General features: G+C 48.8%; 2 protein-coding genes and 3 long non-coding RNA genes across 8 annotated transcripts in view; 1 reads left to right on the forward strand and 4 right to left on the reverse strand.

Annotated features, from left to right (window-relative positions):
• Window positions 1–7,156: 7,156 nt before the first annotated feature.
• On the reverse strand, window positions 7,157–41,029 carry LOC108401942 (uncharacterized). Of its 3 annotated transcripts, XR_012123539.1 has the most exons (12): window positions 38,871–39,117; window positions 30,162–30,305; window positions 29,901–30,037; window positions 24,534–24,643; window positions 21,154–21,217; window positions 21,051–21,073; window positions 20,656–20,762; window positions 20,003–20,271; window positions 19,546–19,763; window positions 17,724–17,903; window positions 17,038–17,178; window positions 7,157–16,452 (listed from the first exon to the last, which is right to left on the reverse strand). It is a non-coding gene; the product is annotated as an uncharacterized lncRNA (long non-coding RNA). The 3 variants fall into 3 exon arrangements; XR_012123541.1 differs by lacking the exons at window positions 21,051–21,073; window positions 24,534–24,643; window positions 29,901–30,037; window positions 30,162–30,305; window positions 38,871–39,117 and adding an exon at window positions 21,503–22,398; XR_012123540.1 differs by lacking the exons at window positions 19,546–19,763; window positions 20,003–20,271; window positions 20,656–20,762; window positions 21,051–21,073 and having other exon boundaries at window positions 24,534–30,037; window positions 38,871–41,029.
• A 9,368-nt stretch (window positions 41,030–50,397) lies between these two features.
• LOC140844955 (uncharacterized) lies at window positions 50,398–51,341 on the reverse strand. The gene is made up of 2 exons (XR_012123542.1): window positions 51,173–51,341; window positions 50,398–50,695 (listed from the first exon to the last, which is right to left on the reverse strand). It is a non-coding gene; the product is annotated as an uncharacterized lncRNA (long non-coding RNA).
• IGFBP5 (insulin like growth factor binding protein 5) lies at window positions 50,670–70,970 on the forward strand. Of its 2 annotated transcripts, none has more exons than XM_017668159.3 (4): window positions 50,670–51,495; window positions 64,319–64,551; window positions 65,199–65,318; window positions 66,465–70,970. In XM_017668159.3, the coding sequence occupies exons 1-4, from the start codon at window positions 51,162–51,164 to the stop codon at window positions 66,594–66,596; spliced, it is 819 nt and encodes a 272-aa protein (XP_017523648.1). In that variant the 5' UTR covers window positions 50,670–51,161; the 3' UTR covers window positions 66,597–70,970. The 2 variants fall into 2 exon arrangements, with proteins under 2 accessions (XP_017523648.1, XP_017523649.1); XM_017668160.3 differs by having other exon boundaries at window positions 64,322–64,551.
• Window positions 70,971–76,446: 5,476 nt separating this feature from the next.
• IGFBP2 (insulin like growth factor binding protein 2) lies at window positions 76,447–100,079 on the reverse strand. Its single transcript, XM_017668158.3, has 4 exons — window positions 99,562–100,079; window positions 79,775–80,004; window positions 78,891–79,031; window positions 76,447–76,950 (listed from the first exon to the last, which is right to left on the reverse strand). Exons 1-4 carry the CDS (start codon window positions 99,980–99,982, stop codon window positions 76,786–76,788), a joined length of 957 nt encoding a protein of 318 aa, XP_017523647.2. The 5' UTR covers window positions 99,983–100,079; the 3' UTR covers window positions 76,447–76,785.
• A 38,327-nt stretch (window positions 100,080–138,406) lies between these two features.
• LOC140844957 (uncharacterized) overlaps window positions 138,407–142,478 on the reverse strand; it is a 24,445-nt gene continuing 20,373 nt past the window's right edge. The window contains exon 3 of the long non-coding RNA XR_012123543.1: window positions 138,407–138,543. This is a non-coding gene — a long non-coding RNA (uncharacterized lncRNA). The remainder of the gene's footprint in view (window positions 138,544–142,478) is intronic.

Below are 142,478 nucleotides of genomic sequence, written 5' to 3' on the forward strand. Positions count from 1 at the left end.
TGATTTATTAAACCTATCCTTTATGGTTAGAAGTTTAGTCTATTTCTAATTTTTCACTACTTCAAACTATCTTCTTAAAAAGTGTTGCCTGTTGAATCCTAATCTATAATTCATTACTGAGAAAAAGGTTATCAAACATAAAGTGAGCCTCAAGCATGCCAACTTCAGGCTTATCGACATGTAGCTAACTGGCATCCATTTAAGCAGATAACTGTGGTAGGAGCAAGAACGGAAACTAAAGAGACTCAGATGAAAGGCTGACTATGGTATGACTCCAGTGGGTTTGGAGAAGCACATCGGCCAACTGAATGATAGCTCACTGAACCTAAAGTGTGTTCATTGTAAGATGCACCATTTAGTTTAGGTCCTGCTAAGAAAGAAAAAAAGCTGCCAATTATCAGATGATATCATCACTTACATACAACATTCAGATGGTTCAGAAGACCAAAGGCCCAAGGAAAAAAGTCTTGCTAAAGAGACTCTGGACAGGAATAGACTCTGGGTTAGAAGGAATCAAAAGAGTGGCCAAATACAAGGCAGTTTCACCCTAAAACCAAGGCCTATAGTTAGAACACTGAGAATAGATATCCTATGACTATGATGAAATCAGTCTGGCCACCCTGGGGACAAGCAGACTAGAATTGCCAAATTGTGATCGTTTTATTAGACCACATGCTATCTTGACATGGGAAAACAAGCCTCTACACTCAGCACACTATGTATGCTTTACTCATAGTCACTATGCAAAGCTCCCTGACCTCACCAGGCTGTTTCGCCCTTCTGCACCTTTTCAGAAAGTTTCTCTTCCTAAAACACAACATCTCAGCCAAAAAGTACGACTCAAGCCCCACTGTCTTGGGAGGACCTTCCCTGATCTCCTGGAGGAGGAGATGGGGTAACCAGCCCAGAAGGAGAAGGTCACTGCCTCCCCAGGCCCACTGCTGTCTTTACACACCAGCTCCTGCACTCAACTACAGCCCTCGTGCACTCAAATAAGTGGGCCCAAGAGAGAACCCCGAAAGAGGGTGCTCACGTGATAGTGCAACTTAGGAGCCAGAATCTTGCCTGATTGTCAAGCCAGGTCTTTTACAGTCTGGAAATAACCTGAACCTGCAAGACTTTATGTCTTAGCTTTCTGAAGATGTGCAAAGGATTTGATGAGACAAGGAGAGTCCAGACTCTGCAATGAGCTCTACATACATTTCACTAAGTTAGCTTTGTCCTATCCATACAACCGCAAGGCTGAGGGCGGTGTTCTCATGTCTTCTGCCAGTGCCCCTGTCCTTCCAAGTGACAAGAGACCCGACTCCAGGGAGCAGTCTGTTCAGGCCTGGCCTCCCCTCTGAGCTCTGTGCATCTGTCCTCCCACATGGGCCCCGCAGCTCACTCCACTTCTCCAGTTCCTTCTTACCGATGCTCAGAGTGCTTAGTTTGTTTTAAAAAGAAAAAAACTTGCCTTAGTAACAAACTGCAGATAGCTTTGATCTACTTCTCTAGAAGCAGCTTTCTCTTTATCCAAGCAATAAGGTCTCCGACTCCCAGCATCCTCTGCTTTCAGGCAGGGAAGACCATTTTGAGTTCTGTTTGGTGGGAAAGGGAAGTTCCTGCATAGAGACTTGACTAGAAATGGTTCTCAGGACCTTTAGCAATTTGGGAGCTTTACTGTTCAGCCATTTTATGCCCACTCACTTGTGGACACCAGTAGTCTTAACCACACTGAGTTTTAATCAAGAACTGACGTATCTGTCTGAGAATTCCTGGAAGCCTAGAACCGTGTCTTGATTATCTTTGAATTCACAGTGTTTGCAACTCTCAGTAGACGTTAGGTTAAATGAATGAATGAATAAAAGGACACTGGATACAGTTTATCATCTCTTGGAGAACTCTGGGCACTGAAGGTTGTTAATCATGCTCCCATCCTTCCCCACCCCACTGTATACCATCCTCATGTGATTCTCTGTCCCTACAGAATGCAAGATGCTTCTCTTTCTCCACTGGTTTATTTCTGTGTCCTTGACCCACTTTTCCTCATCCCAGCCTCTCCCTAGCCCCAGCCCCCCAGTGTATCTTAGGCTGAAGAGCCAACCATCTCCCTACATAACTCTATAAAGTTTGTTCCTGTGATGGCTTCCCGCCCTAGTACTGTCCCTCAGTACAGTTCAGCAGCCGAAGAGAGAACATGTAGGCAGAAGAGGAAAGCCCAAGATTCACAAGAGGAAAGGCAGAGGTCTCCAGGTTGAGGTCCTTGGAGGACGGTGCATCCTAGGCATCCCCCCCTCTTTTCCTCAGATGGCAAAGTTACCTGGAACACACATTAGGGCATCTTCTCTGTTGGGGTTGGGGGGATGCTTCTTCCTATCACCCAACAGTCTTCCTACTCATCAGAAAATATGTCATGGGCCAGAGATCTAGGGTTTTGCCCTCTGAAGGTGGATGACTTCTGTGATGGATCCCACTGAGTGCCAATCACCAGGCTTATCTGTCCAGACGGACAGACAGGTTATGCTCTGTAACAAACAATCCCCAAATCACAGAGGCTTAAAAAACAAGTTTTTTTTCATACTACATGCATGTTGCAGATCTGTTGCAATGCCCCACCTCTCCTACCTCCAGGACCCAGTCAAAGATGACCGAGGCCATCACCTCAAACACTGTCAGTGTCAGTGACAGAGGGCAAAGGGGAAGAGCATGGTGGTATCAATCCCACACCAGCTCTTAGAGCTTCTAACAGGAAGTGAGGCATATACTTCCAATACATCCCATTGGCCAAAACAAATCATTGGCCACATCTGGACTCAAGTGGATATTAAAGAATAAATCTACCCTTGTACATAAACAGCCCTAATGACCACCACACACTGTGTCTTTCATGAAGTTGGAGCTCAGTTTACCTATCTGATAGGGAAAAAGCCATTACCTTGCCCGTGAGGGTAAAAGTATGGAGAAGACCCTTGTTTTCTTTGAGTAGGAACACACACAGTGAGAAGGCAGGGAACACTGAACCGCCCTATGTAAGAGTAAGATGGACCCAGGCGAAAGGGCCAGGAGTCCTGAGTGGGTGGAAGAGGCTTGGACCTTCTTTGGGGCAGGGAAATAGAAACTAAAGGGGAGAGTTTGTAGAAAGAAAGAAAAAGAATATGGTAGCCACCAGATGGAGAGGAGAGATGGTTAAAAAGGACGTTTAGAGAGTTTTGTTTTATGGGAAGTGATAGGCCCTCTCCAGACCTCTCCCTGCCTTAGGAGCAGATGTGCTGGTTCTGGAAGTGACAGCAGCTTGCTGAGACTGCTTTCTGGGCAAACACAAGGCCAGGCCAGAGGCTGCCAAAGGGGCCCCGCTACTGTCTGCAAGCCAAAATCAAGTTTCATTTCATTTGTTTTCTTAATCTGGCTCCAACTAGCCTAGCCTCTATCCTCCACTCCCACCCAGCACCTCTCCAGGGGCACAGACCGTATTCTACCCATCACTGCACGTGGGCTGCTCAGCACTTGCCCACCCGCAGGCCTTCTCGTTGCCTCACCCACCCCTAAGCCCCAGCCCGTTGCCCACCTGCCACCTCTCTACCTGGCAAAATCCTCCCCTCTTTCAGCTACATCTCAGATGCGACCAACTGCTTGAATCACTAAGGTGAAGTCCTCCTCCTTCTCCACGCTATGGCCTCTCCCTTGAGGAAGAAGTGTTAAAATTACTGGTTGACAGTCAGTCTCCCCTAGAAGACTGTGAGGCCTTTAGTACAGGGAACGATTTCTGCTTAGCTTAACAGTCCCCAGCTCCTGTTACAGGATTTAGCTTGAAGTGGTGGCCATAATGACTCTAAGTAGTAGTAACAGTGACAGATGACACTGACCAAGCCTTTATGGACTGGGCCCTGTATAGGGCTTAAGCACATCATCATTTTATCTCTATAACTACCTTGGTGCGTATTATTAGCCTCACTTTACAGATGAAAAATTTGGAGGCCCAGAGAGAGTAAGCAACTAGCCCAAGTCACACAGCTCTGGTGTCAAAATGACCTCACTTTAAAATCTTCCTTACTTAACTCCAATGGTCAATTGCTTCTCCAAAGTTCTGAGCACATACTACTTAGTGGTGGGACTCAGCTTGCAGCTTAAGTATTTCTGACGCCAATGATTATGCTCTTAAACATGAAGCAATTGTGGCAGAGACAGCCTAGCTGTTCACCATTGGCCTTCACCTCCAGGGCACTAGATCTCTAGCCTCTCAGATGATAGGTGAGGCCACATGCCTGAACACATGTCAGGGAGAGTGATGAATACCACCCACAGACCCAGACCATGAAAACTTCCCATGGGGTCTTCAAATATCTCCCTCCCCTCAGACTAGCCATTGTATGGCTTTGAGGCTCCCCAGAAGACTTGGAACTATAGACAAAAAGAGCCGCTAGATGGATGAGTGACCTTGTGGAGCAGAGTGCCTCCCACCCCAGCCCTAACAGCTCCCCACTTTCTTCCCTGCAGATGTGCAGGAAATCAATAGTTATTGTGGTAGGCCACTGAGAAGCGGGTGCTGACTGCTAAAACAGGTAGCCTCCTCCAGGTGAAATGGTGCTCCATAGATGGTTGATTTCAAAGTCATACTTGGGGTAACAATGCAGGAGTTATTTTGTCAGCAGGGAGAGGGTCCCCAGGCATGCTTAGAGAAGCCTTGACATTCATTCATCCACTGACCCTGGGCACCTTCAGGGCAGGGTGCTGACTAGTGTGAATGAATGAGCTAGACAAAAGAGAGGCTGGAGATTGCAAAGCCAAGTCCTTGGAAGGCGGGGAGACAGGAGACAGGCTTCCAAGAGTCCTCAGGACAGGGATAATTCTGTTTACAAGGATCACCTGGAGTGGCCAAAGAGCGTTAAAAGACTCCTGAGGGTGGTGTCAGCCAGGTGCCTGTGTGGCTGCAGCCCAGCAGCCCAGAGGGTGCATCTGAGATCAGGCCCAGCTCTTTCTCAAGCAGCCCTCTGAAACAGGAGCTGGCATTGTGTCCTGGCAGCTGGTTTCCCACTACCCACTCTCTTTCTCCTTTTCCGAACTCTCCTCTCCCTGCCTCCACCTCCTACTCTAAAGTCACTGCATCAGGGAGAGGCTGAAAGTTCCCTGGGGCAAAGAACACCCTAAATCTTGTGAGCAGACCATCCCTCTGCCCACCCACACATATTATGCCCCACGTATTTGCATGTCAATACCTAGAATGCCCTGCTGCTCCAGGCCAGAGCCATTAGACACATCAGACAGCTGTTGCCAGTGTCTGGAGCCTGGAGTTGGCAAAGCTAGGTGTCCCTCAGAGGCAATGTGTCTGCTTTCATGCCAGCTGAAACTGGGAAGGAGCTGCTTCACTTGTAGCCTCAGTTCCCTTGACAGAGTCCTGCTAGGATGGCTCAGGTTGGCACAAGGCAAAAAGAAACTAAGATGCACCAAGAAATGAATCTGAAGCCATTTGACCAGCTTTCAAGGTCCTCATGCTGCTCACCAAGTCCATCCCACAATTATGCCCCCTCACATTCCAGCTCAGGCCAGCCCTCAACCATGAGGACAGCCTCTCTTTGCTGCAAGAGAACTTTCTCAAAACCCAGATTGGGGAAGTTTTTCCACTCCCCTCCATAATTTCAAGATACAACACCTCCCTCTTTGGGTTCAGAGAGGGTAAGCAACTTGCCAAAAACTACACGGGCACGAGGAGCCCTAGGCCTCCGTCCCAATGTCTCAGAGTTCCCCCAGGCTGCTGCTTGAGAGGTACCAGCTCCCGTTCCGGAGGGCAGCTGGGAAAAGCCAACTTCTCCAGGGCAGGCAGGAGAGGCACACACTGGGGGGAAGCGAACATCAAGAAAATATCCAGGAGAATAATCGTAAGGAATGATGATGAATGTGTGTGGCAGGTGGGTGGGAAGGGGTGGATATAAAGAAGAATAAGAAAAAACAAGTAGAACACGATCTCCACATTCTGCTTCATCCACAAAGGGCTTCTGTGCAAAATATATTAGACACATCTGCTCCTGCCCCTACAGGAACGCAAAGCACCATCCCTGACTCAGACAGATATTTAGTGACTCGGAGATTCATTCATTCAGTTAACCTAACATGCTTGCTATGTGTCTGGCACCAGGACATGCAAATGAAAAGATGTGGCCTCTGCAAGGTGGTGCCTCTGTGTGCCAGTGTGGCATCAAACCCCTTTCCTCCCCACTATCTGGGACGACTGTTCTCTGGGTGTCAGGGATGCATCCCCCAGATCACCCATGCACCACCCTCTTCAGGGCAGCAGTAAGCCCAGTAGCACACGGGTGGAAGTGGACTCTTGGAGCCATGGTGCTCATGTTCGAAAGTAGGCTCTGCTGCTTCCCAGCTTGGGGATCTCAGGCAAGTTGCTCCTCTCCATGCCTCAGCTTCTGCATCTGCAAAATGGAGCCAATAGCAGAACTCCCCCACAGAGCGGAGATGAGGACTGAATGAGTTAACACGTGGAATGCTCTTGACACAGTACCTGACACACATCAAACCCTCAATAAACATTAGCTTTTGTTACCACTGCAGCTGGCCGCACACATTAGCAAAAGTCAATGCTGAGCTTAAGGAAGCAGCAGACAGCAGCCATGGAGCTGAGCAAACTAAATGGTTTTTACAGGAAACTAAGCCATGCATTTGGCTCTAACCAGGTAAGTACAGGAAACCAGCACTTACAAGATGTTTAGGCCAAGAGATAATTGATTATTGGGATGCTGATTGGCTAGTAAGTCAGAGGAATTACAGATTTAAATATACATATAAAAGGTCTGCTCCTGCTCCCCGGCTCCCAGCCACTACACACTATGGGGTGAAGGGTAGGTGAAGTGGGAAGCCAGTCAGAGACCACTAAGACAGTGCTATCACCCAGAACCAGGAAAGACAGGGGTCCTAACATGAGGTCTGTGTAACTCTAGCTCCTTGAGAAAGCTGATGGTTGAGCCATTGTTAGATGTTTCACAACCTGGACACCACCCTCTCGCCAGTGTCTTCCCACCCGCCCTCCCCCATCCACCCCTCTGAGTGGGGTCAGACACAGAGGGATCTGGAGGGCTGAGCCCCAAGTCCCAGGAAAACTCCTTTCTCTGTTCTCCAGGATTAGCAGATTAGGAGAACAAAGGAACAATTCACCAGTGGATTCTGCAATTCTCCCACGTTCAACTCAGCAACCACTGAGTTCCCACCATCTCAAGTGGCTAGAAAAAGGGTTGAGACCAGCTGGCTGTTCTTAAATAATGTCTCCACAGACGCCTCTTCCAGCAACACTTCTACACTTTCTGTGCACGCAGCCTAGGTGGAAGGGAATGAGTGTGTGTATGTGTGTGTGCAAATTGCTTAGGGAAAAATCTGAGGTGAGGTTGACTGGAAAACCTCCCCCAGGTCTTCTATTCAGAAAAATGCCTGGTTCTCACCCAGTTTTCTTAAATCCAGAAGACAGACCCTCACAAAGGAGGATGACAGTTACAAGACTGATACAGCCCAAACCCACTTCCACCAGACACACGATCTGCAAAAGAGATACATTTTTAAACTCTTGGAAAATTGGAAAAGAAAAACCCCCACTATTTCATCACGGGAACCGTTCTGGTATATTTCTTCCAGTGTCTTCCCTGATGTAACTTTTTAAACATATACAATAAATATATAATTTCCTTGGGTCCTGTGATGACTTCTTTTTCTTCACATTATCCCACAGGCATTTTTCTGTGTTATTACATATTCTTCCCACCGAGCCTTCTTACAGGATGGAACCCCCGTCGGAGGATTGGTTGTCCAGGGGTTCCAGATGAGCCCAGTGGGGCAGGGAGGGCCAGAGGAGATCTGGGTTACTGTGTTTAAGTTCATGCATGGCTACTTCCAAATACAGTATAGTCCAAATAAAATAAGAGGCTGATAATAAAATAAAATAAATAAAATAAAATAAAGCACTGAAAATTGAAGCTGTAAGGGAAATTATGCTGACTATAAAGATCATTATACTCTGAAGTGGATTAAAGTTCCCTGGATCTTTCCATTCAGGGTGAACTGTGGTCAGTCCTTCCTAGATGCCAAGAGATGCACAAAATATGGCTCCTCTTAGCAAAAGAGGTCAGTATTTGATCATTCTTTTCTCTAATTCCTGCTTTCCACTATAAAATCCATTCACATACATTCTCATTTCCTAGAACAACACCCTCTCGCCTCCTAAACACACACACCCTCTCTTCCGCATGTTCTTCAGACTGGGCATTTTCCAGATTGGTAGCACTGAGGGAATTCTAAAGATTTTCCTATGGAATTGGGGCAGAGCCATAAAATGCAAGCATTTGTGTTCCATGCTCTCAAATTTTTCCTTCCTTTTCTCTGCCTTTTTCTCTCTCAGACATCAAGCCTCTCTTCTCCATAAGCAGCATTTCCTTTCAGGAAAGAAGCTGATAGGCGCATCCACACTAAAGTAGAACTGACTGAAAATTAGCTCAAGCAGATTCCAAAAGATGTCAGAGTTAGCAAGGACCAAGACAAGGCACTGCAAACCTACTCCAGAAAAACGTTTTTAAGTCTAAAAGCAAATAATAATAGAAGCAAATTTTCATCAGCTACATTATGGACCAAGAAAGTAAATCGAAGCACTTGGCGGCCTGCCTGGCATACAGAAAGCCCTCAACAGAGGACCGTACCACAGGAGTTACCCCTGATAATGCGGCCCTTCTCAGGAGAGCTGGCCCCTGTATTTGCAGGATCAAATGTGATTTCTTGTGCATGTGCTTTCAGGATAATCTGCCACAGACTTTACCTGGGCCCGCCCTCTGGTCACCCCAAGTATTTGGAACCATATCCCCTCCAAGAGATTATTACCCCTTCTCTACTGAAATTCTGGATGAGTTGAAATGGGACAACACCCCCCTCTTCATTCCCTTGGCCACTGCAAGACTAACACACCAACCATTGTTGTAGTGTGGAAGTATATGCAAATGTCTTTGCTGAAGAATCAGAGAAAACTAAAAAAGAAATGATCATTGAGGTTGGATAAACTTCAACTGAACTGTGAACATGGACTCTCTCAGTTCCCAAGAGAAGGCATCTAGCGATCAGACTTTTGCAAGTAAGAGGTCATCCGTGCGGGTCTGCCGTATAGCACAACTCCTGGGAGCACCATTGACAGTCCCTGTAATGGCTCCCCTGGAGTTGTGCGGGGCCTGGCCTACACAACCATAAAGAGGGCATTGCCTCACCCCTACGCTGACCATCCACACTCAAATCATTCACATGGCCTCAAATACCCACTTGTTTAAGTTTCTGTGTCGTAAATGCTACTCTCCAAACAATGAGGCCTCCACTCCCTGAATCACGCCTGTTTCACTGCCTCATGTACAGTTAAAGATGCAGCCATATGGACAACATAGGCATGTTGGTCAGCACGGAGTCTCAAAGACACCAGTACAAGACTAGGCCCCAGTCCATGAGCAAGAGCGAGTCTGGATCCCCCCACCTTCCTTCCAGGGAGAGCTGCCCCAAAGCAAACAGTAAATGGGGGAGAGGAGAAAAGAGACACCATTTAAACCACAAGGAGTAAAGGCTCTGGTCCACCCCCATGGTCAGTGAGTGCCCAAGACTGTGCACAGACACAGGGCTTCTTTGGGCCTCCCTCCTGGGGACAGCCATCCCTATGGAAGGACTACACTGGGGTTTACTTGCTTCTCCCTTTAATCAAAAGACTTTTGTAATAACCTGCATGACTCCCTGGATATCTCTAATACATGTATTCTCAGTGGAGGCAATACTAGGAAAATGGGTTCTGGGGGATAAAAAAAACTTAGATATTACAATGATTTGGGCCACCAAAAGGTCGCAGTACATGAACAGATATACAGTATATGGAGGAAGAGGGGAATGATAAGGAAATCAATGCTTAACAAGGCTCCTTAGGGGAGTAAGAAAGAAAAAAGTTGAGAAACACATCTCTAACAGATGTGGGAAACTGGGGTGGGGGAAAGTTGCCCAATATAACTGCTATAATATAGTAAATATTATTATATCATCATCATGATATTATTTTATTGATATCATGATTAAAAACATTTTGTATACATGCCCTAAATTCATTCTCCTAATGATCTTAAGGGTAAAGTACTATTATATTCATTTAAGATGATGAAACTGAGCTTTAGAGGTATTGTCCCAGGTCACACAGCTGGGAACTGGCAAAGGCACGATTCTAACTCAGTTTCCTCTGACTCCAAAGCCAATGTCTCAACCATCCTAAGACTCTGACTGCATCATCAGCCCAGTAGAAGGGAAGTTAGCAACAGAGCAGCCCATCTCTAAATTCTATGATCTGCTCCACCAACCCAAGTGTGCCTCTAGACCATGCAGGACAGTTAAGTTCCAGGAAAGGAGACAGACAAGTCGTGGGAAAACTCTGAGTTAGACTGAGGATGAAGAGGGTGGAAGATAGCCCCACTCTCCCCTAAGTCTGCCACGTCCTCCTCCTCTGGGAGGCACTGAGCCATTGGGACCAGGATCCTGAAGCCTGGGGCAGGGAGAGAAGTAAAAAGAGAGAGGGTGGCCTGTTGTGTGCTCAGCTACTCCTGAAACCCCAATGTGGGGCTGCAGCCAAGCCCCAGAGATGGGGTGGCCTCTGTACAAACCAAACTTCGCTGGGCAGTACTTCTGCAAATATAAACACGAACTCACCACGTGACAGTTCAACCAGTTCATGTAAACACTAAAGGGAAAAAAAAAATCCAAGGGAAAAACTGTGCTCCAAGGTATGGAGAAGGGTCTGTAGTTTTGTGACTCAAAGAGGGGGGAAGGTCAAGAGCTAAAGGGCTCAGAGCCCACTGGGTCTGCAGCAGGGTTACAGGGGCCATTCCAAACCTGGGCACAGGGAGCCTCAAGCCCTTCCCAGTGTGGGAAATCCTTTGTCAGAGGAAGCAATCCGTGCATGGCTGGCTTTCCCCTACACCTGAAGCACATCAGGTTAGAATTCCATGGAAATCAGAGGTAGTCCTAAGCAGGAGGGACAGCCGTTCGACAGAAGAAGGGTTACCCCATTGCCTGGTACCTTCATAGATGGAAGTTGCCTCAAGAGAGCCGTCTAAGCTTGGAAGCAGGGGGTGGGATGGAATGAACTCTGAAGAGCACACCCTTCCTCCCTGGCCTTGCTCCCCCACCCTGCTGCTTGCGCTGGCAAAGGGGATGCTGTCCCCCGTGGCCCTGTGCTCTCTGTGAGGTTGTCAGCAAACTATCTGTTGTTTCTGCAAATAATCCACTCTGTCCCTGTAAAGAGCGTGAGCCCTCCAGAGCATTCACAAATGCCATGTTCTCCTGAGCTGGGCGTTTCAGCAGTACTCCATCTCAGCCTTTCCAAGGCACCCATTATCCTAAAATAAAGCAGCCAAGGAAGGGGTTGGCAGCTAGGCCCTGGGGACAGTGGGAGACAGGAGGTTCTGGGCTGTGTCATGGTCTCACCAGCTTTCCCAAAAGAAACCACGGGGCTTGGATGTGGCAACATTCGGGGCAATAAAAGGTCTGCAACTCTGGATTAAACCAAGAGGGCGTGGGTGTCACCCACAGGCCACCACTGTGTTGGGATTCAATCAAGCAGGTATAGCTTCCTGGTGGCTCAGCAGGGCACCTGAGAGGCCCACCTGGCTCACCTGGGAACTAAAATTGAAACCCAGTTGAGCACTGGGATGGGAGAGGGACAAGAGGGAAGAGACCTGACCAGGCATGGCCTGGAGGAGACCAGAAGAGGCTGGGAGGTGGTATAAAGTGGGAATAAGGACAGATGGATTTCAGTGTATTAATGACATGAAATCCTATACTTTATTATACACATCTACTTTCACATTATCACATGTAGGCATGTAAGACTATCTATATGGGCCAGATCATTCAAAGATAAATCTTAGAACAACAGAAGATATTTGGGGCAACCCATTCAGGGGACTCCTACCCCCACCCCTTCTTATCTGAGTGACCTTGGTCAAGTAACATGACTTCTCCAGACCTTGGTTTTAAAATGGGATCGTATCAGCACATATCCCTTAGAGCAGTTATGAGAATTGAGTTAATATTGGTGAAGCACTTGGAACAGTGCCCAGCATATATAAGCAATGTTAGCACTTAAACACACAGGCTCCAATGAATGTGCCCAGTGTTTAATGCCAAAGGGCCCCTCATCCTGTTCTTGTTTTTCATGCATTTATTTATTCAGTAAATACATGTCTGGTGTCTACTATATGTCAAGCTTTGTGTTGATACTGCAGCTGTAAAAATGAGCAAAACCCCCCGTGGTCTGCCCACTCTTGGGGCTTAGAGTCTAAATGTCAGCTCTTTTGATGAGCTTTTCCTCCAAGCACCTCCAAATCTCTGTCAGGTTAAACCAGCCCAACTTAGATAAAACCTTGCCTCAGGGCACCAGCCCCTGAATACAGCCTCTGAAAAGGAAAATTGCCTGTGGTTTTGCAGCTGTCCCAGCCGTGGAGTACAGGACCAAAAACTGTCAGAGTCCCTGGAAAAAGCCCCAGTGTTCACGATGCAGATGGTTAAAGCCAACCTTAGCTGGGGTGGCAGGTTCAGTAGATTGCTTTGCTCAGCACCCATTCCAGCTTCTAGCCAGCTTTCCTCTACTATAGAGACTAGAACCCCCAAACTACATTTCTCAGACACCCAAACCTTTCAGGTTTGGGATGACTTGGGACCTATTAATTAGATACACTCAGGCAAAATTTTGATTTGGAATCACATTATGAGAGAAGAAAGGACCAGTATGGGATGCCCATTTAATTGGAGCAGATTGAAGCCAGGGCACGTGGGCCTGGGGCAGCCAGATGTGGCTGTGGCCTCCTGACTCAGCAGCAGCTTTCTGATCATGTCAGAGGCTGCAGCTCCCTTAGGGGCCCAGCTCTGCAGTGTGGCTTTGGGACTCATTCTTGGAAGTTCAACCGGGAATCTTTCTTCAGCCCTCCCAGCTGGTGCATGATACATCTGTACCTCTTAATAAATCCCTTTCGCCTTCACTGGATGGAGTGGATACCATCTTCTACAACTAGAAGTAGGAGAGCCTATTCAGAGCTGACCACCCCTAACATTACAGTTATGGTGGAACCCAGGCCTGAACCTAGTGAGAAAACAGTATTCGCTAAGGTGCTGGCAAGGAGGAGACACCAGACGCCTTATCATTTGGCCAGTAGCAATAGCAGGGTGAGCCAAGACATCCAGCACATCCCTCCGGCGCATCTTCCTTCCCAGTAAGCTTCTGCCATTCACCAGGGAGAGGAAAGGTTGGAGTGCAAGGCCACGACCACGTGGTCAAGGAAGAGGAGGTGGGGGCAGCTCTGTATTCCCTGCCCTAGCCCTGGTGGTGCAGGACTTCTTTCCCGCTCTCACACACGCCAAGTCTGTCCCTGCCCCAGGGCCTTCACCCTTGCCGTCCTGTCTGCTCAGAAGTGACTATCACATTTCCCTATTCTATCTTCTTTGTAGCACTTATCAATTATTAAATTATTTGTTTATGTGCTTGTTGTTTGTTTTCCCCCATTAAAGCATATGCTTTTGGAGGGCAGGAGCTCTGACTTGTTCACACTGAATTCCCAGACTGCAGAACATGCCTGGCACATAGTACGGGCTCCAGACAAATTTGTTGATTAACTTGTTCACTGATTCTCACCCTTCAAACCTCCTTCCTAAGGACAGACACTTTTGAGCCAATCACAATGGCCCAGCCTTTTGGGTATGAATTAAATCTCAAGTACCTCTTGAAAACAGAAGGAATTCATGGGTTAAAACCTGGAGATCAACGGCAGGGAAATCCTTCTCCCCTGAGAAATTAATAAGCTAAATCAGATGGAAATAAATTTGATCTTCTTCTCCTTCCCTTATTATCCTAATTGGTTTAATTTTGTGGCAAACATTTCAGCATTCTCCCAATGAAAAGCAACTCATGTTGCATTGGTAGCCCAGAAAGTAATTATCTTGTGGTTTTATTCTAATTCACTAACAGACACTCTTTTTGGCATTAAGGGCCCCTCAGAGTGAAGAGGTAAATAATGAAGATTAGAAAATGCTTTTTGCACTCCTTATGCTTTCTTTAAAATTAAAAATGATGAAATGATTAGGCATGACAATTATCTTTTTGTTAATTAAAAAAGAAGGTACATAATTTAAAGCACAATGTAAAACACAGAAGCAAACATCTCAATACAACTGGGCATCTCGTCCACTGACCTTTAACTGGTTTCAAATACCGCTGAATGCAGCCTTGGTTTTATTCCAGAACTGAGTAAATTAAGCTCTTTTTGATTATCCTAACTTGGACATAGTTTCCCTGGGGCTTATCCCAAGTCTAGTGCGCTTTGTGTCTTCGTAGCAGGTTTTTGTTAAAAAAAAAAAGTGCAAGGAGTTTCTATCCAGCTTTGATCTCTTGCTAACAAGACCTTTAGTATCCTAGCAATTTATTAGAGAAAAGTCCACTTTGTCCTTTTATGTCTCCATGCTCCTTCCCCACATCCTCTCCCACTTTGCTGCCCACCAACACAAAGTGAAAACCAGATGAACCTTTTCAGCCTCTGTACAACCTCCCTGCAAGTAAGATTTCCGCCCGAAGAGATGTCTGTCCGTGGCAGTCATTCCAGCAATTCCAGGACATATTGGAGGTCAAGGAGCTAGCACACACACAGTGAGGACACAGACCATCCCGTTAGGAAAGGCACCAGTTATTGCCCCTTGACACCGATTTATTTTAAACTGACAAGAATGCTATTTTCGAAAGGTATCGGAAGTGATTTCTCTACCATGCATGCATTCCCCCCTGTTGCACCCTGCAAGATTCTTTGAAAGTCCTAAACAAAGTGACAAATAGAGACTAGGACAATTGCCAACTGAAGGAGAAGGTACTGGGGACAGTTACACAGGTGCCACAGATGCCTCTGGCCCATCCTGACCCCTTGTGCTGGGTGATGGCATGAATATCAAGGATAGAAGCTATCCTCTGCCCCCGGGGCTCTGAAGTTGAATCCACCGCTTGTCAAGCAGTGGGGCGAACTTTCCCAGCTGTCACCATGAGTCAGCTCACCCGAACAGATGTGGACAGTTTGGAAGAGAACTAAAGAAGGGGAGAAGTGGTGGCTGGGCAACGTGGACGTGGAGGGAGGTGGCTCAGGAAGCCTGGCTCTCCAGCTGCCTCAGCATCCTTACTTCTAATCTGTCTGTCTGTCTGCACTAGAACGTCTATACGTGGTGAACCTTCTGTGCCGCATGGCCTCAGCTCCCTGCTACCCATTCCTTCTCAGCCCCTTTCCTCTTTGTGGATAGTTTCTCAGGCTTGAAGAAACCCGCAAGGATCGCCTAACGTGGTGGTTTATAGATTACACAGAACAGTAAAACGTCCTCCAAAGTACGGGACCAGGATGGGAATGCAACTCCTCATTTTCCAAGTGTGATATTGTGACTTACAATGAGAAATATATATTTGGTCTTTGTCTCCATTTCTGGCCCAAACCTCTAACAACTTTTGGAATTGCCTAAGTGAAAATAGCAAGAAAGGCATCTCTTGTTATGTTAAAGAGGTGACGTTAGGATAGCTCCTAAGGGTGGGGCTGGTCACCAGGAGGACCAACCTGCGATCAGTGGGTCAGAACCTTTGGTCCCACCCCTTTGACCCCAGGAAGGAGAGAGGGGCTGGAGGCTGACTCAGTAACCAGTGGCCAGTGATTTCATAAGTCATGTCTGCTTAATGAACCTCCATAAAAACACAAAGGACGGTTCAGAGAGCTTCAGAGCTGGTAAACACATGTGACAGCGGGGAAACTGGTGCGCCCAGAGAGGGCATGGAAGGCACAGGGCATGAACCTTTGCCCCGTGCATCTCTCCCACCTGGCTGTTGTTGAGTTATAACCTTTTATAATAAACTGGTCATCTCGTAAGTAAGATATTTCTCTGTGTTCTGTGAGCCACTCTAGCAAATTAATCGAATCCAAGGAGGACATGGCTGGAAGCTCCAGTCTATAGCCAGGGGTCAGAAGCACAGGTGACAACCTGGACTTGCTACTGTCATCTGCAGCTGGGGGCGGGGGCCAGGCTTGTGGGACTGAGCCCTTAACCTGTGGGATCTGATGCTCTCTCCAGGGAGTGTCAGAACTGAGTTAATTACTTGGTGGTGTTGGAAAATGCACCCACACACTGGAATTGGGTGTAGAATTACATCGAGTAAGTACTGCATCGTGGAAGGGAGCTCTCAGAGGCAGGTAACAGAAAACACAACTCAAATGGATTCAGCAATGAGATTTACCATCTTATGTCCCTGAAAGACCAGAGTGGCTGCAGGCAAGGTCACAGCAGCAGCCTAGGGAAGTCCTCAAGGCCCTGTGGCCTTGCACTGTCCCCACACTGTCCTGTCCATATTTTCCCTCACAGTTGCAAGAGGCTGCCAGAGGCAGTGGAGCCGAAGCGTTTTCCCATCTAAGAAGAGAAAGCAGAGAAATCACCATCCCAGGCATGGAATACAAATCTTTCCATGATCTAATCTGATTGGGCTAATTTGGGTCACTTACATAACCAATAGCTATCACCAGAGCACACCTGTGGTTCTCAAACTTTTCCAGCTTTAAAACTCTAAAACTTATTGACGACCTTACAGAGCTTTTGTTTAGGTGGGTAAAATCTATTGATATGCTTTGTATTATAAATGAATAGAAGGAAATTTTTTAAATTTTTATCTGTTCATTTTAAAATAACAATAATAAACTCATACATGTTAACTGAAATACCATGTTTGTTTTGAAAATAACTATTTTTTAAAGTTCAGTGAGAAGTGTGGCATTGTTCCACATTTTTGCAAATCTCTTTAACATCTAGTTTAACAGAAGACAGCTGGGCTTCATATCTGCTTCTGCATTCAGTCTGTTGCAACATCACATGACAGTTAGCCTCTGGAAAAATCCACTGTATATTCATAGAAGAATGAGAGTGAAACAGGCAAATAATAGCTGAGTCTGAAGATAGTTTTGACTTCCCAGACCCCCTGGAAGGGACTCATGGCCATACCTGAGACCTACTGGCTTAACTGATCAAAATTGCCCTCTGAAGCGGGGGATGGTGTAGACATCTGAACAAAACTGCATCGTCCTGGACAAAGGAAAGGGGCCTGGGCTTCAGTAGCAATCAGCAGCATCTCTTCCACTGGTACTGAAAACATACAAACAGACAAAAACAACTACCATCTATCATCTCCTACGTTTCTTTTTTTTTTTAAGAGCACTTCTATATCAAAGACATTGCATAATATAATTTCAAAATAAAGGGTAGCAGTTTCGACTGAATACATAAAATTTTGTGAAAAACTTACTACACTGATTGGACTTGGAAGGAGAGGGGGTTAGAGAGGATGGTACTTGATGGAATAGAGAACCAGACAGGAAAGCAGGTTTGGGGCAGAAACAAGGAATTCCACATGGACATGTTGAGCTTCACTGGGCTTGGGAGCCACGGAGCAGAGAGGCCAGGACTGAACACAGAGATTCAGAGCTGAGGGAAAGGTCTCAGTTAGAGGAATCGCATGGGGAGTCAGCTGTGTGAGTGATACTGAGGGCATTGCAGAGGAGGAGGGGATCTGGAAGCTGTGCATACAGATGTGTGAGGCAGCCCAGGGAGAACCCTGAGGGGCACCTCTTTTTAAGGGTGGGTAGAAGAGAAAAGCCAGGCAGAGGATAATGATGAGAGTTGTTAGCAACCTCTGAAGATGCATTCCAATCAATGGTCTTGATGAGAACATTCAGGAAGGGGATAATGGTAGCAAAGCAGATGTATGTGAGCTAGATTCCAGAGGCCATGAGTGTGAGCAGGGAAGCTGATTTGCTGGCAGCCTCCATGGTCAGCCTCTTGCCTGAAGTGCCTGTGGCCTCAAGTTTCCTCTGTATTAAAAAACAAAAGCAAAACAAAACAAGAAACTGACATTAAGAAAAGAATCTCTTTTGAACCTTTTTAATGACTGTATAGTATTCCACCTTGCGGCTGTGCCATAACGTAATGATAAGTGCTCACAGAATGCTGGCACGTGAAAAAAGCAAGACAGCAAGCAGTGTATGCAGTATGGTTCTAGTGCTGTATCTACACAGGAACACTGACTGGAGGATGCACATGTGTGTAAGTTGACCTACACATGGCCAGATAAAATGAGGCCCCAATAGGTGTGCTTGGTCAGGATTTGACTCTTTGGTTCTATTGAGTATGGCTGCTATTTTTATAAGCTGATGAGAGAAGGGGATGGTAGAGGATTTAAGTGCCAGGTGGCTGGAGAGGCCAAGGAAGAGTTTCCTGGGAAAGAGAGAGAAGAGAGAATGAGAGACACTTTCCACCAGGATTAACACCTTAGAGACTTTAAGGAAAGCACACAGATGTTTCAGGTGTATGGTGAGAAGACAGGATTTGTTGCATAGGTTGCAAACATTTCCCACTGCCAAAAAAATTCTAGAAAAATCTACATTACTTAGCAATGTTTTAGAAATCAAAATTGTATAGAATTGGGATCTGCAATGGTTGCCCTCCAGAGAGCTCAGAAAAAAACCACTGAGGCAGCCCAGGGAGGCTTAGTTATTTGTAAGTTATGAAACAACAACAATAATAATATTAACAGCTATCATCTCTTGAGCCAGGGAGTGCTCTAAGCACCTTACATGTATCAACTCACCAAATCTTCCCAACAGCCTTATAGCATAGGCACCATGATTATCCCCATTTTACAGATGAAGCAACTGAGGCAGAGAGAAGTTAGTCATTTGCATAAAGTCACAGAGCTAGTAACCTAGTACATGGCTGAGAGATTTTGCTTTTCACCTCTACACACCACTGTGCCTGTCAGTAAACTAATCAATATGCCTGTTTGAACTAGAACAAAACTTCAATAGTTGTCTCTGAGTTACAAGAACATGGATGATTTTTCTTCCTTATTTATATGTTTTCTAGATATTTCAATTTTTCTACAGTAATCTGGTGTCACTTTTATAATTATATAAAAATAAGAAAAGGATCTTATTACATTATCAATCACATAAACATCAGTTATAACTGACCAGAACATAAATGAGACCTTTCTTAGGAGGATTTGTGTTTTAATAAGTAGCAAATTCCTAAACAGAAGGAGAGAGATTTCTCATCAGCAAGCAGGTTGGGAATAGTTAGAAAAGAGGGAACAATCTCTCTGAGGTCACCCCCACTGCCCACCAGTGCCTGAACACAACCGTGCTCCCCAGAGCTGTACCCTGGGAAGAAAGGAATGGGGTGATGGGAAGCCCCAAACATAATCAAATCCTGCCTGGGGGCCGGGGCTGTAACTGACTCTGGTATCCGGGTGGGTGGGAGGGCAGGGCCAAGCATCCTGCTGGATCAGAAAGCTGGTGTCACGGCCGGCAGCCCATAGACAGCTGGAACATAAAGGAAGTGTGAGTCCCCAACTTGTTCCTCTCGGTACTCCCTTAATTTAGCACAATGTTACACAGTAAGTGATTAGTAAGTGTGTCATTATTAGTATGATTTTCATTTCCACAGATGACCTACACAGAAGGAAAGAAGGAAAACTGCCCCCAAGGAGGAGGTTCAGGAGGATTTGGGACATCAAAGCATGGGTTCCAGAAAGGCTGAATTTTGTCCCTGGAGATTCATTTATTGCTCAACATGATAGACTTTGTTCAGTGTTGGAGGGGTGAAGAGGCAGAAGTACGGCCACAGTGACTTCTGGCGACCCTGATGGCCTAAGCAGAGGCAGCATACTATAACTGAAAAATAAACAAATAACAAAACATCTCCAGGCCTGGGTTCGAGTCCCAGCTTATAGAGGTTTGTAGAATTTGGGGTTTGATGGTACTTCAGGGGTCTTCCCATCCCTCTTCATAGCTTACATGCAATCCCCTCCTGCATCCCCGTCAGAGACCCTCCAACTCCATCCGAGCACACCTGCCTGGCTCCCCAGAGAACCCATTCTATCAACAGATCCCGAGAAAGATGTTAAGCAAACCTCTTTGGAAATGTCGATCACATGAGGCACAGATGTCCTGATTCCCCGAGGACGTAGAACCTGGTTGACACCACGGCCACAGCGCTCATGAGACTCAGCTCTGCCCTCTCTCACAGTCACTGGGCTACACCCTCCCATCAGGGCGACCCAGCCCGCTCGCTGAGCAACTGATTCATTTCTTCAAGCCATATTTTCAGATAAAACAAATCACTGCTAACTCTGTGAACTTGATTACATCTCCAACCTTTCTTAGGCCTCCATTACCTCATCTGAAAAATGAGAAAATTAGACCAGATGATCTCTTACTGAAATCTAATCCAGGACTAACACTGGGCTCCTCTGCTTAGCCTTGCCGGAGAAGCAGCAGGTGGGGAGAGAGAAGGCACTCAGCGTTTCTGTGGGAGTCAAACCGGAGCCAGATAGAAACGGCCTTGACAGTCAGCAAAAGCCAAAGCTGTGAAAAGTGGGTGCATTTGCACTTGGGAGCTGGATGGCTGTCTGAGGTCTAGAAATACAGAGTGAGGCCAGGATGTCTAGTCCCTAGGGAATCCGCCCACCTGAAAGGAGGGCCCCACCTGCCCAGCACCTGTCGGGCTGAGGGAGGGGGTGCCTAGAGCTCCCACTCAAGGTGGACCTTGGGAAGTCACACCTACCCAGTATGGCTCTGTGCCCACAAGGGACTTGGAGAGGCAGAATCTTTTCTAGGTGAGGCTTCCAAAACTTCCTAACAGGGCATGAGAAGTCCCCGGACAGGTCAGAACTGAAGGAGGAAGAGGGAAGAGGATGAGGGGTAAGAGGGCGGGGGAGGCAGGCAAAAATAAGAACTGATATAGCCCAGAAAATGCTAACCCGTTGTATGGATCGGATGGGGGGGTGGGGGGGCACCAAGGTGCTCCCACCACGTTCCGCAGCCCTGTCCTAGCACAGTGCCCAGTGGGCAGGGTGGGAACGTGAGGGCGTGAGGTCTAGCATAGCAGAGACGGCCTGGCTCCAAGTCCCACCCCAGCTCCTGATTCACAGTCTGCACTACTTGGAGCCAATAACTTACCTTTCTAAGCTCAGTTGCCTCATCTGTATAATGGAGAGAATAATAATCTGTATATTATACAATAATATATGCATATAACAATAATAATAAACTATTAACCTACCTCGTAAGGTTCTTACAGGGATTAAGCGAGGTGATTTTAGTAGACTCAGTCAAGTGTCCAGAAACTGAAACACAATTTAGCAACAGGAGTCATCACCGTCTGTAGTTAGAGCTGCCCTTGCCCAGCCCCATCCCAACAATGAAGGACTGCGCATTCGGGAAGTTCATGAGTTTGGAGATGATGAAGGGAGGGAGCCCAAAGGAAAATCATCCCCCCACTCCACCAGTGATAAGCCTAAAGAAAGAGTCCTTTCCTCCTCTCTGCACTCCACACCCACTGTGCCCCACAACTCCCAGCGGGCAGCTGGCAGAGAGGAGCAGGTGCCCCCACAGGTGACCTGGACTCTAACCTGGTCCTGCTGAGTGGCCAAGAAGCACGTGTAGCAGATAGGGGCTGAAGGGCCACAGGTGAAAGTGGGTTACGGCAAGCGGTGGAGAGACAGGAGGAGAAATGTTTTGCATTTAACAGAGTTAGCAGTGATTCGTTTTATCCGAAAATATGGCTTGAAGAAATGAATCAGTTGCTCATATGATGTGAACTGGGAGAAATGGGAAAATCAGAGGCCAAAACCCAGTGCAGAAAGTAAGGTTGTCAGATAAAATATAGGACACCCAGGGAAATCCGAATTCAGGAAAACAAGGAATAATTTTCTAATACAAGTATCTCCAAATATTGCATGGGCATACTTATTTTTTTAAGTTGTTTCTCTGAAAGTCAAACTAACTCGACATCCTGCATTTTTATTGGCTAGGTCTGGCAGCCTTGGCAGGAAGCACATGACAGCTTCCTGTTCCTGAAAGGACCGTGGAGGAGGTCCTATGGGGTGGGAATGGGGAGCTGGACCCAGCCTGAGAGTGGCGGAGGGTCCTGGAGGAGTCGATGGAGAACAGGATGTTTAGGCTGTGGAAGGTGACAGAGGCCAGTCGGGCAGAGGAGGGAAAGTCCTCCAGTGTGGCCGGGGCAAAGGGCACAGAGGCAGGGAAAGCAGGGTCCCTCAGGGGGGACCTGGGTGCCCATTTAGGAGGTACCCTCATTCAGAACACATTCATGCAGAATTCTTTTAGCATCTAGTGTGCCAGGCTCTCTTGAGTGAACAGACAAGCTCGCTGCTCTCACGGTGCTGCTTACATCCCAGCAGGAAGTGAGGGAATTTCAGACAAGAAACAAGTAAACAAGGCAATGAGAGCCAATGACAGGCAAACTAACCCCACTCCCATATTTATCTGGCTAGCTGCAATTGGTCTTCGGGTTCTACCTGGATATTATCTGCTTGATGAAGCCTTTCCTGAAGCTGTAGCTGGGGTCAGGAGCCCTCCTGGGGTTTCTCCAGGCACAGCGTTTCGCTCACTGAGTGGAATGTTTGCTTCTCTATGCACCCACAAAACAGAAGCGCCCTAAGGAAAGGGCCTGCTGCTAAATCTCTAGTATCAGCATGATGACTGGTACCTAGCACATGCTAAAGCATGATCTGTTAAAGAAATGTATACGTTTTGGATACAAGGCATGGCCGTGCACATCCTGTTGGAAAAGCTAGTCCTGTTGTATTTATGGGTCTGGAAATGGGAAAAAGATCAGGAGCTTAAAATAAGATTTTTAAGTTCCAATAGATGGACTGTATGTTGGAGTTATGGGTATAAACACATATGCATATTATAGTGTAAGCATCCTAAGGGTAAATCAGTTGCTTTGGTTAGGAACAAACAGAATGAACACTGGCAGGCTTGAAGGGAAAGCAAAAAACAAAAAACATAGGCCAAACCACACAAACAAAAACAAAGCCCACCTGGGGGTTAGGGATTCTTTCTGGGGCTAACATAGGTGGCTCTCAGGGCCAGAGGAAAAGCCGGGACCTGGGTTTAGAGAGGCAAAGTCTGTCAGGGCACCCGTGTGGAGCAGGAAAGAAGCCAGTGTGCTCAGAGCTGGAACACCCCAGCATGACCCATCCTGCTGATTCATTTCAGCCAAGTCCCGGGAGTGAGAATCTGGCTGGCGTAGCCTGGGGCAGGGACCCGCCTCTTGGTTGGACCAGAACAGGACACCTGTTGGTTAGCCAAGGACATGACTTTATTGGGACCAAAACTACACCCATGGGTAATTATGCCATGTGAAATTAGGATGGTGTTATCAGAAAAGAGAGAGAGTGGATGCCGAGCAGCCGATGCACAAGCGTCCTATAATTATGAAGTTTTGCCAAACTGTCAGAATGCAAAGTAATAAACGAGTGACCCAAGAACACTACAAAGCCTCCTCCTGGGCTAATTTCTGAGGAAAATCATATACAAACCCTGTCCTGAGATTATCTGAATGGAGCATTGATGACTGGGAATAGGAGAATAAGCTAGTAACATCTTTTGTTGTTTCTAGATCTATAAGAACCAAACAGGACCCCCAAGGGAGCCTGGAAGGTTTGATATGAGATAGGAAATCATGCCGTTTCATTTTTAGGCATGGTGGTGATGGGGGCGGCGGGGGGCATGATGGGAGGGGCTCTTGGATGGCCAACTTTAGGGTGAATGGGTGGCATCTAATTTATGTGTAGATATACCTTCAGTGTTGTAGATGCATATGTCAAAATAGACATCTAGATACGTTGCTATGAGGGAGGCATGTGCCTTCCCTGTTGGAGCACCTGCGACTTACAGATTTGGAAGAGGCCTCCCCTTGCAAGCAACTGTCAGGAATGATGGATGCTGCCACCTCAGGCAGAAGGAGCCTGCAGAAGAGGCCCAAGCTCTGGGAACCTGGTGGAACCTAGTTCCATTCTCTTCATCCATGACTATCAGGACCCCATGATTGCTGATGCTTTCCAGGTTGCCTAGAGGACATCCCACCCAAGGCAGCAGAGAAGGGGTTGAAGAGGTCGTAGGAGAGGCTCAAGTATTATGGGAGAGGAGTGGGGAAGAGAGGGAGCAAGGAGCAGAGTGGTAATGGGAGCGGGAACTAATGGACACAGGCAGGCCCAGCAGGGGAGACCAAGATGTGATCTGCAGGTCAGTAAAAAACTAGGATGATTTTCCTCTGAAATTTCCACTTCGGACAAGAAATTCTATTCTCCAATTACCTGTCTCCTAATTTGTAACACTCAAGGGTCTTCGAATGACTTTCCTAAATTGCCATGCCCCACTGATCTTTCCTTCCACTCTCCATTTCTGTTTCTTACTTAAAATCTACAAGGGACTTGCATAATAAACATCTTAAGGCATTAAAACCCACAGACACTATGTCACCATAATGTCACCAAGTTTTAAAGTAAATAACAGGGGAGGTGGCAAAATAAAATAAAATAAACAACAGGGGGAGATAAAATAAAATAAATAACAGCAGTCCTCTTCATGTATATCATCCTGACCAGATTAAAAAGCATTTTCACTTATATAGACCCAGGTAGTTGTCACATCAGTCCTGTGAAATAGGTAAACTGGCGTTGTTTTTCTTCAAAGCCAAGAAAATAACAATGGAGACATAAAGATCTGTGTGCAAGATGATGAACCTAGTAGGGAACAAAGTAGAAAGGTTAATCTCAAACTTCTTTTCTTTCTTACAGTTGAAAGCATCTTTATTTATACATGTATGTTTAAACAATATTGACAAGTTTTACCCTGTGGTAGTCACATTCATTCACTGAAAAAACACTGACCTTAAAACTGTACAGAAGTAGCCCATACAGAATCGTATCTTTTTTTCTAGCTTTACTGAGGTATGACTAACACATTTAAAAGTATATATTTAAGGTGTACAATGTAGTGGTTTGATAGAAGTATACATTGTGTAATGATTACCATAATCAAGCACATCCATTACCTCACCTATAGTTCTCATCTGTGTGTCTGGTGAGAATACGTAAGATCTACTCTTTAAGCAAATTTCAAGTATATAATGCAGTACTACAAACTATAGTCACCACACTGCACATTAGATCCCCAGAATATTATTCTATTCGTCTTAGAACTGGAAGTTGATACACTGTGACCAACATCTCCCCACTTCCCCAAACCCCCAGCTCCTGGCAACCACCTTTGTACTCTCGGATTCTACTTAATTATTTTCTTTGTATTTCTTGGATTCTACTATATTAGATTCCACAGGTAAGTGACGACACGCAATATTTGTCTTCCTGTGTCTGGCTTCTTTCACTCAGTACAGTGTCCTCCAAGTTTGTCCACATTATCACAAACAGCAGAATTTCCTTTTGTTTTAAGGCTGAGTAGTATTACACTGTATGTTTCACATAAATGTAATATTATATTTTCCGTATCCATTCATTGGTCAGTGGAGACCTAGGTGGTTTCCAGGTCTTGGCTGTTGTGATGAATGCTGCAGTGAGCAGGGCGGTGCAGGTCTCTTTGAGATCCCGCTTCCATTTCCCTCTTCAGAGTTCTCTCTATAACACCACACTGCCTGAAATCCACGCTCCTCCCAGCTCACCAGAGGGGAGCATGATTTGCTCTAGAGAAGCAGGAGGAGGCAGAGGAAAAAACAGCAAGTCTGCCTGCTGGGGTGGGAGTCCACTTCGGATGTTCCTCCAGTGGCAGGACACTGCGTCAGCCACCCATGCTGAAGCCGCGCACAGGGCTGCTGCAACTGCTGCGCAACTGCTGCCATGGAGCGGCCCCTCCTCCTTTATTTTGTAGTACTTGTGGCTAGGAGGAGCAAGACCCGTCCCAAGCTCCCAGGATGGGCCCTGCTTGATCTAAGCCAATCAGAAAATTCCATCTGATTTATCATAAGAATTGGTTCAAGGATGAGCAATAATCCAAACTTAAGCCAACTGGCTCATAGCGTGCCCCTGGGAGTTAGAGTAATTAGTTCAAGTTGGCCAAATGAGAGCAAGCCCAGGACCAGGGCCAATTTCCCGGGCATGTGACCCATACAGTCACACAGGGCCCTGCACTTACTAAGGTCTCACAATTCAGTTAATGCTCTGGTTTTGCCTTCTTGAAGTTCTTCGTAATTGTTGACCAGTATACCTGCATTTTCCTTCACACTGGATCCCACAGATTACGTTACCAGGACTTTAACTGGTTTCTTGAGAGTAGACAAGCATGGCCATGGTCGCCATAGGCTGCCATCTTGCAATCATGAGAGAAGCTAGCCTGAGGACAAACCCACGCAGAGTCACAGAGAGCTGGAGCCCTGACTGAGCTGAGCCTGAACTCCACCATGCACTTGGACTTCCTGATCATAGAAGCTAAAACATCCCCTTCTTGGTTTTAGGCAGATTTCAGGGAAATTTTCTATTGCTTACAACTGAGCACATCCTGATACAATGACTAATGACAGTCATCTGTGCATTAACTTAGACACTTAGAGTCACATCTCTAGGGCAGGAAGGGATGACCTCAGCTACCTCCGCTATACATCCTGCATTCCAGTCCTATCCTCTCCATGAAGTCTGCCCTGACCATCATGCCAGCCCTGGGGATGCCCCTTGTCAGTATTCCCCATGCAGCTCAATCAAATCAACACCCATTTCTTAGAACACTTGGCATACCACATGCTCAGCCCTGAGCTGAGCTGAATCATTTATGTGCCTTATACTGTCTGCTTATGCAAGAGGCATAAAAACTACAGCATTTAGAGCTAGATAGGACTTCACAGGCTGAGTCCAACACCCTTTCATTTTCCACATAGGAAGAAAGCCCAAAGGGAAAGCGACTTGTCCAAGGATGTATAGCAAGCTGGAGGCTGATTCAGACTGCAGCTCTCTCCACCCATCTGCCTCAGGAGCACTCCAGGTATTTCTACATATCAGCTAAAAGACGGAATCTACTGAAGTTGAAGAAGGCACAGTAGCCCTGCCAGTCTTAAAGAGTTGGGAATACAAAGCCCCCTCCAACTTCCCCAATGCTTTGACTCCATCAGACAGGCACACATAGCAGAATCTGCCCAATGTCCTGTCATGATAAAAACTGCTTTTTCTCCCTGTTGGATTTAATCCTTCATATTCTGGCATGAAATCATCTGAGTTCATACTGTGCATTCTTCCATTTACTAACTCTGTGACCTCAGGCAAGTTTTTCAATATGTCCATGACTCAGTTTCCCCCCTCTAAAATAAGACAATAGTTCTTACCTCAGAAGGAAGCAGTAAAAATGAAATGAGTTAATGAATATAAAGCACAGTGCGCATAGCAAGTGCTTTGTAAAAGTTGGTTACTATCGTTATAATTATTACAATAATCCTCTTCCTTGTAATACTAGTCATGGTTATCTTGCATTGACACATAACTTTAAGTTGACAGTTAGCTTTTTGTGGATACATGCTCTACCCTCTTCTCCCATAAGCCCCTTCATGATAGGGACCATGCCATAATTAATTGTTACCTTCTACATACCCAGGACAGAGCTCTGCCCTCGGAGTAGTCCACAAAGAACTATTGCTGACTCCTTGCCCAACCTCCTCTAGCAGGTAGGATGTAAGTATTTCTCCTCTGTGAGCTTTGGAAAAGCCTAGCTTTCTGGTTTGGAAGATGGAGGATCCAGCCAATTAACTTTAAAAGTTTGTCAGTTAAGGGAAAGTTTCAGGGTCTTCATGAAGTGATCGGGACAAGACACCTGTTCTTTGTGTCAACTGTAGACAAGACCCAAAAGAATGGGGCTCCACTGCAGCAGAAGAGATTTGAGTTAGGTGTTGAGAAGAGTTTTCTCTACTGGGGCTCTGATACTTTTCAAAGAAAGTCACTGTGCTTTCTTCTCTGGAGATTTTTACAGAAGGTGTACACTAGTTGATTCCTATGGCATGATATGCCCACTGCAGATGGACACCAGTCTAGTGCTCTTCTGCAGGCCAGGGATGGAAGGAGAGCAGACAGCAGAGCTTTGGGACCCAAGTCCTAGAAGTCAAGGCCTCACCATCCCAGCAGAGCCCACAGGAGCACCATGCTGACCCCACAAGTAATACCCAGGCTACCTCTTTCTCTCCAGGTTGTCCCAGGGGGGTGTGGTTTGGGGGCAAACCAGTTTGAGGCAAAGATGAGGCGGTGAGGAATAGTGACGTAATTTTCCTACAGCAATCTGAGCTCTTGGGAGAAAGGTGTGGCATAAATACCAGGTATTATTATTATGAATCAGATTTTTTTCTCTCTAAAGCCCTTCTTCACTTAATACTCTTATAATAAACCATTTCTAGGAAATGGGAATAGGAGACTTGAGAGGTGTTTTTCCAACTGAGTGGAGAGTTTTGCGTCCTTTCAATTAGGCTTCCCAAACTCTTTTTTTCCTCTCAGGATCAAATGTCACCGACTGACCAGACACCATTCTGTTTGAGCAGGAAACTTGCTAACCTTGACCCTAACCTTCTCCTCCTTTCTCCTCCCATTTTATTTACCCTTTGACCTGAACATAAAACAAACATTTAATCTCATTTATTAACTGAAAGTTATCTGTACTTCTTCAGTTTATATAGTGGCAGTTACTTGAAAACAAAACAAAAACTACAGGATTGGGTCAAACAACCAGTCTGTCTGATTTTTCCACTGAGGTAATTCCTTTCTGCATTTAATTTAAATAATTGACTGGTTGCTCCCCAACACACCACGGGGTTTCCCAGCCTTCTTGCTTTCAGCCCTTCCTCACATTCCCCCACACTGCCTCTTCTCTGCCTGGCAAGATCCCACTCAGCTTTCTAAACCTACTTCCGATGCTGCCTCTGCTGGAAAGACTTCCCTGACTGCCCTCCTGCCTCTGCAGCCGGACCAGCTTGCCCTTCCCTGCACTCCCAGGGGCCTTAGGTGCATCTCTGTCCCTGGTCTTATCACAGCCTGCCATTCTCTGAGACCTGCTGGGAGGTGATAAAATGGAGATATCTCAGCAGGACTCTAAAGTCACACTCTCTGATGTCAAATAAAGACTCTACCCCTTTCTAGTTTTGAGACCCAAGGCAAGTATCTTAGCTGTTCTACGGGCCAGGGGGCCCAGCTTCATAGGTTTTGCTTGGTAAGCTTCTGGCTTCTTGATAAGCTTCTATCTTTGGGGGATGGATCAATAAGAAATAAAAGAGAACTAAACAGAGGAATAAATCAAGATGGGGAAGAGGAACGTTAGAAGGGAGAGGAGGGCAAAGAGGAGGGGTTTTCTGAAGAGGAAAGAATATATCATTCAGGAGTGGATGAGACACCAAATATCTAACACCCTAAGTAGGTACCCCACACGCCAACCTAGCAGCAACTGTGGCCTATGGTTTGGGGGTGCGGGTAAATTTGTCAGCTAGCTCTGTTCCTGCACACCAGTGAGGGACGGGGCTGAGGCTCGGGTGCAGCGACACAATGAGACATGAGCAGGCAGGCCCCATCAGCCTGTCCTGGCACTGCTCGCAGGATCTGCCTCCAGGGCAGCATCTAGCTTTGGGACCACCCCACCCCCTCCCTTGCCAAGCCAAACCCACCTAGCCTGGGGCTAGAAAAAGCCCATGGCCATATAACCCTGGGATCAATGAGCCCCCATGGTCTCCCCAGTCAGCCCGGATGCAACCCAGGCCCTTAGCACTGCCTAGCTCCTGGCTGTACCTCTGCAGCCTGTCCCCACCTAGCATTCTTTCTGTTTCTTAAATATACAGACTGGTTGTGCTCTAAAGGCCGTTGCACTTGCTGCTCCTTTTCCGAGGACCCACTCCTCCAGACACCTGCATGACCTGCCCCCCACCTTTCATTCAGATCTCTGCCCACCTGTCACCTCTTGGGAGACATCCTCCATGCCAACCTATCTAAAGTAGGCCCCCACCATCCACCCCACTTAGTCTGCCAGACTTACCTTCATCACACTCACCTCCTCTGTCATTACGTCTGTCACCTACTTGCTGCTTTATTTGGTTTCTGTCTGTCTCCCCTCCACATATGCAGCATGATGGCAGAAACTGTATTTTGTTCACTGCTGCGTCATCAGAGTGCCTGGCACATCATAGATTCTCAGGAAACAATTAAGCACATGATGGGACAAAGGGCTCCAACCCTCTCATTCACAGTGAGGGACCCAGGCCCAGGGTGGGAGGGACTTGATCAAGGTCATACTCACCAACTCATGTGGACAGGTCCTGAATTGGCCCCACATCTCCTGGCTTCCAGATGGAGGAGTTGGTGCCACTCCAGGCTGTGATCTGGGAACGGCCCCCTCACCTGCATGTCCACACGCACCTCGGTGTAGACTCTGGAAGGGAGGCTGAATGCAGAAAGCTCAGTGCACAAAGGTGCCCTGTACCCAGGTTGCTTTACCTGCTATACTTCATTCTCTTCACCTCTATTGTTCCAAATAGGTTCTGAATCTGAATGAAAAGGGGCTTTAATAACCCAGGTCAAGACGGTCACAGGCTGGGGACGACCATGAGGCCAGGACAAGAGTCCACTGGATTTGGTTAGAATAGGATTAGAGGCAGAAGGGTCCCTAACAAGGTCAGTTGGAACTAGAATGGGTGCTCAACACAGGGTGAAGTATTATTACAACCCTGCAGAGACAGGAGAAAGCCACAGCTACCCACTTATGTAACATTCAGCCATTCAGCAAATATTGATTGAGTGCCTACTGGTGTATTTTAGTGTATTTAGGGACAGGTGCATGGGCAGGATGACATGTGAGGCCTCGCAAGCCCAAGGAACCTGATCCTGTGTGAGTGTCCTCAAGGAACCTCTCTGTAGCACAGCTTCTGCTTCAGCTGAAGCCCTGGGCACTGGGGATGAGAAGGAACCGGCAAAGAAAGTGTCACAATCTGCTTCTGCCGCTTCCTTTTCCTCTTTGCTCTGCTACAGCAACCGAGCTGTGAACGACACCCACAGGACAGAGGCTTGGATGCTGCGCTCTCTGGGCCCTTCATGGCTCATTTTGCCCATCCCTCTGCCCCAAAAGAATAAAAGTACTTTCTTGAACCCGGGCAAGGGTGGGTCACTCTTAGAGATTCCCCCACAGAGATAATTCTGCAGCCCCCTTTGCTCACCGTTCAGGGACTATGAACCCTTTCCAGCATCAAGTTCCTACTGAAATCTACCTTCCTACCTTTCTGCAATACCTTGTTTAGTTCTTTTTTAAAGTCAGTCTCAATCACCATAGATAATTCTCTAGGCACCAGATCCCCTTTTGCACCATTTATTAAGAACACATTAAAAAGTTAATCAATCAGCCAATAAATATACATTGGGCATCATTTATATGCAAAAATCTATTGTAGGTTTAGGAAGAGGCACAAAGAGAAGGTGGAAGAGATTGCAGTGGGTCTGGAGACAGAGATTAAGTTGGAATCACAGCTCTTACACGTGTCCCATGAGGACAAATCCTCCTTCTCATGTGGGGCTTATCATCTGTGAAATGGGGTGAGTGATTCCTGCTCCATCTGTTACACTGGACTGTTCTGAAGTTCAATAAAAAATACAATAAGCAGGGATTTTATAAACTGTAAAATTCCATAGAAATGTCAGTCGGATGCAATATGGTGTAGTGGAAAAACACTGAACTTTAACGGCCACGGGGCTGGGTGGGCCTGACCCCATCAGTACTTCCTTACTTCTTCACCTACTTCCCCTGGGACTTAGGGCAGGTCACTTAACCTGTTTTCTTCTCTGTAAAAATGGCTTCTGGTACAAACTGAGGTGCTGCATACAGAAGCATCCATCACTGGCCCCTGGTACCTAGCAGATCCTCCATCTGTAGTTGTTAATTTATTTTCAGCTGACTAGGGAAGAGATTGTAACAGTGGTGAACACCTTGGCCTGACCAGGCCTGAAGGGTCGGCCTAAGGAGAAATGGGACTTGCAGGACTGTGAGGGGGAGGAGGAGGGTGGGTACCATGCTCAGAGTCTGGGCTTCAGAGAACCATTGGTAGGTCATTTAGAGAGCCACTGATGTTTTTAGAGCAGTAGAATAGGAGATACAAGGCATCTCTGTTCTTTGTGGGAAGTGGCTCAGGAGTAGGGAACATTCTGGAATGGCTGGGTTCCCCACTTCAGGACTGGGCAGCTAACCTGATGGAATGGAACATGGGCTTTGGAAGGTCAGGGCCTGACTAGCACCTCCTTCGATAGAGCTAAAGCTCACAGCAAGACCTGTCTAGACTTCCAGGACTTGGGTCTTGTATTAGTCATATCCAGTTACATTAACAAATTACATCAAGAAGTAGCAGCTAAAACCAAAAAGAAATGTTTATTAGCTCATGGTTTCTGTAGGTTAGAAGTCTGAGAGTGTCCTAGCTGGGTGGTTTGGACTCTGGGTATCTCATGAAGTCACAAAGATGTCAGTCTGGCCTGTAGGTCAAAGTTTGGCCAGTCTCATCTGAGGGCCCAACTGGGGCTGGGGGATCCACAGCTGAGGTGACACACTCACACAGCTGCCGAGTTGGTGCTGGTTGTTGGCAGGAAGCCTTGGAGAGCTTGTAAAGAAAAACAGGCAGAGGATTTGAGGCACAAAAGGTTCGTCAGCACCAAGCTCTGCCACCTGCTGCTTAGCGACACTTTGAGGATCAGTTTCAGTTCCCTGAGCCTTTGTTTCCTCGTCTGTCAGATGGGGTCGTCATAAGGGTGGCGTGATGAAGGCACATAGTTGCACTCTACACAGCAGGCACAGTGAGCGGTCAATACACGCCGGCTATCGTTAGAGGGACCAGTTTGGCTTAGAAAGCATTTATTAAGTGTTTACTGTATATAAGGCAGTGTAGCCAGGCACCGTCTCGGCTCTTAATGAGTTTGTGTTCCGGTGGGGGACCTGAGCAGGTTCCAGTGGGGCATCGAGGACAGGGCAGGGACTCCTGCCTGGGGGGGTCCTCTGCGAGATAAACAAAGAGCTGCCGGGAGCGAACAGACCTCCCTCACCGGCCACTCCGAGAGGGCTGGTCAGAACTAAAGGAGGCGGTCGCGGAGAGTCTGGTGGGGTCTCTCTACCACGATGGCCCCATCCACAAAGAGCAGCCGCTCCACGGTCGGTGTGCGGATTTCAGGGAAATAATCCACGCAGCAGTGGCTGGGTTAACGTCACTTATTTGTACTATTCTTAAGAACCCAAGCTGTGGAATCATAGAGTTCATTCCAGCCCCTCCTTGCAATACACACTTACAAGAAGCCTGGCCCTGCGCATGTGGTTGGAATTCACTCATATCAGTAGATCCATGAAATAGGAGTGATTATCCCTGCGTGCAGAGTTACTGTGAACAGAGACGTGAATCGGTCGCAGTGTGCCTGGCCCACAGACTCCGTAAATGAGAGCAATATATATGGTTACTGGCCGGCCCACGTGTAGGGAGGAGCCCCTCACACCAGATGCAGAGGAGATGACGCCAAAGAATCCTTCTGTTGCCCTGTGACCTGCGCTCTCACCTGGTTGACCCGGCTCAGAAGAGATGGCAAAGGCACCGAGCTCTCACTCCCCGCCAGTCACGGCCAACTGGATAAGTAGGAGAGGAACAATTACCAAGCCAGGAGCTGTGCCAGCTGGCACACACACAGGGCCCCAGGGCCCCCTGTTCCCTGTGCAGCCACCTCCAGGCAGCCACACCTGCGGCCCCACTGTGGTCCAGTGCAAAGGCGGTGCATCCACTTCCAGGGGCCATCCCCACTGGTTACCGCTGGAAGTACTCACTGGCACAAGCTCTCTGTGATTCCTGCCGAGACCCAGCTCTGGGTGGGGCGAGCAGGCAGATGTGCCCTGTCCATAAACAAAACCCATGTGATCTCCTGCCACAGCAGGAATAATAAAAGCTTGTACCTATGCTCCTCACATGCCAGGGGCTCTGCTGAGCAACCCATTTGACAGATGAGGAAACTGAGACACAAAGAAATTAAGTAACTGGCTGCAGTTTACTCAAGCAGTGGGCAGAGAATCAGGATTCCAACCCAATCATCTGACAGGAGGCCTGCTCTTCCCCACCAGCCCTGCAGGCATGCTGCCCTGGGGACCCCACGTGCAGGACAATTGCCCTTGTATTTGTCATGGACCCTCCAATGTAGAGACGAGGCAGATGCTCCCATGGCAATTTGGGAATCACAAGGGGCTCGCTGCCTGGGGAGGACTAACTAGACTGTGCTTGCCCCTGCTGGGTCCCAGCCCCCCTCTTTCCCCCCACAGTACCTTCTTCACTGCTCCCCTTTGCAGAGTTGGCCCCCAAGTCACTGGTAGAAAGAAATCTGCTTCAACCAAGTTCTTCCCAGCATCTCCAGGCCAGCCCTCGGGGGAAGACTTCTTGGCCAGGACACTAGAAAGTTTCCAACCCTTCATAAACCTCCCAGGCAGTGAATTCAAATAAAAAGACAGAGAGGGAGGAGGAGCCACCTGAGAACTAAGCTTTCCCCAAACAGTGAACAGCCTTAAACGTCCTGAGGACTAGAACCTGACAAGTTGCAACTCACCAAGAGGCCTTCCCCTCCGGCTGCACTCACTAATTACAAGGGAAAGGTTGAAAGGGAAGTTTCAAGTTTTCTGTGACAGTGCAGTTTTCTCTTTTACTCTCCTTTCTCTCTCCTCTAGTCTCCCTTCCCCACTCTTTCTCCTTTTCTTCCCCCTTCTCAGGTTCCTGGCCACACGCTACTTCAGTTAGGTGTGTGTTGGTTGTGTGCACTGAGCACAGACTCATGTGCTGGAAGGACCTTCCAGAGGTCAAAGAATCAAATCCCTGCCCCCTTACACAAAATCACCACTCACCCATCAGCATCTTTCACAAAAAGGTGAGCAAACGGCCTGGACTTCTCCAGACAGCCTTTAAAAGTAATGTGTATTTCTCCTTGTACAAGCAATGCATGCTCATGCAGAAGATACAAAGAAGACATTTAAGACCATCCGTTGTCCCAGCAATCAGAGAATACACTATCAATATTTTGATGTATAGTAAACCCTTGACATTCCCAAGAATTATAGATGAAGATCTTCACAAATCTCCAAATTTAAGAACATGGAAATGTCAGGGGCAACCCCAAGAGGCTTTACAAAGATTCTTAGCTCTGCATCTTCCCCATTTCACCATAGATGTAAAGGAAGGGGAGTCCTAGTTTGAGGCTGGGGGTGGATAAAGTGCCACCACTTTACAGATAAGGAAGCTGAGGCCAAAAGGCTGTATCCATATGTCTGTGGCCCTCAGCTAAAAAGGAGTCAAAGATGTAGCAAAGAGAAGGGAAAGGCCTTGGCAGGGTCTGATGAGAGCTGGCTGGTGCCTGCATTGGCCAGGAACTTGGAGGCTCAGGAAAGCTAGCAGGAACCATGTCCTTTCACTTGCACTGACAGGTTGAGTCTCCAGCTTAATCAATCCCAAGTTTTCCAGGATCTGCAGCCAGGTGCATTGTCTGGATCTGGAGAATGAGGCACTGGTGAGGCTAAACAGCCACCCCTGGCCCAGGTGGCCCCATGCTGAGATAGGGTATGTGCTTCCAGGTATTGCAGCTGGGACCCATGTGCCCCCAGGGAAGGTCACCAAGAAGGAGAGTAGCAGATGCTGGTGCTGGATGCTGCAGAAACCCGTGGTTCCAGAACACACGTCCTACCCAGGCAAACAGGGAGAGCTTGCCAGAGCTGGAAACCTGGGACCAGCCCTCCTCCTCACCCTGCCCCTCACTTCACACTGTTGCATCTTGGTCAAGTCCCCTGACAGCTAGCATCAGAAAGTGGCATACCTGCCTTGGACAAACATCCAGAAGCCCCAAACTCGCAGTGGGTTTACTCCTCCATTCCAGGGCAACAAAGAGCTCTGGGCAAGGCTTTGGAGTTCGTTGCGACCTGTAATGCTGCCTGTTCCTCCCCTTCCTCCCCCAGGATTTAGCCTGGGGCTGAGAGCGCTCACTCGCCGCTCCCTCTACGCAGCCTGGAGCCAGCTGTGTAGTCTTCCTTTCCTAGACCTGCCGCAACTGATTCATCCGCTGCCAGATTTCCTGAGTCCCAGCCCAGAGCCTGTTCTCACCGCACCCACAAAGGCCTTGCTGGATGCCCCTCTCTCTTGGCTGGAACCTCTAAGAGTCGGTGTATTTTCTCCAACCATGCCTAAGCTCCTACAGCTTCTGTCTTCATACTTTATCTCCTCAGTGGCTCATCAAAGAGAAGAAAGAGAAGTGTGATGAGAACAATCCGAAATAATGATAAAAAGAAGGGGGAAAGATCTACATACTACTCTAGGAATCCTAACTAGCTCATTTCTTCCAAATGACCTCGTGGGGAAATTTAACTTAGAAGATCAGTCGCCCAAGTTTCAGGAAGGCCTTTGGAATTCTTCAATGATTTCCAAGGTCTTGGGAAATGTTTGGGAATAGAGAATTAATAATTTGCAAATCATGCAAAAAACAAAAAATAAAAATACTGAAATGACTTCTGACCCAGATATTGTTTATTCCTAAGATACAAACACACTTTTACATGTACGCCCTTCCCATTTGCTTTGGTACACGTGCATATACACACATCTTATACCACCCCCACACAGATCTGGAGAGGTCAGGGATTGTGCCCAGCCCAGGTAGAGTTGTCAGGTAAAAATAAAAATACAAGATACCCAGTTTAATTTTAATTTCAGATAAACAACGAATAAATTTTAATGTATGTCTCAAATATTGCATCCTTGCAGTGGAACATACTTATACTAGAATCTATTCATTGTTTACCTGAAATTCCCATTGTACTGGCCATTGTGTATTTTATCTGCCATCCCTAACCTGAAGGCATGTATCTCTAAATCCCCAACAGAAGTCCTCTCACCTAGCCCCACAGAGATGCTCTTCCATGAACATGAACCTTGTGAATTCCCCCTATTTTCATATAGTCTGCTGAAAATTACCAGCACTGAGGATCTAGGGAATAGCAGGTTATTTTCAGGCCCTTCACCATCTGTCTTACTCCTGATCTCATTCAGGAATGTGGCCAGTGACTCAAAGGTTAGGGGTCTTAGTGGTACTCAAACTCATAAAATGTCAAAGACCTTTGGTATCCCAAAAGGCCATCATCCTACTCATTCTAAATTTTTCTTCCATAACAGTACTGGTTTGGGTTAGGAAAGGTTGAAAATATTGGCTTGAATGAAGAGTTTAATTCCCAGGTGCTAGAGAAAAATCAAAGAAATGGCTTAGCTGGTTCCTAAGGCAACATCACAGAGACATCTAGGACAACAGTGGGGCTGTCTTAGCATATCTGTTGTTAAAGGACCAGATACGAGTTTTGCACCTATTCTGCAGAGTTGCCAACCCTGTACTCCACAAAGACTGGCCATGGCCATGAAGACAAGGTCTCAGGACATCTCTAAGTCCTTCCCTGCTCATCACTTGGAAAGCTGTGCATTCTCCAAGTTGGGGGGCTCTCTCTCCTAATGTAGAAGAGCAATCCCTAAGTCCCTGATGGGGCTCCTTGAAACATCTCTGTTGGGGGCCTTCCCCTTGCTGGGCACGTGTGAACAAGTCTCCCTCATGCTTTTGACTCACTCTGAAATGAGCTCTGCCCAAGGCTCAGGTCTCTAGCTGGCAACTTGGCAGTGAGCCTGGGACAGTGGGGGAAGGAAGCATTCTAACCCAGTTTGCTGACTTGCCTCAGAGATCCATACTGCCAATTAGCCTTCTGACCCTCTATTTCCAGGTTGGCAGAATGGGTATTTTCCAGAGAACCAAAGAGACAATGTCTGTGAATATACAGTGAATTCTCAGGAGAAGGTCGAAATTTGAAACATCAGGCATCTTCCAAGGATGAGATATGGTTTGAAGCTTTTCAAAATCTCCAGACCTCTATGTTGAGAACCACAGGTGTTTAGGATGCAGAAAAAATATCCCTGGTCTCCCAGAGACCAAACAATTTGAAGAAAAAAGATAGAGCTACAATGTTTCCCGAGGGAATAAAAAGGACGATGGAAAAAGAGTTCAAACTTCAGCAAAAGGATCAGTGTTCAACACTTTGGGAGTTTCCTTATAGTGAAAGATTTCTATGCATGCAAATTGACAGAATAATGAACTTTTATCCCACAGCCTCTTTCAGAGTCAACATTTCAGGAAGACACACAGTCCCAATACTCTGTCAAGATGGTAGAAGAAGAGGACTTTAATAACAGCCCTGCACCACCCAAAATCAGAAAACCCATGAAGATTATTTGAAAAAAGCTCTTTTGGTTTCCAAGAAAAACCTTCTCCAACTAGTTCAAAGGGAGAAAATGTTTGTTGAAAGGGTACCAGGAATGTCATGGAATCGTGGGGAAAGTATTACGGGACCTGGAACAAGAAAGCCAAAGAAAGCCCCCTGACCCGGCACCATTCTCACTTGTCTAGCCTATTTGTTCCATCCTCCTTACTTGGTACTGAATATGTGTTTGTCTTGTTGTCCCGATATCCCAGTCTCCTAAGGTTTCTCAGCTCCCATGACCACCACCTTCTGCGTCTTTCATGCACATTCACGAAAGAGAGAATCTAATTGGCTCAGCATGAGCCACGGGTGAGTCCTGATGGCGTCAGGTGTCCTACCCTGAGACAATCCCTGTGATGGAGCACAGAGGGTTCAAGGCACTGAGCATCATGACCCAGGAGCAGAGACAGGGCAATCACCATTAAGCCTGGGAGGAAGGGAAAGAATACATTGATAGGGAAGCCATGGCTATCTTTAAAAGAGGAAACACTTCCCATTATCCACAATGAGTCTGAGGAATTGGAACTTCAGGTCAGAAGGTCCAGTATTTTTTTAGTGGGCAGTGTGCTAAGAATTCTACATATATTACCCTGTTTAGTATTCCCATCAACCCTGCACAGTAAGCTAAATTACTTCCCTTTTACAAAAAAACTGAAGCTCAGAAAGCTTACTCACCAAGGTCACTCAGCTAACTGGTGGAGGCACTGTGGTCCGACGCAGGTCTGTACGCCTCTGAGCCAGGGTTTCCAGACAGACAGCCGCTGAGTAAGGTTCTCCCTCTACAAGGGGAGTCAAATGAAATGCAGACAATAAAAGGCAATCTACTCCCAAAATCACCCTAAATGAGGAAGAATGGGAAGGGAGAGGAAGACCAGGACAAAAAATGAATTTGTTTTCCTTGAGTAAATAAAGATAAAATGGTAACGGTGGAAGAAGTTTGGCCTGTCTGAGGACCCTGGGAGGGAGGCAAGGGGTGGCAGAGAAGCTGAAATCCAAGGCCATAGAGAAGTGCTCTTTCAAGGACTGATTTTTTGTTGTTGTTCTTTGTTCCTGTGCAGGAAGTGCTTATTAAAAAATATATAAGTATCTGCTGTTGCTCCGGCAACGGGCAGAACCAGAGCCCTGCAAGGCCTTGGCCAGGTCAAGAGCTTTTTCTGTTCCCCCACCGCCAACATTTCCATTGTCAAGATGAGGGGCAGAGACCTGCTGAGATACCACTCAGGAGACGTGGCAGAAGCCCAGCACTCCCTTGAACTAAAAAGGAAGCTGAAAGAAGGCTTGGGCTGGGGAGCGCACACTACGGGCTCTGCCCAGCCATACCTGAAGACAGTGACGGAGGTTGAGACCAAAATCAAGCCCTGAGGCTGATCCACAGAGAAAAGAAGAGGAAGGGAAACAGAGGGAAACGACCAAAGCTAAAGCAGACAGACACCCGCACATCTGAGACCCAGAACATAGGCCCTCACATGGAGGCAGAGAAACAGAGCACAGAGGAACGCTGCCTTGTCTATTCTCCTGAAAAGGCATCTGTATTTCTCAGCGAAATCCTGACTTGGGTCTTTTCTTCATTTTCCAGCTGGACGGAACAGAGAAATGCCTGGCATGAGAGGCGCTGGGAGTCAGCGCAGATTCACGCTCAACCCTCTGCCCCTCTGCCAGACTGCACCACCTCCCTCCTCCTCCTGCCGAGCATGGCTTAGCTCACTGTCCAGGTAGCACACTTCAAAGACTTGGGGTGAGATGGGGTAGGCTGGGCAGCCTCAGGATGGGAGCAGATTCCACTCCCAACCCAAACACTCCTCACCAGTTTTCCTGAAAGCCTTCCCCTCCTCTCAGCTCTCTGACATTTTGGACAACCCCTGGAAGTTAGAATTAGAAAACCCAATTTTTCACTGGAGCTGTCAGTTCTTCTGCACTGCAGGTCTGTGTGGCTTTATTATTATGGGGTTGACCAGATGTCAGCCAATGCCCTAGCACAGCCTGGCAACAATTGAGTCTTATGTTCTTCCCTGGATTTCATCATACTCTCTGGGGCAGAGAGACGGGGCGCTTAAGTGACCAGGAGCCAAAAGACACTCTCAAGATATGTGTATTACAGGGATGGCCCTGGGCCTGGGTCTTAGGGACCCTAGGCTGGCTGCCTCCCTATCTGAAGATGTGACCGTTAGCCTGCTTTGTACTAGCTATATGTGTCCATCTCCTGCAGAAAACTGTGAAGATCTCTGCAATCAGGAAACACACTCATCTTTGTGGCCCTTGTAACACAAAGTGCCTGATGCTAAAGTGCCCTCATTAAAATGTCTACTGACTTGAGTTCATTTTTGGGTGGCCCCCTCTGACTTTTCTGAAGCACCACAGAACTTGACAAGTGGGAGGCAGTGTTTCCTCCTCTCTCAGGTTCTTTCTCTCGCCACAACTGGGTCTATGCGTGACACTTGGCACTGGCCCAAGGATTCAGTCTTATTTTTCTTACTGGGGGGGGAACCTGAGGACAAAATGGCACTGATCTGTCAAGCATTGTGTAGGCAGAATTCTAAGATGACCCCCAGTGACCAATGCTCTTGTAAAAATTCCTCCCCTTGGGTGTTTGTGGGACTTACAGTTTGTTTTTAACCACTAGAATATGGCAACGATGATAGAACATCACCCTGTGATTGGTAAATATGGCACAAGTGAAGGGATTTTCCAGACGTAATCAATTTGCAGTTGACTTTGAGTCAATCCAAAGATTATCCTGGATGGGCGTGACCTAATCAGGTGAGATTTTTTTAAAAGAGGGTGTAGATGTTCCCTTAAGTCAGAAACTCAAACAAGCAGAGGCTCCCTGTCTCTCGTCTCTCTCTCTCAGTGCTGGAATGAATACTTTTCGGGCTTGGTTTCTTGGTAGGCAGGTAACTACCTCCTCCTCTGAGTTCCCCAGGAGTCTCCCCCCCAGCCCCATCCAGCCCAGCTGTTTCAAATGCTCATTTCTCTCCACATGTCCCAGGCTCTTTCCCACCCCGACATGGTGACCAGCAATTGACCTCCTTTACAAAGACCAAATCAAACCGGTGCCCTCTACCCCTCTTCCCTCCCCAGCCCCACTTCTTGGCTTTCCTGGGAAACTGAGTATGGTTCCTGGCAAAACTTGAGTTCTCCTCCAAAGCCCAGACCGAGGCATTCTTCCCTGCCTAGAGCCCTCCCTCTGAGAGTCCGTGCCTATATCACATTTTTGATGATCCTCAGATCTCTACTACCAGCCCTGCTCTTTCCAGACCTGCTGTATTCTCTGTACTCGGGGTAGCTTCACCAGATACACCTGCTTCTCTCCACCCTCGGTCAGGGCTTCCTCTGCTTTGATCACCTGCCTCCCACCCATCCTCTCAGATGCCGAGTCTGGAACCTCAGAGTCATTTATCCCCCGCTGGCCCCTTTTCCCCAAATATTATTTTATTGGTCACCAAAGTCTTCCTCTACAATATAGAAGGAAATCATCTATCTCCCTACTTATTACTCAGGAGTGTTCCGATGAATATTCAGGTGTAAGAAGACAGAAGGTCCATAACAGTGTAACCTGAAGCTGAATAATTATGTTTTCATTATATTTCAAAATTCAGCCATTTGGGATAGGGAGCAGTTTGGGATAGAGGGCAGGATGACCATGACGTAATGGTGGTCAGGCTGAGGGATGGGCTCATTGGGGGGTTATCATACTGTTCTGTCTACTTTTGGGTATGTTAGAAATTCTCCACAATAAAAAAGTTTCTTCAATAAAGTTAAATAACCAGTCCAAAAAAAAAAAAAAGGTCAGGGGCCCAACACTGCTTTTGTAGTTCCAAATAATACCAAGAAGCTGAAAGGGAATCACAGCTGCCCCTCTTGAAACCATGTTTCTGCCCAGTCTCCACTGGGCCTAGAGCCTCCGTATTTCTTGCCAGGGATTGTGTGCATCTGTGACATCTGTTCTTTGCTGCAAGAAAATATCTAGGTAGCTAGGTAGATACATATGCACATAGATGATGCCAGTAAATTACCAGTGTGTTTTCAGGGTAGGAGGTAGGGGATGGAGTCCAGAGACTGCCGCAGAGCTACTTAGCCTCTGACAGTTCACCTCTGGCTCTCCACAGTATGGAGCATTGCCTCCCTACATTTCACATTCCAGTTCCTGCCTGAAACCAAGATTTATAGAATTCCTGACACATTTTCATGCTAGAAGCCACCTGATCCAGGTGGTCACATCTTTCGGGCCTGCCCTGGTGGTCTGTGGATGAGGGAGTAATTGTACGAGATGAAAGGGATATGCAACACACCCATCTGAGGACCAAATAAAGCCCCTGTACCTTTCCAGGATGGTGGCTCCTCATTTAAACTTTGACTTTCAACCTCTGGAGTCAATGTGAACCTCACTGGTTTCTTCCCAGACTCTCAGAGCAGAGTTGAGTCCCCTTCATTCCAAACTCCTATCCCTAGCCAGTGTCAAGCCCCAGGAGGTGCCCAGCGTGGGCTCTAACCCCACCTCTCCCACCACCAGCACCCATGGTGCCCTTTGCCCTCTGGCTGGGCTTCTACCTGGCTGCAGAGAACAAGTGATTAGGGAGGATTTAATAATTATCAACAAAGGAAATTAAAATTTGTTTGGTTTCATTTCTTTTGCCTTTAATACTTTGGCAATCTGAGAAAGATAACTAGAGAGAGAGGCTGGAGACTGAGAAATTTTTTTCAAAAAAGGCAAGGAAAAAGAAAGAAAGAAACAGATTTCCTTCATTTGTCCACAAACACCCACAAGTGTCTGCTATGTGCCCATTAGAGTTCTAGGCACCGGGCAACACCATGAAAAACACAGCCAACCACCTGCTCTTGTGGCACTTTCTTTCTAGACGTAACCAAGGCCTGGGAAGACAATAGGAACAGAGATTCTGCCTATAAAAATACCTCATGGAAAAGTGATTGAAGAAGGTATTGAAAATAATAATAACTACCACTTGGGTCCTTACCATGTGTTATGGGTTAAACTGTGTGCCCCCAAATTTCATATGCTGAAGTCCTAACCCCAGGTACCTTGTAATGTGATCTTATCTGAAAATAAATATAATTAGTTAAGATAAGGTCAAACTGGAGTAGAGTAGGCCCCCAATCCAGTAGGACTGGTGGGTGCCCTTTTTATGAAAAGGGAAATCTGGACACAGACAGGCCCTCAGGGAGGACGCCGTGGGAAGACAAGTTAGGTGGCCACAAGCCAAGGGGCAATGGGAAGCCAGGAGAAGCCTGGAAGCAACCCCTCCCTGAGGCCTTCGGAGGGGGCCTGACCCACAGGGCACCTTGATCTGGGACTTGCAGCTCCTAAACTATAAGACAATTCATTTGTTTGTGCTACTTTGTTACAGCAGCCCAAGCAAATTAACACAGTACAGAGACCATCTTACTTAACTCTCACAACCAACTTAGAGGTACCATAGCCCATTTTACAGAAGAGTAAATTGAACCAGAGGAAAGTTAAATAACTTGCTCAAGGTTGAGCTGCTTTAATCTGAGAGAACAGTGGTACTCGAAGCTCAGGGAAACTTGCCCTCCACATCCAATTCACCCTAAATGGGTAAATCCCACCTCTCCCTCCACTCTGCCTTTCGATCCATGCCCCAAACAGATGTTGTCTCTGCTTGGCTCTTGGTTAAAATGCTTCCACACCAGCTCGGTGGTCAAATTGGTGCCTTTACCTGCTCTAAGTCTATACAAACAGAAGGACCTTGTGAGTTGTGACATTCATGCTATTTGAGTGAGTACTACCCCATTTACCAACAAACTGGTAACCAACTATCCTGGCCTCATGCTCTCTCTATGTGAGACCTCCAGCACAAGCACACACACATGTGCAGACACACAAACAAAAACACCAGCCATAACAGTACAGATTGTTCTATACAGCAATAGAAGACATGTTCCATGTTCAAAGGCATGGGAGCCAAGTGACACCACTCTCACTGCCATTTGCTAATGAGCTAAAGAGCAGACATGGACCTGATCCTGAGATGATACATAGCAGCTAAGCAAAGGGAGGGGACGCGATGCTGCATTCGAACAAGAAAGGTTTTGCAGTACTGTTTTGTTATGCAAGTGACTTAAGGGGTTTTCGTGGGTAATTTTGATTACATTCAATGTTTGTATTTCAAGCTGACTTTAACCACTATACAAGCCATGACTCCACTATAGTTTTAAAAAAAATAGAGAATTAAATCATCAGACAGGATATCAAACATGTGCATGCCAAGCTCAAAAAACTTGCACCATAGCCGTTAAACCATAATCACTACATTAGTGATTTCTTTTCGGCAAAGCATCAAACAGACATCGACCAACACACTAAATTAATGTTGCCATTTTGCATTTTGATGGGTCTGTCGTTTTGATTGCGTTTATTTACATATTTGTTAGATTTTACAGTAAGATAAGCTCATGGGGCTCATGCTTTAGTATGTTTGTATATATTTAGGTTACATTACAATGAACATATTTTAAGTCCAACAATAGGAGTATATTGGAATTTACTGTTATCTTAAGAGTCCATAAATTAGTCACATTTGAGACACAAAGGGTTGACTAGATTAGTAATAAAGGAAAAAATAGGAATACATTAACATGGACATTACCAACAGCCAGAATGACACAGAGATAAAACTAGGTGTTCAGGAAGATGCAGGAATAATTAGGGGGTAGTAAATATTCTGCATTCAAAAATAATATGTTAAGTGCTTTCTGCCTTAAGAACTACACTAGAGGCTCATGGCCAAGAGATAGGGAAAGAATGAAAAACAGAAGTAAGATACCAAGATGAGAAGGACCCTGGGTCCTTCAAAACATTCAGTCAAGTGGGAAAGATCCAGTTGAATAGATAATATTAAGCACTAACATGGTTCACATAGACTGACTCATTCAAGGCTCACAACCCTATGGAGCAGACAAGATTATTCCCATGTTTTACTGACAAGGACACAGAGGACTATGTGGGATAAGAGCTGCTACCCAGCTAGGTGCCCTTAGGAAATCATACATGGGAGTCAGGGAAATCTTCCAAAGCAGATGTGATTTCATCTGGGTCTTTAAGGATGACTAGGAGTTCACTAGTCAGCACAGAGGGGGAACGGTTTTTCTGTCAAAATGAACAGTTTATGCAAAAACATGGAGGCATGGAAAAGCATGATTTCTCTAAGGAATGGCATAAAGGTACATATTGGCCCAGCCAAGAACATGGCCAGAGTCAGCTCTTTTAAAGAGGTTCAAGCCCATCCCTCAACCCTGGTAATGGATCAAACCTTGTCACTGGACCAATCCTTTCCACAGTAGTAGAAAAGCAGTGTTTCCTGATGTTTTGGAAACCAGCATCAACTGTTCTAACCAGGGATACCACACAGAGCTGTGCAGGTTATGCACTGCAAAATAAGAGCCCCATCTAAGTGGGGCTATTCACACAGCAGCTGTCAGTTATGTAGTCATATGACAATTTCCTGGAAGGGTAGTAAAGTCTCTTATTCTAACAAAATCTGTATTTTATAACAATTTTATGACAAACAGAAGTAAAGTGCCTTAAGGAAGGCCATCTTTTCCTAATTCATACAAAGATGCCCTATGGGCTAGTGGTGGTAAGTTAGTTCTATGGCTTCTCCCTCTTGAAATATGATGAAACCAAATTTCAGCCATATGCTGAGATTTAATTTGGCCTTTCACAGCTCAAATGCATCATATTAAACCTGCTTCAAGCAGTTCACACTCTGTCTCTCTCCTAACCCATGTGATTTCATCTTCCCTACCTAGCCCATCTCTCTCCCTCTTAGATCTGAATCTACCAACCCTCTGCTCATTCACAACAGACCAGTTTTCCTGGTTAATCTCATTTTTTCCAGAATTCAAAGACATTGTAGGAACATGCCAGATTCCATGATCCAGAAAGATAGGAAGCTTCCAACCAGTGTCTATATTTATGGAGCTCTCCCTATTCCCCCATCTCTTTCCAGAACCCTCCTAAACATCATTTCTTAAAACTATTAAATTATATATTGCTCACTTAGAAATATAAAGTCACTCTGAATCGTACTTAGTTTGAGCTCTTTCGAAAGTCAGCCCTAAGATCAATTTAGACTCTAGTTAAATTCCCACCATAGCAAGCACTACTACAAAATTAACTGAGTAGCATGTGGTTTTACCCTCAGAATTGCTCCAACTCTCTTCTATAAGAAAACTTCATTTTAAAAAAACCTAGAAAAATATTAAGCAAAAAGGATGCAAAACCATTTCAGGAGAGCTACCTCTGCAGAGAGAAGATGGACACTGGTCAGAGCAGGAGATGAGATATTCTCTGTAACTTAGCATTTCTTTTCCACAAAACCTCAAACAAGCCTGGCAAAATGTTAACATATTAAATGTGTGTGGCAAGGAGAGGATATCTGTTATATTATCTTCTGGTCTTTGAATATTTGAAATATACCATAATTAACATTTAAACATTTTTAAAGGATATTTTTATGCACTTTGGCTGAAGGTCATATTCTAATTATTCATCAGAGAAGCTTTAAGGCATCCTTTCATGAACCCAAAGTAATCTAGTGCTGACCTGGCTGTACCTGTCTGCAGTGTAAAGTGCTTATGAATGTAGCTGCTGGTGGGACCTAGAGGATCTCCTGTCTCTGGCTGGATTAGTGCTGTCATGGCAAGAGGACAGTCCCACGGCTGGGTGGCGCACACTGGACTCATGGGGTGTTCCTGTGACCCGCATTCGCGTTTTTGCTTCTCCCACTACCACCCACCCCACCACCGTCTCCGTGGCTAAAGACTTCCACTAGTGCTGCTTTCCCTTTGAGAAAGGAGGCGTGTTTTCAATGGTGTATCTATTCTGCCACCTAGCCTTCAGCTGTGTCCCTGCAACAAAGCCGACTGGAGCAGCTCTCCTGCACAGACCTGTCTTGCTGAACTTCCCTTACCTGGGGAGGGACCTAAGCACTGGGTACTTTATTTCTTGAAGGTCATCCTACCTTAATTTTGTACCAAGATGAAGCGGTAGAATTAGTATGCCTGATGCATGCTGGCCTCTGGGAAAGGGACTGATGTCAATCTCACAAGGTCTTTAAAACAGAATAATTACTCACTGTGTGGAATGGTTTCCACAAGTCTGTCTGAGACAGTAGAGAGAGCAACACATCGGAAAGAATGAAGACAAGACCCTTAGCTAATGTTTTTCCTTTCCAACCAGGGGCATCCATGATCCTTTGTGTCTGAGTAAAAGTGTAGCTTTCCAAAACCATGTTATCAGGACTTGAAAATCATTCAGAAAACTCACAAAAAATACAGAAAAGGACTCACATTTTTTTTAAATGTTATGTGTGTTTTGTAAAGCTGTCAATATAAAAGCACAAATCTTTAGTCAGTCGCATTTCTTGAAACTTGGTTTTGATATGCAGTCAGCCTTTTAAAGGAATGAGGAGAGGTGATCTCTAGAGAGGCCGACACAAGTGGATGATATTTAACTTCTACAAGAAAACTGTGGTTGAAAGAGTTTCAGGTCTTTCAAGAGTAGGGAGGTCATGGAAGGGAAAGCCAGTCAGCAATGAGGGAGGGAAAGGAACCTGGTCTCTGATACTGGCATCTGCCAGGAATAAATGCGGTCTTCCTGACTAAATTCATTAATGTAAACTATTTTTTCCCAGAATCAATCTTTGAAAGTGAACAGATCTAGGCCTTCAGAAAAGAGGAGGGTGGAAATGGAATCAAGGAAGGCTCATAAGCATACCCCATAATCCAGCATCCCGGAACACTGGACTCTTAAAAGCAAACCCATCCGGCCAGTCCCCACCTTTGGACCAAACCACTGTACACAGCCCGAGGCTACTAAGAATTCTTCCTCCTATGCCCTATTAGGAAGCCTCCCCAGGGCCCCCTGAACAGCAGCTCCCGCCCAATCAGTCAACTCTCAACCCCTCATGACATAAGCCCATTACTAAGTGACACACAGAGTGGCTACTCCCTATGATAGCCCTGCAGGGTACAATGTCTCCACGGCCCCGCTGAGCCCTACCCCAAGGACCAGCTCCCACCACCACCGCCTCTTTCCTTCTCTGTACAGCCTTTTTGCCTTCCCTATGAATCATGCCCCTCTTTCTTTTACCTGTCCTCACACATTTTATTTTCCAGCCACTGGAAGTCGGCTAGACAAAAAGACATGTCACCAGAGGCCGTCTCTCTCAGAATAGAGGGAGGCTGAAACCAGGCAACTCAAGCCTCTCTGGAAGGAGCGCCACAATTTCCCCATTCATCTCAAATGCTACCAGCGTGCCCGCAGCCGGGTCTGCTGTGGAGTTGGTGCAGAAATAGGAGCAGGGACCGGAACACAGGCCGCACCCTGCTCGGCCACTCTTCTAGTCTGAACTTGATGCAAAAGGAAAAATAACACACCATCTCCCAGGCTCCTCGAATTTTTTAATATTAATTTTTTCCTGACCTTATCAAGCCCCCAGAGGGAAGAGGCAACATGAAGGGCTCTGTTGCCTTTTTTTAAAATCATTATACACAGCTTCTCCTCTCTCACCCAGCCAACACCTGAAACCCTTCTGGCGATACTAACAAAGGCACAACTCTAAACTTTAGTCTTCTTTCAAAATATGCCTTTTGGCAAATAGATAAGTGAGCAGAGAGAACAGGATCTGGAGTGTTAACAGCTTAGAACGAGATGCTCTTGAAGCAAAGCAGCAAGAGAAGTATTTTCTTAAGGGCGGTCCTGCAGAAAGAATCCTTATCATAGATAAGGGTGCAGTCTAGTGGCAAACTTCATGAAATGCAGCCCCTTCTCTAAAGGAAAGAGCATTTCTAAAGAGGAAGGAAAAATAAAAGAGGTGAGTCCCACCCCGAGAACTTCAGGATGGGGCCGCAATGACTGGTCCTGTGATTTCTCTGATCTGCCTGCACAGTCCATAGCCCATCCATGTCAGTTTCAGAAAAAAACTGAAATCACCACCTTCCTTCCTTTAAGACTTTAGCTAAAAAAAAGGGGGTGCTGCAGACATAGTGTCTGAATAGGTTGCCTGAGGTTTCAAGAGGGATAATGATGTTCCTAATCAGGATCTTTTCAGAGCAAGACCTGTGGCCCTGTCAGCTCATATTCCTGGGATGTGCCTGCCTGTGCCAATTAACTTTATAACAAGGTGGCCAGCCCTCCCATCCGCCTCCCATTCCCTCCAGGGATGAGATCCTACCCAATAGAAATGCCCCTTTAAAAGAGAATGGAGGGAAATTGGCACTACAATCCCTTCCTCTCATCTAAAACCCCACACCAGGACACTGTAAGACACCAGACAAGATTTTTAGGCTTAGAATTTTCTCCAAAGTGCCAGTCTCTATAACTCACTGCTCCCGCACTGCTGTTGTATGAATGTCCCTTCCTCCAAGTACACACAACACAGACACACACACACACATACACACACACACACACACACACAGCTTCCCTGGGCCCACAACGTAGCTGAAGGAGAATGACCATCTCTCACTCCACCAGCAAGAGAAACACCCTTCATTATATCCCCTTCGCCAGACTTTGAGGGGGAAATGCAGCTTTCCTTTTTTTCTTTTTTTTTTTAATGCAACTCGTCACCCATGGCTGGTCATACCACATTAACACCGCCCCCCACACACACACACGCACACATACACACCTTACGTGGTAACTTAGGTACTAGCAGACAGCCATTCCCAAAGCTTAGGAAGAATTTCTTGGGTACTCTATATGTCCAGCTGGCTAGTAAGAAAATGCTTCTCCCTGCGCCCGGGCTTGGCTGGTTAGGGGTGAGAGGGAGGAGGAGACCGGGTTACTCCTCATTGTGTCCACCCTTCTCCCAAGAAGTACCTCTTCCATCGGCCCCCCCTTCCACTCCCTCCCCGCCTCGGCAGCCCCAGCCCTGTCCCCCATGCCCCCTTCGTACATTCCAGAGGGAGGAGGGCACTATTCGGGGAGTGAAGGGGAGCCCCCGTGTGTCTAGAAGGCCTCTCCCCACCCCCACGCCGTGTGAGTTTGTACAGCAAAGCTCCTTGGCATCCTCGCTGGGTTGGGTGTTGGGGAGCTCAAATTGCAGCTACGAACTGGCTGGCAGCCAGGGGCCGTCTATTTAAAAGCGCTTGCTCCACCGGAGCCCGTAGTCTCTTTGGAAACTTCTGCCGGGGGAAAGAGCTAGGAAAAAGCTGCAGAGCGGTGCGCTGTGGGGTTTCTCCTTTTTTTTTCTTTTTTTTTTTCTCTTTTTTTTCTTTTTTTTTTTTTTTTTGCTCCTTTTAATTACCCCTTCCTCCGTTTGCACCCTTCTCCGGGCTTCACGCAGAACCTGCGAATTTCGAATAGGTGGTGGCAGAGTGGGAGCAAAGAGGTGTTAGGGTTTTGGATTGGGGCTCTTTTTTTTTAATTTCTTGATTTCAACATTTTCCCTCACCGTCGCCGCAGCAGCCGACGACTCCTCTTACCTGTTCCGCGGGCAGCCGCGCGCCGCTGGCAGCTGAGGGTTAGAAAGAAGCAGGGCGTATTTTAGATTTTAAACAAAAATTTTGAAGGCAAATCCATTTTTCTCCCCCCCCACCCCCACACCCCCTTCTCCTCCACAGCCTCCGAGCTCATTATCCCGGTGGTTGCTTTGGGGTGAACAATTTTTGTCTTTTCTCCCCCTGCAATTCTGACCAGGTCCGCCTGGGCGTCTGTTTCTCCGGCCTCATCTCCCTCTGCGTGCACCTGGCGCTGCTTACTCCCCCAACCTGTTGCTAGTCTTTAATCCTTGAAATTGGACTTGCTTGCAGGCACCCCAGCCCTCCATCCCTCTCTATATTTTGCAATTGTCTGGGAGAGGGCACCTGCTCTACTTGCTAGAAAAAATCTCCCCCACCCCCTCCGGGCGCTCCTTCGGCCCCTTTCTCGCTGCACTCTCACCCTCCTGCCCCGCCCCAAGGTAAACGGGGAGTCTCAGGAAAATGGTGCTCACCGCTGTCCTCCTGCTGCTGGCCTCCTGTGCGGGGCCGGCCCAGGGCCTGGGCTCCTTCGTGCATTGCGAGCCCTGCGACGAGAAAGCCCTTTCCATGTGCCCCCCCAGTCCCCTGGGCTGCGAGCTGGTCAAGGAGCCGGGCTGCGGCTGCTGCATGACTTGCGCCCTGGCCGAGGGGCAGTCGTGCGGCGTCTACACTGAACGCTGCGCGCAGGGGCTGCGCTGCCTCCCCCGGCAGGACGAGGAGAAGCCGCTGCACGCCCTGCTGCACGGCCGCGGGGTTTGCCTCAACGAAAAGAGCTACCGCGAGCAAGCCAAGATCGGTGAGCGCGCTCAGTGTGCCAGTCAGTTACACGGCGCACGGCCCGGGAACACGGGACAGGCTGGCCCCGCGCGCTTTGCCCAGCAAGTGGCTGAGAGCCGGGGTGCAGCCCGGGGCGGGGGAGGGCAAGGAGGGTCCTTGCATCTAGGAATTGGAGCCCTGGCCGACCCTGCTACTCTGGGCTGCTGTCTAGCCGAGCCTCTGGCGGTTTTCGCTCCTTCCAGCCCCTGCCCTCAGCCTTTTTCACCCCACCCCTACCCCTGGTCTAAGCAGTGACTCTTGAGCTATTCGGTCTCAAGGTCCGAAGGGTGCATGTTACATTATCAGCTTCTCCCACCACCCCTCACCCACCCACCCACTGCGTTTGTATTCTTAACTTGAAAAAAGAAATCTCTTTTGTTAAATTATTGCTTTAACTGGGGACCTGGAGAGAGGGGCGTTACAGGTCTTCCGTGCTGTTTCCACCTTTGTCCCTCCCAGCCCCCGGCCCCACTACCAATCCCTCCTGACGTTTCTGTCCTCCTACCCTGACACACACACGTACACACACACACGTACGCACCCTTGGTCGCTAATGCCTTTTGCGTAGGGGCTTTGATGTCCCTCCCATGTGCACACCCATTGCTCTTAACTTGATATGATTGATTCCGGTAAATGGTAAAACATATTAATATACAAAATACCTGTTTTCCTCCCAGCAAGAAAAGAATGCTTTAGGCACTGGCGGCGGCAGCCGGGAGGTGGGGACGCGGTGGGGCGGGGTGGGGCGGGGGGAACGTTGGTGTGTGGGAGGTGGGGGGGTGGAAATTAAGGAAGGATTTGATGTTCCTGTGCTGGGTGTTCGTCCCTGACTCCAATTCCTTTTCCGCTCCTCAATTCAAATTCAGATTTCACCTAGGACAAAAGGTGGATGAGGGTTGGGAGGTAAGAAGGGATGTGAAATTCAGACATCACAACTTCCGCGCCAGTGCTAACACCACCCACCCACCCCCGCCCATCTCTCAAACCCGATCATAAGCGGGTGTGGTGTAAAGGCAGGAGCTGGCCTGGAAACACCGAATGCAAAATCAAGGGGGCGGAGACAGAAAAGCAGCGCTCCAGGAGCCTCCCCTCCGTCTCCAAGTAGCCCCGCCCCCGAGTTGCCCCGCCCCCAAATCCTCGGTGCCAGAAGTCTAGGGTTTAAAAGGTTGACAGATGTACTTGTTAGAACAGTTCCGTCCCCCTTAGAATGTTTCTTTCTGGAGTTACCTGATCTTAATATTTTTTTAAGTTTAATGAACTATACACAAAAGTCTGAGTCTGAGACGTCAACCTGGTTATTTATCCGCTACAAAAGGAGTTAGGACTTGACTAAATAACGTTTATTCTGTGTAGTTTCTTACTAGGACAATGCCCTCTCCCTCCTATCCCTTTCCATTACGAGTTCCTAACTGCCAACTACAGACGCTAACGTAGCGTTGGCTCTTTAGAAGAGGGAGGTAAACCTGGATGCCCACAAACCCTTAAGGTTTTGCCTGTCGCAGGCGGCCGCCCCTTCAGTTTTGCAAAGGGAGGCGTTCTTCAGATTGCAGCCTGCAAAGGAAGGGACCGAGAAGAAAATGCAGGCCCTGGAAGCCCCAGAGGCGGGTTTGTGGAGTTATTTTTATTAAAGCCACTTTTCGAAGGTGGTTCCGCCTGCCTTTATCTTGGTGGATGTGGATTTGGAAAAGCTTAGCACCAGGGGGAAAAAGGTATTAATTGATTTTCTGGCTTGGAAGCGAGCGCGTTGGGGAATAATCTGGTCACATAGAAAGAATGTAAATTATCACTCAGCCGCATTCAGGCCCCACTTTTATGTGCCCAACGGTGTGGCTGGTGTGAAGGGCGCGCGCGCGCGCTCAATTGCTGGGAAAGCAAATGGGCGCGTCCAACTTTACAGTACACACGCACACACGCTTTTGTCCCAATGCCCTAGAGATTTCTCTGAAGCCCCTTCCTCAACCCCCACCTTCAGGGTGCCTCTGGGCCAACGCAGAACAGCCTCCCCGCCTCGCCCCCACCCCGCCAGCGCCCTAGCCCCCCTGGGCGACTCCTTCCAGCCTAAGGCAGGTGCCTGACCCACTGCGGATGCGGGATGGCTGCGCTCGATCCCTGGCAGGGGCTGACCCCTTCCTCCTGGACGAGGGGATGAGTGCGTGCTCCTGGCCGGAGCCTTTCTCTTCCAGGACCGTTGGGTGGGCCCCAAAAGTCGGAGATGGCGCAGAGACACTTCTTAAAGAGAGGAAAATGAACAGAGAGAGGGAGGGGTGTGTGGATTCCTTTGGCCAAAATTTCTGCTCCACAACTCCACACCACCACCACCCCTACCAAAATCTGCAGTAGGAACCTCGGTTTGCCTCTTCCTCCCGCAGTCGCCACCATATAAAGATACAGATACATAGGTGATATGTGTGTGAGTGACACACATCACAAGTATATGATGATATATACATACACCCATTATATATTTACATATATATATATTAAGAGAGAGAGAGATGTATTCTTTCTACACCAAAAAAAAGAGTGCATTTCTAGAATCAGAAACGGGGAGCTGAGGAGAGCGAGGTGGCAAGCAGCCAAAGCTTCTGGGAGGAAGAGCGGAGGGCGGGCGGACGGAGCCTGGTGTTTTGCTAGGCACGTCGCTGAGCAACCGCAGAGGGGGTCCGCCCGCGAGCTGGGTGCTGGGAGCGCGCCGGGTCCTGCATTTTATTTTGGCCCGTTCAGGGGCCTAGAAAGGTATAGAAAACAGAAGGCATGTGTGTGAGCCTGAGGGGAGGCGGAAGACAGGAGTTATTTATTGGCCAAGCTCCATAAATATGGTGAGCTGGGTGGAGTCAAGGAAGGACCCGGCTTCGCTCTGGGCTTTGTTTGGAGAAGGAGCCTGGCGGCTTTCTGCGCGGCTGGGTGGCGCGCATACTTGCCCGGGTCTGGGAGAGCTCTCCTGTGTCTGTGGGACATTGCGTTTGGGATACAAGTGGGTTCTGGGTTTCAGTTCCATGTCGCTGAGAAATTGCAGGAAAAAAAAGACAAAAAAATATGCTTCTGAGAAAGAAAAAAAAAATACATAAATAAAAATGAATTGAGCCTTTGCTCCTCTGAGGGGTTTGGCCTCCACCTGGCTTCCACTCCAAGCCTGGTCCAAATGCCATGTTAAAGTCAAGTTCCAGAGTTAGGTTTATTGGCCAAATTTGTGTCTGGGTTGAACAAGATCATGGAAAACTGAAGGAGCCAGATTCCTTTCCCACCCGCCCGCTTTCCTTTTGAAACAAGCCTTTGAGAGGCTGGCTGTGCCCTGAGCCAACGAAAATGAGAATCAGGAAGACACGAGATGGTGCTTTAACTTGACTTTTCTTGCCTCCTCCCCGCCTCCACCCCCTTTCTGCTGTGTCAGCTCAGACCGGGAGTGCAAGCAGTTGGCCACAGTGAGAGGTCTCATTTTCTTTCCGTTTCTTTTTTCCCCTTTCTTATCCCTTCCTCCTCCTTCCCCCTCTTCCACCCCCAACTCCAAGGCATCCCCTGAGGGCTTGAGTTTTAAGCCAGAGCAGCTGTGAGTTAGTCCTGGGGCTGGGGCTGGATTTGAGTAGGCAGGTGGGCCTGCAGCTGCAGAGGGAAGCCTGGCAGACCTAGGAGCCAGAGGTCACCCTGAGGGTTATAGCAAAGGGCATGGGAGCAGGAATCGCAGCAGAAGCCCTGGTGCACCTCATGGGATGGGGGGTGGGGGGTTCAGGGAGGAGCTAAAGGGAAAGGAAGGTGATTTTTGTCTAAAGTTTTTATTTTGAACCTGAGCAAGACCTTTGAAACTATGAGGTATTTAATGTGTGGAAAATAAAACCTTGTAAAGGGATCACCACACTCCAAGCCCACTGCATCCAGAAACTGGAAGAACACCACAAACGGACCAGGTACCAACAAGGGACCCACAGGCAGAAGTGAGGAGCACGAAGAATGGATGTGGTGAGAGGGAGGCCATTTGGAGGGGTTTGTTTGGCACTTTTAACTACAGCTTGATCCAAAGGTTGCAATCCCCAGACCATCCTTAAATTAAAATCTGGATATGTTTTCCAAAACAATAAGACTTACTACATATTTGCAAAAATTAATAAGCAAATTAACAAGGAAACTGATTCTAAGATTCCACCCCTCTCTCCCCCACATCCAGAGAATCTCCAACTTTCTGTTTCCCATTCCATTTCTTTCCATGATTTCTGTTATGTCTTTTTTTTTTTTTTAATATAAATCCAGAGGAGTGACTGGAAATCTCTATGGGAGATGAAGTGGCCTTTCCCGCCTGGCTGCACAACTTAGCTCTGTCCTAGAGTCTCTCCAGGAATGGTGTGGGTATTGGCCAAGGAATGCTAAAGCTGGAAGGAACAATCATCAAAGGCAAGGCCCTCATTTTGCAGATGAGGCTGCTGAGGCCCGGAGTGTGGAGTCACTTGGCCAAAATCAGGTGCAGCGTTAGCGACAGAGACAGGACTCAGTCGTAGAACCGTACTGATTCAAGGACTAGGTTCTGCTCTTCCTGGCTTTCTTCACTAGTCACTTGGGCTCCTGCCTGGACCTGGCCTAACCTGCAATAAGACCTTCAGCAGATCTTGCCAATGCTCTCATCCCATAACAGCAGGGGTTGTGAGGATGTATGAAGGCTCAGAACTTGGGAGTTCCCCTGGAACTCCGTTTTAGGGGAAGAAGTCTCTGCAAGGTGGAGAATGCAGCACCCCTTTTATTTTCAGTCATAATCTGTTCTGCCCCTTTTCTACACAGTCTTGGAAACAAGGCTGGCTTAGGCAGGTGGTTTGGTGAGGGATGGGGACAAGGAAGGTGGAGAGGGTGTTTCAGCCCAAACTTCAGGTCCATGTGCCAAACCTCATTTCCTAAATGGCAGGGAGCTTCCCTGATGTGGAAAGGCAGGCAAGCCCTTGCTGCCCCTTGGCTGTGTGCAATGGTCCATCGTCTCTAAGAACACAGCCCAGAAGTGGCCTGCTTGCCATGGCAACCAGCTTCTACCAGCACAGGCCTTTCATGGAGCCAGGCATGCAGATGAGTTTGGGTCAGGTGGGCTGAGATGAGGGGAAGAAAACCACAAGCCACTAAAGTAATAAGACAGCAAGAGGGTCTCTGGGTTTTTGAACAGAGGCTGGTATCTGGAATATCTTTGAGAAGAGGAGAGATGGGCCTCCAGACTACGGGCCTGAGGTTGAACCGAGGAATTGCTGAGAGCCATCCTAATACAACCTGGAGGCTGTGGCAGCTCCTCCCTTGGAGATTCTGCAGGAGGAGGGAGATAAGATAAGGCCCTCTTTCCATTAGGTTAGACGCACCAGGTGAGCCCTAGGGGAGAGGTATCTTACATCTGCAATAAATCTCAATTTGGACACTAAATTTTCATCACAAATACTTGCTCTGTATTTTTAGGTGTCAAAATTTACATTTGGAATAGTAAATTCATATACCTGAGTTGTTCCAAACATACTCAAAAACTTTCCAGTAACTAAACCAAGTATCGGTATTTAAATTTACATTCATTTAAATGGAATGAATTTTAAAATTCAGTCCCACTAGCCACGTTTCAATCATCAATAGCCACATGTGGCTACTGGCCACCAGCAAGACCCATGTCCACCTGAGAAGAGAACTGGGGCCCTACTCTCTCCTCCTGCCCCTGAAGAGGCCAAAAGGAAAACTCTCCACTTTGATTGACAGATACCACAGGACTCTTGTTTGACCCCTCGGAAGCCTCTTAGAGGGACCAGGGGAAAGGAATTCTGGCTGCCAGCTCCCTGCTACCCCTTTCTGGTCATCCAGGACTTGCCAGGGGAAGTGGCTGCCTGATGGCAATGTTCCCAGTGGGCCGTAATGAGTCGCAAGTGGAAGTGTATCCAGACAGAGAAACAAGTGCGTCCTCCCATGCTCATCTCCCCTTCTTCCATTCAGAGGCTAGCCCTCCATCACCCTGTTTGGGGGTGTGTATCGGGAAGGCTCCACCTTTCCCAGCTCTAGAGAAACCCTGGGAGTTGTGCATTAGAGCGTGTTTCCTGTGTGTAAATTTATCACCAGCTGCCTCCCAGGGATCAAGAAATATACAGGAATCACAGTGCTGTATTCTAGTTTGGCCCTAGATGGGGAAAAAAGGAGAGGGATCCTTTCTTTACCTCTAGTCCCTGGACAGTGGGGGATGTATGAGTGAGACCCCAGCCTTTCATTCTGGGGGAGTATCACCAAATTGACACCTGCCACATCTATGCTGTGGAGGGCGGTGGGTCACCTTTTTCCTCTCCATCTTTTGGAAGGAGACCTGATACTGTAATGCAGCATGAAGGACTGGGATTAGACAAAGGGACAAATTCCCAGGGTGAGTTCTCTAATTTCAAACTGGCTCCCAGAGGGCTTGTGCAAAGGCCCTCTCACCTGGGGTTGGCAGTCAGACTCCCCAGATGAGAAGAGAGAAGGGCAGAGCCATCACTTTCCAGCAGACCTGCAGTCCAAGGAGCCTGAGATCTTGTGATCTGCAGTAGACACCTGTCAACCAGGTGCCTCAGCAACCAAATTTTTAGTTGATGATTAGAACTAGGAGGGTGAGGGGCAACGGAGACAATAAAGGCAGAGACTTGTGCTGAGAGTTAATTAGCACGTATCAACTCATTCGGTCCTCATCACAACGCTGTGGAGGGGCTGTCCTCAGCCTGCCCATGACTAGATGAGAAAACCAAGGAGAGCGGTCAAAGGAGATGTCCCCCAAGGCTCATCGAACCATTGCTAGCCACCTCCCTTCCTCCCAAGAATGACTGAAGGTTGGGGAGGGGCTGTCTCACTCCCGGTCCTGAATGCTCACCCGCTGTGTTATATGCTGTATTTAAGTCTCTGCTCAGGATTGAGATGTTATATACCCGAAGGCCAACTTGGCTGGTGGTTTAGAGCACTGAACTATGTTAGTTTGTGTGACCTGAGATGGGGGCTGTAAAGGAGCTCAGCAGGGTAAGCCTACTGGCCTCAGTGTCCAGTCACTGACTTTGAATCTGCTCCCCACCTCTGCCAGTCACCCCAAGGCAGCATGACACCCCTCCTGTGTCTGCTTGCAACTCCTCCCTTTCTGCAGCTGTTCATTAGGACGACGGTGGTTTGGGTTTGTTTTCCTCTTGGCAAGTCAATGCTCCTTTCCTTCTCAGCCCATAATTCAGATTAAAAAGAGCCCAGAACATGCACGTCTGTGACTGACCCCAGCAGAAAAAAAAATAATGTCTTCCAAGAGAGATGGGCAAACCAGACACTGGTCAGGGATGGGATGGACTGTGCACAGCCCCTCCCTTCCTCTTTATGCAAAGACACGCACACACGGTGTAATTGAGTCATTTGGCATCCACAGCTGGGGAACAGTCGGACTTCAAGAGACTGAGACGTGTCTTATAGTTTTTTAAACAAGTACAGCCCATCCATCATTTTCCCATAAGCCTTGTGTGGTAGCAAAGAACAGGGAGCTGCAGGGTAGCTAGGCAACAGAGCAAGGTAGAGAGGGGATGAGGAGCCTCTAGCCATACCCAGGCATGGATCAGTGCCCTCAGACCCCCTGTGCAGACTTTTCTGCAAAGATGGCAATGTTCTATATATGTGCTGTCCAACACAGTAGTCCCTAGCCACATGTGGCTTCTGTGCCCTTGAAATGTGGTCAGGACAGCTGAGGAGCAGAATCTGTAATTCGATTTAATATTTACCCATTTATCCAGCCATATGTGGCTAGTAGCTACTGTGTTGGACTGCATAGCCTTAGATTAAGGAAGCCCAGGAAATCCAGGGAGCACCTACTTCTTCCTGCTCCTGGGTTACTGTGTCTCCCACACCTGCAGTTGCTATGCTGGATGGCAGGGGGCGTGGGTGAGGTGTCCTCTCAGGGCATCCGAGGAGCTCCAACTTCCCACAGTCACGCTTTGGGACCCACTTCTCTTTGTCTCTTAAGCTGGTCTATACATCTCTCCATTTAACGATTATTTATTGAATGCCATATGCACGAGAGGCAAAGTAAATGACAAAGCCTTGCCCTTAAGACATCCACTGTTTGAATTCCACAGAAGCTAGAATGAGGGCCAGAAAAAACCCAGTTCCCCTTTTCATTCCCTGTAGAGAGATCCTGGGTGAGCCCATCTTATCTTCTGGCTTAAAAAAGAGACTTTCCTCTTCCCAGATCCAGGTGGCCTGGCAAAGCCCTGCATTCTTCCTGAGCTGTGAATTCTGACTATGCCTCAGTTTCTTCTGTTTCTGTAAGCAAAGTCACAATATCTGGGCCACCCAGTTTTCTCTTAAGCTTGACCGTGAGGTCAGGATAGAACAGGAAACCACCACCAGCCTGGGGCCAGGCTGTTAATGGTGCCAGGGTGTGACTAAGAGTCCCAGGGTGGAAGGCCAGATTGCAGGGAACAGCGGGTCCCCAGCACGTCCAACACTGTGACTGGGGACCAGGGGCAACCAGAACCCTGCTTTACGAGCTTGGCCTGCATGTGCTGGTCAGCCATCGTTCCCCTGCAAGAGAAAAGCAGCAGCAGGAGGGTGGGGCTGGGGAGTGGGAGAGCTTGGGTAGGGGGCACACGCCGTCTACTTGCCCTGGGAGTAGCACTGCCCACCCTACGATGCCTCCAGGTCCCTGAACCCAGACACCCATTGTTGTTGCTGGACATGAAAATGACAGAGTCCTCAAGCAGGTGTTCGTGTCGCCCCAGGAAGGCCATGTGCCTGTGTGGGCCTGGTGGCTGCTGCTAAACCATGTGGATGGGGAGTGCCCTGTGACAGAGGAGGTACGTTGGCCACCCCAACGTGGCAGGGGCTGGGGCCATCAGATTGTTGGTTGGAAGGACTGTGGGAAGAAACCAGAGCAGACTCAGAACCCACCCTAGGGGAACAGTCAGGACAATACAAGAGCCCTCACTTCCTTAGCAATAGGATAAGATCATGGAATTGGTTTCCCAGAGGAGAAACAGATTCTGTGCATTCCACATTTCCCATCCCATCCCTGCAGAATCCTTTCAAAATGACATCTAGAGATAGGAAGGGAGTTCCCATTATGTTTCTCTGCTATCCCTGATCATTTTTCAGTTGCAGAGGAAAGAAAAAGCAGGGGACTATGCACCCATAGCCTTGTCCCTTCTTGCCTCCAAGCTCCCACCCCTGCCTCATCCTGCCCTCACATGGGATTCTTCTAGTCCTTACCTGCCTCTGACTCTTTAAATGCATGTTGCAGACACACAGAGAAGGAGAGGATTTGAGTGCTTGTCAGAGAAGTAGGAGAGGGAGACATGCTAATGCCATATTTTAAAATTGCTGCAATCCCTAGAAAAAAAGCCCCTGGGAATTAATGTGTGGCCGTCAGTCTCCCCTGCCATCTACTGGCCATGTGGAGGTAATGACCTGTTGGTCCAACAGCTTCCGGAACCCGCTGCACCATTGAGTTGCTTCAGTTGCTGTTTTCGCAGGCCAACTTCACCAGGAAGTCCCCCCTGCTTATATCCCACCTAAATCCCTTCTGCAACATCAGTCCCGATGAAATAGCTCAGGAGCTGCCAGTCTACTTGTGCCTTTTTGTTTTATCAAAAGCAAGTCATTCCGAAATTGAAAGCCTATTTCTGACCCGGCTACAAAGCAGCTGAGTAGGGCTAGATGGCTCCAGCATTCCAGCTCCAGTCTTACTTTTCAGCGCTTTAATCTTTGTGACTCTGTGCTGGCTCCATGCCAAGTTTCCACTATCTCTCCGGAGCCTACAGGTGACCCCAAGACCCTGACTGGTATCTTTGATACTCGACTCTCCTGCTGCCTAAGTAGTAGGTCCCATGGGGTAAAGTGGCACCAAAAACCAGAGGCACATAGAACTTCAAGCCTGCCCTTCAGAAGCAGCCAAAGAGCCTGCAAATAGATGCAGGTATGCCCTCAGGAACCCTGCCTTGCAGGAGCTGGGAGAAGGAGAGGTGGTTTGCAAAAGGGCTTTGACATTTTGTTTCCCAGTGTCACCATTACTTGGCCCCAAGGCAGTACTTGAACACTTTCAGACTAAAGAGAGACCAAAGGAAATTGTCCCAAAGTTTACTGAACCATTAATAGCCACATCCTCCTCCCAGGAAAGGGGACTCTAGGTTAAGCGCAACCCACAGCACTTTATAGAAAATGTCCTAGAAGGTGCAGAGTCTGGAGAAGAGCAGCTGATATACGGAGGGCAGTGAGGCAATCTGCCTCCTCCACCTCCACCTCTGCCAAGGCCAGAAAGAAGCTCTGTGAGAGAAGGTGAAGCCACGCCCGACTGAGGGACAGGGCCCCCCAGACAGGTGGCCAGAGGAGGCTGGGTGGCATCCCCATACCGGGCATCTTTAAGAACTAGAAAGAGCACCACTGGGATAGTGTGTGGACTTGTTTCTGCTTGAGCACAGAGATGTGGACTAGTGGCCTGTTGGAAGGATGAAGGTACGGCCAGCCGCTGGAGGTGAGCAGCCTCCTGTGAACTCTCCCACTGAAGAGGCAATTTCTTGAGCCCAGCTCCGCGGCTGTCCCTGAGGACAATTTGCTGGCCCTCCAGGCCAAGCTGGGAGCAGCCCCTGGGGGAGGTGCTCACACTTCTTCCTGTGCTGTCAGCACCCAGGCCTCTTCTCCTCCTCCCTGCACTTCATCTGCTTACAATCTAGATTGGCAGGTGAGGAGTGGCCATGAACCCCCAGAATGCTCCCACCCTTTCAATGGCAACCGTCTCTTGCCCTCTCCCCTGCCCCAGTGTTTTTTAGAGTCAGAATGCTTGTTGATACCCAGAGGGGTTGAGCCAAGCGTCAGGTCACTCGGTGAGATGGACTCAGCAACCTTTCCGTGCCAGGCTAGCTTTTCCTTTCCCCACCCCTCTGCCCAAGTCCTAAGCCTCAGGTTGGGCCTGCATTACTAGACAATAGAGCCCTAGGCTTTCAGTTTGCACAGACTCCCCCAAACCAGCTATGTTCCTCCCTGCAGACCACCCCTTTCTAGCTCATCCCACCACTGAGAGAAGTTTCTTGGCCCCAAAACAGCACTCTTTAAGCTACTCCCTTAAAGGCTGCATTCCACCTACCAGGCACACCACCACTCTGATGAACCATCACGGTAGGTTTTGACAGTCAGAGCACTGAGTCCACACACGGTAGAAAGAGGGAGTAAAGGGGTCAAACGCGGGGAATGGGGACCTAGTGCTGAGATACGTGCAGGAGAGCCCTCCCAGTGCCCTGCTGTTTGCTTTCTCCCCGTCATCTTCCTCTCCAAGGACTACTTCCCTTCCTCTCCTGGGTGTAAATACCCAAATCAACCACCCACCCAAAACACAGCAAACCTGTGAAGGCTTCCTAGGGCGGGGGCTTCCCTGCCAGAGCCTTATAGACCACATACATATTCAATTACATTTGACAAATCCTGAGCCCGGAGACAAACAGGGGCTCAGGGGCTTCCTGCCACCTGCCTTCCTGACCAGGTTAGGCAGGCCAGGTCCCCAAATGCCTCCCTTCACACACACCTGGAACTTCCCCTGGAAGGGACCTCCTGCCCCCAGGACACAACTTCTCACCCAGCTGTGCCGTCCCTGCCACCTCCTGTCACCCCTCCTTGGAGTCCTCTCCTTGCATTTCCCATCCCAAGGCTTTACCGTCCCGGCTCCTGGGTAGTCCAGCAGAGGGGGTGGAAATAAGGTTTTTCCTTCACCCCATTTGAGTTATTCGGGGTCACCCTCAAACCCTATTTTCTTTTCCCAGAATTGGGAAAGAAAAGAAGGCAATGAAGACAGGGCCTCCCTGCCCTGCGCCTCATCTCACTGTGGGCATCCTAGCCACACCCTGCCCACCTGGGAAGAGCCATCTCAGACCTTCCTCTGGGTCTGCCGAGGCTGCTGGGGTCAAGGAGCTAAGAGGAGAAATGGGGACCCAGAGAAGAGGGTCTGTAAGATAATGGAAATCTATGGACGGAGGAAAGGACGGACAGGTGGAATTAAACAGATCAACAAATAAATGAACAAAGTCCTACTTCTTTAAAGGTCATAAGTCAAGCTAAGTATAGACTGTCACCAAGTCACTCCTATATATAATTGCCCCAGTCCCAGCCAGCTGTCACCTCTCTCGGCCTTGAGCTTATGTTCCAGTCTCCCAGAGCCTGAGCGCTGAGCCAGCTCTGAGCCAGAGCAGGAAGTAAAGCCTCCGGCTCTGTGCCTCCCACCTCCAGGCCCCATATTTCCCGCTCCTCTGGCCCCCTTTCCCTGTTCTTCATGAGGGTCCCAACCACCCTGCTAGTGCAGACCCTCAGGACCCTCCTGCCCACAGGTCCCCAAGTCTAACTGTTTCTCAAGTCCAGCAGCTCAGAAAGCACAGACCTCACCAGAGGATAAACTTGGCCTTTCTTGTGCCCTATTTCCTCTGACCGCCCAGACCTTCAGTCTGTATTCTTATATAACAGCACCACCTCCAGCCCCCGCCCACTTGATTAGCCAGCCCCTCATCACAGCCACAGGCCACTTCCCTCCTCCGTCCCATTCCTGCCCCCAGAATGCCCCCCTTCCTAGAAACATCCTCCACCCTGTTCACCAGCTTGATTTTCTCAACACTATTCCACTCCCTGGAGTCTTCCTAGACTGGTTCTGCTGGGCTCCAGCCATGCCAGGACTGCCCTCCACTTACCAGGGCCAACTCTGATGTCGGGGTCCTTATTTCCGGGCTTCCCCCAGTTTAATGAGCTCCAGAGACGCCATCTCCTCGCCCCAATCCTCCGAGCCGTGGGCTCTGCCCCTTTGTGTCTCAGCCCGCAGAGGCTGATCCGCCTCCCTCTCCCAGCAGAGAGAGACTCCCGTGAGCACGAGGAGCCAACCACCTCCGAGATGGCAGAGGAGACCTACTCCCCCAAGATCTTCCGGCCCAAGCACACCCGCATCTCTGAGCTGAAGGCTGAGGCAGTGAAGAAGGACCGCAGAAAGAAGCTGACCCAGTCCAAGTTTGTTGGGGGAGCTGAGAACACTGCCCACCCCCGGGTCATCTCTGCACCTGAGATGAGGCAGGAATCTGAGCAGGTGAGTCTCCTACAGTCTCTCCCATCTGCCTCTGCATCACATCCAGCAGCCTCTGTTACCACCCTGACTTTTGACCTTTCTCTGTCTAAACGAGCAAACATGGCAGCAGGAGGCACTTAGGCTAGATCTAGAAAAGGACCTACTGCTTATCATGGTAGCTCAGCTTCGATTTCGGGAGGACTTTCAGAGCTTATATTTATCAGGACCCAGAACTTGTCTGAGTGCGCAGGAAGCATTCAAGCAAAGTGCCAGCCAGCCAGCCATGGTGAGCACAAGCCACGTAGGTGTAGGACCAGCCTGCAGCTGGGTCCTCGCCTAGGCAGAAGCTGAACATTCTCCGAGAGCATCTCCAGATGACCACCTCTGGCCTTAACTACCGCAGAATGGAAACGCTCCGGGTGGCACAGGAGAAAAATGGTACAAAATGCCTCTGTGTCTGGTCAAATGCAGTTTGCACACCTTATACACCTGCGGTTCGTGACATGTGAGAGAGAAGAAAGATCTTTGGTAGCAATGAACTGGAACAGCAGGTGGTGACTTTCTCCACTGACCCTTTAGCCCCCACCGCCTGGGCCACGTGTTCTGCACACCTAGGTGGTTTGTACTTGGGTGCTGCCACACCTCTCATCCCTCTGGTCTGCACACAGGGGCCCTGCCGCAGACACATGGAGGCTTCCCTGCAGGAGCTCAAAGCCAGCCCGCGCATGGTGCCCCGTGCCGTGTACCTGCCTAACTGTGACCGCAAAGGATTCTACAAGAGAAAGCAGGTATGCACCCCCTGCCCCGTTCCCTGCCCCCAAGTTCAGAGGGCTCCTGAAAAGACATTTGCCAGGAAACCTCCACCTCTAAATGCCTAAAATTTCTTTCATCACCAACATCCTGACCTCCAACATCCACGCACATTACCATAGTCATAGTTTACCCCATTGCCTCCTACACTATAATCTACCTAAATTTTGATGACTCACTTTATTTACATGAATTCATTTAAAAAGGAAACATACCATTGCTTCATGTCACATGCTGTATGCATTATTTTCTGAAACACAAACACATATATATGACTTCAAAACACCATGAACCACCTAAAATCATTTCATTCCCCACTCACAGCCAGGCTACCAGTGACACTACTATTGGTCAATGAGTAATACTTAGCCTCTTAAAGGGGCCCACATGACCTTAAACAATGGATCTCACAGTACGTGGGGCATCAGAGTCACATAAAGGGCTTGTTAAAAGACTGATTGCTGGGCCCCACCCAGAGTTTCTGATTGGTAGGTCTGGGCTGCGTTCTGAGGGTTTTGCATTTCTTACAAGTTCCTTCCCTGGTGACCCTGACTCCATGAGGATACCCTTCATCTAAGTTAGGGTTCAAGACCCAGAGGTCCTTGGGTCAATTCTCAGCCTTCCACTTACTAAATATGTCCTCTGACCGAGTTATTTAATGTCTTTGCCTCCAGTTTCCTGTGTAAACTGAACAGTTGTACCTGTTCTCATAGGGTTGAGAGGAATAATGGATCAATCACTGTAAAACACTGAGAACAGTACCTACAATATAGTAAGTACTGGCTCATGATAAAGCTGTACAGGTGGTGTCTTCTATTCCTATTATTCATTATTATTTTCATCAAACTTCATGAGAGCATGTAGCTCCCTGGAGAACACCACGCTGGAAGACCCTGAATGGGTGACATAAAGAAGACGTTGTAGGAGCCAGCCAAGGGCAGACTGCCTTAAGTCAGCATTTTCCTGGGCCCTCTAGGGGGACACCAGCACCCCCGAGGGTTGGATAAAACCCCTCAGCTCTCTGGGGGTGAGAGGCTCTCCTGGGGTGCTGGGGAAGACAAAGGGCTGGGCAGTAGCTGCCTCGAGCACAGCCATCCTCATTGCCTGTCACTCTCCTATCCCAGTGCAAGCCTTCCCGTGGCCGCAAACGTGGCATCTGCTGGTGTGTGGACAAGTACGGGATGAAGCTGCCAGGCATGGAGTATGTCGACGGGGACTTTCAGTGCCACACCTTCGACAGCAGCAACATTGAGTGATGCGTCCCCCCAACCCCATCTTTCCCTCACCCCATCCCACCCCCCGCCCTGCCTCCAGCCAGTGCCTCCCTCCACCCCAGGACACCACTCATTTCATCTCATTGTAAGGGAAAAAAATTACATATATCTATCTATTTGAGGACACTGAGGACCTCGGAATCTCTAGCAAGGTCTCAACTTTGAAAACAGCGACAACAGAGATACAAAAGGCTAAGGAGAGCCCCCCCTAAAATAATTCTCTTTTTAAGACAAGTTGAATGGACAGGGAAGGGAAGAGAGGAAGAGCAAGAGGAAGAGGGGAAGAAAGCACGTGTGTAGAAGAGAGGGAAGGAGGGACAGGGTTACAAAAAGGAGAAGAAGAATGTGGGCCACTGGGTCGCGGCTGGAGCCATCTTTTGTGTCCAGCCCTGGCCGAGTTGGGGAGATGGTTGGGCACTAGAAGGTGTGACCCAAGATGTGGCATTGATGACACACTTGGAGACTTCCCACTTTGGACTGGTCGCAGGAGGAGAAAGGAAAAGGCGGGCAGCTCCTCTCCTGGCTCCGTCCCCTCCAGCCAGCCATCTAGACGGCTTGCACCCTGTCCTTCCTCTCATCCAGCCATGTTCTCTCTCCCGCAAATTTATGAAAACTAAAATGCATTCCATTCCTCTCAAAACAAAGCAAATTAATAACTAAGTGATATTAGATAGCTAGGTTTCCCTAAGCAGACACATAAATATTGAGTCTGTGTGCATATTTCACTCCCTGTGCAGACTTTTAGATATCAGTACACACCCCAGTAGTGGGAAGACTTGTTCTTCCAGGGAGAGTAAAACTACGGGCCGACGCGTGTGGTTCCAGCCCCTCCTTGAGTTCCATTTGCAACTAGCACAGCCTCGGTGGGAGGATAGGCTGAGAAAAATTAAATGTGGGCTTGTAGTTATCTACAAGGCTCCATATAGTCATATATAGGCATATAAATCTATTTTCTTTCTTTCTTTCTCCCTTCCTTTAAAGGTTTGCATTAACTTTTCAAAGTAGATTATATGGGCGGCATTGAGGAGCTTCCTCATTCTGGGAAAACCAAGAAAATCTATATTCTTCTAACACAACCCATATTTCCTGCCTCCCAGGGGCAACAAATTCATGGGAGTTTGTGAGACATGCTGTTGGATTTTTCGTGATTTTCCATGTATGTTCACATGTTCACCAAGCCAGGTAGATGAGAGCCTTCAGTGGGGCGCCCACCAGGCACTCCCAGCTCATCCCATTTCAGCCTCAGACCCTCTAGAAGTAACTGTCTCTGGACCCCACACCAAACAAGCCCAACAGGTCCAAGTTTAAACCCTGGTCCTGCCAAGCCTTTCCATGCCATCTGGGCAGAGCCTGCATTTCAGTCTTCATGCTGGCAGAGCAGGAGAGATGAGAGACAGGAAAGCAGGAGACGGAGACAAAAAGGTGTGCATACATACAGGGAAACACAAAAAGTGACTGTCAAGCCAGAGGAGATGGAGGGAAGGGACCGAGGGTTGGAGGAACAGGGAGCCGACTGCCCCATTCTAGCTTTGGAGCAAAGCAACAGAACGGAGGAGAGAAACTTCCATAGCTCTCCATGGAATCCCTCTGGGGTTCAAGGGGAAGGAGAGAGGAAAACGGGGGGAGAGGGTATAAGAGGGCAGTGAGCTTACTCCAGGCCTTGGAGCTGGGGAAGGTAGAAGATAATTTTAAGTGGGTTCCAGACTTTAGCAGTTGGATAGGAGCAAGGATCAGCAGAGACTGACCAGGCTTTTGAAGAGACAAGACTGTGTTCTCAGATGCTGAGGCCAGAGTGTCTTTCAAGCTCCCCAGCTGCTCTGGCAAAGTGCAGGCTTCCTCCCTGCGGTGGAGGGGGAAGAAAGGCCTGGGACAACCAGGGAATGGGTGCCCTGGGACACCATCATTCGGCAGCCAGATTCCGAACCAAGGAGAATTCCATTCTCACCGACTTCTGCAACACATTGGCAGCCCTGGGACTGTCCTGAGGCTGGAGCTAGCCTGCCAGGAAAGGGGGCCTGGACACTGGCAAGGAGACCTTTTGCTCTGTGAATGCAGCTCTTCCCACTGCTTCCTGATGGCATGACACAGCAGAGACCACCCCAGCGCTGAACCTGGGACAATGAAGAGGGACAGCAGAGAAGTCAAGCTGTTCGGGCTAGTGGGAAACTTGGAGATGTCTCCCACCTCCCAGATGGGACAGCTGACTGGGGTGGGAGAGGAGGCTGATCCTCGCAGGACAAAGGGCTTGATGGGGACAGCCCCCATGAGGACTTGCTTGGCCTTGCTTGTCAGCCACCCCATCTCTCTGCACAAGTGTCCCCAACCCCTGACTCACATTTCTATGTCTTAGGCCAGTATCGTAAACCCTTCCCACCTCCTCGCTGTCTGCCTACTCATTTTTTGGATCTTGAACAGTCATCTAACGGGGATTTGCCTGGGGTGCCATTCCCCCTAAGAAAAGACTGAGCCAGGAATTGCATTCCCCATGTCTACCCCTTCCCAAGCCTGGACCTGGCTCCTGAGAGGGGCTCCACCCCTCACCCCCAACTCTGCTGTTTACTGGACTTTGGATGGACCTCAGCCCCATACGCCAGCTCTTTGCCATTAGCCATACGATGGGGGGTTACGGCCTGATTTAGCTCCACCAGTCTCTTCAGGTTTCCAAAGTTCATGCCAATTAACCCAAGCCTATGAGTCTCCAGTGCTCGCAGGGGCTCATTCTGTTCAACCGTCCACTCTCTAGAGGATGCTGGACCTCCATGGCAGATGGAACTAAGCCGCCCAAGAGGGAGGTCTGGCCTGAGCCTGAAGTGGGGAGACCCTGGCGAAGGAGTCCCTGATGAAGATGGAGCCCCTGCCTGGGTCGGGTTTGGGGCAGCAGGTGAGGATGCTGCCAGCTGTGAGGCCCTGATCAGGGCTCTTCAGACTGCAGACTGCCTCCTGGCCCCTGTCTGCTGCTCTGCAGGCCTTAGGCTCTGCGTTCTTTAGGGCTTCACGTCTAAATGTTGCCCCCCACCCCAACAGGTCTCTTCCCATCCCCTTTTGACTCATGCCTCACTCTGGCAGTGGAGACGATGCCTGTCATCTCCCACTGCTGCCAGGTGATCGAGGGAGGCCTTGACAGGACTGATCCTGCTTCCCCCAGGGCTGCCCTACCTGCTGGGCAAAGCAAGGCATCTGGGAAGGCAGAGCCTCTAAAGTTTCTCAGACAGCCAGGCCTGGACACACAGGCCTGGAGACATTCAACCCCACACATGCGGGGAGGACGGGAGGCCCAGGAGGCCCAGTGTCGTCCACCTCCTGCCTCCTCGGTCGTTTTCCCATCACCACCTCGGTGGTCTCCATGGTGACCTGCAGTGTCAGCCTGTCCTGGAGAGTGGACCTTGACAGTGCATTGCCCTCTCCGTCCACTCAGGCCCAGCGAGGGCCCCAGCTCCGAGCAGAACTTCAGAGAGGACTGGGCCAAGGGGGAGCAACCCTCCGGTCTAAAAGAGGACATTTTGGCTTCCAAGAGAAAGGAGACTAACTGTTGGGAAGTGGTGGGACGAGGGAATGGGGTTTACCAGCCAGCAGCCTGGGCGTTGTACTGTCTTTATTTTTAAAACCACTAAAGTGCAAGATGTAGTTTGCACTTTTCTCCACTTTTGTTTTCTCTTAGGTTTTTGCTTCTTTTTTTGAAACATGCTTTCTTGGTTTTCTAATTGAGTCTGTAGTTTACCCATTTCTGCACACACTGGCCTCCTCTCTTTAACTCTTTTTGGATGGGCAAAGGGAAGGTGGGGAGGGTCAGCCACCCGCACCCCTTCACCCCCACGTCTCTGTCCCCTCCACCAGCCTGAGTCCCGACACCACCTCCACACTGTAGCCCACATGGATAGACAGTAATCAGACAAGATTCCTTCAGATTCCGAGTTCCCTACCGGTTTGTTCGTTTGTTTCTTATGTCAGCAATAACCACAGCATGCATTGTTGGGGTTCTTTATAGCATTACAGTCATACATACCATAGCTCTATTCTCTCCTTTTTTGTTTTCAACTTTAAAAAAAAAAGTAAATGCTCATAATCAATAGTGGTGAAAAGGATGAAAAAATAAACCAACAAACAAAACCAGTTTGTGGGAAAAAAGAAAAAAAGTGGAACAAGAAATCACCTGAAGGCAGAAGAGAGTGCCTCCTGTTTAGCATTTTGTACCTAAGGAAATAAAAAAAAAAAAAAAACACCCAGAGAATCTCACGTTTTATTAAAAAAGTGAAGATTGCTGTACACTATTTATTCAACTTATAATTTATGTTACTCCTTGATCTTTGTCTTTTGTCATGACAAAGCATTTATTTAATAAAGTTATGCATTCAGTTAGCCGGCGTCAGCGTCCTCCGAGGGCCCGGGAAGGCAGGCGAAGGGCGATCGAGCGCACGTGTTCTCCTTGGGCCGCACTCCACAGGGGAAGGAGGAGAGGCCCAAGAGGGTCCCCCGACGCGCGCCCCCTGCCCAGAACTCGGACGCCCCCTTCTCCATCATCACTCAAAACCGTCTCTGTGAGTTACTGTAGACAATGCCTAGATCAGGGGGTTTGATCAATGCATGTTCCACCACTGAACCACTATTAATAAGTGGCCTTCCTTTGCCCACATCACATGATGGCCTCTTCTCCTTGGAGAGGAGTTTCAGGAAGGCATTTCTAGAGTGTTCCTGAGTCTCCAGTGCCTCATAAGCTCTTTGCTCCTGGGAACCTCTCTCGGGCCATGGAAGCCTACCTCCCACTCCTCCCCAGCCCCCCGCTGTTTGGCCCCCCAAAGAGGGAAGCTATGAAAGGCTAGTGCCTCCCTGTATGTCCCCTGCTGCATCCCCCTGCTGCACCTCCCAGTCCAGGGCACACCAGGAAAAGGGAGATGGTGGCATCTCTGCTCTGAACCCCAGTGCCCCACCGCATCTGAGTCGCTTGGCAAGCGGAATAATTGGGAGCGACCCTGGCCAGCAAGGGGGTTGGTTGGTCCCTGGGCATGCACACTTCTGAAGGGCAGCTGAAACTGCCTTTGCTGAGCCCTCCCGGCCCGTGCACAGCTTTGCAGACCCTCGGGCATTCCCCAACGCCCAGCAGCGAAGGCAAAGATGGAGGTGGAAAGCTGCAGTGGGGGCACAGAGGGACGGGCAGCCTTCCCCACTGCCCTCTGCAGGTGCCTCGGTGGGTGGAGGAATGGGAAGAGTAACGTGCAAAAGGCCATGCTGGTCTGGGCCAGACCCGTGGCACCACCTGCCTGGGACTGCCTCCTGGCCTCTGCAATGGCAGCTGCCGCCCCTTCTGTCACCCGCGAACCACCTCAGGGCTGTGCCCAGGATTCTGCTCCCCATATTCCTCCCCCGGCCCAGGCACTGCCCCGTGCTCCACCGCTCCCCTTGCAGCCCCCACACACAGCCTCATCTTCCAACTCCCTGCTCACCCACCAGTCATTTGCTATCGGGGCTCCCAGCTGCTCCGCCCCTCACTCCTCATCGCGGTGGCCCCAGCACCTTGGTGATCACGCATTCATCCGGGGTCCTTGAGGTCCAGTAGGACCAGACCAGGGCCTGGAGCCTGCTTGTTGCCCATGCTCAGCCCTGGAGGTGGTGGCTGGTCCAAGGCCACCCTTTTAGGAACACTGCTGGGCCCCACTCTCAGCTCGGCCAGCCTCACCTCCACGGAAGCCACCCTCTGAGCCTGGGTGCCCTAAAGGGTTCCACATAGAAAATATGAAATAAAAATAAAAACCACTCTCCCCTTCCAATGGTAGTTTCTATCCCAGTGGGCGGCATGGGCTGGCAGCTGCAATGCCAGGGTTTCCCTTGAGGGGAGTGAGTCCTTGGCCTCCCCCATTGTATTTTTGTATGCACCAGGCCTGTGTGGCTCTGCTTCCCTCCCTCAGGAGACTGGAAGCTCCACTGGTACCTTCAGCTTGTCTGGGTGTCACCTGCCCTGCGGCACCTCAGCCCTGGGTAAACCTCACCAGCCAGTATTGTCACAGCCCTGCTGAGCCTGGGGGACAAAGTGCCACCAGTGTGTGGGCAACATACAGAATCCCCAAGCCCCCAATCCTGCCTGGGGAACGTACTAGGGCCTCAAACTGGGTTGTCTCCCTCCCATGTCCCCTCTTGTCTACAGAGCACTTCCCTGCACCTCCCCCTCCGAGAAAAGCAGGACACACCTGTGAGAATGGCCTGTCTCCCCCCCTCAGCCACAAACCCACCAACGCAGCCCCTTCCCTCCTGAATCAGTCCTCCTCTGTTTCCAAGGACAGCCCCCATCCCCTGCTGTCCCCACCTGGCTCCCACGCCCCATCAGCCATCCCCTCACCTGCTGTACGGGTGACAGAGGAGACGGAGACGGGGGAGGGACATGAACAGCGCCTTGTAGACAGAACCAATGTGGCTTGTCCATGAACTGGGCGTTGGACGAGGCTGAGGGGAAAGTCAAGGCTATCTTCTCCACCCCACGTCCCCCAGGCAACTCACATTCAGGGCGCCCAAAACTGAACTCATCCTGCTGGCTCAGGTACTCATCTTATTTTCTCTTATGCTTTATAAAGTACAAGTTCAAAATCAAGAACACAGTTTGAATTCAATTCCTCATCTTCCCCCAACCCATCCCTTCATCTCCTCCTCCTCCTTGGTTTCCCATCTCAGAGAATGGCACCACCACCCACCCGACTGCCCCAGCCTGCCCCCCAGGCACCACTTGTGACTCCTCATTTAACCCCTGCGTCCAGTAAGTCCCCACGTCCCAGGAATAAGCCACCTCGTTGACAACTTTCAAACCTGACCCTCCCCTGCACCTCCATGGGTGGTTCAAGTCACACGCACTGCTCATGGTGATCACTGCAGCCCCTCCCTGCCGGGACCTTCCACCCACTCCCGTGTCCCCATCCCAGACACCTCAGTCGGAGTTCACTTTGTGAAATGTAGACCCAGTCATGCCCATCTTCTGCCTAAAATCCTCCCTAGACTATTGAGAGCTTTCGAGCCAAAGCTGCAGCCCCTCAGCAAGACACCCAAGGCCGTCCTGATGAGCTCGCCTCTGGCTTCCTCCACCCGCGGCCGCCCTTTGCCACAGGCGGCCTCAGCCACAGGCAAGTCTCCACGGTCACTGTGTAGCTCATGGTGTTCCCTCTCTGAACTCCGTGCACATGCGTGTGTGCACACACTCACACACACCACTCCTATTCCCAAATTCCTTCTTAGGACTGTCTTTGCACCTGCTCTGAGACATGGTTATTCCTAATTGCACCTGGGCACATCTCCACCACACCCATGGTCATTATGGAGCTCTGTGGTGGTTCCCACCAGTAGAATGTCAGACTTTCAGGACAGGACCATCATGTTTCATTTTCCTATTCTAAAACCCTAACAGGAAGCCTAGGATACAGTACTAACTACATTTAGGCAGCACTTACTATGTGACAGAAGTGATTTTATATTTTCAAAGCAATTCTTGGAGACAGACGTTATCCCCATATTTAAAGATGAAATAAATAAGGGTCAGAGGTTAGAAATGTATCGTAAGAAGTAGAGTCCAAATCCTGTTCAAAGACTGCCTCACCTCCAAGCCCATGCTCTCAACGACCATATCATCTGCATATGCAAGATGCATCTGACTGATACAGCCCTGCAGTAGTGATTCAAGTTCAGAGGGCGTGAGAACAAGGCAACTTCGTGGGCACGCAACCTGCTCAGTCACTCGAGGTCCTGTGCCCTGTGCTCACCTTTATACTCTGCTGTCACTGTCTTGAAATCCCTAATTTCTAAACAAGGAGTTCTGAATTGTTTTGCCCTGAATCCTACAAATCAGGTCACCTAGAAATGGGGTGATTCTACAAATTAGAATCAGCCAGGAACATGTTTCGATGCAGATGCAGACTCCTAGGTCCCTTCCCCAGTGTCTAGCTCAGGCATTTGGGATAGGCCCTGCTTTGAAAATTTAGCAAATATCCCCGATTGACTCATTCTGGACGTCTGGAGGCCACCTCCTCCTAAGGAAAATGATTCAGTGTACTCAGCTGCAGCTCCCCATACTGCCACACAGGGGCAGGATAGCCCCAGCGTTTGTCAACTGTCAGCATGAACTAGAGGCCGGCAGTTAAGATGAGCCATGGTCTTGACTGACATCTTCGAGATCCCTGCCCAGCCCACCATCTTCCCATATGGGTCCATTCTGCTTTCCCTCAGCAAACGTTTCTAGGTCATACCATACATCAGTTAGCATGGTTTCTGTAGCTAGAGTCACAGCAGAGGTGCTGCTCAACACCCGTAAGATCCACCTCTTCAGACAATTTTAAGTACAAAGAGGCTGTGGGCAAGTGGCATGGAAATAGACAGGGACTGCGGCATCCTCTGGTGCACTCTGCAATGATATTCAAGAGAGGGCCCAAGAGAGGTGGCCACCTTGGGGCCTGGGGGCTGGCATGAGGGCTGAATCCAGCAATGGGCCCCTGATAATCCCTCCCATTTCATACAATCACAGCTTTGAAAGCACGTTCACATCCATCATCTCACATTGATACCACCCTATTTAAGGCTGAAATCATCCCCACTAGGCAGATGAAGAAGAGTGAGTTACGTAGCTCCAGGGCAATGGAATCAGAAGTGGTGGGACAGGATTTGAACCCTGGTATCCAGACTCCAGCATCCTTCTTGCCTCATCCCTGGCTCTGCATTAGAATCACCTGGGAACATTTTATAAGCCAACCCTGCTCCGCTCCAGGACAATCGGATCCGAGTCTCTGCTGGCAGAGAATGGCATGGGTGTCTTTTACAGTGACCCAGGCGATTCGGACATCTGCCAAGGTTAAGAACCATTGTGCTTGCCTGGAGAGCGAGCATGGGGTGCCCCACTGTGGGACAGTAGCCACCAGCTGCTGACTACAGTGAGGGGGTCAGAGAAGGGTGGTGGGAGCATCCATCAGTGGTGAAGTCAGACCCCAGCTAGGAACTCTGGCCCACAGGGCACAAATCCAACTGGGGTGCAAAGCACCCAGGTGCTCTCCATGCACTCGGCCAGCTTCTGCCCACAGTGGACAACGCAACTCAGGGCTGAGCAGGGTCCACGGGCTGGTAGGGGCCCCAGCCCCTGGAGAGTGGAGATTAGGCCCCTCTGGACACCTTTGCCTCACCCGTAGTAAAGTGGAGCTAATAATAGTGCCTCATGTATGAATTTATGAGGATTACCTGAATTAGTGTATCTCCAGGGTGGCTAGCCAGTTGTCCGGTAACCGAGTGGCCTGCTAGCTTTGGCCTGGTGCAGCCTACAGCACCCCAGCTAGGGCTCTGTCGGCTCCAGGGGCCTGGTTTTCTTCTACTCCAAGTAGGGAGCCCCTGGCTCCAACCCCACGCACAGAGCCCCTCACTCCATGCCTGAATCCTGAGATGACACCTTTGGGAGCGCGCTGGGCCACAGGAGCTCTGCCCCCTTTCAGCGGGGGCTGCGTTGACAGCGCTGCCTGCACAGCGGGGACTGCTCCTTACTTCCAGAGCCAGAGGACCCCACTTCTAATGTCTCCCTGCTCCCTTTCTCCCTTTGTGGTGTCATCTGGATGTGGGAGGGGGGAGACAGGCACCCACTTCACCTCTCCTCCCCGGAGCCCACCTGGGGGCTAGCGCCGGAGCAGGAGTCCTGGGGCTGCACTGGAAGAGCCCCCTGGTTCGGGGCCTTTGCACGTCCATAGGCTAAGGCCACTGGACAGAGGATCCCTTTCCTGCTGTTCCGTCCTTCTCACCCTGGTGTCATAGGCGAAGCAGGACAGGAGGCTAGCAGGCCTCAGAATCTTTCCCAGGGACACCCCACAGACGCAGGCAGAAGACACACTTTATTTTTCCTTTCTTTAATCTTAAGCAAAAGAGAAATAGGGGTTCAAAAATAAAAATTTCTTTTTCCCCCTTCCCAAACCTTTCCCCCAGCCCCGCCACTATGATGACCCCTTTCTCCCCGGCAGGGACTATAAGAGGAGGGTGCAGGCATCTCCTGCTGGGGAGTGGGGAGGCGCGGGGTATGCCGGGCTCGGTGCTGGCCTCTTTCCAAATATAAATACGCGTGTCAAACCTCCTGGAAAATCCTCCCCCACCTGCCAAACGCGCAGCTCTCCTCCCTCCATGGGTGTTGGAGAGGGGCTGGGGGCAGGGGTGCCAGGCACCGGCTGGCTGCCATTTACTGCATCCGCTGGCTGTGCACCCCGAGTGCCTCCTGCTGCTCATTGTAGAAGAGATGACACTCGGGGTCCCCCCGGATGGTGGGGGCTCCCTGGATCAGCTTCCCAGTGTTGGGGTTCACACACCAGCACTCCCCACGCTGCCCATTCAGAGACATCTTGCACTGAGGAGAAAGGAAGGGAGAATATGGTAGACACGCCAGAGCCGCCCACTCCTCTTCTGCAATAGGAAACAAGACTCAACCCGAGGCTTATTGAGCACGCAGTGTGCATGCGCCCCACTGGCCTCAGGGGGTGCTTCTCCACCCTGAATGTGAGCCAGGTGAGCTGGCTGAAATGCAGATTCCCGTTTGGGAGGTCAGGGGTGGGCCTGGAGCTCTGCATGGCCGAGCTCTGATGCCGTGCTGGTGCTGGTGGCCACTCTGGTTACCAAGGCTGTCGGAGATACCCAGAGTTGGAAAGACTCAGCCCCCACCCACAGGGTGGTCCCAGCCACTGGAGGACCCAGTATACTGGGACTTCGAGCATGGGGTGAAACCTGCACCTGGTGATAAGGTCAATGGCAGGCCAGGCCCTGCTGTGTGCCAGCCACCAGCAAGCAATCTATTCGTTGCTCATTTACAGTTTGTATCTCACATATATATACTCGTTCAATGCTCACAATCACCTGGTGAATTAGATACTGTTACTTCATATTTCATATTTACAGATGATCAGAAGGAAGCACAGATGGGTTAAGTAATCTGCCCGACATCACACAGATGGTAAGAGGCATGGCTGAGATGCACACACACGCATGCCCGTTCCAGGGTCTCTGTTCTTACAGTCACTCTTGCAAATCACCTTAGTTACACGTCCGGGGCAGCACACAGACTGTTTTTCATCAGAAGATATAACTCTTCCATTTCCTGAGCACCGAATGAGGTGGCTGGCTTACATTTAGAGAGCATGTGTACAAAGAGCTTGTAATGCCAGACTGCTATCTAGACAGGCAAGGTGCCCGTGCTGTGAAGGTGGGACGGGGAGAACCCTGGGGGTCAGCAGAGCCCTGTACCCCTCTCCTGACTCCACACAGCCCCCCTGTAAGCCATTCACAGATCCCACTAGGCTCACAAGGGCAGCTTTTCGAAAATCCTGATGCCCTGGAAAGAACCCCAGCCTCGCCAAGTCAGAGTCTCTTGGGCTGGCACCCTGGCATGCACATGTTTCCAAGCTCCCTAGAAGAGGAAGATCCTGGTGTGCAGCCATGCTCAGAGCCTCTGCTTGCAAAGAGAATGGCCGGTGGAGCTCTCCCTCACTACCCGCTTTCTCCCTCAATTCCTCTCTCTCTGCCTGAGGCGAAATGCACATAAACCCCTTCTCCCTGTACAATACCAGCTGGAAGAAGTGATGGGTGAGCTAGGTAACGCATCAATATTAAACAGCCACTAGCAATCATCAGTCCAACTCCACATGTCTATGTGAAAATACTGGCAGTGTTAAGGGGAAATACTTCTTATGCACACTGGTCATCAGAAGGCATGTGACAGAGTGGAAGGGGCAGGGCAGGGGGGACAAGGGGGTTCCTGGGTGGCTTACTTGAAGTTTCTTAATCTCCTCTAATGTACATACAGTTATGAACTATTACTGTTTTTAGAAATGCTTTAAGTGGCATTTCTCCATCCCTGATTCTCCATTTCCTGAGATACTTAAAAACCAGACAAGCTACTTGTTCAATGGTTTAAACCAGTGATCCTGGAAGTGTGGTCCATGGACCATCAGCATCCCCGAGGAGCTGTTAGAAACGTAAACTCTTGGTCCCCACCTGACCTTCTGAATGGTAATCTGGGTAAGTTCTGGGGATCACTTCCAGGTGATTCTAATGCACAACACAAGTTGAGGAACACTGGTATAAGCCCACATATCTTCTCCAAGAGGCTCTCTCCCAGCCTGGACACCCAGCGCTGATGGTAGGTGGCTGGCTACGTGGAGTCAGCCCCTGGACGGAAGCCCCACCTCCACCCTCCCTGGTCTGTTGGCTGACATCACCATTCATAGCTTGGCTTCAGAGGATGAAGGTGGGCAGGGGTCAGGAACAGGGTGCCCAGGTGAGGTCCTCTCTTACCTGTTTGAGGTTGTACAGGCCGTGCTTGTCACAGTTGGGGATATGTAGGGAGTAGAGGTGCTCCAGGGGGCCCCGTTCATCCGGAAGGTGCATGGTGGAGATCCGCTCCAGGACCTGGTCCAGTTCCTGCTGGCAGGGGGTCTGTGGGCGCAGCAGGTAGAGGAGGCTTAGGCAGAAAGGAACTCACTACACGCTGGCCCTGGAGCAACCTCCAAATGCACAGGGCAGGAACTTTTCCAAGGCCACACAGCTGACTGGTGGACCAGGGTCTTCTAACCCCCAGCCCAGTGACCTCACCGCCACATCACTGTGCCCCATCCACCCCGTAAACAGTTGCACGGATGGAAGTTTTCACTCCTCTCCTTGCTCTTGGGCAATGGTTTTCAAGGGTCAAAACAGGATCTACTTGCAGATACTGAATTTAAGTGGCTGTCTCTCAAGTATCTCTACCCCAGCCCAGTGACCCAAGCTTCACTATTTTCCATCAACCCCACCAGGGTCAAGACCCAAGACAGCAGAGCTGGGCTGGCAAAAGAAGGGGGTAGCTGAGTGTGGGGAGCATGTCACAAGGGCAAGCAAGTTCAAGTGGATTTGTCTTCAACTCTAGCATCCATTTTCTTTGCCTACATCCCAAAGCCAAGCAGAAAAATAGAAGCAAGGGACTTCAAGAAATCACATGGCCAGTCCATTTTCACAGCCAAAGATACTGAGGCCCCTAAAGAGATATTAATGGGCCGGAAGGTCACCGAATATGTTGGTGGCAGAACTGGAAAGTGCTTTGCCAGCAGGCAGCACAGGACTTCCCCCTATGGGGTGGGGTACCCTCCGCTGCCCTGAGGCCCCTCGCGTGTGCTCCCGTCCCTCCAGCACGCCACCCCTCTGACCCTGGCAGGGGGCGGCCGCAGCTTCTTGGAGTCCTCCAGGCCGAGGTGATGTTTGCCACCTTTGCCCATCTGCCGGTGCTGCTCAGCGACCTTCTCCCGGAACACGGCCAGCTCCTTCATGCCTGACTTGAGGGGCTTCCGGCTGGCACCGCCTCCGCCTCCCAACAGGTTCACGGTCCCGTCCACATGGTTCTCAACCAGGCCTCCCTCGGAGTGCTCATCGCCGTTGTCTGAAGAGAGAGGCAGCAAAGAAGAGCTCTGGGTCTAGTTTCCAGAGAGGTGGGCCCTGGACTGTCTGGACCCCCGCTAATAACGAGGGTGGGGATTATAAGAGCTAAGGAATTGTGGTGAACCGTGCCCATGCACTAACCAATTTCATTTCACAACGACGAAATAGGTGGGCACTGCTAGCACCCTCCCCCAACTTTTGCAGATGGAGAAGTTGAAAAGCACAGAGGTCAAGTACTTGACCAAGATCACATATGGAGGATTTGCATGCAGGCTGACTCCGTAAAAATGCCTGGGACACCTACTCCGGTCTGCCGCCAACCCAGGAGGCCAGGGCAGAGCAGGGCAGCACAGAAGGATGAGTATGTCTGCAAGGCCCTCACCATGCAATGGGATTAACTCCCTTCTGGGGCCCAACATTCTTCCCTAGAAAGATTCCTCCCCTCCACTAGCCCCAGTTTCACGTCTTCATCATTCATGGTCTGAAAGGGCACAGATTGGGTGAGATTTCAGAATTCATGTACAGACATCACTGGGCCACGCAGTCTGGCAGGGAGTGAGAAGGTGGAGAGCCACAAGGCCGCCAGAAACCATTTCCAACAACCGCTGCTGTTACTCATTTGCAGGTCTGCCCCTCTCGTGTTCCCAAGTGCTTCACGCCTGCGGCGGCTAAGGCACTGCCCATTTGTTCTCGCTCTGTCTCCACATGCCACGCTAGCCCCCGTTACGCCAAGAAGCCCAGATACAGGAACTATAACCTCAACTCGGTAGTTTCACCTCGTCACAGAGTATGCAGCCTCACCCAGATGTCTGTCCACGGAGCGTCCACAAGTCTCTTCCCCCTTTCACAGACCACGAGGCAGTCAACAGCCGGGCAAGGCTCCCAGTGTGTGCGCAGCTGCCCTGAGAGCTGGCTTAGGCATGTCCAGCCAGGGGCAACCAGAGGAACAAGAGTATGGAAGTGTCACACCAGGGAGACAGGTCCCTGCAGTCTCTGGAAGGGCCCACACTCCAACAGCCCCTCGTAGACACAGCCCAGCAAAAGGATCTCAAACCGTGCAACTAGACTGGGGGTGCGGGCGGGGATTCTAAACAAATCTTACACATTTTCTTTTCCCCTTTAATGCACCTCCAAAAACTTACAGCCCTGATAACATAACAGAATGGCTCTTAAAATAACAGTTTCAGGCATAGCAGTCCCTTTAGAATTCAGGCAGAGTGGTGGCTTGGAGGGTCACAGTCCTGGGATGGCCCTGACCTGGAGAGGGGAGGCCGTGATACCCACCAAGTTGTGAGCTGTGGCGTCCACTGGCTCACTGGCTAAAGGGTGGGGCAGGTTTCCGTGCCCTGGTGGGGCTGGCGCCTGCTTCTGTGGAGTGTGCTCCTGCAGACTTCAGGTGACTGGGCACCTGAGGCCTCCTCAGTTCTCACCAGCTATAGCAGCATCCCTTTGAATCCAGGACATTATCTCCATACCAGCAAGCACTGGGTAGGAGGGCATACTGAGGCTAAATCCCAGCTCTACCACTTTGTATACTGGCTGTCTTTCTCCCGCCCATATAACTTCCCTGTGCCCCCATTTTCTTAACTGTAAATTGTGGGATAATCACAGTTCTTACTTCAAACAACTGTGGGGAGTCCATTATAGGTGCAGCAGTTAAAGGTACAGCCTGAACATGGAAACTGTCATGTTAGGGGGTTGGCGACTGCTTGGGTCTGATGAAGATGACAGCTGCCTCAGTCATGTGCTACCTTGGCAATGGGGAACCAGACCCAGAAGCAGGAAGCAGGGAAGATGAGGCTCTGAGCATCAGAATAGCTATCGCCACGTGGGGACGATCAGCACGTGAAAAGCACTGAGAGTTCACAGCAGCATTGCGCCAGTGAGCCTGGTGTCTGGATATCTGGCTTCTGAGGCCACAGCAGAATAAATTCAACAAAACAAAAAGGAGAAAGAAGCAAGGCATGTGGACAGTGGCAAGAAGTATCAAATGGCAGGGAGGAAAGAGGACACTAAAAAACAAGCATCAGAACTGTGCGGACAGTTAGTACCTGGCAAACAACTCCACACCCATCCGTGACCCCTAAGGACTTGCACATTGTGGAGCCCGAAACGACTTGTGTGGATAATGATCTTGGCTTTGGGATGACCAAAAGGGGAGGGGTTAACATGTCAAGTATTGAGCGTTAAAAAAAAAAATTCTACCCAAAATTACTAAACTTTACAAAAATTACTGAAATGTTTAAATGAGTAAGCCCTCTGCAACCCAGAAAATTCTTCTCTCTAGAATGGCTATTACCCAGGGCCTCTGGGTAGCCTGGGTTCTACCATAAGTAAACCTAGCACATATAAAATCCTGCTCCAGAAGCCCTAACACCACTCCCAGGGAAAGGGTGATTTGAAACACTTTCCACTGGTGGGAGTCCTGTGCCACCATTCGATCAGACCCATCAACATCAACCCACCCCAAACTTTCCTCTCCCACTCTGACCTCCCCTTTCTGCTCCTTGAGGCTGAAACAGCAGAAATTCAGAAGCCCCAGGAGATAGATCCCCAGCTCCCCAGCCTAGCTGCCTGCCAGGTTCCCCAGAATGGGACACGCCTGGCTGCATAGATTTTCTCTGCCCAACTATGTCCGTTCACCTGAAACCAGAGGAGACCACCTATGGATCAGGGTCTCCCAGTCTCAACACTATTGACATTGGAGCCAGACGATTCTTTGTTGGGGGCCTCCTGTGCATTGTAGGAGGCCAAGCAAGAGTCCTGAGCCCGTACCCACTAGATGCCAGTAGCACCTTCCCCAGGTTGTGACCATCAAAAATGCCTTGGTACATTGCCAAATGGCCCCCTGGAGGTGAAATTGCCCGGGCTGAAACTACTGTTCAGAAATTAGGCTTTATCTAGAAGCTCAGAAGCCCCCCAGACCATGCTGAAGGACCCCAGGCCCCTCCTAAAGCACATCTAAGCTCTACTATTGTCACTCCTGCCAGCTAAGACCCCTCCACCGCCGTTCTCTCCCCAAGGCACACTCCAGGCCTACTAGCAGTCCACCTTCCTGCGCAGGGGGTGGGGATGGCCATCTCCCCTGGGCATTGCAGACACTCAGCCTGCTGCGCCCTCTCCCCCAAGCTCTCTTGGGCCCCGCCAGGGGCCAAGAAAAATCGCTCGGTTGAGTCCTAGAGGTCAGTCCACACTTAATGCCCAGAAGGCGGCCCTCTACAAGCTCTGGGAACACATCTGACCCACGCAGATAAACGTGCATTCAAGCCTGCAGACTCTGGGCAGGGCTGCCTGGTTCAGCTGGCACAGTGCCCAGGGCCTAGGAAATGTTTTAGTTCCTTTTAAAATCAGAAGGAAAATGAGTTTTTAGGTCAAAGAAAATGTCTTAGTATATACTACTGATACATGCACATTTATAGGGCAGTTATAAAATAACGATGTTTTTATGGAGGAAGGGGCCCACAAAGGCAAAAGTGTCTGGGACCCATAAGTCATAATGTGGCCCTGCTCCAGGTCCCCGAAGGTGGGGGTCGGTCCACAGGGCAGTCTGCTCCCAGGACAGGGCTGGCTTCCTCTCCCGAGATGGCCCCGACCTCTCAGAGGTGAGGGTCAGTTTGTACACACTCACAGAGGCCATCGGTATTCAAGGTATATTTTATCCCATTCCTTTATTATCACTTCACTGGCCACGAACTTGCCAAAGAGATGAGGAAATCCATGGGCCTGCTCTGTTGTCGCGCATGCTGACACTCCACATCTTGAAGGAGAAGCCCAGGAAAGTGAAATGAAATAGTTGACAGGGTGGAGATCAGAAAGAACTGCAAGCTGGGCCGAGCCTTGATTCCTGGACTGTTACTATTTCCAGACAGAGAAGTTCAAGAATTCAGGCTCCCAAAGTCGAATCACCTGACTGAATCCCAGGTTTACCACTTAGCTGTGTGGCCCTAGACAAGTTACTCAAGCTCTGTACCTCTACTGTTCACCCATTATACACAGACAAACAGCACCCACCTCCAATGGGCAGTTGGGGAATTCAAAGGGATGCATGCTGCATGCACACCCAGGATGGAGACACGACAGGAGCACACGGGGCTTGCTCTTAGCTGCCCCCATTTCCCCCCATGCTCAGGGACATACCCACAGAACACCCCCCACACTCAGATGGGCTTTATCACACGGTATCAAGTTCTTCCCATATGTTCTCTTTAGGTGACAGGAATAGTCCAGAGGAAAACATTCCAGCTGAAGAACTCCAGTTAGAGATGGAATTTGCCTTCAGAACAAAAATACCAAGTTGCATTTTTTTTTCTGCCCAAGAGTTAGGTTCAGAATAATATTTATTAAGCAACCACTTATGTCTGCAGCTCCATGGGCTGCAGGGCACAGGTCATGCTAAGAAACAGTTCTTAGCAACCCAAATCACATAACTGGAAAAGGCTGCAGGCTTAGAGATGACTGATCAGGACCTCTAGGGCCCCTGAAGAGATTTTCCTGTAAGGATTAGTAAGCATTAGCTGTTTTATACACAGCGACCTGCAGAATGGGCAACGCTGAAGCAGGGAGTTTCCTGTTTATATACAAAAGGTAAAGTTTTTCCAAATAGTAGTCAGGGAGACTAGAGAAGAGTAGAGTCCCAGTCTCATCTGTGGAGGGCTTGAAGAACAGGGAGAAGTCTCGCCCTGCCTCGGGAGCACGGCCACACCTTCCCACCTCCTCCCACCAGATGGCATTAGGAGGGGACAAGTGGTCCCACGTTACAGACAGCAAACCCGAGGCCCAGAGGACTACCATCTGGGTCTACAGAGGACTACACACAAGCTCCCCATTATCATCCGAGGTGCTTCCTAATTGACATGGGGTCCCCACATCACCCTTTGACCTAGCCTTACTAATCTAGCCAAGGACAGCAGCTGGAAACTGACACTCCAGGAGTAAGAGTGTTATGTCTACATCAATACCCTCATTTTAAAACTTCATTTTGGCATAGCCCTTTTGGCTGCATTAACCACCTTACGCAACGAATGAAAACCCTTGTGTCCAAGAGATCCTTACTCCCGTGAAACTTGACTCTCTTCTAGTGCGATGCTGATCTCAATGCTCCACTTGACAGTCAGCCATCCTGATCTATGGGAGACTTTAAAGCATGCTGAGGAAAATAAACTTCAAGAATCTAAACGCAACCCCCTACTCTTTCTTGCTTAGAATGTGAGGCATCTGTCCTCACGCAGGAGACCTTCTCCCAGATCCACCACACATCTTTGTAACAGGCTAATGCATCTTTCTTTCTTTGTTTCTTTATTCTGAAGAAATCCTATTTTCCAACCTTCTCTTTAGTTGATCTCATGATTATTTGGAAATCTAAGAGCTGGGAGCACCACAGAGATGCTCTAGTCCAACCTGGAGTCTCTCACGCCCTCCGGTGGACTCACCTCCTTCAACAGGTAACAGCATTCCCGGCCTTTCAAGAATGGATTCTGAGTAACAGGCGAGGGGAATTCTGGCTGCTTTCCTGGTTCCACCCTGGCCGGGCACAGAACACACATGGCTCCTTCTTTGTTGATTTCTCCCCAAACACACTTAATTTTGACATATATTGGGCAACAGAATAAATACTACTATCTTCCTCCTCCCTCCTAGACAACTTCTCTATTAATAACCATGGCAGTGGACAATTCATTAACAAATTTGAATGGGCAAAGAACTCCAGGAGTCCAGAGCCTTGAATTCCAGTCCTGGCTTTGCCACTTAATGTTTCACCCGCAATCTTGGCCAAACCCTTTAACCGTTTTTGAGCTTTAACTTCTCAAGTCTGAAAAATAGAAGTAATAATCCTATGAAAGTGAAGATTGCTACTTAAATAGGATACATTATCATCAAATTCCAATGTGGGTAAGATCAAGCTTTAGAAGAAATATGCAGACAGATTATCTATTTTTTAAATGGGTAAATGAAAGGTTGCTAGGTAGAGGGGAAGGGTTGGGGGTATGTGATCTGTGGGATGGCCACTTGCATGGGGGGAAATGCAGTATAAGAGAGTTATACAATACTATTTGCATAGTTCTTCTAGAGCTTGATTTTGTTAATTGTATAAATTCTGTATGGTGCTAAACCTCAAAGCTCTCCGCCATTTGATGAAGTCCTTGGGAACTTTAACTTGTTTATAGGATTTAGGGGAGGGAGGGTGGGAGAGGCAGTGACTCATAATTGCCCTGCATGCAGGGTTCATAGGTAAACACACCAGCACTCAGTGGAAGGAGCTTTTGTTGGAGATAATTTGAAGCCAGTCCCTTGGATGGCTGTCTGTGGTCGCCTAACTCCATCTAGCATGCAGTCACTATGTCTAATAACAGTCCACCAAGAGACAGGGTGGATAGCTCAGGCCAAGCTGGGCGGTTGAGAGGTAGGCAGAGGTCAGAAATGAGGTGGGGAGAGGGGGTGCCTATTTGCTATTTTTCAGCTCAGGTTTAACCTGAGGTCCTTAGTCTCTCTGGGTGTGACATTGTGTGTCTTCCTCCACCTTTTCTTCAAAAGGTCAGAGGCAGCAAGCAGTAGTGGCCTCTCAAGCCAGGATTCTGAGTAGCATGAGCATGGATGTCTGCTGTGGCAGCCACACCCAGGACACATTTCAGCTCTCAATGAATGGCATTCTCCTGGTAGGTCCATCTGCTCCCTTCTGACACCCAGCTTCATTCCAAACTCCCTTCCCGTTCTTCACCACCTTCTGTGGCCCCTGCTCCTTGCATGGAGCCAGCTAAGCAAACCTGACGTCTCTCAGAAGCCACCACGTTCTGGGAGAAATCCCTTTGGGAACAGACCACTAGCTCCTCAGCATGGTTTTCAAACAAAGGGGGTAATTCCTCCTCTCAGAATCCCCTTATGAGAGGAAATGACTGCCAGCAGCCCCCTCAGATGCTCTAGATACACACTTCTTACAGGTTAAGTCTTCCAGGTTTTATCACTCAAGTGCAGGCACTGACCATTCTCACCTGGGGATCATCTCCCTGCACACGCAGTTGCCACCACTAAAAGTGGAAGAGCTCAGTAAACTCTGGAGCAGAATGGCCAGGAAGCACCCACCCACTCACCCACCCACCCACACACACACACACAGGAATTGCTGCTGGAGATGACACACAAAAGAAGGGCAGAGGGCAGACCACCTGCCACCCTGACCCCTTTCTGGATTTCCTTTGCAACACCTGCTCTTAGGTTCAAAGCCTGGCCAAGTATGGGGAGATGAGTGCTGCCTGACAGCCAAAGGTCAAGGTTCTGATCCCGATATGCCTGCCATGCCTGGCAATCTTGAGGGCTACCAGGGAGGGTGTTTAAGATGCGGAGGCTTCAGTGTGCTCATCTGTAAATTCAGGGAGCTGGACTAGGTGAATGGCCTCCAACCACAGCTGTTCATCAGAAATCATCAGAAGAGCTTGCTAAAAATAGTCCTGGACTCCAACCCCACAGGTTCAGAGACAGCAAGCCTGGGCAAGGGTCAAGGACTCTATATTTTTAACCCCCTTCAAGCTCAGCATTTCCAGGGCCCCATTCCTTTGTGATTCTCTCCTCCTGCCTCAGTTTCCTGAAGGACTTAGTGATGGGAGAAAAATGCGTCCTCTTTTCAAGAAATAGGGCTTCACATACACACTTTGCGAAGACAAAGCTTTTGTAAGCTCTTTGCATCCATTGGCTCATGTGATCATAAACAGACACATCTGTATCTTTGGATGCACACAGAGGGGCCCTTCTTGGCCAGGCATCATGGAGATTTCTAGAATATGCCCTCATGTCACCATCTCCTCTAGGGCTCCCCCTGAGCGAGCAGAAACAGCACAGCCTCTCCACAGCCTCTCTGCTTATGCACTCTCTAAAGGGCTGCTTTATAAACACCAGGGTCATTCCTGGAATTGCAAAGACCTGGGGAGGGTCAGGGCTGAGGCAGACCGTTTCAGGAAACAAAAAACATGCTCAAATTCAGCCAAGGGCCTCTGGGACGCTATGAGCCAGGTTGTCCTTGAAGAGCCACAGAAATTGCTATCAAGATGGCAAACAGCACTATCAGCTTTCATTCCTTCCATGGGTCCCAAACATTTGTCCTCTGCTTCAACGTGAGCCTTCCGAGAACCTGGCAAGGTGACCTATTTGCCAAAAGTCCAAGTGTGGAGAGGTAGAGAGTACGCTCTGCTGCACGCTTGAACCAGTGACTACGGGAACAGGAAGAATATGCCTATCCAGCAATTCTCTCAAACATGAGCACAAGGGCACATGTACAACTACAGCATTAAAGTATCAGAAACCTGGTCTAAAGCCTTTCAATAGGCGAGTGCGTAAACTACATCACCACGGTAATGCAATGGAGTATCATACAACACTTAAAAAGAAGAGCTCTAACCTGATCGACATGAATCTCAAAACCCTAATGTTGACAGGGGAAAATGTTGCAGAATGAAGCCTTTTATGTACATTTTCAATTCATTTCCAGAGAACAACTCGATATTGGCCATCATTTAGCAAATCCGTTTAGCTAAGAAAAACACTAAGTGACGCAAGCCGGTGGTTGCTCCTGGGGTGGAGGGACAAGGAACAGGAGACTGGTGAGGAGGGCTATCAGTTTTAAAAAAGACTTGAAGCAAATATGACAAAATTATCAACCACTCCCAGTTCTGGGTGGTAGATTGGGGTTATGTTATCCTTAATACCTGCAAGCACTTTTCAAATCTTTTAAAAAAGTGACCTCTCTTACTCCATCCACTCCTCACCCTCCCCGGCAAGCAGGGGTATCAGTAAGCTTGGGATGCCTCTGAAATCCCACTGGCTGGAAGAGCACAGAACAATAGTGACGTGCCCAACTTCACCACCTCTCTGAGGCCAGGCTCACAAGGGTCACATGCCTGCCAGTCAGAGACCGACCAGGGGCTCCTGGCCAAGTGTCTGTGGCACAAATGGGGGAATGAGCCAGAGGCAAGACCCAAAGAGAGTGAAAGAATCACAGGGTCAAGTAGGGGAAGATAAAGGAACCAAGAAGGCTCAGGCCTGAGAACAGGGAGCTCATCCTAATGCAGCCAAGAGGGCTCTGGGGGTGCCCACAGGTGCAGAGCCATGGAGATGCCCAAGGGCCAATCATGCCCAAAGGATGGGAAACACCTGTTGCAGCTCCTAGAAGACCAGAAAGGAAGCAGCCTTAATCTACAACAGGAGATACGGGTTAGAAGCCACCCAAGAGTTTCAGGGGAAGAACAGGTGACAAATTGCTGATGGAAATAAAATTGTAGACTTCCTGTGATACAGGTTAGAAGGAATCTTTTGTGGAAGAATGGATCATACAGCCTCCAAATGTCCAAGGCCACTTGACTGAGTCAACGAGGGGCCTCCCTGGGCAAAGCTCTCCCGTAATCCGACTCAACCTCCTTCACAGCTCCAGCCTGAGAGCACTGCCAAAAAACCACGGGTCCGTGCTCTTCCTTCCTCTTCCGAAGGACCGAGCTTATTAACCGCCCAGGCTTGGACTTAGCTTCCACCGAGCTTTAAAGGGAAGTGTATATAATGAGAGGAGGACAGGAAGGGAGCCACTCTGTGCGCTCAGCTTACTTTTCTGGAAGAGAGACTGTGCTTTCTTCTTCAAAGACAGAGGAAGCAGACAGCTGTCAGGCTTGATTCTCTTCCTTCTGTGCCTTTATTCACCAGAAAGGACTCTCACTATTTCACATCAAATTTTCCCAAGAGCCTTTTATTTACCTTAGGTTAAATACATCTTCACTGACTTGGTTTCTTCTTAGGTGATATCAAGCTTTTTAAAACACTTTTCTTATCCTCCCAGACCAGAAAGCATGTGTTACAGGGGATATGACAACTGCATTCTTATACAGTTAGTTCATCGCTTGCACAAAATAAGTGCTCCATGTTTAAACATGAGGAAAGCTGACTATCCAAACAGCACCCCACCACCCTCTGACCTAGAGTCTCATGTTTCATTACTTCTTTTTCTCACTCTTCCGGCCTCTCCCTCACCGTCTAGGCTGCACAGCAACAACAGTGGTTAGGAGTGAAGAAAGGCAGTCAGCAAACGAAGCACGAGGTGGGTCAGCAAAAGCATCCCTCTCTCCAGGACCCACATTCAAACAGCTGTCCCTCCACTCAGTTCCAGTGATGCCACCCACACACCCGCTCCCATAGAACGAGAAAGCTGGGTCCTTCCCACCCCTCTCCTCCCGCCCATTCCTTCTCCATCCCGTGAGACCACTCCCAGACACCGCAGGCCTGAGGGATTGCACCCAGAGGTTGCAAAAGAGAAACTGAAAACCTGCAGAGATGTCCAGGATTGCCGGCCACACTCTCAAGCCAGCACAAGAAGTGTCCTGAATATAAATAAGTGTCTTTAAATAGGTCACCAGGCTTTTCTTATCCCTCAACTAAAAGTTCTGATTTTGTCTGATATAAGACTGCATGGCATCAGCTGTCTTCCTCAGTTATGTTCTCTTGATTTAGGAGCAGCTAACCGGACTAGAGACAACCTGCAGAGCCTCTAGTAGGAATCCTCACCTCTGGGGCCTAAATGAGCCATGGTCAGCCATCAGCCACTGGTAGAAGCATAGTGAGTGGCAAGGGCATCAAAGGCCACATCACTGGCCTCTGAACGCCAATCTGGACTAGCCAAAGCGAAGGGCAGCTGTCCAGGTAAACCACACCCCATGGAAGGAGCCCCACTCCCCAACGGGACTCTGAAGTGCCTCTTCGTAAGAGATTTCGCCAATCAGAAAACACATAAAAATAGGCATTTGCATTCTCCTCTGTTCTGTGTTGAGGTTAGAGAAAGAAGAGGAGGGATCAGAACCTGTATGAAATCAGCTGGTTATCTGAGTTTTGAACCTGAGTTTCTGTGCTAAGTGGTTTGTGTACATAACTTTGTTTGATCATGAAACAATCACGACATTGATCATTTCTTATCCCCTCTCACACTTGACAAAAAAGCCATAGGGTTTGAGGCCAAATGCACAAAGTCACGTAGTCAATGGCAGAGCCGAAATCCAAAAGCAGGTCGTTCAGCCTCAGAGCTCTTACCGACCAGAATGACACCTAGTCGTTGGCATTACCTACAGGGAGACTCGGCAAGAGCTTTCAGCACCCAGGCTTGCTTTATTCTGCTCCCCATCACCTTGCCCTGCCTCCAACTCCGCAGGACCCTCATCCCCTCATCCCCTCATGGACAGAAGTCATCAGTCACATGCCGCTGCTCCCACCCAAACTTCTAAGGCCTTCATGATCCATAAACGCATCCCACCCCCACCCTACCCCCTTTATCCTGCCTGACCCACCTCCTGCCACTGTTGCTACACAAACTACCCAGTTCCTCAGGCAGTTGGGGGCAGGTGTACAGGGGAACTGCCATTTTCACTTTATCTTGGCCTCAGGCCCTTTAGGAAACAAGTCCGCCATCCAGAGACAGCTTGGCACCTCCATCCTTAAGTCAAGGCGATAGACCTAAAAGAAACTTCCTGGGGAGTTGCAAAAGGAACATTTTAGAGAAGTTATGCCTTAATTACTACCTCCCAGGGAAAACGAGCTTTTCCAGGCAGCAGCATATAAGTCACTGCTTCTTTGCATGTTGAGTCTGATGGCAGAGTCCTGGAATGAGAGTCTGGAATCTCAGACTCCACTCGGTCTGTGCCTGCCTCAGCATTTGGACCTGAATGCAGTCTTGATTTCTTCATCTGTCAAGTGGGGAGAATCCTGAGGAGAAAACAGCTGGAAAAGAAACCTAAAAAAAAAAAAGAATCTAGGGGCACTTTGGTAGAAGTGGATGCAAAAAATGCAATTTTAATTATCATTTTGTGATTTACCCTTTGAGGAAGATCATTTGTTCCTACAGTACCCCCACAATCCAGCCTGGATCCTTGAAGCTGGAAGGCCCTGATCTCTCCAGCTCCTTTCAGGAACTGAACATGCCGAGTCTCCCCCACTCCCACCACCCCTCCTTCCCAAGGCCTTCCCAGGCTCAGGGCTCCTCCCCAGATTGGCTTCCTGGAGCCCAGAACTCAGTTCCGTGAATGGACATGGGCGGACACACCTACACACGTCCAGTAATCAGAAACCCCAGGCTCTGCTCCAGCCAACTTAACCAGGGCCTGTGGGCCAATTCTGCAGCCCAGCATCCGGGGGCCCACCAGCCCCTGCCCCCTTCTCCCCAATCTCCACTCCTGCCCTGCCTCCCAAGCCAGGAAGAGGCGTGAGGCTAGAGGCCAGAAGGGGCCTCAGGGGCTGCCAAGTTCCCCCTCCCCCTCTACAAAAAGCAGGGAAGGGAAACAATTCCTGACTACAGTCGATCCTGTATTTGTGTATTTCTTTCCGGGGCAGCCGGCTTTCTGAGCAAAAGGTCTCCCTCTGCGTCCTGACTGGCACCCAGGAGCCGAGCCAGCCCAGATCTTCCCTGGCTTTGTTAAGGAACACGAGTGGCTGAGCGGGGAGGGGAGGGTCAAGGGCAGGAGCCAAGCAGGAGGTGGGGCATAGGGGATGGTCTGTTCTCCTGAAGAAAAGAAAAATCTCCCATAGCCCATACACTCTACTAACGGTCAGTGGGAGGGGTCAGTTATTCTGGAGCCTGAAAGCCAACAGATTTCTCCGGGCTGACTCCTCCATCAGTAAAGTGGGCCATCCCTCTCCCCCGCGTCCCCATGGTTAAGACCCTTGGCCTAAGAGGACAGGTCACCCCAGATTTGCAGCAGCAAATGCCCTGCTTTGTCCCTACTGCCTGGAGTTTCACCACAAGCATTTGCCACCCCCTTAAAATGCAAGCATCTACCTCCTCTGGGGCCTGGGGCTCGGCCCCCTAAGATGCCTGAGAACTTGTCCTGGTGCCCAGGCAGGCCATCCCCCAGAGGGCTTTCCAGCACCCCAGATGCAGTCAGACATCAGGGAGGACCCCAGAGCCCAGAGCCCACTCCCCTGGGCAGGAAACACTGCCGAGGAGCCATCAGCTCCCCTCAACATGAGGTGCTGCTCCCCCGCTCGGGAATGAGGTCAACTATGGAGACAGCGTAGTAAGGTAACGTCACTTTTTTGGATAGAACATCCCGTTTCTTTGCCAGGATCACATTCAACTTTTTGGCACTCTAGGCTCAGACAGGAGGGATCTGAAAGCCCATTTTCCTGGAGGAGGAAACCGGCTCCACGGGGTCTCCTTCTGGCTTTGACAGTTCAGCCCTGCACATGCCGGCACACACACCATGAAGACTGAGTGTGCTGGGCCCATTTGGTTCCTGCTTGGCCCTATTGTTCTGAAGCCTGAGTCCTAGCAGATCCCTTGTGGAGGGCTCTCCATGAAGGAAGAAGCCTCCCACCCCTGAGATGTGGCCTCAGGGATCCCCAGCCAGAACAAACCAAACAAAGGCTGCTGGAAGGCTGGGTGAAGTCAGGGCGTCACCTGCTTATGAGCAGCAAGGCCAGCACAAGTAGGCAGGGTCCAAACTCCGGGGCCCCTCTGTGCCCCACGGCTCCTCCACCCCCAACCCAGGTCCTACAGAGTGAAGCTCTCACACCAAAAATGGTCGGTCCCAGACACAAGGACATGGGCGCCACAGAGCACTGCCTAACTCATTCATAAAAAATGTAAGCCCGTGGACCTCAACCCATTTGTTTATTGTCAGCTGGGCTTACACTGCATTTCAAGCACAGCTTCATTTCCCTCTCTACGAACAGCTCCACTAGATTGGAGAAGTAGGTCAGAGGTATGGATATTTCCACTTTATAAGTGAAGAGATGAAAATCAAGTGACTTGTTACCCAAACAACTGTGCTTAGGCCTTAAACATACTGTCTCTATAAACGCACACATAGGCACCATCCTGCAGAGTTGCTGCTATCAATTCCTGATTTACAGTTAAGGAAACTAAAGCTCAGAGAGAATTTATCTCTTGCCTCTGATGACTAGCATATGACAGGAAACTGGGCTTCGAACCACAGCGGCTTCATACCAGGATGAGGCCCCGAAAAGCCATGGTGATTCCTTGAGAGGCAGTGGCCTGCCTGACACGGCCAGTTTGGCCTTCACGTCTTAAAGGCCTGCTAACTTGCCCTCAGAGAGATGTCACTTCCCAAGGCACTGCTAACGTGTGTGAGAAGCCACTATGTACCAGGCGCTGTTCATCCCAACAGCTGGCTGCGGGTTCACCCGTTTCAGTGATCCTGCCATCCCCACTTCACCAACAGGGACACTGGCACGTGAGGAAGGCCCTCACCCAGAGACATAGGAAGCCTGCGCCAGACCCCAGGTCCACCGGTCCCAAAGGCCGGGCTGCTCTCATTGTTGTCTGTGTCCCACCAGCTCTGACCTGAGCGCCTGGGCCCTTCTGTCTCTCCTAACTGCTGCCACTTCTATTTCTGAAGTCCCGAAGCTCGAGGACTTGGGCCTCTCAACAGAGTCAAATGAGTGCAAATGATTGAACCTGGCAGCGATGAGCTGTGGCCTGTACATCACCTGCACATGGCAGGTGTCCAGGAACAAGCCCTCTGACTGACAGGGTCAAAGGCTTTTTCTGCCAACTCTTCCACTCTGTGCTTGGCCACGGAGGCAGAGGGATGAGAGAAAGATAGCCAGGTTACTTTCATCCCATTACTCACCTACTAAGTTGGCCCTTGACTGAGCCCCGGAGTCTACACCTGGAATGGAGTTGGACATCCTCCCTCAGGGTGGATGGCAAGTCAGGAGACACAGCAGGCAAAGAAGCCAGTTCATAACAGGATGCGGACAGATGGGAGGACAACTGAGCTCCTGGAGGCTGCCTGCCATCTCAGCCGCTGGCCAGAGACAGCAATGAACAGCAGAGGGGCCTGGAACATCAGCCAACCATCACCCAACATCGCCAGCTCCTCTGGTGCAGAGGAAGTATATCAGCAGAGGCAGCTCTAGTGATATACGCCTCGGAGGGATACGGCTATTCTCAACCCCTGCACTGCCAGTCAACCATCCTCATTTCAGGAATAGATAGTTTCAGACATTGCTATCACCTGCCACCTACATGGCCTCCATCTAATTGGATCTCTGAGGAAGGCTGGGGCCAATGTGTTTTCCAATCTATTGTCTCCAGCCCTGCCCACCTATTTAGCATCCAGCTAGTCTTGTGGACCAGCCATTGTGGGAGAAGCATGACAGAGAACAGTCTGGATGGAAAGAAGACAGGATGGAGAAGGCAGGGGAAGAAAGTAGATGGGAACAGAGAAGAGAGAAACTAAACAGTGAAATCCGGATATGGAGTCTCTTTAATGATGACGACGGTCATGAAGATGGAGTGCTTTTCTTGGTGTGGTTTGTCAGGAGAGCCAAAGCTAAACCAAATGTAGGCACAGCCTGTTTATTTTCTGTTCCCTGCTCACTCCTTTAGCAGTCCCTGCCTGCATTTCCCCAAGTACTATACTCCTGTTCTGCATTTCATTAGAACCAAGAATTTTCAAAACTTCCTCTTATCAAAACTTAGTAATTGTACATCCCATTTTCTGTGGCAGAGAGCAGCTAATCTGAGAACCAACTGGAAGCCATCTGGTAAATGGGCTAGAGAACAGGGATTCCCTCAAAGTGAGGCCTTACAACATGTCTGACAATGAGTGAATATGCGCCTGCTCTCAGGTAGCCTGAGGACATTTTTATAGGACTGATTTCCATGCAGTTCTCTAACCCAAAAGAACGATTTGCCTGAAAATTTTATTTGAAAGCTCTATGCTAAGGTAAGCTAACAGTGAGAATCATCTAGGGCTTCCTTTTCCCTTTGCCTGCCAGGAAACTCAACAGTCCAACTTGGCCAAGAACCACTGCATAGATAGCTCCTCACTATCACAACAGATGATTCTGCTTTCCCCTAGACTCCACAGCCTATTCAGAGATTCCTTAGCCAAGTTTTTGTTTCTGTAAGATCTGAACACTGTTATACAGGGCTTTTTTCCTCAAAGCTTCCTGAAATATCTTATGAAAGGATGGATGGGGTCATTATTACCACACAAACGGAACTATCCCAGCAAATATCCTGGACAGAAGTAGAAGGTGGGTAGGGAGGCCGCAGACAGAGACCCTGATTCTGTGACTTCCTCAAATCCCAGCACTTCGGGCACAGTGGTAGCCAGCAGCCACAGAAGGCCCAACTCACAGGTTCAGGACCTATCAGGCCACACCCTCCAGACCAGCCCTGCCTCTTGAGGCCAGAGTGCACACAGCCACACCCTGCTTAGTCCAGTTGCCAAGGAACTATGGCTCCAAGAAGGGACCCAGGAACAGCAGCCGTCAGGACCCACATCTCCTCCTTCCAATGCACCGTGGTGACTGACGCAGGCGGAGCAGCTCAGCAGAGTTAGTTCTGAGTGTTCAGTCCAGAAGGGGGGAGGGAGGAGAAGGTAGTGGTGTTAGCAATCAGTGACAGTGGGTCCCACTCATTCCCCAAGTCTATTTTACAACTTTGAACTCAGTATGCAAATTTATGCAAGACAAGATGCAAAGCAGCGCTTAGAGCCAGAAGTCCCATTGCTTTTCTCCCCCTTTTTTGAAGCCGCACTGAACCACTGTAAATCGGTGCTCGCCTCTGCCCCCATTTATGCTCCCCCCAGCAACTGCAGATGCAAAGCCTCCCCAGGCCATGCACGCCAGCCTGCCTGCCCTTGGACTTTGAATGAGTGCACATTTCTATAGCACCTTTATAAGTGCAGCCGGCCAGACGGCCACTTGGGCGGCTCCTCCCCTCAGCATAATCCCAGGCATTGTACACGGCAGGGAAGGAGCAGGGGAGATGCTGAGGGAGCCAGTCCAGCCAGGCGGCCTTGAATTCTGAAAGGGCCTGCCCTGGCCCAAGCCTGCTTCCTCTTCTTACCCTGACATCTCTAGGCACTTTTGCCCACTCCACACTGAACACACCCACACACTTTTAAGGTCCAGACTTCAAGCAGGTCTCTGGGTTCCCCTCCCAGGGCCACCCTGCAACCCCCAGTCTGACTTCTGAGTTTCTTTGAACAGCCAAGTTCCAGCCCATCACCCCCATGGGATGCAGGCTCAGCACCCGCCAATGTGCCCACCCCCACCCCCAGGAAGCGAGCAACACAGCCCCTGAGTCCCGGGAACAAAGACAAAAGAGCTAACAGCAAAGCCGGAACTGCTGGGGTTTGCTGCCTCAAAATAAGAGGGTATGTTTAAAATTCTCAAAAGCAACCTGCTTAAAGAGGAATGCAGGCTGGGGTACGGTGTATGGGGAGGCGGGGAGAGGGGTGCTTGTTCCTCAGAGTGGGGCGAAGAGATGGGAGAGAGGAGGAGGCAGCAGCATTCAGGGCCAAGGTCTCATCTGGGCCACGTTCAGTCCACATCCTCCAACCAGCTCAGACCCCAGCACTCTCCATGCACTGCCCCTTGTCTCTGCTCCAGACCAAGACCCTCTCCACAATGAAGTCTCAAAACTTGCTCCCCTCTCTTCCCTGCACCCCTGGAAGCCCAGCCCCACTCCCACCCCTGCAGTGCCCCTTCCCCCAGCCTCAGGCACCCTTCTCTTGGCCACTCCTTTCCACTGTACCCACTGTCTTCCAGTCTCCACCCCCCACCTTGATGTCCCCTCTTCCCAGACTGGAGCACAAGAGAAAAAAGGCAGAAGGCTTCTGTCTGGGTCCTGGGAGAAGGCTGACGAGGCAGCTGGGCCAGGCTAGCAGGCGGAAAGAAGTCCCATAACCAGGCAGAAAATCCAGAGTGACATTCTTCCCATGAACTCACCCCATTGTTCCAAGGCTCCCCTGACAACTCCCCTCCTTCAGGCTCCAGGGGAGGAGTGAATGGGGAGAGTCTCCTGCATCTGTTCCCTTCTGAAGACCCCCTAACCAGCTTCTGGGGCTTGGGAAGCAGGAGAGCTGGTTTACAGGCTGAGGGAGAGGGCTGAAGGCAGCAAAAAAAATACTGAAGTGTTTAGGAAGACTGTGTACCATACACTTTATTAAAACAGTTAAAATCCAAACGATTCCAGGAACTTGGAGGCCTTTAGAAAAATTCACCCTGCTGAGGAAGATGTTTGCTTTGTCAGAGTTCGGCTCTGAAACCACAGGACCTCCCTGGTGGTCCACGGGGTGCCAGGGGGTGATGCAGGGGCACGCGGGACTGGGCACCCCTCGATGACAGAGCTTTGCGGGGTCTTTCCCTTTCATTATTCATTAGAACTTTCTAAGAGACACAGAAGAAAAGGGTTAACTTCGAGGCGGGCTGGGGAAGGAAGGAAGCAAGCCAGAGGGAGAAAGGGAATGAGGGCTTCCTCCGCGCAGAACCCCTAACTTGTTCTGTGCTCAAGGTCAAAACACACCAAAGAAATGGAAGAATGATTTCAACTCTGACTCCTAATTCCATCGCAAGGAGAACAGGGTAAAAACAAGAGCAGGCCAGAGGAAGCTGGTGTGGGGTGCGCTGGTGTGGGGTGCGCTGGGGGGGAGGGGGGAGGGGTAATGATGGCAAAAGCTGAAAAAAGCAAGCCCAAACGTTTTCACTTTTCTCTCTTTTTTTTCTTTTAAGTTTGAGAAACTTGGTCAGACTAGCCTGCTTTTTAAATAACAGCAACAGGCAGTGGTAACATTTCACCACTGTCTCCAAGAAGAAAATAATTACAGGTCCCTCCAGACCACTGGGGCTGCAAGCTTTTGTGATTTTGAAAACGAAACAAAAAAGCACGTGAAATTCTTCTAGCCTGGTTGTGTCCCGCACAAAACTTTTTTATATGAGGAGTTTCCTCAAATGAGGAAAGTAACACCTCGCTCCGGTAAGAGGAGCTGCGCCGAAAGCCCAGGCATCCTGCAGTGGGCCTGGGGCCCAGATGCTGCACCGAGCCGCATGGCTGCCCCTGCCGGCGACCCGGCCGAAGTTACACGACTCAAATGCTGGGGTCTCCTCCTCGCCTCGCAGATGCCCCTTTTTAATTGTTCTACCCAACAGAGAAGCAGGAGCCTTCTTATTCCCTATGTAACAACACCGTTCGTTTTTCTTTTTCCCCTAAACAGCCCATCCTACAAAGCACAAGTCTTCCCTCGTCACAAACCCAGGCGGAAGGGTCCGTCAAAGCGCCGCTGCCTCCTCCTAGCGCCCCACTCTCACCAGAGGACCCTGGTGTCACCGGCACCCGCCAGCCTCTGCTCCCCGGCAGCGTCCTCCACCAGAACCTTTCCAGGCACCTTCGGTCGGCGGCCACAGACTCCAGCTATGTCCCAAAGAAGCCTCAAGCCCCTACTCTCACACATCTACCAACACCCTCCTCCCTAGCAAGTCTCCCCTCCAAAATAGAATTCAGGGTACGTTCCACCGGGGAAGGCTATGGTAACAGGAACGCCTTTCGTCTCCCGGTGTACCCCCACCAACTCGCGGCCAGCGTCTCCGCGCGCGCTCTAACTCCAGCTCCCCTGCCCGGGCCTGACTTCTGCGTGCCCCCGCCGCCCAGGGCTGGTCAGTGACTCCGCTCTCCCTCCGCTAAAACAGCCTGAGGTCCCGCCGCACACTTCCTCGGTACAGAACGGCCGCCAGCCAGGCTCCCGCTGCCCTCCAAGTTTCCCGCACTAGCTGCCGCAGCCCGCGTTACCTGCAACCTGCTCGGGGCTGGCGCCGTACTCGGCGTCGCGGCGCTTTTCGCAAGTGCCCTCGCCCAGGACCAGCGCCTGCAGGGGCAGCTCGGAGCCCGGGTGGGGATAGCAGCGCAGCCCCTGCGCGCAGCGCGGTGTGTAGACGCCGCACGCCTCGCCCTCCAGCCGGGCGCACACGGAGCAGCAGCCGCAGCCCGGCTCGCGGACCAGCTCGGCGCACGGCGCGCGGGCGTCGCCTGCGGCCCCGGACGCGGCGGCGGGCGGCGCGGCGGGCGGGGGCCCGCAGGCGGCCAGGCGCTCGGGCGTGCAGGGCGGGCAGCGGAACAGCATCTCGGCGCGCACCCCGCGGCCGCCGCCCGCGCCCAGCAGAGGCAAGAGCAGTAACAGCGGCAGCGCGGGGCCGCCCAGTCTCGGCTGCATGTTGGCGGCGGTGAGCGCGACGGCGGCAAGCGAGCGGGCAGGTGGCACGGCCGGCGAGCGCGGGAGCCGCCTCCTCCGCTCCTTTCTCCTCCCCCGCTGCCGCAGCCGGGTCCTAAAGGGCCTTGTTTCTCCCCGCCCCCTGCCTGTCCCCTCCCCCTTTTGGAGACCACCTCCTTCCCCCAACACTCCCGCTCGCCCGCCTGTGCGTGCGCGCTATTGCGCTCACCCACCCCCACTGGGTTCCTTGCGCTGTGATCCGCACTCCCCCCACCGGCCTCAGTCCCTTCACGCCCTCCCACCCCAGGCTTCCTGACTCCGGAGTGTAAGAATGACCTGGGGGTTTGAGTGGATCGGCGTGGGAGTGGGGGAGAGTGGGTGCTTTTGTCTCCAGTTTTCCATTCAATTCGGAAGGACTCAGTTCAGTTTGCAAAGACGTAGTTTGCGCGCCGGGCCGGCGCTGGGCTAACTGCTGGGGGAAGGCAGAGGACCAAACGCATAGTCTTGACCTTCATGTAGATGGCGGTCCCTTCCCGGCTCCCTCCATTCTCTGGTTTTCGCCCTCTGCTGACATGTCCAGTGAGTCCTGGGGAGGCTCACATCCTCTAGAGGAGGCTGGAACAGCCCCCTCTTAGTGACTGTTGCAGGTTCTGAACGCTGCCAGCATCTGGTAACATAACGATTACCAGAAATGCAGTTTGTGGACACTGGGAAACCTGCTCCCTTCCTCTCTGCCGACTCTTTCCCCACCCTACCCCCATCCCCCACAAAAGTAATCCCTTGGCGACCGAGCCCCCATCCACAGGTCTGGAGGCATTCGCTGCAGGAGCCATCCCAGAACACCCTGCTTTGAGGGTCTTGGAGAGGTCAGATCAGCCTTCCAGGTGTGAGAGAACGCCCTGGGGTACAGTCATTTATAGCTCTCCCGATAACGCAGCCGGGCAAGGCCTCCCTTCATTGTTCCGTTTGATTTACTGAGTCATCTATCCAAGCTGCCCCCAACCCCCAGCATTCCAGGCTGGACTTGGCGTTAATTATCACCCATCTCCCTGGATTGTGCCCCTAACAAAGACCCTTGTCAGAGAGAGTCTCTTGGTGAGAGACGGCCTGTGGAGCTGCCTCCAGCCCAGGTTTAATTTCTCAGTACTTCTGTGCCACCCTGCCCCCAACAGAGCCCTCCACTCCAGCTCTAACAAGGGCTCAGAGCCATCTGAGTCAACTCAACAGCTACTTACCAAGTGGCCACCTGGTCCTGAAGGTGAGCTAGATGCCCCGGGAATGCACGTTCCTGATCTTAATTAAGGAATTAAAAATGCTGTGGGGAGAGTTTGGTAAGATGAACAAATAACTGGTTGTTGGAGGCTTTGAGAAGGGAAAATATTTAGATAGGTGATGGAGGTTTGGGGGTCATGGGTGAATCAGAACTGAAATTGAAGCTCGGAAATGAAGGGGAAATGCAGAAATTACCCTGCAAAGTTACCCTGAGCAGAAGGACCAATCAAAGTAGACACAGAGGTGGAAAAGTGAGATTGGAGGAAGGAGGCCCAGTTTGACGGGCAGAATGCTGGCGAGGGCAGGAAGCAGGACAGGAAATCCAGCTGACTTGTGTAGAGGTCTGACTTTAGTGGGCAGGGGGTGCTGCATCCATATTTGAGCAGAGGAGTGAAATAGAGCTGGACTTCCTGAAACCACTACAGCTGTGCACTTCTGTCAGCAGTACAAAGAGAGTCATGGGGAGGCTGCTGGTCACCCTTCCTTGGTGTGCCCCAGGTCTCATGCCTGCCTAGTAAGTTTTTCCGTTGGTCTCACCCACTAGAATCTGAGCACCTTCAGAGTAAGGACAATGTCTAGCCCCATGCGGCCCAGTGGAAATCTGATGCAAGCCACAAACGTGAGTCACATGTACAACTTCAGATTTTCTAGTAGCCACATTAAAATATGGTAAGTAGATGAAACTCATTTTTATACTTCATTTAACTATATATTCAGAATGTCACTTCAATGTGTAATCAGCATTAAAATTTATTAATGAAAGATTTAACATTCCTTTTTTCATACTAAATCCTCAAGCTCTGAGTGAATTTCATGCTTCCAGCACATTTCAGTTTGAAGTAACAAACCTCAAATGCTCAATAGCCACATGCAACTAGTAGCTAACACATTAGACAGGACACAGGTCAAAAATATAGTGCCTGGCACTTAGTAGGTACTCAGTAAATGTGTTGAATGAATGAAATGCAGCATCTCTAAAAATACTCATGGCAGGGCAGGTGCTTCTCAGTCCCCACTGCAGTGCCCAGCAGCTGGGGTGAAAGTTAGTGATGAATCAGTTGAGAGGCTAGAAGAGTCACTAATTCACTCATTTGGTCAGCTACTCATTTATCTTTTGAGATTCCTTCCCCCTCACCTCCATTTAAAGTTCTTGATCACTTAGCCAAGAACTTAAGGCGATAAGCAGGCAAAGGAGGCTAACCTGACAAAGGCAGGAGTACTCAGATTTCTCTTCCTATTACATCTGATGACCACACCCCAATTCTTTTCTCCTAGTTCCCCAGTTAACAGCCAAATTTATCTCCCTTCCCATGTACACACACCACCAATCCCACTCTTTTGAGGTCCTTTCCTAGCCACGCAAAGTTCAGAGTTCTACTCCAGAAGGGCCGGCTTCTGCTGAGGCTTCAGTCACAGATCATCCTCCATAGACTGAGGCCTAGGGAAGTGGAGGGGCTTGACCAAGGCCCAGGCCAGGTCTCTGGCTGGCCAGGAAGCCACCACTTTTTTCATTAATGCAAGCCCAGGGCCTATAACAGTGCTTGACACACAGAGTCAGGATATCTATTTGTGAAGGAACCCAGGTTCTCTGATCCTAGGCCCCTGCTTTGCCCACCATTCCTGGAGCATACCTTACTTTAAATTCCTCAAAGAGTCCTCATAAAGGATATGTCCTTAGGCCTGAGAGCCTGTCTGTACGGGCAGTGAGGACTTGTTGAGAGATGGGGACAGGCTGAAACTGGTTTTCTCCCCTCCCCCTAATCCCTGCTTTTTTCCATTTAAGAAGTGTTTCACAAACTCCACCCTCACAAGGTTTACCTTAACTAAGTACCACCTGTACTATTATTTACGCAAGATTTTTTTCAGTGTAAGTCAATTCCCTTTTTTTTCTTTTTTACCTAAAGCTATTTTTCAAAAACACTTTATATCACTACCATAAATGGAAAACCAGTATTGACAACCTTATATAGATAGCAACCATAAAAATAAACATAATGATAACAAACCGAGGTTAGTTCATTTGAGCTGGATACTGTTGCTTACTGAAGCCACTGAGCCTGGCACACTCTCCCTGGTTAACAAAGGCTGAGCCAGTCTAAAGACAAGTATTAAAAACAAGCCAAACCCAAGCTGAGATTTTTCTCCAAAAAGCCATCAGAAGGAGAGGAATATTTTTTAAAACATTGTATTGAAGTGTAGGCTACTTGCAAAAAAGTACACATATCATAGACTTGATAAATGTTCACAAACTGATCACCCCTTATAACCAGTACCCAGGTGAAGAAATAAAACATTGGCAGCACTCCGATCTCTTTACATGCCCCCTCCAGTTATTACCATTCCCCAAGGGTACCCATTATCCTGACTTTCAGCCAGGATGAGTTTTGCCTGTTTCTGTATTTCCCGTAAATAAAAACATAATATGCTTTTTCATTGTCTCTGGCTTCTTTTCTTCAACATTATGCTTGTGAAATTTGTCCATATTCTTGCTGTAGTTATGGTTCCTTCTCATGATTGGGTAGAGTTCTATGGTATGACTGCACCATCATTTATTTATCCATTCTGCTGTTGATGGGCACTTGGGTAGTTTCCAGATTTTGACTCTTATGACCAGAGTTGCAGTGAACCTCCTCGAACATGTCATTTGTTGATCATGTGCACACATTTCCATTGGGTCTATACCTAGACGTGGAATTTCTTGATCAAGGGGCATACATGTGTTTGGCTTTAATAGATACAGCCAGAAAGTTTTGCCAACTCACTGTATGAATCTATACTACTATCAGCAGTATGTGAGAGTTCCACGTGCTCCCCCTACTTACCAACATTTCGCATTTCCCATTTTTTTCTCAGTGTACCTGTTCAGGTGGATATGTAGCTGTATCTCATTGTGGTTGTATTTTGCAGTTCCTTGATGACTGACAAAGTTACACACCTTTTTAATGGTAGACTAGGAGGAATTTTAAAAGGCAGTCATGTCATATAACACTATATAATGTCATACCCATCTATTATGATTAAACATCTTGTGTACATGGGTTGCAGGGGTTTTTACTATGGAGGCTTTTCTGTTAGTTTTGGTTGTTTCTGGAGGAAGAGAAGAGGTAGGAAAGGATTCGAGTATTGCTTGAGCAGAGGAAGTGTCCTCTATGTTCTATCCATACCCCTGGGAATTGCCACAGACCAGCACCACCTCCTCCTTGAAACAAAATAAACAGGCATGAGGACCTCTGGCTTTTTTGTTCCAAGTCCTTATGGGAAACTCCATAATGAAACTCCATAATCTGAGGAGCATCACTGTGGAAAAAATGAAAATGAAAGACGTGCTCTGGGATAACTAAGAGGCCAGGACTGCAGACAAGCCTCAGGAGCCAGGCCAACAACTGGATCCGGTCACCATCCGCATCTTTCTCTTTGGAATGTCTAATCAAAACACCTCCTCCCAGACGCTCTGCCCTCTAGAAGTTACTCGATCACCCTGGGTGACTGTGAAGCGCCTACATGGGGAGGACACAAAAGAAAAGAATCGGAATGAGAATGTGAGCCCTGGAGGCTGGTGGAGGAATTAAGATAAAGGGCTTTGTGGCCTGGCTGGCTGGATTCATGCCCAACTCCCCCACTCACTCAAGCAAGTTACCTCACCTCTGAGAACCTCAGTTTTCTCATCTGTAATAGGGATGATAATACCACCTATTTCAGAGGGCTGTTGCAAAGAGTAAACGAAACAATCAAGAAGCCCTTAGCCCTCTGTGGTACATGTATAAACGAGGGTGAACAACTGACATACAACCATTGTGTACCCATGCAGCCATTCTGTTTTCCACTTTCAGTATAGTAGTCAATAAATGATGTGAGATATTCAGCACTTTATTGTAAAACAGGTTTGGGATAGATGATTTTGCCCAACTGTAGGCTGATGTAAGTGTTGTAAGCACGTTTAAGGTGGGCTAGGCTAAGCTCTGATGTTTCGCAGCTTAGGTGTACTTAAATGCATTTTTCAGCATCTGATATTTTTCAACTTCTGATGGGTTTATCATAACCTGATCATAAACTGAGAAAGGGCTGTAGTATATAATACAGTCAGATGTCACACCCTTACCTTTCCACTCCCTCAGAACACAAAACCTCTAATTCAGTAACTGCTGCTAACCTTAAGGTATGTGGCCACAGTTGTCCCTGGTGCCCCTCAGGGCCCCCATGCCACTGACCTTGTTCTGATTACCTCTTGCTGTGTAATAAACCATCCCAAAGCTTAAGTCTTAAAACAGCCATTTGCAGCATGTCTCATGGTTCCGTGGATTGAGGGGGCTCAGCTGTATAGGTTTCACAAGGGCTCTTTCATGTTCTAGCAGACGACATCTGGCACTTGGGGCCCCTGATGGCCTGACTGAGCTTCACTTCCCAGAGTGTTGCTCACTTACCTGGCCAGAAGTGGAATCTGGCTGCTGGCCGGCAACTGAGCTGGGTGGTAAACAGCAAGGCCTTCTGATGCCCTCTGCCTGTGGTTTGGGCTTTTCAGAGCATGGCGGCTGGGTTGCGAGAGAGAGTGTCCCAAGAGCCAGTGTCCGAAAGGCCAGGTGGAAGGTATGAGGCTTCTTGGCATCCAGAAGTTCCACAGCACCTCTTCCTCCACGTTTTGCTGGTCTAACAGCCCCAGGCCAGCCCATCCTCAAGGGGGAAGAGACAGGGCACATGGGACAGAAGGTACTGTGCAGGCTGCCTCGAGAGAGCATAAGGGGCCCAGCCCCTGGCTCCCCACTGAGAACATCCGTAGGGAAGCTAGGCCAGTGCTCTGCTCATGGCCTGGAGAGCAGTGGCCACTGCTGCCTTCCAGAGACAGGCTGGCAAGAACAAAGTGAATCAACCGTTTTACCTCCACTGGGTCACCTGCCCCTCCCAACCTCTGGGGCTCACCGTTTGATGAGCGCTGCAGAGCTCCAAGCCTCAGGCATAGGTGCTCCCATTAAACATATCACAGTCTTTTCCCTCCCCTTTTGGAGGGTTGTTGAGGTCAAGGTGTTGTGGAAATCTCCGATGGATTCAAGACCTTGGGACCCACTGCACCCGAAGAGGGGGTGTCGAGCAAAGCATCCTTCAGCCTGAATTCTCTAGGTCAGGAGTCGGCAACCGTTTTCGGTAAAAGACCCTAGAGCCAATATTTTTGGCATTGTGGGCCTCATACGGTCTCCATCACAACTCCTCAGCTCTGCCATTACAGCCCCAAAGCAGCCAAAGACAACACTCAAACAAGCGGGCATGGCTGTATTCCAGTAACATTTTACTTACGAGACAGCTGGAGGCCAGAATTGGCCTGAGGTCTGCAGTACGCCGACCCCTGCACTAGGCCTCCTTAATTATAGAGAGCAGGCTTTCAAAGCCTGTCAGGCCTAGGAGATGATATAGAACCTAGAGCATTATTTCCCAACCCAAATACAACTGACAGCCCATTGCAGGGACCCTAGATGTGACCGCAAGGAAGCGACAGGGGGCCTATCATTGGAAAGGCCAGCTCCATACACAGCAGGTTCTTTATGAGGGAAGCAGCTCCCACAGCTTCTCTCTCCATCCCCACTCTTGGGGTCCCCACCGCCACCAGAGCAGTCTCACTCTAGCATTTGGCCAGACCCAGCCAGAGGGTCCTGGTCATCTAGGGCAGGGCTCAGAGCCAGACAGGGTGCTCCCTGAGACTTCTTGGAGAAGGAAGATGGGACAGGCAGCACCAGGGGGGCAGGCAGATGCCCCGGGTCACAGTGAGAGAAAACTGGCTTCCCTTAAAAGGTTTCAAGCACGGCAGCATCTATAAAAAATTTAAGCAGGCTGCTGCCTCCATTAGAGGGGCCCTGCACCCCTCCTCCCTGCTGTAGCTTTTCTTTCGAGGAACAAGACTACATCTGTTTGGCGATACTCTATCTGGAATCGTTAAATAAACCTTTCAGGCCCTGGCAAACAACAGCCCATCTCATTCCATTGGGGGAGCTTCTGAAACTCAGCAGATTTCTTAATCCTAAATCTGTCTGCAGGCACCCCCTCTCCTCCCTGGAAATCCCTGCTGCCCCCCCAGCCTGGCCTTCCACTGGGAGAAAGATTGCTCCCACTTGCCACCCTCAGCCCCTCTCCACAAGAACAGATTCTTGACTTTGAGCTTCACGTTTACTTTTAGGACAGCTCTGCTTGGTTTTCAGCTCTCCCCTCGGCTTTTCCCAGGGGGTCTCTCTGTCTCTCTCTTGCTTGCTCAGTGGATCTCAGCCTCACAAAACTGTCTTAGCAAACTTGCTCAAGCCCCCACAGTCATCCCATCTCCCCATTACCTCCACCCTCACCCCCTTGAAGCCACTGAGAAGCAGGCAAAGCTAAACAAATAAAGGATGGGAAGGGACCCCGCCAGCTTTTCCAAGGCCCTGGCAATGCGAAATTGCAGTCTCTTAGGCCCTGCCTGCCTTCTGCTCCTCAAGGGCACCAGCCTCCACCGTGGTCACAACAAAAATAACCAAGCCCCACCTGCAGCTGAACTCCAAGTCCACCATAAAGGCGTGTTGCAATTTGGGTACAGAACTTGTGTGCCCCACTGAGCACACAGGCCTCCCATCTCCAGTGTTCCCACCCTTTCCTCAACCTCACACCCTTCATGGCCCTCCCCCTTTTCCAGAAAATCTGTTGTCTCAGCAGAGAGGGAAAGCAAGAAGTTTCTGGAGACACATTTTGTCTCTTACAAAATTGCTACAGGGGACAGAGGTGAAAAATGAGTTTAAACAAACACCCTTCTGCCTTCCCACCTCTTTCCTGTCTGGGAGAAAGTGGTACAGAGAACACACTGCAATTGTACAGGCAGGCCTCGTTTCTCCTTTGCTCTGTTATTAAAATGCAGCCCCTCTCCTCCAATCAGAAGCAAGCTGGGGAGACTGCAACTGCCCCAGGAGATGGAAGGGCAGGGAGGGAGATTTGATTATGGGAGGAAGTGATGAAATCATCCAGTGTGGAAACCAAACCAGTAAGGGAAGGTGAGGGAAGCTCCCTGGGGAAGGAAGCCTCTGTTTAATAGGATTCTCACTCCACTCTTGGCAGAACACTCTTCGGAAGGTGAGGCAAACCTCATCCGTCCCTGGACCCTTGCTGCTAACACCTCCATTTGGGAATGGAGCTCAGTCTAAGCTGTCCTGAGATCTGAGTTTATGCCACTTTGTTTCTTTTTGTGTCTTCCATCCATCTCCTCCCTCTCTCAGATGGCAGAGACTGATCTCCAATTCCTGCACACCCCTCTCCACCACAGCCCTCGCTGTTGCTATACCCTACCCCCATCCACCTGGCTTTTCCACAGTAGGGGGAGATGACCCCACTCTTCCCACAAGCCTACACGTGGGCAGCCTTGGTGATTCATCTTTGCATAAATGGAAAAACTGCCACCTGAAGAAATGAAGCTCCTCGACAAACCTGTGGTTTCACTCCCTGAGCACTGGCCTCTCCACTTGGCATTCCTTCCCCTTCACCCTGGCTGTAGCCAGGCAATAAAACCCACTTGCTGAACGCCAGTATGTGCAGAGCTGACACAAAGCAGAGCTTCCCAAACATCGGTCATCAGGGAGCCTGCTTCTAATTTTTGCTGTATCTTTAAACCACCTCGGTTATTATTTCTTTAGTGTTTTTCTTCAAATCAACCCTCTTATTTTATTTAAATAAAATACTGCAAGCTATAATACATCTGAAAACACAGGCTTATTATACCATTTTTCCTTTACACATGATAATAAAATACATAACTTGTCAAATAAAAGATGCTCCTTGGAATACCCACTAAAATCAGCTTGTGGGACATATGTTGGTACAAAATGTAGAGAGTATTTTAATCTTTTGGCCACATTAAGTATTTTAGACAGGTGTTTGAGGTTCAGTCCCCTCATGTACAAAATGAGAATAAAAATGCTGTTCTACTTTCACAAGATAATATATGCCCATGAAAGGCAGTAAAGAACTATCAAGTAGGAAGGGAGATTTTAATGGAAGGCATGGCTGGGAGAATGGCATAAAACTTCATAAGCCTGGGAATCTTTTTTTGAAGTATAAATTACTAAAAGAAGAAGTAGAGAGTGTTGTACATACTCAAAAAAACAGGAGCCCTGCACCAGATACTGTGAAGGAGATATAACAGGAATAGTAGAGAAATGTACAGCCTATTAAAAGAAACAATACACACCCACTTGAAACACACAAATACAAGAGCCTATAGGGAACTGTAACCCTGATTATAATTCTTTTGAGCTATGAATGCAAAGCAAGGGGACAGTGAGCCTCTGGATGGATTGCGGGGAGCTTTGCAGCTAAACAGTAGGCTAGGAAGGCTTCTTGGGGGTGATACTAGAAATCAGAGCTCTGGCTGTTGGTTGTAAGGGTGTTTCTGGAATTCCTTTTCCCTCTCCCACATCTCAACTCTGCATTCTCCTAGGGTTTCAGCTATGGTGCTGAAAAGTGCTGGTTGAAATCTGCTTTTTGGGGGGCTGTTGATAGTTGGTAGGACATCAGGGCCATCAGAGGCAGTGACACTGTGTCCCCCAGTGCTGAGCACTCTCTGCTGCTCCAAGTGCCCTCCACAGTCCCCTACTCACCCCCTTGTACCCACACCCTCCCATGTGTACCTTCCTCCTACGGAAATCTTTGCAGCTGTCGCCTCCAGTGAAACTTGTCTTCTTCACTTTCTATAAAGCATTTCTCCTCTCTGCAACGCGTCACAGTGCAACTATTTCTATCTCCTGTTTTTTTGTTCCTCCCTGTCACACTGTAGCTTATCTTAGGGTTGGTGCCTTTCTCTCAGCATTCTCTGTTTCTTTTTCTCCATCGCTGTTCTCTTCACTAAGGATATCAGTTTTCATCCCCATGTCCACCTCCAGCTTGATGCCTCCCTCTATGACCCAGCCCTTTCCTTCTATAGAGAAGAGTCCTGTAGACTCTGCTCTATCATAATGACAATCAGTGGCCACGGGACTGTAGGGTATCATGGTCTGGGGTTTGAGCAGAAGGGAAGGTTTAGAGTCATAGATGCCCTACTGCCACTACACACACACACTGCATGGCTGGGCTGAAGCACTGGGCATCTTGCCAATACTTTCCAAACTGTGCCTTCTGCCCACAAGCCAGAATGGAGAATCAATAATTATTTCCATGCACATCTTTACAAATTTGTAAACAACCCAGAGGCTCAGTCATGACCTTAGTTCCTGCTCTTTGTCCAGGTTCCTGGTCTCTGGACCTTCGGTGTAGAAAGGGGCATTTGAGTTGTAACAACAAGGACTCTATAGCTTGAAACAACCAAAATGAGGTTACTTCAGAGGCAGTTATCTGGGGGTGCCAAACCCAGCCCTGCCAGGTAACCTAACAAGGTGACTTTTTGCAAGTGACCAAACTACTGAGAGCTTCAGTTTCCTCATCTGTAAAACAGGGTTAGAACACCTCACTCGCAGGGCTTCTGCAAGGATTGAGTGCAGTGACATGTGATGTAGTCTGGCAGGGTGTCTAGTCCAAAGAGTGGGTTCAACTCAATGGCTGCCAAACCTGAGCTGGTGTTTACTGTGGGGCTTTTGCTTCTTGGAGCAATCCTCTGACTTCGAAAACTCCGTTTCAGAACATGGGGTACCCAGTGTTCTCTAGGACCACTTCTTGGCCCCTGAGCCCAGTTCTCCTTCCCTGGTCTTACTGATTCAGAAGGGACCCACTGAGTCAGATCAGTGCCCCTGCGGGAGACCTTCACCTTGCAGGCGTGCCATCTGCTGCTGCCTGTCCACCTGCTTGGTCCCGGCAGCCTGGAACAGGACCTTCTCTCTGGGGGAAAATATTATTGTTTTTTTGGCCACTTGTTTGATCCTCCAGAGTCAATATTTGCAGAGATAAGCACAGTGTCATGCAGCCAGTAGAGCTGTTTATGACTCTGCCCCCATCCCATTGAGTTCCAGCCCCTTCTCGGTCCCAGGATGAGGTTGGGGGGTGCATTTCAACAGCAGCTGATCCTGTTGCTCACCCAGACTGCCCTGGCTAGGATGGGGAAGAGGGGCTGAGTCGGTCACCTCCTGCTTCTGAAGGTGCGCTCCCAGCCGGACCTGACAGATGTGCTGGGCAGTTTTATGTGACCTTCCAGAAGCTGGCAGCCTGGACTCCTGTCCCTCCAGGCCTTTCCCGCAACACATATTCCAGGCCAACGGCCCTTCTTCCCCACTTCCCCACTAGATCGGAGGTCCTAGAGTGGTCCTTTCTATAAAAATAAGATTTTATGTTGTCACATAAAAATGGAGAAATTTTTCACCCATTCTGGAAGGTTTTTCCTCAAAGGGTTTGTCTTAAAATATAGGTTATGAAGAGTATGCAAGATTACCTTTCAAGTGGCCTGGATGGCAGGGCACCCCCAAGGGCTGGATGGGCATTCTCCCGTGCAGCTACACATGAGATGCAATGGGAGGCCAGGGTGCAATCCAATTGGGAGAGATGTGCTGTACATATAAAGCCATTGAGAACAGAGGAAGCAAACATGGTTTCAAATAAAGCCCCAAACCAAAGGTCATGAGGAAGTGCGAAGTTGTAATTGAGCTGCTCCTCACATGGGCGACTCTATATAATTATGAGGGAGCAGAAACAGGGATTGGCTTATTTAACCATGGTTAATGGTTTTCTGGAGACAGCAGAGAGGCTGGCCAGCTAATACTAATGACATCAAGGGAGGAGGAAGAACAGGAAGGAGGATGAGGAGGAGGAGGAGGGCACTGACATAGCTGGGCGGCCTGCTAGGCACCAGTCCCTTAGCAAAGTGACTTATGGAAACAATCTCACTGAATTATCCTATTCTACTCTCATAGCAATGCTACAAAGCAGTTCTTATTCCCACTTTTCAGATAAGGCAAGTGTGGCTCTGAGAAGTTAGAGCGACTTGCCCAAGGTCATGCAGCTTGCAGAAAGCAGGTAGCAAATGAGACCTCACTGACCTTGATCAAGGAGCTTCCAACAGATACATTTTTGATAACCTCATCATTCTGTACTAGAAACAGCCAGGCTATTATTTTCCTGCCCTAACCATTTCCTGGATGATTCTTCTTTCTCCCCTTTGAGACAAGGGGATCTTTTGTATCCTTGGCATGAGCACATGCTAGGCCCCAGGACAAGTTGGTCAAATGAGTAAGATGACCAATGCCTTCCTTAGCCAACCAAGGATCTGAGATTGACACAAACCTGCCCTCACCTGCTGGGGGGTTTGGAGGCACTCAGGAATTTGGGGGCACCTGCTGTGTCAGGTACTCTTTTCATTGAGGTAGATCAGCAAACAAAGCAGACAACTCTCCCCACCCTAACCGGGCTATGTGGGGAGGAAGCACAGGAATGACTGGCTGGCACCATAGGAGGTTTCTTCTCATCGCCTTGCTATGAAGGAAGCTCAAACCAGCTCTGGTCTGCTCTCCACATTGTAAACTGAGAAGATTTTTTTCCAGACACACAAACATAATCAACTCAGATCCTTACTCAAAATCCTTCAGTGGCCTCCCTTGGCTCATGGGATAAAGACCCAAAGCCTTGAACCTGCCCTCAAGGCCCTCCATGGGCGTCTCTACCATCTCCTGCACTTCCACACCAGCACCCCCGTCCCTAGTCAGCATCTCCAGCCCCTTCCCATCTACCAGTCATCTGCTCCTTCAACTGTCTCCTCAGTCATCCAGTCCCTTCGAAGGCCTGGCCTCCTGTGGGCAAGCCCCTCCTTACAAATCCCTGAGCACCATAGGCTTGGCAGAGTTACAGCTTCTCATTAAGTCACACAAGTGTCTAGGGATTGTCTGTCTCTCACACTGGACTGGACCCCCCTTGTGCACAAGGAGTCACTGGTGCACTCACCAACTTGGTGCCCAGAACCTAGCCAGGGCCTGGCCCAACAAGCTTTGCTGAATGAATGACATTTCCTACCATCATTCCGTGCACCCATTCTTCTTATAATTTTCTCATATGACCTATGCAAACATCCTTTCCCTACAGAGTGAAAGGGCAGGGGATGAAGGGTGGTGGGCAGGTGCCAGTGGCACCTAAACCTCAGTGCAGGCCTGTAGCCTCCTAGTATAGGTGTATATAATAGGGACAAAGATGGCATGTTTGACCTCAGACAATCCGGGTCACATGGTCACTGCACCTGTGATGAAAAGTAGAAGCCACTGCAATAGGAAATCCTGGAGAAGGAATGGGGTGAAGTGAGTCACTAGCCAAACATATTCTAGAAAAACACTGACAGCCTCATAAAACTTGGATCTGCACAGCTGAGAGCTCTGCTCCTTCTCACCTACTCACCCTTCCACTGGAAAAGTGCAGGACGGGGCCTCAAAAGCTACTTTCTTACTGAAGACATCAGAGGTGTGTCCTCCCTTATTCATCACTCACCATACACAGCTTAAGCCCCTGCTGTGCTCTGGAGATACAAGCATGAACTAGACTCATGCAGTTCTTATCCCCAGAGTGCTGCCATGCTAACAAAGCAGGCAGGCTTTATGGGGTGGGTAGGGGGTCAGAACTAAAGGTCCACAGGGCAATGTGACAGGGTATCGCCCTCAGCACGGGAAGGCTTCTTGGAGGTGGTGAGTCCCCGGAACTGAGCCTAGAGACAGATTAGAGTTGGTTGGGTGGGTGGGGAAGGGCTTTCCAAGCCCCTGGAGAGGCACAGACAAAGGCGTGGAGCAGGCACAGCTTGCAGGGCTGTGGGAGCTGCTGAGCTTGGTGTTGCTGAGGAGTCAAGTGCAAGACCAGGAATGGCGAGAAATGGGGCTGGCACACCAGGGAGGGGCTGGTCGTGGAAAAATGTTTAAATCCTATGAAGACTCTTGGACACTCTCATGTCAAAATAGTGTAACAATACTGAAGGTTTTAAGCAGATGAGTAACATGGACAAAATTCCATTTTAGCTAGATCCCAGTGTGGGGAGAAGGGGTGTGAAGGGGACCAGGGGGGAGCAGGGAAGCCAGTGAGAAAGCTGTGGCCATGGCCGTGGGGAAAAGACAAGAGCGTGGTCTTGAGTTACAGGGGAGGCATGAGAGGAGAGCGATTCAAGGGTTTAGGAACCTGTCCTAGGAAGAACTAGGATATAATAAAAGGAGCAACCACGTTTTCCATTTCCTGAGCTACTTCTGCATGCCTGACACTGTGGAGAGCTTTCCATCCATTATTGTACCTTTTTATACTTATCCAAGTAGGTAGGGGACCCCAGCTGAGTGAAGGCCTGGAGTCCTCTATATGGGGTCTAAATATCTTAGATACGCTGTGCAGATGTTTACGCCAACTGAGCTGGGATTAGGGGCCAGGAATGACACAGAGGGTAGAGTGGGAAAGTTCCGACAATTAGTTAAGAGATTTTAGTGGGTACGTTGTGAGAGTCCAGAGTTTCGCTAACTCCAGCGTTTATGTGTACCAGAAAGTGAATACATGAATGTTGAATAGGCAAAGAGCGTCATAAGGAGTGAGGGGACTGTGGCAAAGGGGAGAGCACACGCCATCACAGGAGGTCAGCCGGCTCTCAGCTCCAAGTGACTGTGGCCTTGTCAGAATGAGGGCTCCAAGTAGCTGATCTGGGTGATTTTCAAAGTGACACCAGTTCTCTGTTGAGGTGTGAACAGGGGTTGCCAGATATCAAGAACATCTTCAGCCTTCCAGAAACTCAAGCAGGAAGGTACATGTAGAGGCAGTGTGAATAGGCCAGCCTGCCACCTTCTGTTCATTTCTCTTGAGTCCATCCTCTGCTATCTCTACTAGGCCCTCGTTTTGGTACCTGTTCTGTGACTGATTCTGTGACCATTCCCACCCCAGCTTGCTCCCTCCCCTTCAGACCCCAGTAGCTGCCCTTGGCATCCCTCTTCTGCTCCAGCCTGTCCCATTGCTGACCCCCCTGGTCCGGTTTAACCCCACAACCCCAGGTTTCGTGTGTCATCCTGTGATCTAATGATAGGGAGTGGGGATGGAAATGCTCCCACATTTAGGGAGAGAACTTCAAGATCAGTAATTACTATAACAGCAAGCAAAGAGCAGGAATAGAGGTGTGTTCTCAGAGACCTCCAGAAAGAGGGTGGGTGGACCGTGATCTGGGTGATTCAGTTAACTCAAATCAAGAAGCATCTAAGAATCAAGGAACAGCTACCACACAGGCCCTCACTATGGGCCAGGCACAACTTGGTGCTCGAATAGTGAACTCGTAGAATTCTCCAAACAGTGGACAAGGAAGAAGCCACTAGTATCCCCACTTTACAGAAGAGAAACTGAGATACATATGGAGATGTTAAGTCACGTGCCTTAAGACCTGTAGCCTCCTTTCCAACCCCAACTTATCTCCAGAGTTTGTGCTCTAAAACAGGGCTTCTCAAATTACCTCTGGTGAAAGACCAGTTTCCCGCAATTCTTCACAGACTGACACTTTTGTAAAATACAGTCATAAAAGGAATTACTAGAAAAATGATCATGCCCTTGGATGGTGCAGGGCTGGAAAAATGCTCCAAAGTTTCTGCATGCTTACCCTTTCGGTTCCTGCGTGTATCTGGTTGTGGGTGCACAGCAGCAAGGGGCGCAGCGCTTTGAGTAGCGCTGATCTGCCTGGCTACACACTTGCTTATGCAAGGAGGCTGCGAAGGACTGAAGTTGGGTACTGAAAAAAATCACTGGTCTGGATTCCCAAGGCCAACTGTTAACCTCCACTGCTCACTCCAACTTTAAGGACTCCTGAGAGACTCTGGCTCTGTGTTCCCGGTTTGGGTGACTTAGGAAGAGGCCCCCTGTATTGTACGAGTGAGATAAATTAGCTCTAAAGGTCCTTTCCAAAACCAAAACACTAGGGTTCGCCTTCTTTGTAACACCGCAGCTCAGCAGAGATGTTTGCGGGGCCAGCTGTTTTTGTTCATGCAGTCATTAATAAAAGTAGTGAATGAAACAAGAGCCACCCTTTCTTTCCTTTGTCATGTCCTGAAAGGGGGCAGGGAGGGAGCAGGAGAGCCTGCGGACGCAGGGGACGTGCCAGACGTGCAACAGGAAGGGCTCTGCGAGCTGAGAACTGTGAGGAAGGAAGGCAGGTGGGCGGAAGGCAGGCGGCCTGGGGGGAGAGGGGAGGGGCCATGTGACAAAGGCAGACTGACACATGGAACCAATTACCCCAGGCAGTGGGGTGGGGGTGCACCTGGGAATTAAAAAACACCTGGCAGTTTCTGGAACAGAGGAGGATTAAGAGCTGCTGAGGAAAGGGGCTGATGACCCAGCAGGGCTGGGTGAGATGGGAGGGCTCTCTGAGAACCGCTCTGCTCATCAGGACTTTATTTTGATCCCTTGGTGACTGGGGCGTGGGCATTCCTCACAGTCTGTCAGCAGGGCGGGGGCTAGCGTGTGTTCTCTAGGTCCTTTGTTCAGAGGCTTGAAGAAGGAAATTGGTTCCATAGGGGATGGAAAGCGTTCCTGGGCTAGAAGGACCGTGAGGAGCCGAGGAACAAGGGTTCTCCTGCAAGACTGTCACGTCAAACACAAGACACTAGTCAAATTTTCATTTCATATGAATAATTTTTGTTATTAAAATATTTAGTAGGTAATGGATTAGATGTCACAGAATTGTATGCTTCGAAATGATTAAAATGGTAAATTCTGTTATGTGTATTTTTCATAATAAAAAAATTGAATATAAACTTGTATATAGTTTATGTGAAATGCAAATTTTACCAGTAGCTTGTATTTTATTTATTAAATCTGGTCACCCTACGCCCAGCAGGAGCTAAAATAAAGGCAGAAGGGACTGGGGCTGCAGAGAGACACAGCTGCTGCCACGGACATGGCAGGAAGTGGAGGGAGGGAGGGAGCAGTGGCCTGGCATCTCCCTCCCTCCCATCCTGCAGTGACCTACGAGTTCCTCCCATCAGCCAAAGCTCCTAGAAGCCAGAGGGCAGCTGCAGCCTCAGAGACACAGGGGCAGGGAAAGGATGCAAAAGCGAACAAGCAGTTATTTTCAGTGACCTAGGAAGGCCAGACTTGCCAGCACCAGTGACACAATTTTATTTTATCTGTGTGCTGAGATGAAGCCCCACGGCTCAATCAAGCCGTCCCTCCGAGATCCTTGCTCTAACTCTCCCAGTCCATCGGGGATTGTGGGAGACAAGTTAGCTGCTTGCTGCCACGGCAGCAGACAAGGGCACAGTTGTGGGCCTCTTCAAGCTAGAAATCAAGAAGGAGTGCTTCGGTGGGGAAGAGGAGGATATGGCTCCCGTCTTGCAGCCGGGTCCCCCAATGTCTATTTTCTCCTTTATCCAGAATCTACAGAGGAGATATGCACTGTCCACAGAGATTGCGTGCAGGGTAGTAAGTTAGACAGACCTCTTCCGCATTCTCAAGGGGTTTACAGTGCTGGTCCATTAGGACCATATAAAACCCAGTGAGCATTAACTAAAACACAAGGTGTAAATGACAGATGCAAGAAAAGACTCCCAGGGACTTGACAAGGCAGCTCACGGCGTGTGGGAAATGGATGGTCTGGGGGAGATCTACAGCAGGTATGCTAGGTTCTCAGCCTGCTGCTGGGGGCTGGGGGACGGCAGGATGGAATCGGACACAGCTCCCTTCTTCAGGGACTCATGATGTTGTAAGAATCCCCAGAAGGTGACCCCAAGTATTTGTCCACTTGCCTTGGCCTCTCATAATCCCGCCAGGCGCTATTTGAAGAGAATAACTTTAGTTGCCTAGAGCCCTTGGGTTCCTGCGAAGCTCCGCCTCCAGCTCTGCGGGCCTGGGACCTGCGCTCCCCGTACTGGAGTGAGCGTCTGCATCCGTGATCTCTGCCTCCGCTCTGTGATTCCCACCGCCTGTCGTTTGGGTGCTTCTTGGCTGCATGTCTGATTACCTACGGCTGCATGTCTGATTACCTATGACTGCCCTCCAAGAAGTGACGGGAGCTGCCTCCAGTCATGTGCAACGCTGGAGCCTGAGCCGAGCTCTGAATGGGCGGCCTGTATGTTTACTCGCCACCCAGTGCAGAGTGGCCGAGAACTGGAACACGGCTCTGTCATTAGGCTGCCAGGGTTGAATCTTGGCTCTGCCAGTGACCAGTTTGAACAAACTATTAACCCTCAGTGTGTCCACTTCTTCATTGGTTAAATGGAAATAATAGTACCTCATAGGTTCGTAAGGCTGAATAAAATAGTGACTGTAACCGTGCTTGGAAATGTGTCTGTTTGCTATCACTGCTTACTGTCATTATTTATTAATCATCCTTCGTAAACTTAGATGCCAATAATAAATTTGCTCTCAACTGCTGATGCTCAGAGCATCACTTTTCAACCAATGGGATAGGAACCATGAGTGGATTGTGAAATCACTTTAATAGGTATCACATATGTTGTAAATACATATTGATCATATGTATTTATCATAACTACATAACAAAAGACAAGTATGTAAGAAAAGAGGAAAATAACAGAAAATACTAATGTACTACACGTAACAAGGGTAAGTATTACTGTAGGAAACCAGGATTTCAGCTGTGTGCTCGGGAGGAACGCCCGGGGCCTGTGCGTGCTGCGGAACCGTGATGGAAAGCACATTGCTTACTGTGGCTCATGGTCAAAGTATTTGAAACACTGTTTTAGGCTAAATCACCATTCCTCATAATTCTACCCTTCCTGCTTTTCGGCAGCCTTGCTCCTTCTGCCCCCAGCCCACCCCCCCAACAAAGACCATGTACTTTTCCTCACTCACACACTCACCCCTTCTTTTCCTTTCCCTTCCTCCTAGGAATCCCGGAGGCCAGCCTGTCTCTCCCTGCCTGTCCCTAGGTGGTCCCTTCCCCCTCTCCTGTCCCTCCCACTGGAGGACCTGGAGGATGCTTTGGTGCCGGACAGGGCAGACAGTGGAGCTGTCTACAAATATTGGCCATCCCTGGGGCCCAGAGAGGAGGAGGGGGCTTTTTATACTCAGAGCAAGGAGAAGAAACCGCAGGAAGCAGGCATTGGGTTAAGGGGAGTAAAGGTAAGGGTTGGGGTCTCTTCTGAGGGAAAGACACTCCCCAGTGGGAGTGGGGTTAATCTGTGGGAGGATGAAGAGGAGAGAAAGACCTGGAAAGAATACCCGGAGGGGCGTCCCTGAAACAGTCCAAGTTCGAGGGGCGCTCTGCAAAGGCAAGCTGGGAAGAGAAGTCATGTGTCAAAAGGAAAGAGTGGGAAAGGCTCAAAACCCAGTCTCTGTGGGGGCAGGAGCTCAGCCCCACAACGCCCATGCAGAGTGTGCAGGAAGGGGTTTCTCTGAAGGCCGGGAAACCTTATCTGGCCTTGCCTGAGCCTCCGCCCTCCTTTTCCTCCCCTCCTCCTACTCCACTGAGTAAAATAACCTGGAAGCTCGGGGTTAAGCTGTCTCAGCTGCAACCATCATCACTCTAGCCCCTGGCACCTGTGGCTTTGCCCCCACCAGCCTTAGCTCTGAGAGCACCAAGGGACACCCATGTTGCATGGTGAAGCCGACTCTGGGGCTGGGCCCGGGCCCCCCACAGATGTCCCCGGCCCTCTAGCACAGTCCTCTCCCCGTTCCTTGCCTCCCACCCAGTGTTCCTGGCAGGTTGAGAGCAGAGAATATTAACGGACCCCCTCCACCAGATTGCCAGCTCTCTCCTCACACCCAAACTCCAAGGCAAAGTGAAAAGGTATCATCCACAGTCTCATCCTTGAAAACATCTTAGTGGCTTAGCACTGGGGTCCTGGGCTGGGCTGGGCTGGGCTGGCAAGGGGCTCTCAGAGACTAGTTCCATCAGCCCACCCACCTGCCTTCGTTCCTTTAGGAGTGCGGGCCTGAGAGTCCTCTCACCTTGTTCTCTGTTTGGACTTGGTCATGACGGGTACCTATGCCACCTCCCGTCCACAAGTTCTGCTTTCTCATCTGTACAAGGTGGGGCTCCTGCTGAATGACCGCTAATACCCTTTGCAGATAAGCATTTCTGTTACAGGCGTTACCAGGGCAAGACAGGTGAAGGGAATAAGCAAAGCTTGCGGGGTGCAATACAGTGGCTGCAGGACGAGGACAGGGCAGCGGGAGGATGCAAGCTCAGTTTTGGGGTGGTTACCACTCCTGCTGACAGAGAAGCCGGAAGCTGAGGTTTTAGGTGGTATCTCCAAAACTGTAAATGCTCAGCCCTAATTTCAAAATTTTCAGCCATCATGGAGGTCAAGCCAAACATCTGCAAGCCTGATTCAGCCTGTACGTACCAGTTTTCTGCCTCATCCAAGTACTTCTCCAACTTAAGCAGGGATGAGGGTCGCCAAAGGGCTTGTGAAAGCACAGATTTCTGGGCCCCACGCCACTTTCTGATTCCATATGTCTGGAGATGGCCCTGAGAACTGCCTTTCCAACAGGCTCCCAGGTGGTACCGATACAGCTGATCCAGAGAATATACCCTGAGGACCACTTCTCTGCACTATAGGGATACACCACTCTCCCATGTGCTTCTTTATGTTAGAAAAAAGTATAAAACCTAAAGGTGATTTATTCCCAGTAGGATGTTTAAACATTTTAACAGTAAGGTATTAACAAAGGGCCACGTGGTGGAAGCTGCTAAGGCTGAAAGTGGGGGTGGGAGAATTGATAAGGGCCTGGCTATACCAGTTTGAGCTTTTTAAACCTACCAATAAGAATAAGACAAATGTAAAGGAAAGATATAACGGGCTTAGGCGACGTCCGGGAAGACTGTGAACCCTGTAGTACTCAGCCAATGAGGAACCAGGGGAGGGACTCGCGCACTAGGAAATAAATTATTGGCGTCAAACTCCCCAGCTTGTGCCTGCCCACCAGATACCCGTTCTTGCAAGACCGTCATTAAAGCCTCGCTCAGCTGTTCTCTGTCTCCGTGTCCACTTATTGAATTTGAACCAGTGAGTGTGTTTCTCACACAGGATGCCAAAGCAGCTTCTCCCAAGGCTCTGTCAGGATTCTAGGTCCCTATTTGACAGGTAGAGTGATGAAGAGGAGGAGGATGACAATGGTGAGGAAAATAACAGCTAACTTGTTAAAATGCCTCCTGCATGTGGTATTTCATATACATTAGGGCCTTTAGCATTCACAGAGGCCCCAGAGGTAGGCATTATGAATGGCCTGTAATGATCGATGGAAGCAGCTAAGTGGTGGTAGATTTGAAGCTAGACAGTGAGACACGGGGACCTGCTTCCCACCACAAGGAGTCACAGCCACCTTCTTATGCACTGCATGTTCAGATCCTCTAAGACATACTTTTTATGGGTATGTCTCCGTAAGTCAAAGCAAACTGCATTAGTTAATCATTCATTCACTCAATGTTTGAGCTTAAAATAAAACTGCAAGTCATGCTATAAAGAGGAATTCAGTGAGCAAGGTAAAAGCATAGAGAGTGATGGGGGAGGAGTGCAAAGCTATTTTAAGATAAAGAAGTCAGGGGAGGCCTCTCCAATGAATTGACATTTGAACAGAGACCAAAGGAAATGAGGAAGAGGGATCAGCAAGTGCAAAGGCCCTGGGGCAAGTTCTAAACAATGTGGCAAGTTCTAGAAACAGCAAGAAAAGCAGTATGGCTGAGAAAAGTGAGCAGAGAAGAGAGTGCTATATAGGTTGGAAAACTGGGCAGGTATCCTAAACGACAAGAGTCTGTATTTTATTCCAAGTGTGATAGGGAGCCATGGGAGAGTTCTGACTCAGGGAATGATTGGGCCTAATTAGGTTTGGACCAGGATCCCTCTGGTTGCAGGGTGAAGACACCAGGGAGGCAAGAGTAGAAAAAATGCAGCAGGTGTCTAAGTAACAAGATGCTCAGAGATGCCTAAAAGATGAGCTTGCTGCAACCTGTCTGAGCCTCGGTGGGTGGGGAAGGGACATGCTGAAGGACAAGAAAGGGGAGAAGAAAAAAAGTGAATGTGAGATGCAGAAATTAAAATTATTTGATCAGGGCTTGGTAAGTTCTGCCTCCCTGATGGAAACCCAGGAAAACATAGCTAGAAAGGTGGTGGAGCCACTTGTCAGGACACCCGCAAGCCAGGTTTCTGACTCCCAGTGTCAGCACCAGGTGCCTTTCTTGCTGGGGCGAAGAGGTCTGCCTGGGGTTCGGATCTGCAGAAAGGTGGTTCCAGTTCCGGACCCCTCTCCTCTTTAGCCAGCTCAAGTGCTTAAGATTTCCCATTTGGGAAGATGGAAATATTTGAGAACTGGATTGTTGAGATGGGTGCATAGCTGCATAAATTTACTACAAGTCTCCAACTTCCCAGGAGGTGAATGTAATGGTATGTAAATCCTACTTCAATTGTTTAAGAAAGAAAAGGCACTTGCCCACAGGAGAATCATCCTTTGAACTTTGAACTGTTGAGAGTTTGCCGATCACAGCACTTCAAAAATACACAGGGTGACATTCGACTAACAGAAGGACAAGCATGCACATTCAGGCTTTTGAAGAACACTTGAAAACACAGGAAAATAAATACTCACTGAATAAATGCAAGAGTATTTTGTTTTTCTAAAAAAGCAGGAAATAAAACTATGTGTATAATTTCAGCTTTGTTTTAGGCATTTGTGTGCATGTGAGAGAGAGAGAGAGAGAGAAGATCCAGACTTTAACTCCGGATGCTGGGATTTTTTATTTCTGACTTTTTATTCCTAGCTTTTGATTTTCTACAATGAATATTAATAGTAAAGATTCTCCATTAAACACGTGGGTGTGAAGTAAAACCTATCTAACATCTAGTTAAGGGGGGAAAATGGCCAGAAAACAGGTCATGTGTACTTACCATTGCCGTGCAGATTCTCTGTATGGAAGATCACCAGTGGGCGGAGACAAAGCGAAATGGGGAAATAAAAGGAAGTAAAATGTTGATTATGGAATCACAGGCTGCCTATTTCAACATTTTTCTCTTTGCTTATCTATATTTTCTCATTTTTCTACTATGAACATTACTGTTTGTTTAATGAAAAGGCATAAAATCTTATAAATCATTGGCACTATAACGTTACAGATTACATTCTGCTTTCTCGTGGACAATTTCATTCTTGTTTTTCCACTGTGGAAGTTTAATTTAGTCCAAAAATTCCACAACTATTTATGGAATGCTTAGTCTGAGCCAAGCACTGTCCTAGGCACGGCAGGAAATGGAAAGATTACTGAGGCCCTATCAGGTCTTTTTTTCTCAAGTAGTTCATCCGGACCCAGCAGGGAGACAGACAGGGAAGCACAGAACTAGATTGTGTGCAGTGTGGGTCACGGGGTGCAGGATGGAAATACAGGGTGCAAGGGGAGTTCACTTAGTCTGTAAAAATGCCTTTTTTAAAGGAAATTCTATTACTGCTGCAAACACATCTGACAGGAGCAATCTTTCTTGCCTTACTAGCTTGCCAAGAACAGATCTCTCATGGCCTGAGCTCCGTGAGTAGGTGGGATGTCTCTGTATGGAGCTAATAGTTACTGGCCATCTGCTGTGTACAGGGCAGGGCACTTTACATTCATCCTTGCCGCTGCTCGAGGTGGACCAGGAGCGAGGGAGAACAGGTGGTTGGCACCCAGGCTCAATAGCCAAACTGCCTAGATTTTAACCCCCTTTCTACTACTTCACAGCTATGAGACCTCCAGCAAGTTTCCTAACCTTTGTGTGTCTCAGTTTCTTCCTCCATAACAGGGGCATGATAACAGTATACACTTCAGAGGGTCTGTGGCAGGCACTAAATACAACAGCGCATACTCAGAACAGTACTAGATACACAATACGCTCTAAGGTTTTATTATTTTATATTCCTGGTCCACCAACTTAATATTTATGCCACTTTGTATTACCTCTTCCATGCAATGCTTCCATTTTTTTTTCCCCCTAAAGAGCCAATTTATGACAATGGTCTAGTAAACATGTTTGATCACCTGCTGTGTACCCAATACTGTCCTCCATGCTGGGGAAACAAAGATGAACAGACATGACCCCACCCCAGGGCTGCTCACAGGTAAGTGTGGAAGAGAAACACAAACACCAATAATGGAACAGGGCTGGTAATTAGTTACAGTGGTTGCCTAAAATGTTCTAAAGTCTCAGAAAACATTTTCCCCTCTCTCTCTAATAAAGTGTGGTTCCCATTATTGTGTTTACAGTATTTGCTTATAAAGGAAAAAGGGAAACTAGCGTTCCTGGATGTCTGGTGTGTGGCAGACACAGTGGGATTGTCTTTGACCACAGACGGGTCCCCATGGGCCAGACACCGTGCTGAGCGTCATCTACACATATTCTCCTTTAGTCCTGTGAAGAAGCACAATTATTATCCTTGTTTTACAGTAGAGAGATCAAAGTCCTTAGTTCAGAGGTCAAGTAACTCCCCTTAGGTTATACTGACAAGAAATTAGAATCAAGATTCAAAATCAAGCCTGAGTTCTCAACACTATGCTATACCTCCCCCCAGTGTAATGTTCTACGTGTCATCTAATTTAAATCTCTTAGTAACTCCTTTAGGGAGATGCTATTATGCCTATTTTTGTATATAAGGAAACTAACGGTCAAGAAATTAAATGATTTGCCCAAGGTCAAAGAGTTAGTAAGTGACAGACCCATATGCCTTCAAAGCTGTGGCCTTTTCCTGGATACGGTGCAGTCTCCCGTTTCCTCCTGTGTGGGTTAAAGTTGTATTTTTACCCAGGTCTATAAGAGAGCACCCTGGGTTGGGATGTAGGAGACATGAATTCTCATCCTGACACTGCCAGTCATCAACACAGCAGCCCTGGATAAATTGCTCTTCCTCCTGGGGCCTTTACACCCTTATCTGTCAAAAGATAACATAGGGCTCACACTTCCCGTGAATCCCCAGAGGAACGTCACTGAAAATAGCTGAGACCAGACTCTGTTGGAATGAACCTAGGGCTGGAGCCTGGCGTGATGCCCAACAAGTGAAGAGGGAGAAGGCTTCAAACATTAACAACCCCATGACTCTGTGCCAGTCATCAGTATGGGGAGGGGTCTAGAGGCTTCCGCCTGCCAGACGGGGAGGTGCAGGATGGCAAATCTATGACTTCCTCAGGACCGACTTAGACATTCTATCTCATCTTTGTCAAGAGCAGCAAATATACATGGAATTCCCTCTTTCAGCCTCTAGGGTTACACCCAGGCCCTGCCTCACTAGAGAGACGAGGCACACGGAAGAGAGGGCCAAGTAAGGAAGCACAGACCAAGGCCCACAGGAGTTTAGGGATGCAGGGCGGGGAGAAAATGGAAAGACTTCATAACTAAGGATGGAGACGCAAAGAATGGCTCACATAAGGAAGAAGGAAGAGGAAATGAGGGCATCTTGGATTGAGAGGACTCTAGAAGACCAGAATGGACACGAATGGGCAGTTTTTTGAAGTTAGTAGACCAGTTGTCTATGGCGGACGGTTTGCAAGATGAACCAGGAAGTGAGAGGCTAGTTGCAGAGGACTTGAAATGCAAGGGTTAGAAAAATGTTTTTATCTTTTTACTCATAGGATTCTGAGCAGGAGATAATACAATCACCACAGGGCTTTACAATATTACCTGGAGCCAATTATGACAAACAGGTTAAAGTCAGAAAAAGATGAACAGTCGAGAAAAGTATGAGAAGGATAAGCAAAGATCAATGGGTTTGGAAGAGAAGGCACCGCTGATGGCCGTGCAATGGCGGTCCCAGAGCGACCTAGGTAGACACCAGGAGGCACGGTCAGTGCCAGAGTGAAAACAGGAGCAGTACAGTTCTAGGAAGAAGTGTTGGAGTGAAGGGAAGGTCGATAGGTTATGCCCCACGCTCACGGAAAGTTTTATTTTTCTCCAGTAGGGTAGATACAGAAAGGAGTAAGTTAGTAGCGAGAAGGGAGAACGGGGCTGGAGGAACAGAGGTGGAAAGACTACAGGGTCGAAAGGACTCCCAAGAAAGGTAGACAGGGCTGCCTGGCCTCTCCCTCCCCTTTCCCTTCCAAAGTGAAAATACACAGTAAATCTGGAAGTTTTAAGGTTTGGGTATAGAGGCATGTGGGTGGGGTTATAGAGCTCTCCTTGTAACCTCAGCGGGCCTCAATGCTCTCCACTAAATAGGATGTAAGTTTCTCAGCCAAGAGAGACATAGATGGAGGAGAGATGACGTTTTGGTTTGGGTATCCCCAGAAGCAGACTATCAGACGAGATTCGAGAGAAGCAGTTTATTTGGGAGGTGCTTCCAGGAAGCATCAGTATGGTAGCAGATAAGCGAGACCAGGAAAGGGAGGGCCCGTAAATGGATGCACGCTCGGGGCAGTGAGCCCCATGAGAGCTCCAGCCGGCGGGGAGCTCTGGGGCCTGGGAAGGAGCATCGTTCTCAAAATTATCCTGCGAGAATGATGAGGGAGCCCAGGAATTTATCTACCAGCTCCCATCAGTCACTGGTATAGGGCTGCTTCTGAGGGATACAATGTGCAGACACTTTAGTGGACAGTGCCACGCACACTGGCAGAGAGAGCAGAGCAGGCTCTGGCTGCCAGATGCAGGCACTTGGAAGCACGCCTGGAAAGGATACCAGCTGAGAAGATATGGATACAGCACCAAGAGCATCTGCGAGAGACAGGAACTTGGGTGAAGAAAAAATGTTTGAAAAAGACAGGGTGAGGTGTCTAATAATGGTTCTTCAGGGATACATAAAGGGAGTCAGTGAGAGTCTGTTCAGATTCAAGGGTGTGAATCTGTAATGATCTAACTAAGCAAAACTGCAACCCCATTAGATTCCAGAAACACTTCACCGTCTGAGAGGTGAGACCAGGAAATGCAGGGGGTCAGCATGAGCTATGGCCAGGCATAGGCCGTGAAGGGCACAGCAGACAGTCAGGGACGAAAACATTCTGAGCAATGGAGGCCCAGCAATGGGCTGGTTGTTGCAACATCTAAACACGATTTTGACGTATAAATGTAAACACCACCATGAACCTGAAGAGCTGCAAATGGAAGATGATTGATTCCACTGTCCTCACTCGACTGATGAAGGAGATGAGAGGAAGAGAAGGGAAGTGGCATGGATGATGTGACATGGCTAATGAATGTCAGTGCCAGAATTATAGCCCTCATGCCCCACCATTGCCTTAGGCTGCTTTCCCTTGGGACAAATGCCAGTGATTATGAAGGGTAGAATGAGCAGATGGAGGGAGGCAAGAGGGTACATAGTGTGTCACCAGAGCATGGGTGGGGCTGGGGCAGCTGCCTGGTGGGTGACAGTGGAGCAAAGTTATGGTAGCAAGCACAGGAAGATGGTGTGGCTTTGCCATTAGTGGGGCAGGGTGGCCCCAGGATTCTAAAGAGTGTGCAAGAAAATCTAGGGGAAACTTACATATCACTCGATTTGGTGATGATTTTGAGGAGAGTGGGGGCAGTCTGGTGGGAAGGGGCTCTTGTAGATGTATTTTGCAGCTGTGTTTGCAAAGAAAACAATGTTTTCTCTTAGATTTAGGGGAGGTATTCAGGAAGATTACAGAGAAAAGGCAGAAAGCACTCCCTGCTTTCAACAGACCACCCCTTGGTGCTGTCATGGATCAGAACAATAGACGGATCATTGACATGGATGTCGCAGAGATGGTGTGTGGAGGACATGTTTGCTCTTGGTAATTGAGCCCTAAGGAATGAGGAATTTATTTCATTAAACACAGTCAAGATTAAGGTCATACTTTTGAGAATAAGATAAGAGCCCATGAGCCTTACAAAGCTAACCTGATTGTTTCGCAGAACCCCAGAAGCCCACCGGCCTTTTCTACAACATCCTACGCTGTTACAATGTGACAAGAAGATCCAAGTCTTACTCTGCAGTAGGTCTGTCCCTTGCTCAGGGTTGGGGGAGGACTTAGGCATGGGGACAGAGTGAGGAATCACTCTCAAGGGATCACATGACCACCCTGAGGAATGGCACACCAAGTCATCTGAACGCTGAGGGAGGAGGGCTTCAGTCCTGGTCCCACTCTGTGGGTCTCTTGCCTAGGGGCCTCTGTAACACTGAGTGGTGTGAGCAATGCTGCTGCTTACTGCCTGGGATCTTGAGGCACCACCTTTCAGTTATACCAGAAGGCACTGTCGGAAGTAATTGGGAATTGTCTGCATCAGCGATGGCCCCTGAGGTGAACAGCAGCAAAAGGGGAAGAGTATGCTGACAAACGTGGGACCCAGAGGTTCTGCACTGATGGATACCAGTAATGTGATGATTGGGGGAAAGGTGGAAGAGACAAGACTTTAAGAGAAGAGGTATTTAATATACACAATTGGTTTTCAACAAGGATTCTAAAACTATTATGGGGAAAGGTCTTTTCAACAAATGGTGCTGGAAAAACTGGATGTCAACATGGGGAAGAATGAAGTTGGATCCTGACATTACATCACATACAAGAATCAACTTAAGATAAATCCAAAACCTAAAAGTAAGGGCTAAATCTATAAAACACTTATAAGAAAATATAGGGGAAAAATCTATTTAACATTGTATTTGGTGATGATTTCATGGATATGATAATAAAAGTACAGGAAACAAAAGAAAAGCTAGATAAATTGGATCCCATCAAAATTAAAAACTTTTGTGCACCAAAGGACACTGTCAAGAGAGTGAGAAGGCAACCCACAGAATAGGAGAAAATATTTGCAAATCATATGTGTGAAAGGGATTAATATCCAGTTTATACAGAGAACTCTTACAACAAAAACAACCCAAAAACTCAATTAAGAATAGGCAGACATCTTAAAAGCAAGAAAGATTTTGAGAATTTTTCAACTATGTATGGTGACAGATGTTAACTAGAATTTTTGTGATCATTTCTCAATATATACAAACACTGAATCATTATATTTTACACTTGAAACTAATAAAATGTCATATGTCAATTACACCTCCATTAAAAACAAAACAAAATCAGCAAAATGCTAAATTTCGTATGTATTTTACCACAATAAATAACAACAAAGAAAAGGCTCATAGTTTGTGGTAGCAGAATAACAACACAGAACTCAGACCACAGAGGAGCGAGCCATAAGCCAGCTGTCCTGTCTCAGCAGAGAGAGGAAGGTGAGGTCTTCAGGTGAAGAATAGCATCTGAGACAAGTTTTGGGGTAAACTGAAGTGTAGACGGGCCTGACCCTGAGAAAAGGGGAAAGGTCCCGGATGCAGGAGAGTGTTTGCTTAGAAAAGAGAAAGATCAAAACCTCAATGCAGTGGAATGGAAGGGATTCAAGAGGGGGAAAAACCACAGTACGGGTGGAGGGGGGCTGAGTTGCATGAGTGATACACTGGGGAGAAACTGGCATGGAGAATTGCTACCAAGAGATTCTTTTCCTTAAACAAATAGTTCCCAGGCTTGAATGGGGCATCAGGACTTGACAATTACAAGTTGTCTCCACTGTGCTCCACAGAATGTGGCTATACAAAGCCCCTGGTGCCCTTCCATGGGACAGACCCCATGGGACCGATGCCCCCACTTATCCACATCTTGCAGTACTTTTACAGCACCTGGTGAACTCCCCATCGGGCTGCAATCAACGTCCAAATGGCAGGACCGCGGTTCTAATTCGGCTTTTCACGTTCCCAGCGCTGACTTTGGAAATCACCCAGAGGAAGCAGCAGGATTAAGGGGAATGTTGATGCATCCTTCCTGTGTATTGTGCTCCCCCAGAGCAATGATAGACTCCTACCGCCAGCACTTCGACATAGTTTGACTCACGGGATTTAGAATCTAAATTAATTTGGAAGAAAGGAGCTTTTATCTTTAAGAAGTTTGCAGCTCAAACACAGGGTGTCATATTCTATAGCTGTGGCAATTAAAAAAAAAAAGAAGTGGTCTTTCCAAGGATGGGGTTAATTTATATACTAAGCAGAAAACTGAGATGGGTCTCAAGAAAATGAAAATGAAGAAAGCCAGCAGTGGCCCAGACAGAAGTCAAATTAATCTCTAGAACTGCTTTGACTCGTCAAAATTGAATTTAAATGAACTCCAATGTGAATGGAGGTAAAGGAGGTGGGAAAGTTCCTTCTTCCATTTTTTTGAACAAAAAAAATCATGCTAGCCGTGGGCTTCCTGACACAGAAAACGTCACATTTGATCCCCTGGTGACTTACAAGCTGCCTGGAGGTCAGCAGGGCCTCACCCACAGCTGAGTGGAATGAATGATGGACCTAATAAAAGAATAAAAAAGGGATGGAATGAGTGGATAAAGCCCCACTCCAGCCCATGTTTCACTAATAACAGTAACAAAACAAAGGACACAGTGGTCTGAGTTATAATAGTATTTTGCCTGTATTCAACTTTGTGCAAACACTTTTTGTTTAGCTGTAATAATGTGAGTACTTGGACTGTAATAAACACATAACTGAGCAAAGAAATACTGTCTTAACTTTTGAAGTGATTTACAGTTTACAAAGCTATTACACCCACATTTTCCCTATAGAGCCTGGAGGCCACTCTGTGCACAGGCATGACAAATACTACTTTCTCCTTTGATGAATAATGAAACTGCAGTTAAATAACTTAAATAATTACAATCACAGAGCTAAACAAATGTAAACCCAGATCTGATTCTAAATGTTCTCTCTGACTTGTGATTCTTGCTCTAAGGGGGCCTAAAACTCTGGAAAAATAATCCTGCCCCTGCGTTCAGCCTGGTTCATGCCTCCATGAGCCTTCTTTCTCCATCCAGGTGTCCATAAACAACATTTGGTCTTGTTTTGTGCAGCTTGATAATTTTTTTTACAAATTATGCAATTAAATTATGAAATGTGTAACTCGAGTGTTTGTCTTCTCCCACAAACAAAGCCATCATATATCATGTCTCCCATGGTCATCAGAAATTCATTCCTGCCCTTCCGTGGTTGCCCTCTTCCCCGCTGTGTGCGTCACTTCTCTGCTCATTTCCCCTGACACAGCTCCTCCTTTCTAAGCCATGGCTGCTTCACTCACTTCGCCTGTCTGTTCCCCTCCTCCCTCTTTACTTCTCCCCAAGGCCCTGGAGTTGCTTTCTTTGGAGACTGTGTCTACCCACTCTTTCTTTCCAGAGCTTCGGCCAGCTGGCCCTAGAAATCAATCAGTGGCCCATCAGCTGTCACACTCACCATGGAATTTAGGTAAGTTCCCCAGAGGCCCGTTAGTGCAAACATTTCATGAGTCAGCTCTGCTTCACGGAATTCTCCCACTTCCTGAGGTCTCCCAAAGCCTGTTGGTGTCTTTATCTGCTAAGCCATCGGTTTCTCCTCTATGAATATGGACTTCCTTGTTTCCTTTCCTCCTTTTCTTTTTTAATCCCCACTGCCTGTTTTCCCAAGAAGTTTTTTAGCCACCACACACTCTGCCATCTTCTTCCTTTCGCCCTTTCCACGGATCTCTCTTGTCAGTTTTTAAAGTTTTCCTTTTCAGTCCCATGTGGAGCTTTACCGTTTCAGCCGGCCTCCCATGCCCTTAGCCTTCTTAGGCCATGTGCCCTTCACTGCCCTGTTTGGGTGCTGGAAGGAGTTGCGGGGAACTCCCAGTCCAGGAATTCCAAACCCTGAGTCTTTGTGGCCCATCTGTGGGGTTCTGAGAAGCTGTGATGCTCTTAAGTTTCAGGCAAAATGTCGAGGATCTAGGGCCTTATCTGGCGGAGGGACCCCTGGGAGGTGCCCTCTATTCCCAGAGACCCTGGGAGTGGCTCAGACCCCTCTCCTGGCCCAGACTCTTCCACTCACAGATGCATAAACAGAGGCCCTAGGTTGCTGATGGGTGGAAGATGGAAGCGCCATTTGGAGTCTCTCTCTTCTGGGCTCTGCCACGTCCGTGTGGATTTTCCTGCCTCCTGACGCTTCCCCAAACACTTTTCCTTCCTTCTGGATTTTCCCTTTGGGTTCTTGCTTTTCCACATGGGCGCACACACTGAGTACTACCTTAAACTTACATAACACACAGGGCTGCCTATATAGTTTGTGGGACCCAGAATAAAATGGAAAGGAGGCCCGCCAAGAGGTGGGGAAGTCGATCTCCTCCTCCTTGGGCCGGCTGCCCCAGAGTTCATGAACAGCGGCACACGGCCCACCAACATGCCTGGCAGAGCAGCGGCCATTAGGGGGCAGGGCTGGGGAGGGGAGGCCAGCTGGGGCCCAGGGGCAGGACTCCGAGAGCAGGCTGTGGACCCCAGGGAGACAGTGGGAGGTGGACACTGCGTGAGCAGAGGCCCCAGGCTTCCTGTGCATGCTCTGTTGTCCCATCGGACTTCACTCACCAACAAGAGCAAAGGTGAAAGTGTTAAGAATCTCAAGATGGCAGCCACAGAGCATTAAACCAAGTGCAGGTCCTTGCACACCAGCCACACACCCATGAAGTGCCTTGACAGCATGTCCGCCAGAGGTTTCAGAGCACATTCCCAACCTTGCCTTTGTTCTGACCTCTAGACAGCCCTTTGAATTCATCAGATCAGGTGTCTGTAAGCCCCATTTCACAAGCGAAGACAATGCTCCACAGGACCTGGCATAGCTTAAACACGTGAGTCCTGAAGTCAGATAGTTCAGATATGGTCTGGGCCACTTACTTCACGTCTTTGGGCCTCAGAGGGGTGAAGGCTCTTCTACCGGTTTGTGGAATTACAACAAATAACATATAGAACACATTGCACATTGCCAGTTGCAGTCAGAGTGCCAACAGACAGAGATATCCATGTGCCCCATGGGCATATCCAGCTTTTCTCAAAATACCATTCAAGGACACCCTTCACTTGTTTCAGTTTTTACATGCCATCTGTACCAGTATTAGCTTATTGTTTTTTTTTAAATCCATCTACTGTTATACATGTAAAAAACCTTACACAGAAGGTAATCATAAAAATAAATTCATAGAAAATAACAATGGTATGGAAATCTAGCCAGATACCTTTGCTTGATGAAAACTTAAAGCCTGTGCCTTCTCTCTGGGACAGAGGGAAATTAGCAGGTATTAAAGAGTTAGCCCCACCCTGAGACTCATCTTTGACCTAATCTGCAGGAAATAGTTTTGACACCATTTCATTCAATGTTTTGTGTCCTGCTAGTTGCTGTATCTGTTGTCATGATCTCTCGTACATTGTTTTGCCTGCTGTACTTTGAGAAATCCTAAACAGGAGCTTAGGAAGAAGTCAAGCCAAGGTTCACAAGACATGTAGCAGGATTGCAAAAAATTAAAAACCCACACAAACCGATACCAAATGTTTTTCATGGACACGTGGATTGAAAGAATTCACATCAGCTCCTCGACAGTGTGATTGCCTCTGAGGAGGGAGAGAAAAGGAAAGGGTTGTTGTCAAAGGGACTTTAACCATTTTTAATTATCTTATCAAAAACACTTGAAACAAATATTTTTGCAATTGCTAATTCTCATACTGAGAGCATGAATATTTCACATTCTTCAGATTTTTTAAATTTTTGTAATAACAGTTTTATTGAGATATAATTCACCCTTTTAAAGTACAATCCAGTGGTTTTTACTATATTTGCAGAGCTGCCATCACAACTAATTTTATAACATTTTGATTGCCCTCAGAAGAAACTCTATCCATTAACAGTCACTCCCCTCTCCTCCTTCTCCCCACCTAACCGCAACAACTAATCTACTTTCTGTCTCTGTGGATTTTCTTATTCTGCACATTTCACCTAAATGGAATTACACAAATGTGGTTCTTTGTGACTGGGTTCTTTCACTTCAGACTTTGTTTTTTAATTTCTTTTTAATTTAAAAGAAAAAAGAGGGAAAAAGAAGAAAGCAGGTTTGATCAGGCAAAATGCTCCCAGATGAGGGTGCTGGGAAGCACTGAAATGCTTTGGTAAGTAAGGGATTGTATTAGTTTGCTAGGGCTGCTATAAGAAATACCACAGGCTGGGTAGTTTAACAATGGAAGTTTATTGCTCACAGTTCTGGAGACTGCAAGTCCAAGATCAAGGTGCCAGCAGGTTGGGTTTCCTCTGTGGCCACACTCCTTGGCTTGCAGATGGCTGCCTCTCTGTTTGTCTTCAACGTGGTCCTCTGTGTGGGTCTATGTCTTAATTTCCTCTCACAAGGACACCGATCAGATTGGATTAAGGCCCACTCTAATGACCCCATTTTACCTTAGTTACCTCTTTAAAGACCCTGTCTCCAAATACAGTCACATTCTGAAGTGCTGGAGGTTAGGACTTCAACACGGGAGTTGGGAGGACACAGTTCAGCCCACAGCAGGGACCTTGACTGACCTACCCCATTATCCAGGAATCTCTTGTCACCTCCTTTTCCCGACTCTGTTGCCCTCCCCAACGCTTTCCAATGTCCTGGACATTCAGACTGCCCCGCTGCCTTCGTGACCCTTCCTGGCATGGACCCTTGCTTTCTCCTGCCAACCTACTGAGCACCGCCTGTCCTCCTCACCCCCGTGGAGCCCTGCCTGCTCCTTTAGAGTGCACTCCCATCTTTGGAGCCTCCACCAGGGAGCCCATTGGTGCAGCCTCCACCAGGCTGACATGCTGCTGCTGCACCCCGCCCAAACTACCCACTCATTGACAACACACCCCAGACTTTTCCCCACCTCAGAATGAGCCCCTGAAGGCCTCTGCTCCTCTGTCCTGTCTTCTTGAGCTGTGTCTGCCATGGGTGTGTTTGTGGCATAACCAACCCTCTCTGTAGTCTTACCATTTTCCAGTCACAGACTGTATCCAATCAAGAGAGCAGAAACCTCTCTAGACACTTAGCCAGGGGGAATGTAACATCGGGAATTGTTTACATGGTGGATGGGATTGCTGAGCGGCCAGATGGGGTATGGTGACATGGGGGCCCATGTGAAGAAGGGCAACCCCCTAGCGAAGGTGGGGTGGCAAGACAGAAAGAACTTGGGCCCACCACTCTGAACTGTGTGAGCCCAGCCTGTTTCATGGAAGAGGAATAACCTTGTATTGTGTCAAAACCACTGCTGCTTGGAGTCTCTTTAAGGCAGCCAAGCTCACATCCAGCAAATGCAGCTTTTTCTATTGCCTTTTTGGGGGCAGTTTCCAGAGACAACCACTTTCCCTTCCTAGAGGAGACAGAGCTGTGGCTTTGGCCTTGACACCTGAAATACATTTAGGGACACTCGTGATGCTCAAACGAGTGCTGGACCTTGGGGGACCAGCTATGTCGGTTTGCCCAGGAATAGGGTTTGCAGAGGTAGAACTTCCAGGGCTTAAATGGGGGGAGTCCCAGGCAAGCCAGGGTGAGCTTGACACCCATCCCTCTCCTTGTTGTTAGCAACTACTTCTTCAAACAGAAAAACACCTGCCAGAGTCCCTGCCCCACCTTCTTCTGCACACCCAGGCCCAAACCACAGCACCGGCCTCCATCCTCGGTGAGACTGACTGCCTCCCAGCATCTCTCTGAACGAGACCCAGCAAGTTCTTTCACATCTACTGCTTCCTTCCTGAAGAGAATAAACACTGTCTCCAGCCTCAACCTGCGGAATGGAATCACCACGGAATTCTTCCAGCAGCTCTGGCCTTTCACACCTGAGACATTTTCCAAACTAAACCTGGTTTCTCTGGATCTGAGGGTCATGTCAGAAATTTGCCTGTTCTTGCCCCAAGTGGATGATAACAGGGTCCTCCCATTACACAGTCCTTGCTGAGCTGCTGTGCTGGTCCTCTCCGAAGGGGAGGCTCTCAGTGAAGGCACGCACTTTCTCAGAGTCCTTCTCTTATCCTGCTTTTGTCTGGGGCACAGCTTGCTGGACTGGAAGGAGCAGTAGATTGAGTTCAGACCCCTGTGTTTGAAGCCTGCCTCTGCCTCTGTTCTCTGTACAATGGCAGGCAAGCTGCCTCACCTTGTATAGCCTTGGTTTTCCTATCTCTTTAATGGGGTACAGGGTAGTCTGAAAGATGGCCCCCCAAAAGATTCCATATCCTAATCCCTGGAACCAGCAAATGTTGCTTTTTTGGAAAAAAGGGTCTTTGAAGATATGATTAAAATGAGATTATCCTGGTGGGCCCTAATGCCATCACAATGTCTTTAGGAGAGGGAGGTAGAGGGAAATTGCAGACGGAAGAGGAGGGGGCAGTGTGACCGTAGAGGCAAAGATTAGAGTGATGCAGCCACAGTCAAGGAAGGCAAGCAGCCAGCAGAGCCTGGAAGAGACAAGGCACAGATTCTTCCCGGGGCCTCCCAGGGTAGCACATCCTGCTATTATAGGCTGAGTTGTGTATCTTCAAAAGTTATCTGTTGAAGTCTCAATTCTTAGTACCTCAGAATGTAACCATATTTGGAAATAAGGTTTTTAAAGAGGTAGTTGAGTTAAAATGAGGCTGTTAGGATGGGACCCTAACTCAACAGGACTGGTGTCCATACAAGAAGAGGAAAAGACACCAGGGACACACATATGCACAGAGAGAGGAATTAGAATCAGAAAAATGAAGGAAAATTAGGAGTTCAGCTGAACAATCCCATCCCTGAGTAACCCCATAACATCTCTCTGGAGGCAGGGAAGTATTTACCTGGCAATTGTGTTCTAACTCATCCAGTTGTCTCCCCTTTGTGATGAATGCCTAATCACTATGGAAAATAATCTCTTCTCTAAACTATGTATTTCATAACATGACCTGTACCGGAAATGTGCTCCCATGTCTCTTTTCTTCTAAATATTTTAGAACTTACTTGAATGAAAGAAATAGATCTGCAATAATGTGTTCACTGAACATAAAACAGGCGAGCCCTGATGTCATCACTGTAAACTCCTAGAGCAGAGTTTCTCAGCAGGGCCCTTGTGCACATATTGCACCAGACAATTCTTTGCTTGGGAGGCTGACCTGTGCACTGCTTGGTGTTCAGCAGCATCGCTGGCCTCTCCCCAGGAGATGCTCATAGCACCTCCTCCCCAGCATGATAATAGAAAACGCTGCAGACATTGACAAATGCCCCCTGTGGGGGAGGGGGAGCAAAACCATCCCTAGTTGAGAACCACTGTCCTAGAGAAAGAGACCAGGCCTAGAAGACTCTTTTGTCCTGCCCATGTGAAATTAAGTAATTTCTAGAAATGCTCTTTAACAACCGTGATGAAGTAAGTGTAAGGGTAGGGGCTGAGGGAAGATGCAGGGAAGAAAATATCTATTATACGGTTAGAATATACAAAATGTATACATTTTAAAAGACCGTTTACAAGGTGGGTTTCTGAAACATGACACACAGGGGATCTTCCCTGGGATTCTGATCTTCGGTGAGGCATATGCGGTGACACTGCACAGTGGACCAGCTGTGACTGTGGCTTCATGTATTCTCAAAAGGGCTACCCTCCACAAGTGTCCTCTTCTGGTAAACTGTTTGCTGTTATTCAGTTTCTCTGCACAAGACAAAATTTTCACTTTAGAAACTCCTCAGCAACTTGTTAAAATTTATGGAGAATGTGTTGAGGCTACAATGTATTTAAAATGGTGTGCAAAGTTTGATGAAAGGAGGGAAGATTCCAGGCTCACGCAGGGCAGAAGGCAGAGCTCCACATTGGATACGTTGGTGCTGGAAGCCACATTCAGCACCATGATGTGCTTGTGTCTCCTGGCAGTTGAGACTGATTGCTTGGAATAACTGGTTCAGTGGGATGAGGCTTGGCCTAGAAGTCAAGAGCCCTAGGTTTCTGTTCTGGCCCTGTTGCACTCCAATATTTTAGGATCTGACGATTGCCTCATGTGGTGGATTGTTATGACAGTGGTCCTGCTGAATCATGCTCCCCAGGGTCCACTTTTCCTTGTTGTGTCACTTTACAGGTGCTTCCATCAAGTGTTTTCCCACCTCTCCAACCTGGGCTGGCCTTGTGACTTGCATTGACCAAAAGAATGCAGAGGGAATACTGCTGTGAGATTCGGGGTTAGTCCTTAAAAGGCCTTGCAGGTTTTGCTTTCACTCTTCTGGGACACTGCCGTTGGCATGTGGAGAAGCATGAACCAGTGTCCTTGAAGACTGGAGACCACATGAAGAGAAAGACCCAGGCTTTTCTGCTATCGTAGCCAAGCCCGGGCTTTGCAGACCTGCCCACCAAATGCAGCTGCTCATGAGAGCCCTGTGAGATGGACAGAAGACCCATCCAGTAAACCCACAGAACAGTCAGAACGAGTAAGTGGTGCTAGTTTTAAGCTGCTACATCTTAGAGTAGTTTGTTATACATAATAAATAACTGAGAACTTTATTCAAAGATTGCTTTTAAGAAGAACCTTATAAGCAATCTCCTGCACATATACTCTATCACAGCAAGACCCTCTTCCTGTCATTTGATCTTTTCTCACAAACTAGAAAAGACTTTCAGGCTTTTTCCTTTTTCTCTGTTCAAGGGGCAATGTCTTCATATCTGTATTCATCACTTCTTCCATTGTTGGCCTGGGTCCTGTAGAGATACAATGAAGACATGAGACAAAGTCTCTTTTAATTTAGCCTCTAGTCTGGGAGGGACACGTCTCATGTGGCAACCACAGCTTTCGTCTCAGGAGAAATAAAAACTGTTTAGGCTGCTGAAGAAAATGTCTTCAGGAAGGAAAATGCCTGTTCTGACAGCACGATCAACACTGTCTAGATGCAGAATAGCAACACATGTAATGAGCTTGTCAGTAAGAAATTCACTGTACCTCAGTCTTTTTCTGCTTCCTGTTTTCTCTTCTGCTTTATCTCTAATTACTCAGAGAAGCTTAGACTCTAATTGTTCTAACACATTCTATTTCCTAAGGAAACAGATAAAGGCCACAAACACTTTCTGAGTTGTTCATTAACTGAAGGCCCATTTTTAGTCCAACAGACAGAAGGTCAGAAGGTCAGCACGTACAATCTTGGCATAGTTCCTGATTGCATTACTTTTTCTTCTTAGCATATAAGAGAACTGAACTGCAGAAATCAGAGAAGGAAGGACTGTCTTATGAGAAACACAATCTCCAATTCCAAAGATAATTGAAAGGACTATATCATGAGACCCTCTCGTCGAGTCATCATCTGAACAAGTTGGAATGGCTATTAGGGACATGGGATGTGTAATTTCCTGCCATAGCAAATTGGAGGGCTCACACAATCCCATTGTCATTGACCTGGTTTTATTTTCCCTAACTTGGTGCAGTTTTAGGAAGCAGTTGAATTTGTTGATTATCTTTGCTGGAGGGAGAAATTTCGCATTAGTGAAGGTCACTGGTATTTAGTAGATGCCAACTTGATTCCTGATCAATCATATAATTTTCCCACTTAGGGATGCAATTTGCACTTCTTTCATGTAGGCAGTTTCAAAAGGATAAAGTCATTTTAAAAGTCAGAAGGAACAAAAAGAGCACTGTAGAGGCACACAAGCCTTCTTCTGCCTACTGCAATCGAACAGCACTGTAAGTATTAGCTAGCACAGTGTCTCTAGTTAAAAAGGTAATATGTGTACTGGAGTCTGAGCCCAAGGACTGGCTTGGTCCCTAAAGGCTGTAACTGACCTGGAGGTTTAGTCACTTTAGTAGCACTTGCTTCTCCTTTCTCTGACACCAGGCACACACGCTTGCATGTACCAACCTTCTCCGAGCTCCATTTTGGACACATTGAGATGTCTGTCACTTATCCAAGTGGAGATTTTGAGTAAGAACTGGAATTTATGAGTCAGGAATTCTGGAAAGCAGACTGGGCCAGAGATGCAAATTTGAAGAATGAATCATTAGCATACTGAGGACCCACTAGGTGCTCGGTTCAACAACACTGCATGGTGAAGTCGTCAGAAGACTAGCTTCTGGAGCTGGTTCTATGTAACTATAACCATGAACCTGACACTTGCCCTGTCTGAGTCCCCACATCCTCATTTTAGAATAAGGGGGTGGGATGAGGTGATTTGCAAGATTCCTTCCAACAAAACATGTTTGTGATTTTAGGATTCTAATTGTTAAAGTGCTCCCTATCCTCAGAGAGCTTACTACCCTGCCAAGATGAGCAGGCTGACAAGCTGGCCAGTCATAGAACCACAAGGACAACAGAGCAGGAGCCTTTTGCCCGGCAGTCAGCCTAACAGTGGGAACAATAGCATTGTTGTGGGTGGGAATAGTTGGAAAAACTTCCTGGGGGACTGGGATGGTAGGTAGGTGGGGAGGGAATGGTATGGAAGCTTGGGAAGCTCTGGATTGGAGAAGAGGGGGAGACTCTACTGCAGGTTTCGGAAACGGGATCAATGAAGGTACAGAGAGGAAGAAGGGCATGTCATTCAAAAGGGTTTAACTGAAGAGAGTGGAATGAGAAGACTACTCACAGAGATATGAGTGAAGTTAAGGGAACGACAAAGGGCTGGTGAAGCACCCAGGCCGTAGCAACAGTGGGGAACCAATGGCATGGGAGACAAAGCTATTTCCCAAACCTGGGCAGAGCTAGAGTGGTGGAAAACGGCATGAATGACAAGAGCTATAGCCAGAGAGGACTACAAGACAGGGAGGAAGCAGGGTAATAAAAGCTCCCGGTGCTCCTCTCCTGCTTTCCAGTCTCTAACTCAAACAGAAGGCAAAGGCAAGGGAGTCTTACAATGGAGCGCATAGAGGTGACCATCTCGAGGCATGGAGCAGAACAGAAGGGGCAGATGGTCAATCTTGTGGAGGAAGAGGGACAAATGGAGAATAACCAGGCACTCAACAGCTCTAAAGAAGGAGATTCATCAGTGTGACCTCTTTTCAAGGCTTTTCCTCTGTCTGAACACAAAAGTTGCTTGAGTCTCCATAGTCCTGACTGTGAAATGGGCAGTGCCTATGTCATGACATGCAATGAGGATTGTGTGATATACATGGAAGGGCCAAGCACACTGGAGGCTCCATGTCTATAACTTCCTTTCCTCTTCCCTGCACATGCTTAAATGGCTTTTGGACCAGACTTCCCAGTCTGGTTCTCCAAGTGACCTAATAGTCTTCAAATCTTGACTCTTTCCCTCCTTCAATTCACTCATCCATCCATTCATTCAATAAGGGTATATTTACTGAGCATCATGCATAATCACTGTAGACACCACATCAGACAATGCTGATGTGGTCCCAGCCCCTACTCCTTACCTCACACACCTGTCTCATCTCTTTGATTTGGGTCCCTGTTTCCTCCTTCTTGATTCTCACTGGTTTTATTTCTTCAACATCTCCCTACCACCTACCTCTGACAGAATCATGAAAACTGCCCTAGGAAGAGAACACCCTTGTTTTTACCTGGGGAAGCTGATACTTAACTTTTCCAGGATCACTGAGCCCAATAAGCACAAGAAGGCAGAAAAGTAGTTGGCTTTATTCTGACCATTCGTCTATGCCAGAATCAGTTAAACATGCGTGCATGCAAGAGAGAAGGATCTGCAGAGAAACAGAGATGGAAGGTCACTGAGAGGGACCAGAGCCTCTCTGAACCATTGGGGGATATGGGGGGTATCCTGAGATGACCACAGCCAGAGAGACTCTTGGTTTCGTTCTCAGTGGTACTGCTTATTGCCTTGCGACTCTAATGATCAATGGGTCTGGTCAAAATTCTACCCTCTCTCTAGGATGCAGTGCTTTGATCTGTGACGTGAAGGGGTTGGACCAGATGACTTCTACCTTCCCATAGACTAGCCTAGCTCAAGTATTTTGAGCCTATATAGTTGTGGGAAGTCATGAGAACTTTAGAAATGATTTTATGGTTTTGGATATTCTGGCAGCTCCAGTAATTTTTTAAAATGTTAAAGATTGTGGGGTCTGGGAAATTTTCCTTCTCAGCTGTCCCCCAATCTATCCTAGCAAAGATCCTACACAATTATCTTTCCACCAGGGGGCTTCAGGTCAGCCTCCAGATAATCAAACACTGTAAAGAGGGTATGGATCAGAGAGTAAAAGCTAATTGGTATACTGGAGTCTGAGCCCAAGGCCTGGCTTGGTCCCTAAAGGCTGTAACTGACCTGGAGGTTTAGTCACTTTGGTAAGAATCATATTGAACTTGATGAGAAGCTAAGCCTGGAGAATATAATAATCACAATAATAACAACTCTTTATTGAATGCTTACAATATGCCAGACACTATGCTAAGTACTGAATAAGAATCCCATTTAATCTTTGCAGTCTTCTGAAGTAGATATTATTATTCCTAAGAAATGGATGGCAAACTGAAGTTTAGAGCCTTAAGAAACTTGCCACAAGCCCCTCAGCTACTAAGTGAAGGACCTGTAATCTGGATCTGACTCCAAGATTCCTGAGTGACCGCCCACTACACTCTCAGAACCCCCAGTGGACTTTGGAAAAGCTTCAGTTCATCATGTCTGCCTCTGAGGGACTACTCAGTAGGATCACAATGTTCTCAATTTAAAGACCTTTGGGATAA

The sequence above is a fragment of the Manis javanica genome, chromosome 12, assembly GCF_040802235.1.
Source record: "Manis javanica isolate MJ-LG chromosome 12, MJ_LKY, whole genome shotgun sequence".
In the NCBI taxonomy this organism is placed as follows: Eukaryota; Metazoa; Chordata; class Mammalia; order Pholidota; family Manidae; genus Manis; species Manis javanica.

What these genes read in the sequence shown, in the direction of transcription:
- IGFBP5 (XM_017668159.3), top strand. Translation starts at nt 51,162, where the DNA reads ATGGTGCTCACCGCTGTCCTCCTGCTGCTGGCCTCCTGTGCGGGGCCG. An exon ending in TGAGGCAGGAATCTGAGCAG is followed by an intron (nt 64,552 to 65,198) that starts GTGAGTCTCCTA and finishes GTCTGCACACAG; the next exon opens with GGGCCCTGCCGCAGACACAT. An exon ending in GATTCTACAAGAGAAAGCAG is followed by an intron (nt 65,319 to 66,464) that starts GTATGCACCCCC and finishes CTCCTATCCCAG; the next exon opens with TGCAAGCCTTCCCGTGGCCG.
- IGFBP2 (XM_017668158.3), bottom strand. Translation starts at nt 99,982, where the DNA reads ATGCAGCCGAGACTGGGCGGCCCCGCGCTGCCGCTGTTACTGCTCTTG. An exon ending in CAGCCCCGAGCAGGTTGCAG is followed by an intron (nt 80,005 to 99,561) that starts GTAACGCGGGCT and finishes CTCTCTCTTCAG; the next exon opens with ACAACGGCGATGAGCACTCC. An exon ending in TGCGGCCGCCCCCTGCCAGG is followed by an intron (nt 79,032 to 79,774) that starts GTCAGAGGGGTG and finishes CTGCGCCCACAG; the next exon opens with ACCCCCTGCCAGCAGGAACT.